Raw genomic sequence first — 144179 nt, 5'->3', positions numbered from 1 at the left:
CTGGACTGCTGGTGAGAGGAAGGAGTGTACTTTATTTATTTTGAATCAATTTATTTAGGGATACTTTTTGAAAGATAGTATGTTTAACACAGTGATACAGAACACACACTCTGACATGCCACACAGCCTACAGACCTGGAAAACATACAGAAATAATGCAATACATTTAAGTTCAGAGAGCCAAACAACTCGCAAATTGTCAAAATAATAATTCATCTAAAAGACTCAGCAAACATGCTTGCTAATGGTTAACTATCAAAACCATGCACTAGTGTTTATGTAAACAATTTGAGGCATTACCACTGTAAGTAGGCTGTTTAGGTTTTTATATTGGTAACGCCACGTAGCGCTCTGTATGAAAAATCACTGGCTGTGCTGTGTGCAGTCTGTGGCTAGTTTGAATTGGTGTCTGCCGTTGTAGTGTTGGGGAGCTGGATGTGAACAGCGCGTAGCGTTGCGCAGTTGGAGGTGAGCCGCCAGCAGTGGTGGATGTGGGGAGAGAGATGGCGGAGTTTTGAAATTTGTAAGACTGGATGTCATGAACTGCTATATACATTATGACTTTTGAACACTATTGAGGTAAATACATTGTTTGTTCTGTATCAAAATCCTTCATTTGCTAACTATGCCTATCAGTAGTTAGTGCCTTCAGTAGTTTGAATCTTTTATTTAGCTGGCAGTAGTGGCGCACGCTGTATTGCAGTAGTTCGAGTAACGAAGATTTTTGTGAGGTAAGTGATTTGTGAAAGGTAAGTTGGATAATTTCACACTTGTGAAATTGTATGTTGTCTGTACTTTGTGAACTGTTCACATTTTTTCGGAACCATTGTGATACTATGAGAGCTTTGAATGATGTATTTGGTATGGGATCATGATTTTTAAGGTACGTTTGAGGTAGATGACACTTTTGACATTAGCAGAGAATTTTTTTTAGGTTTTGAAATTATTGCAGAAAGCTACGACGATTTTGAGATTTGACTGAGGTGTTATGATGTTATTATTACGATTACAATTTCTATTATGCTGCTGAGGTATGTTTATGATCAATAAGCTGGTGATATATGATGAATTTGAAAATGCTAAGTATGTATTAAGATGAAATATTGAAGTGTCGCCGCAAGATTGACGTGTCGATGAATATAAGGATGTTGGGAACCGAGAATCGTACTTTAAGAGTTATGAAAATTGTGTATATGCGTGAATGTATCACTATGCTGGCGAAAATTTTTTGGACGCTGTTATATTTACAGGATTTTGTTTCTACACATTTGTAACGCAAATTATCGACCTGTGAAATTTTTACATGAGACTGTCACTGTTGCGGAAACTATTGTCATAAATATTTCGGTAAGAAAGGTAAGTGACCGTGACGTAATGCGTTGTGAGCGGCCTGGTGTGCCAGCCGCCTTGAGAAAAAGTCATTAGTGTGTGCCTTTCAGAGGCACAGGAGGAGAAAAAAAAAGAGGCCATTATCCTCGCTATTGATATTCCTTTGTAGAAAGCATCGCAAATACGACACGCTCAAACTTGAAAACATATGATTACACTGTGGAGCTCTTAATTTATGATATTTACTGAAATGAAATGATGAGAAACATTTCGTGTCTATTGTCTTGCTAGTTGAAAGATTGTTTACTGCATTATGAAATGCCTTATGGCTAGCGAATGACGTTTCATGCTTTACTTTGCCTATTTTGTTTAATATCTAGTTACTAGTTGCACTGCAGTATTGGTTATAATAAAATTTAATCGATGTACTAATATCACTATTTTCTGTCTACAGACCCAGTAAAGAATAATTTTACGATGTGCTTTCGTAGAAAAGAGAGCACAAATAGACATTTCCCTTCACAGGAATTGCAAAAATATTTTTTTTCGATTTGGTAACTTATCTGCTAGCGTAAGTTCTCGTGATGCATCACCCTAGTGTTAAGATTTGACATAGGTATTAAACATGGCCATTTTTACTGTAATATTTTTTCTGCTTGAGCTACGTCATGTTTAGATATAAGATATTGTATTTGCTGCTGCTGTTTGCCAGGCATAGTGCTATTAAATTTCACTTTGTATTACTCTGTTAAGCTAGTTTTACTACTGATTTATTTTTCTTGTTGCTGCACATTGGCTCATATTAGTTGTAATGTTGCATTTGCTTGGTAATTTAGATTTACTGTAGCTTGCTTTGACAATTTCCATTTTTTTCATTTCTGTTTGTATTAATTGTTTTGTGCTGCTGCATTGCCTCATCCCTTAGTTTAGCATCTGAGCTCAGTAGATTTAAGTTAGCTTATGAGGGGTAGACTACATAAGAGAATGAGTTGCGATGAATTGGTAGGAATGCATTGAGAAGCTATAAGAAAATGGTTTGGCCAAAAAAGTATTTTGAAAGAGGATAGGAACAAAACAAGTAGGGTTTAGGGACAAAAGGTTTACGTAGGATTTTCTTGGAAATAAATGTTGAGGTAAGATGATGGAAAATAAATAATGAGGTAAAAAATATGTGAACATATAAATACAGAAAGCATGTTTGGATAGGATTTTTTGGCTGGAGCAAATGTTGAAATAAGAGGGACGATCTATGGAATGAAGTTTTGGGTTGGACTGCAGTACCAAATGTTACACTGAAAACAAACCCTGTCCTTTCCTTTTGTGTTATCCCACTATGTGTTTGTGTACCCTTGTGTATTTGTTTTCATCCTGTCTCTGTGTAATGTTTCATAGATTTTTTTCTCTTCTAATACTAAGCTACATTCACTATGATGAGGAATAATGTTATCCTCAAATATAATTTGCATTAATAATATGTTATTTACTTCGTAAAGATGTTTAGCCATTATTTGTTCTGTTTTGTTTTAATGCTCACGTGTGAAGTTGATGTGTCAAAAGTTATTCTGATCTTTTATGTATTTACTTATGTCATAATTCCTGTAACACTGATGTATCTGTTTATTTCTATTCTTTTGTAAAGCCTGTACTACTACAAATTTAGCTGTATTGTTATGTTCTTTAATAATGTATTTTGTACCCTTGTTATTGTATTCTCATGTTATAATATTGTAATTGACACCAGTTCATCAAATTAAGTAACTTGTAAGCATTCATTTCACCGCACACATTTCTGTTGGTCATAGTATATACACAATATGTGAAAAAAAAGAGAACTGTTAGTGTTTGGACATGTGTTGATAATTCAGCAAGGGACTGGATAACAGCATTGCTGGTTCTAAGGACAAGTGGTGGTTTATGGACTTGCTGTATTGTCCGTCAGACTCTTCGATGGTGATTGTGCACCTGCACAGTCACAACAGATGGTTGCTGGCCGTCTCTACAAGGACTACAGTGGGTCTGCATCTTTGATGATCCACCAATACCATTATTTCTACAAGGACTGCAGTGGGTCTGCAACTCTGGTAGTCCACCAATACCATAATCTCTACCAGGACTACAATGGGTCTGCTCTGTGATGACCTACGTACCAATATTCGTCAAAACTTCGACTGACTCTGCGGTGGGTTTGTTCTGTTGTCGCCCATTACCTGACTGTATGTCAAGAGTCAGCACTGTCTTTCCTTTGGATGGACAACACTAGAACTTCAAGACTGCATGGAAATCCACTATTTCCGTGTGCATTTTCTTTTACTGCTCAGACTTTGAGGGAAAAAAACACTGCAATTTTACTGTGATAGATGATCAGGACTGTCTTTATGGACTGTGAGAAAATTTTAGCTTTTGACCAACATTGCATCAATAAGTGTGTGCATTTGATTTCTTTGTTATTGTAATTGTGAAAATTTTTTTAACAAATATGTATTGGCCAGTGCCCAAAAAAATTTGTAAAATTTTTTGTGGGAAGCATGGGGGCTATGTAAGTAGGCTGTTTAGGTTTTTATATTGGTAACGCCACGTTGCGCTCTGTATGAAAAATCACTGGCTGTGCTGTGTGCAGTCTGTGGCTAGTTTGCATTGTTGTCTGCCATTATAGTGTTGGGCAGCTGGATGAGAACAGCGCATAGCGTTGTGCAGTTGGAGGTGAGCTGCCAGCAGTGGTAGATGTAGGGAGAGAGATGGCGGAGTTTTGAAATTTGTGAGACTGGATGTCATGAACTGCTATATACATTATGACTTTTGAACACTATTGAGGTAAATACATTGTTTGTTCTCTATCAAAATCTTTCATTTGCTAACTGTGCCTATCAGTAGTTAGTGCCTTCAGTAGTTTGAATCTTTTATTTAGCTGGCAGTAGTGGCGCACACTGTATTGCAGTAGTTCGAGTAACGAAGATTTTTGTGAGGTAAGTGATTTGTGAAAGGTATAGGTTAATGTGAGTCAGGGCCATTCTTTTGTAGGGATTATTGAAAGTCAGATTGTGTTGTGCTAAAAAATATTGTGTGTCAGTTTAAGCACAGTCATGTATAATTGTTCAAAGGGGACATTTCACCACCATCCAGTGTGTTCGCCATGAGGTCAAGAGTCCAACTGACCTAATACACAGTACCACCACCAGAGGGCACTTTCGTCTGTTCCATGACATAAACCAAGATGGGGGCTATGACGTCAGTTATCCAAGGTGGCGGGAAACAGTGTGTCCACCACGAGGTCTGGACCAAGTACACAGCACTGCCACCAGAGTGTGCTGTCGTCCATTCCATGATGTAACCCAAGATGGTGGGAAAGGGGCAGGAAACTGTGATCACCACACGGTCTGGATCTAGTACACAGTACTGTCACCAGAGGGCACTGTCGTCATTTCTGTGACATAACCCAAGCTGACTGTCTGGATGGGAAATGACTCAGCCTGTGATGGGCACTTGGAGATAGGAAGGAGTGTACTCTATTTATTTTGGAAGAATTTATTTAGGAATCGATTTGAGATAGTATTTTTACCACACTGATACAAAACACACTCTCTGATATGCTTGGGGTCATGCCACACAGCCCACAGACCTGTAAACTACATCTAAATAACGCTCAGCAAATACGCAAAAATCTCCCAAATTACTGAAATAATTTCAGTAGAGACATGCAAACACCTCCTAAATAATGCTGTACACCGATGTGCAGACACGAAATCAATTCTTAAACTCTCCAAATAACACATAACCCAGCCCAGAGACCTGCGCACAAAATAATGCAACAGACACGCAAACAATGTATGCTTCTCCCTGTGTACTGGACCGCACAGGCGGCTTTTGCACGTTTGGCTCCCTCAAGCATGAGGTGGTAGCATTCCCTTCATACTTGACACCTGAGAAATTCCTCTGGAAATACGTGATCACCTAGGCGCTATTGATGACGCGACCAGATGGGAGCGAAGATCTGTTTACAGAGGGCAGACGTTCCAAGGCAGGCCATGTGCACGTGTGTTCACCGCTGCTGGTATGAACCCTCCCTCTACATGTGGTCTGGTGAATAGCTAACTGCCAAGCCACACTGCAGAAATCTGTTCCGGAATAGCAAGAGCAGCTTTCTCTCTACTGATTCCAATAGACCATGCATGACATTGCTGCACGTAGCTACATACCATCGAAACTGCATCTAGCAACATTCTCAATGTTATACTGAAGCCACATGGCTATCTAAAATAATAACAAAGTCGAACTCTAGTAAATTACGTAGTGTCCCAGAAATACTTAACGTGCGCTGTTGTAGTAGTTTTCGCGATATCTCTGCTTGTATGCACGTAAATTCTTGCCCTAACAGATACTGTTTACGAAAATAGCGCAGAATAACATCGAATGCAGTGTTCCTAGCGGTGCTGACGTGATACCCCGTCCACCATGTGTGACACTTAACTGCTTTCAACACACACAAACGTTTACACCATTATGTACAGACTCCTATATCCCAGCACAAATGTTGTCTTCTGAATGAATCGAGCATTATGATTGGCTCTTATCGAAGTTACCCGCCGACTTACTGATGCCGCCCGGTATTGAAGCACCATACACCTTTTCTTTCTTTCTGCAGACGAGACTTCCAGAGGTAAAAACTATTTTACACAGGTTAACACCGACCTGCGATCCATCAATAAATCACCAAGTACCCTAAACATCGTCAAACATCCAGCAATAGATCACCGTCTACTGTTTCGTTGCAGTAAACATACATCGTATCCTGTTCCATACAAAATTAGCCCTTTTACATACCGCGAGGTCGGACAGCACTGTATACACCCCTCGCAGCAGTAGATATTTACCGTGAGGTCGGGTGGGCATCCACCTCCAACATGTGACCAGAACACCCTCAGCAGGTCGAAGTCACCCTCATAAATGTTCTAGAAATTCGCACTCGCTTCCCCTAGGCACATACGCATGACTGTTTTTGATCCGCACCTGATTGCTTGCTTGCTTTTCTACACACATCTACGGACAATGGGATTACCAGAATAGATATATTTTTGTATGGTTTGTGAAAATATTATAGGGTTTTCACGGTACTTCTCGACATTAAACATACGGCAGCATCCTACCGAATGCTCGCACAACATAATTCCCAAGATATGGACTGAAAATTATTTCTCTACAAACTTTAGTAGCGTTGAGCGTGTTCTCGACCATAGAGTAACTAGGAATATATCCCGTGTGTGAAGACCTTTACGTGAAAAAATCTCGACAAAAGGAAAATAGAGGAAACTGATATTTCCACTTGCTAATACCGATGTCGTTGTTGTAACAGATTCGCCGGCCACGGTGGTCTCGTGGTTCTAGGCGCTCAGTCCGGAGCCTCGCGACTCCTACGGTCGCAGGTTTGAATCCTGCCTCGGGCATGGATGTGTGTGATGTCCTTAGGTTAGTTAGGTTTAAGTAGTTCTAAATTCTATGGGACTGATGACCTCAGATGTCAAGTCCCATAGTGCTCAGAGCCATTTGTAACAGATTCCAAATCATCGCATAATTTACAAAGTCAAATAACGTGTTTCTCAGGTCTAGAGAACCAGCAAACGTGTCTTTCACCTGCTAGATGCACACACCACGATCCATGTTCCCTCAATTAAATAAAGGCGCGACATGTGTAGAAGCAATGAACTGAACAATTTACATAGGCAGGAATAATGGTCCAACGCAAACACACTCCCATTTTCAATCTTCTCAATTTTCCACGCGATCACGAAAGCTATCCAAGACATACTATTAGTTTGCTATTCGATCGTCTAGAGGATAACACAGTTAAGTCATCTACATTCGCATGGCTCCTACTGTTAATGGGTACTGTGAATCATTCATGCACAGGTCACCTACGCTGCACACATAGACAGAATCATCATCCTAAGAAACCACCCTCATGTATATTTTATGCCTGTACTTACAACTAAATGTTAGGATTGCAGTGTCAATTGAACTACATTCGACAATGAGCGAAGTATTAGAAATACACCGTGCTGATGGCAGTGGCTCTGGAAAGGGAAATATCTGTACCATTCTTATGACTTGACGTACTCTTCCCTCCGCTATCATAGTATTCCTGAGTCATCTCCTTTGCCCACGTCAGAACACAAACACATACTTTATAGGCCTGATGCTCAAGGTGAACCTATCACATATCCCCTACTGCTACTAAGTATAATACTTGGCTAATAAATGATTCCAAACAATGCAAAATAATACTGAGAGTAAATCAGCGATGGATGGACATGTCTCATAAGTTTTTACTGCGGGTGTTACCACAATGTCTTAGAAAGAGAAGTACACTGGACTAGAAGTTAAAAAACCCGATTGCCCCAACTATGGTATGTCACTGTCACAAACAGTCTTGGTTCTACAGGTGCACACAAGTATCCATTTAAAAAGCTATGGCATTACACCCGAATGAATTGATTTTTCCGGCCAAACACCCTGACGATCATCATAGGAGTGTATATTATCAGACCAGCAGTCCGCTTACATGTAACCCACGATGCAACCTCGTAGTAAAATCGCACAATTTTGAAAGTGTTTCGACTAAGGAAGGTGGTATGAAACTGCTATCTGCAACTCCCTCACACAGCTAGATATTTCTCCAGTATGTGTAACGTATTCTGTCTCGATACCAAGTCAGAGGTTCTGCGCCATATCCACTGAGTTATAGGCGATGACTGATTGAGAAGGATCACAAGCAGTAGTAGATGGTGTGCCAACTGAGGTCGTAACACATTTACACTAGCTTTTCAGAACGCTAGTGTTACGCTATCCGCTAGAAATGATGTCTATGATTTAAAATCAAGTCCTCCTATTCAACTAAATACATATGTAGGATCACGACCATAAGTGAATCATATTCCTGTCACTCTCATATCTCGAAACGAGTCACTTTCCTCGAACCTATCTGCTACAGAAAAATTCCAACGTGGTTTTAGTCAGTCCATAGGCATTCTGCAACTGCTCCCATTTCTGCACCTTCATGCATGTGATCGTTCCAGTTTAAGTCGGAACTGATCAGAAGTCGGAGAAAGCCACATTCAGCACCTTCTGCAACCCGCGTAGAAACAGAACGATTTGAGTTAGTGCAACAGGACAGTGTTTCGACCATTCGGTGGAGTTGTGCGCATTGTGGTACATCTCCATACTACATACAGATACTACAGTCCGAAGCAGATCCGCGTTCATTCACATCTATCAGCCCAACATGCTATCATCGTTATTCTGTACCATCCAACAGAGAAAAATTGCCAACTATAAAAGCTCCAGTAACCTCATCCGATACAGAACTCACCTAGGCGGCGTTTCAGGCGCGATGACGCATAGCTGCGATGTGGATCCGGCGCAGAAAGGGAGCTGTTGCGACACTTCCCAGAGTAGCATTCCTAATGGGACACCCCGTCCGTCATCGAATTTACCTGTCAAACTACTGTTGCTGATGTGGGACGATCCTATTTAATATACAGCTTGTGATTCATTGCAGAGGGCAGTTTAAGGTTTCATCACTCGTACTGTAGGAGGATGACCGTATCCCACAGACTATACTGTAAGTCGCAAGAGACGCTCCCTGTGACCCTGTGTAATTGTTTGAAACATTGTTTTATATCACACTTTGTACACTGCCATACATTTGGTTTTTCTGCCACGACTTCGAGGTCTGTGTCAGGTTCTAAACTGGCATGAAGACGTTCTGATCTGTGGCCTCTCGCAGAAAACTAGAAGCCGCACCATGCAAATCATGTTGTTAATGAGGCTGCCATAACACACTACACACAGACACACAAACACTGGATGATTTTAAATAAAAGAGATTTACAACATAAGCAAATTGGTGGAGTTTTTGCAGCGTTGTGGATGGTTTCCAAACTACAGTCCGAAAGTTATTCACTAGCTCTGCATTTAAACTCATCTGTCATAGTCACGGAATAGCTGATGACTCTACGTTCCATTTCGATTGATTCATCATATTGCAGTCATGTACGCGATCACTGTTTCGGTGGTATCCACCCCAAAAGGTGCTGTCCATCCACCAAAAGTCTTTCTCCAACTCAAACAAGTGTTATCAGTCAATCATTATGTGGTAACCATCAGCATGCCAGTGCACAGATGGGATGGAAAAAGACACCATCGATGTACTCTAATAATCAGTATCACAGTTGATAGTGTGAACTGTACAGTAATTTCAACACCGACTAATGATGTGACAGCATGTTTAATCAGTTTCAATATCTTAGCTAAGCCGCCACTTCTCCACTTTGCGAGTATCATTGCGAACAAGGATAGTAAACTGTGGGTCCATTCATTGTTAATTCTCGAACACATATAGCATCAAAGTATATCAGACAGTGAACTACATATTTCTAACACCTCGAGCATCGTGCTTGCTTTATGATCTTCCTGCGTATGGGAGTCACAGAGCATTCTCGCTTTCTTAGGGTAAAATTAGAGAGTATAGCAACAGATTTGAAAGTGTCGTGATGTAATAGCAGACGGTTAAGAAGAACAATAAACGTATAGTTTTTATGCGTGATGGAGCTCCAGACTGACAGAGTTCGAAGCATTTTTACGTAAATTAACCAAGCTATCAATTTTAAAGTATTATTCCAGAGTCTAGGTTCAGAACCTGGAAGGTATTAATATAAGAGAACATAAACACAAACACTCCTAAGGCTACAACTTCCTGCGCTTAAAATGGGCTATAAAGTTAGATCGCTTGCGTTTCTGACCTATCTGTCGTATGGAATGTAGCGCTATTAATATTCCAACGTAAGACATATACAGGGTGAGTCACCTAACGTTACCGCTGGATATATTTCGTAAACCACATCAAATACTAACGAACCGATTCCACAGACCGAACGTGAGGAGAGGGGCTAGTGTAATTGTTTAATAATAACCATACAAAAATTCACGGAAGTATGTTTTTTAACACAAACCTACGTTTTTTAAAATGAAGCCACGTTAGTTTTGTTAGCACATCTGAACATATAAACAAATACGTAATCAGTACCGTTTGTTGCATTGTAAAATGTTAATTACATCCGGAGATATTGTAACCTAAAGTTGACGCTTGAAACCTCCGACGTTCAGTTGCGTGTTGTAACAAACGCGGGCCACTGTCGGCGAGCAGCATCTGCAGGGACATGTTTACGACGACGACTGTGTTTACGAGTGTGGCTGTAGTGCACTGTTGTGGTTTGGTCTAGCTGTCGCAATGTCCGCATGTAGCGCTTGCTTCTATTGTTGTTCTGCATTCGTCTCCGCACGCAGACCAGCTGTAGTACACCGTGTTACCAGACGTCTGTGATAGTGTAGTGTTGTAGGAACTGTGCCCATGGTGTATTCGAACTCTGAAAAGGCGGAGATGATACTCATCTATGGCGAGTATCGACAAAATGCAGCTGAAGCGTGCAGGGTGTATGCAGAACGGTACCCGGACAGAGAGCATCCAACGTGCCGCACATTGCAAAACATCTACCGCCAACTGTATGCAACAGGTATGCTCGTAGCACGCAAACGGGTCCGTAACCGGCCCGTCACAGGAGAAGCGGGTGCATTTGGTGTGTTAGCTGCTGTTGCCATGAACCCACACATGAGTACACGGGACATTGCGAGAGCCGGTTGACTGAGTCAAAGTAGTGTCATGCCCATACTGCATCGTCACCGCTTTCACCCGTTTCATGTGTCGCTACATCAGCAATTACATGGTGATGACTTTAATCACCGAGTGCAATTCTGTCAATGGGCATTAACAGAGAATGCGTTGCAGTTCTACCTGTTTGCCGATGAAGCGGGTTTCACAAACCACGGGGCAGTGAATCTACGGAACATGCATTACTAGTCCGTGGACAATCCTCGCTAGCTCAGACAGGTAGAGCGACAGCGACCGTGGACTGTAAATGTATGGTGCGGAATCATTGGCCACCACCTCATTGGTCCTCACTTCATTGCAGGGGCCCAAACAACTGCAACACACATCGCATTTCTACAGAATGATCTGCCAACGTTGCTCGAAAATGTCCCACTGGAAACGCGTCGACGTATGCGGTATCAGCATGATGGTGCACCTGCACATTCCACAATTAACACTAGGCTGACTCTTGACAGGATGTTCGAAGGGCGTTTCATAGGACGTGGAGGACACATAAATTGGCCAGCCCGTTCTCCTGATCTTACCCCTCTGTATTTCTTTCTGTGGGGTACGTTAAAGGAGAATGTGTACCGTGATGTGCCTACAACTCCAGAGGATATGAAACAACGTTTTGTGGCAGCCTGCGGCGGCATTACACCAGATGTACTGCGGACTGCGGCGTGTACGATATTCATTACGCCAGAGACTGCAATTTTGTGCAGCAAATGATGGCCACCACATTGAACATATATTGGCGTGACATGTCGGGACACACTCTATTCCACTCCGTAATTGAAAACGGAAACCACGTGTGTACGTGTACCTCACCCCATATGTTAATGTACATGTGCGTCAGTGAAAAAGACCAATAAAAAGGTGTTAGCATTGGCGTGACATGTTGGGACACACTCTATTCCACTCCGTAATTGAAAACGGAAACCACGTGTGTACGTGTACCTTATCCCTCATGTTAATGTACATGTGCGTCAGTGAAAAGACCAATAAAAAGGTTTTAGCATGTGGAGTTAATGTGCTGTTCCAGTCTCTTCTGTACCTAAGGTCCATCACCGTTCCCTTTGGATCCCTACATAATTCGGTGCTCTCCGATACACACGATCGAACAGCGGAGGAGTGGTACTCAAGCGTCAACTTTAGGTTACAATATCTCCGGATGTAATTAACATTCTACAATGCAACAAACGGTACTGATTACGTATTTGTTTATATGTTCAGATGTGCTAACAAAACTAACGGGGTTCCATTTAAAAAAATGTAGGTTTGTGTTAAAAAACATACTTGCGTGCATTTTTTTATGGTCTGTATTAACCAATTACACTAGACCCTCTCCTCACGTTCAGTCTGTGGAATCAATTCGTCAGTATTTGATGTCGTTTACGAAATATATCCAGTGGTAATGTTAGGTGAATCATCCTGTATTTCAACCGCGTGACATGCATCCTTCTTCTCGGTTTCCCTACGATAAACTATGTTATCGAACAGTAAAACGAAAAAACTACTTCCGTAAAAGATTTGCTCTGCGTGATAGGAGCACAATATAGCTTTCCAGAGACATATAGCGTCCACTGTTCACATCCGATCACGGTTCAGAAATTATACGATGCCTGGATCAGCCCTATATAAAATGATCGTTAGCAACAGGGGATACCTCTTACAGAAAAACATATAAACGCAATGCAGCAGCGTCCGAAATGTGAAAATTACAAGTCATTCAGCCAATAACTCTGTAAACACTACATCTGTCAGGCAAATGTATACCCGGGGATTGCAGTATTTCACAAGCATCTGTCGCTAACTTAGTTATGAAGCTGAAGTCTCGATTTTACACCCAAGACGCGACAGGGGGATGGAGTATTTGTCCAGAAAACCAATTCACCGCGATTTATAAAGCCAGTATAGCTTCTTACATGGATACTTATGTGTACCTGTAGAGCCAAGACCACTTGTGACAGCGACATACAGTAGATGTGGCAATCGGGTTTTCTAACATCTGGCTGATTATACCTCCCTTTCTAAGACACTGTGGTAACAACTGCAGTAAACACTTAAGAGACATGTTCACCCATCGCTGAATTTTCTCTCAGTATTATATTGTATCGTGTGGAATAATGTATTAGCCAAGTATTATACTTAGTAGTAGAAGGGCATGAGTGACAGGTTCACCTTGAGCAGCAGGCTTATAAAGTATGTGCTTGTGTTCCGACGTGGGCAAAGGAGATGACTCAGGAATACTATGATAGCGGAGGGAAGAGTACGTCAAGTCATAAGAATGGTACAGATATTTCCCTTTCCAGAGCCACTGCCATCAGCACGGTGTATTTCTAATACTTCGCTCATTGTCGAATGTAGTTCAATTGACACTGCAATCCTAACATTTAGTTGTAAGTACGGGCATAAAATATATATGAGGGTGGTTTCTTAGGATGATTATTCTGTCTATGTGTGCAGCGTAGGTGACCTGTGCATGAATGATTCACAGTACCCATTAACAGTAGGAGCCATGCGAATGGGGCTTATTGGCGCTCAACATCGAGGTCATCAGCGCCTGTAGATGACTTAACTGTGTTATCCTCTAGACGATCGAACAGCGAACTAATAGTATGTGTTGGATAGCTTTCGTGATCGCATGGAAAATTGAGAAGATTGAAAATGGAGATGTGTTTGCGCTGGACCATTATTCCTGCCTATGTAAATTGTTCAGTTCATTGTTTCTGCACATGTCGCCCCTTGGCCAGTTGGTGTGGCCGTGCGGTTTTAGGGGCTTCAGTCTAGAAACACGTGACGGCTACAGTGCCAGGTTCGAATCCTGCCTCGGGAATGGATGTGTGTGATGTCCTTAGGTTAGTTAGGTTTAAGTAGTTCTAAGTTCTAGGGGACTGATGACCACAGATGTTAGGTCCCATAGTGCTCGGAGCCATTTGATGTCGCGCCTTTATTAAATTGAGGGAACATGGATCGTGGTGTGTGCATTTAGCAGGTGAAAGACATGTTTGCTGGTTCTCTAGACATGAGAAACACGTTATTTCACTTTGTAAATTATAGGGATGATTTGGGATCTGTTACAACTCTGACATCGGTATTAGAGAGTGGAAATATCAGTTTCCCCTATTTTCCTTTTGTCGAGTTTCTTTAACGTAAAGTTCTTTGCACATGGGATACGTTTCTAGTTAGTCAATGGTCTAGAGAATGCTCCACATCACTAAACTTTGAGGTTTGTAGAGAGTTTCTTTAACGTAAAGTTCTTTGCACATGGGATAAGTTTCTAGTCACTCAATGGTCTAGAGAATGCTCCACATCACTAAAGTTTGAGGTTTGTAGAGAAATAATTTCCAGTCTACATCTTGGGAATTATGTTGCATGAGTGATCGGTAGGATGCTGCCATGTGCTTGATATCGAGTACTGTCAAAGTGGTATAATATTGTCGCAAACCATGTGAAAATGCATCTGTTCTTGTAATCCCAGATTCGAGAGATGGGTGTTGATAAGCAAGCAAGCAATCAGGTCTGAACCACAAACAGAAATGCGTTTGTGCCGAGGGGAAGCGAGCCTGAATTTGTAGAACAGTTCTGAGAGTGTTTTGATCCACTGAGGTTGCTCTGGTGACACATTGGGGGTGGATGGCCGCCCAACCTCATGGTAAATATCTGCTGCTGCGACGGGTATATACGGTGCTGTCAGCCTTTACAGTATATGTACGAGTGATGTAAAAGGCCTGATTTTGTCTGGTGCAGGATACAAATTGTATGTTTACTACATCGAGACGGTAGGCGGTGATATATTGATGGGTTGTAGATCGGTTTCACACTCTAATATCCAAGCTAATGCCCTTAGTGGGAGAGCAGTGTAATTGAGTAAGAGTCTTTCCATATTTGATGATATGTAAGGGCACTTTATGGGCTTTAATTGTTTGTGCAATATGGCGATCTGTATAAAATAGTTTTTACTTCTGAATCTCTTGTCTGCAGTAAGAAAAGGTGGATAGTGCTTTGATACCGGTGGTATCAGAAATTCGGCGAGTAAATTCGATAAGGGCCAATCATAATGCTCGATTCACTCACAAGACAACCTTTGTGCTGGGACATAGGAGTCTGCACGTAGTGGTGTTAACGTTTATGTGTGTGTTGAAAGCAGGAAGTGAAACATATGATGAATGAGGTATCAACTGAGGACCGCTAGGAAGACTGCATTCGATGTTATTCTGTGCTATTTTCGTAAACAGGATCTGTTAGGGCAAGAATTTCCGTGCATATAAGCAGAGACATCACGAAAACTACTACAACAGCGCACGTTGAGTATTTCTGGGACACTACGCAGTTTACTAGAGCTCGACTTTGTTATTATTTTAGATATCCATGTGGCTTCAGTATAACATGGAGAATGTTGCTAGATGCAGTTGCGATGGTTTGTAGGTACATGCGGCAATGCGTCAACTACATGTCACGTATGGTCTATTAGAATCACTTGGGAGAAAGCAGCTCGTGCCATTTCGGAACAGAGTTCTGCAGTGTAGCTTGGCAGTTAGCTATTCACCAGACCACAAATAGAGGTAGGGTTCATTCCAGCAGCGGGGAACACACGTGCATGTGGCCTACCTTGGAATGTCTCCACTGGGTAAATAGGTATTCGCTCCCATCTGGCCGCATCATCAATAGCGCGTAGGTGATCATGTATTTCCCGAGGAATTTCTCAGGTGTCAAGTATGAAGGCAATGCCATCACCTCATGCTTGAGGGAGCCAAACGGGCAGCTGTGCATGGCTTGGCAGTTAATGGCCGCATCACTTCATTGGGGCTGCTACTAGCCTCCTGTGCAGTCCAGTGGACAGGGCGCAGCATACATTGTTTGTGTGTCAGTTGCATTATTCTGCACACAGGTCTGTAGGGTGTGCTATCCGTTATTTGGGGGGGGGGGTTTAAGAATTGATTTCGTGTCTGCACATCGGTGTACTGCAGTATTTAGGAGTTGTTTGCATGTCTGTACTGAAATTAGTTCAGTAATTTAGGAGATTTTCGCGTATCTGCAGAGCGTTATTTAGAAGTAGTTTACAGGTCTGTGGGCTGTGTGACGTGACCCCAAGCATGTCAGAGAGTGTGTTTTGTATCAGTATGACTAATATACTATCTCAAATCTGTTCCTAAATAAATTATTCCAAAATAAATAAAGTACACTCCTTCCTATCTCCAACGGCCCAGCACAGGCTGTGAAATTTTCCCTTCCAGACAGTCATCTTGGGTATGTCACGGAACTGACAACAGCGCTCTCTGATGACAGTACTGTGTACTAGGTTGAGAGCTCGTGGTGGACTCAATGTTTCCTTCCATCTTGGATAATGGTACTTGCATCATCAGCTGACGTCATAGCCGCCATCTAGGTTTACTTCATGAAACAGACTACAGTGCTTTCTGGTGGTGGTATTGTGTACTATGTTGAGACCTCGTGATGGACACACTGCTTCCCGCCATCTTGGATAACGGTACTTGCGTCATCAGCTGACGTCATAGCCGCCATCTTGGTTTATGTCACGGACCAGACGACAGTGCTCTCTGGTGGTGGTACTGTGTACTAGGTCAGTTGGACTTTGGACCTCGTGGCGAACACACTGGATGGTAGTAATGCCTCAAATTGTTTACTTAAAGACTAGTGCATGATTTTGACAGGTGACGATTAGCAAGCATGTTTGCCGTGTCTTGTAGGTGGATTATTATTTTGACGATTTGTGAGTTGTTTGGCTCCCAGGACATAAATGTATTGCATTTTTTACGTGTGGGTTGCAGGTCTGTAGCGTGTGTGGTATGTCAGAGCATGTGTTATGTATCACTGTGATAAATATACTATCTTTCAAAATGCATCCCTAAATACATTGATCCAAAATAAACAAAGTACGCTCCTTCCTTTCTCCAGCAGTCCAGCACAGGCTGGGGCATTTCCTGTCAATCCCTAGGAAAAGGTGGCGGTCTGGTGAGTTAGGTTAGTAGAGGTGACTTTTCTTTTCCGCTATTTTCTTAGGTTCGTAGAGACAGCCCAAGTGGCCTTTCTTTACTAACAGAACTCAAATTTTCTGTGGATACCTAGGACGCTGTGGTGGTCAGGCGACTTAGGTTAGTGGAGATAGTCCAAGTGACCTATCTTCCCGTGATTTTGTTAGGTTAGTAGAGAGAACTGTTGTATGATGCATTATCCATTTGAGATTTGAATTTCCCACCATTATTCTGGGGGAGGGGAGGGGAGGGATGTTAGGTTAGTGTAGATAGCCCAATTGATCTATCTTTCCTGCCAAAATCCGCCTTCTTGGATGAAGTCATGGCCTTCATCTTGGATGATGTCATAGACTGTATCAAAGTCTACACGCTACCATCTGGGATGACGTAATCGTCGCCATCTTGGACACATCTGGCAACAACGCACAGTAAGCCAGATACCCCTTGCTCGAATGCTCATCTACCTCAATGGCCTGAAGCAATTCTTTCAATTGGACGCGAATTTGGCGACTTGAATGTCCTTAATCAAACCCATTTATCCAACAGGGGAAAGGGAACTCAAACAGCTTTGTGAGGAAATGAAGCCACCTGATGTTCCTGGCGACGCCTCACATTGTTGCTAATTGAAGCAGACTGGAAATATCTTGGATCTGACCGGGATTGGGTCTAATTTCCTCTCGGTTTCCACGCAAGCACTTTACAGGTAGACCAACAGGCCCGACGTTGTCTGTCATGAAGGATGATGCCAATGCTCTGATGATGTGATGTATACAGTGAGTGAGGTAGTCAGTTTTATGATAAGTTTATGAGGCTGCAGCCTGACTTTACAAGCTGAGTCATGTAGTCAACTTGCTCCAGTGAAATGTCGTTGAACAAGCTGACAGAAATAGGAACTATGGCTTTACTATACGGACAAGCGAATCAAAACTGCAGAGAACTCGGTTGTATCGGACCAGGTACCCACATAAGGCCATCTGTGAGTACATCTATATCTACAAATAAATCTACAGGAATAACCTGAAGACCACTGTGAATGTGAAGTGCTTGACAGTGGGTACTTCACTTATACCACACTTTTAATTTTCGTCCCGTTCCATATGCATATGGAGCGCGTGAAGAATGATTGCTTAAATGCCTCTGTACATACTGTAATTTGATCAACCCTGTCTTCACAGACCATATGGGAGTGGAATGTAGGAGATTGTAGTACGCTTTTAGATACCTTAGTTATTACGGTTTCTTAAAAATTCGGAAGTAACCTTTCACAAAATAGTTGGTGTCTTTCTTCTAGCGTCTGTTAGTTCAGGTTTTTCAGCATCCCAGTGGCAATTTCCTATTGGTTAAACAAACCTGTGACCGTTTGTACTTCCATTCCTTGCAAACGTTTAATATACCGTGTTAGTCCTATTTGGTATGGAACCTGGACACTTTTTCTAGGATGAAAGCTAGGAAAGTGCATCGACTGTCGCATGGGTGAATATTTTTCGGTTGCTCCGCTGTGACCATGACTAATAATTCTGAATTCTTGTTTGCTAGTATTCATGGTCCGCCACGATCTTCCGTTACGGATACAGAGCAGGTTTCCTTTTCTCAGTACAGCCATTCCTGTTCTTGCTCACTAATTTTCTGCATGAACCATTGGTCTATGCTTGTATAATTGTGAAATGAAATGTGTGTCACTATCGGCACAGAAATGTTTACGAGCTTATCTGCATGTGTGATGACTGTTTAGAGATCAATTGCTGCTGTATCGATAGTGTTATAAGCATAATGACGTTAATCGAGAAATAACTGCATAAACTCATCAACAACAAAAAGATCAAGTGAACGTTTCACAACAGCAAAATTAAATACAGCAGCAATACTGCCAACAGCAGCAGCAGCAGCAGCCCATCACACATTAAAGGCAGCAAAGACAGCAACAACGAAAGCCACCCAACCACGCTTCACTATTGCCACAATATACTGGTTTCGAGGAAGCTAAACAAAACTGGGAAATAGTAAGTCATCGACTATGTCTTTATTACAAGTATAATTAAAACAGTGGTTCTGATTTAAAAAATACTTGTTCTCTACCAGACTTCTGATTTTTAACTAATGCCTAACCTTAGTTTTTACATATTTTGTTGTTTCTTTTAGACCTAGTTTCTCTATTTATTTAATAGGTCCTGTTATTAACATGTTTTGGAAATTTTACGTGTTTTGATTGATTGAAATGTCGTGTCTCAGTTTAGAAATAGTAATAATTCTGATGTCACGGTCTGGCGAGATTGGAAGCCACCGGAATGCATGGAACTCGATGAGCCGGCCTTGGTTGCCGAGCGGATCTAGGCGCTACAGTCTGGAACCGCGCGACCACTACAGTCGCAGGTTCGAATCCTGCCTCGGGCATGGACGTGTGTGATGCCCTTAGGTTAGTTAGGTTTAAGTAGTTCTAAGTTCTAGGGGACTGATGACCTTAGAAGTTTAGTCCCATAGTGCTCAGAGCCATTTAAACCATTATTTGAACTCGATTACGGCTGCTAGACGGCGCTGCTGTAGTCTGCGAGCGACGCTGTTCCCGCAGCAGCGCCGGCTGTGGAGACACGCCCATCCTGCCGGCGTATCACCGATCGCGGCTGCCTTTTAAAGCCATTAGCGCAGCCACTGAGTCCGACAGTTGTGATTTCGTCGCACTGTTGTGTTGATGTCGCTACGCATCACTGTTGTCGTTCTGGATTCTCTACGTCTTCAGCTTTCGATCCAGGTTTACTCACTGGACTTGTTATTCCGCCGTGCCGTTTCCGTTGTCTGTTTTCTTCTTGTTGTTATTCACCAGTCTGGCGGCTCGTTGTTCACGCCCTCGGCCAGTCGGCCAGTCTCCGCAGGTTCTCGTCTCATTACCGGCTTCGTTCAATCCTGGTCACTATAATAATAATAATAATAATAATAATGATTAAGTCATAGTATAAAAGGACTGTAAATACATATTTGAATGTATTATGTATCAGTACCAATATCAGTTGAGACTATAGGCATATGCATTTGCTAGAACTACAGACAGTAAAAGTTTAAAAAGGAGAATGAGTAGTAGACAGGCAATATATTGTGAGAACCATTTTGCACTGAGCTCTAAATAGGAGGCCTTAGGACAGATAGAAACACTTAGAGTGAATACTGTCACGTTATAAAAATATCAGTAAATGTATATGAATTTTTGTAATGACGTCAGACCACGTTACCGTTCCATCTCTGCCATAACTACCACTTCGTTTTTGCGTTTGTTATGTTTTTTGTGTTTGAAAATAATCTCGGAAAAGCATCGGGTTTGTTTTGATAGTTATTACAGTTGATTTACATCGCGCCCCGATGCGCATCTCCTCTTCACCATCGCCGAGGTGGAACCGGATGCTTTGCTGACGGGGGTCTGATGTCGTACTGCGAATTCTACCTCGTGTGGCGCTGTGATTTTGGTTGCATTCACACACTATGTAACTCAACACTCTTTCCTAGCACTAGATGCACTCGTTAGCTCAACGTTTTTCACACTCACGCTTCTATGGTACTGCCGTGCGGAATTGGAGGATTTTGTAATTGCCTTGCTCTGTCAGATCTGTCTTTTTCATGCCGAGATATGTTTGCAGTAACAGTGTCTGTTATTATTCATTGTTTGTACTTCGGTAACAGTTCGCCTTTATTGGTTCCCTAATTCAGTCATAGGCGCCAATTAATAATTATGTGGTCGAATGGTCCCGAATGACCATAGTAATAGATGTGATTGTCTTTGCTGTTGAAACTGCACATGTAAACTGGATATCCGTAATGTTACATTTTGTAACGTATGACTGCGGTTTACGTGGATAGCCTAGACGTTCTCGTTAGCACGGGAAAAGTTGCTGGACTCTTCAGTCCTTTTCATTGTTGTCTCAGTCGTTTTGCTATGTACCTACTGTCCATACTTGGGTTGGTTCTTACTTGCTATTCTTTGGTCTAGGATTTTTTGGAACTCTGTCAAACCCCTTGACGTAGCTAGTAGAAGGCTAGGCAGAATCTTATGAGGCACATTCCGAGGATCACCAGTTAGGCATCGGTTGGCGTCCTGTGGATGGCCCTGTGAGTCTGAGGAGCATACCCCGATGAGCACGTCACATAATTTACCCGTTCCGGGCGTACTGAAGTGCGTGTGACCAATCACTTGCTGTGAAGCTTAAGATGGACATGAAAAAGGCATCGTGATTGCTATTTCGTCCAACTCAGCTCTTGAGTTCTCCCACACCACAGCCAAGACAAGAGCAGCATACGCCACCACAACATCGACTTGGTCATCTTCTTTTAGTTGGCAACAAAATACCCGCCATCGATTCGACCTCTGTGGATGTCCTTTAGTAGCTTTTTCTAGTGCCTTTTCTGTTTCGGCTGACCGTTCCACAGCTGTACTTGGGTAATTGGTGAAGCTGAAGTATAGACTCCGCGGACCCTTAGTTCACCCACCTGGGCAAATAACGTGGGCCATCACAAATTAACAAATGCTCCAATTAATATTGAGAGTGAGTATTTTCTATTACATGTGTATATCGTCTCGGTCGCCTTCTTAAATGTGTCATTGCCAGCTGATGACAACTCTGTTTGACACGAATACACAGCATCTTCGTGTACTTCAAAGGGATAACTCAATATCTAACACTGTTCACATCCTTTATACACGGTTCAGGTAAAAACATGAAAAACAGTAGTGCTCTCTGGTGGCCGTTCTACCTGTCGCCGACAACTGCAACCCTAATCATTTACTTCCCAGTCGTGTGTAAGTATATGAAGTTACACTGGCGTGCGACCATGTCTTCTGGATGCTTAATTTTTTAAAATTTTTTTTGTCAGACAATATAGTTGCTACTGTTCTCAGTAAGAGTCACTTATTAGGATATGGTTGCCGACACCAAGATTAGTGCCCAGAAGTTCAAACAATATGATTCTGATGAAGTCCTTGCAATAACTCTAGTATAAGAAATCGCACAGCATCTTATCGCAGCAATTAATCGCTTACCTGTGTCTTCAGATATCAGGATCTGCGATTGTCCCAAGGAAAAATCAGGTAATATGGGAAGTTTTGTAATTTAACTAATTCTCTTACGGTCTGATGCTCAGCAACTGTACGTCATCATCCCGTTCACATGCTGACTCAATATTATGTCACGAACATTTCTTCCGCAGCCACGAAATGAACCAGCTGCCTTTGCATCGAAGTCCCTAGATACCTAGGCGACGGACGTTGAGTATATGGGGTTGCGGAATCAGTAGGTTAAGTAAATTAAGATGGATTTCGCTTAAGGTGAACGCATATTAGCAATATAACAGGATCTATTCTTACACGAAGACGGAGAAGAGAGGGAAAAAATAAGCACTGTGCTAGTCTGCTCTGTCCTTTAGATGTAGCTGCTGTCTTTGTGATATCATGTAAAGTGAATTTCTGGTCCTCAGGTACGCTCTCAAAGGTTGGAAGAGAAGGGGAGGGGGGGATGGCGATCAATACCCGAACGGTTCCCCTCATTCGTTACCTTGGGGGGAAGTGCGGCGATAAAGTTCCCGCTAATCAGCTTGTCGCTTAATTTAGCCCCTTGGGAGCGCGTTTCTGCCGGATACAGGGCTGTTTAACCAGAAAGTCGCTACGAAGCTACTTTCTGCTGCAAAACCCGATATTTATGTATGTTCATTTAATACAATACGTGCTTTCTGTAACAGACTCGAATATAGCAATTCTGCATTTGGAAGATTTGTAATTGCTCTAGGTATACCGATTAACGAAAACTTGAACTACACAGTCTTTAGTTACATCTACGCAGTTCGTAATATAAACTAAACGAACCACAACTAACTTACACATTATCGCAGTGATGGAATTAGAAAGGGTTTCGCCATCAAAAGCTTATTTTAGCTGGAAAAAAGTAATAAAGGCCATTAGTCTAGGTGAAGAATAGCGTGGGTATACAATGGCTATTCGGTGTGTGTGTAACGATACCGGAACTTTTACTTGTGAAAATGTTAGGCCGTAAACAGAAAGTAGATGTGTACCCCTTTATTGAGAATTTGGATTTGACGGATATAATGGTAGGGCTCATAAAGTTACACTACTTGAGGAACCTGAATGGGCAAAGTGGAGGTAATTTGGCTATATCTTGAAGCGAATTACAACCTGAGGACGTATACAAGCAGCTTATTGCCATGTTTCAGCCGCCGGTCAGTGTGGCCGAGCGGTTCTAGGCGCTACAGTATGGAACGGCGCGACCGCTACGGTCGCAGGTTCAAATCCTGCCTCGGGCATGAATGTGTGTAATGTTCTTAGGTTAGTTAGGTTTAAGTAGTTCTAAGTCTAAGGGACTGATAACCTCAGAAGTTAAGTCCCTTAGTACTCAGAGCCATTTGAACCATATGTTTCAGCCTCTGAGTAAGGAGGAACGAGGGACGTAGGAGCATCGTACCGACAGATCACACAGACAGTTGGCTGTAGTGCAACGAGTGAAGAACGAGTGATGACAAGATGGGCTGTGGCAACTATGTGACAAGAAGAGTAAGTACCGGATCTTATAGAATGATTACATCACAGAAGACGGTAGCACTGCTCGATTGACTCTCACGAGTAGACAGATGACAACACTTGAAATCCGTGTAGAGGTTAGAAACAAAATATTAGCTTGAACTGTCAGAAAAGATTACTGGCAACTGGGTTAACATCTAGAGATGCTACGCGACGTTTACCACAGAAACTATATCACGGACAATATACACGATCCAGTCACATTAATGTGACCACTGCCTATGTTCGTCGTCAACATGCAACAACCACTCACAGATGGCAGGTGGCAGCACTGGCAGTGGAGGGTATATAAAATGGGATGGGGGACGCGGAAAGCAGTGCAGTCATAGTTGTAATGCGGAAAATGAGCGATTCATCTGACGTCCAAAAGGCCGTGGTAGCTGGGTTCCGGCCCAAAGATGGAAGTATTTGCGAAACGACCGTGGTAGTAAACTGTTTGCGTACAGTCGTGGTTAAACAAAATGTTCAAATATGTGTGAATTCCTAAGGGACGAAACTTCTTAGGTCATCGGTCCCTAGAATTACGCCCCCTGCGGGTTCGGGGGGTTAGAATAGGCCCGCGGTATTCCTGCCTGTCGTAAGAGGCGACTAAAAGGAGTCTCAAACGTTTCGGCCTTATGTGATCGTCCCCTCTCGGGTTTGACCTCCATCTTTCTAAATTATTCCAAAGATCGAGCCAATTGGCGAAGGGCGCCTTACAAGGTGCACTGTATCCGTCGTGCATTGAGACCTTTAGCCGGCTTTCTCGTCGTTGCAATGATGCCCCGCCCGTTTTCCATCTCTTGGGCGAGGATACGTCCTTAGGTGCGATTACCACGCTGCACTGTGCTGCGTTGCTTTTAGCTGCGGCGACGACCTTGGACATTTTTGCACCTAAGGTCCAGCACGGTAGCCAGTCCGTTGTGGTGGGGCCGCCATGTACCCTGTTGGTTGTAGCCAGCCTGCGCCGTTTACTCCCCACGTATGCCAAGGAGTAGATGTCTATCCTCCTGGGGTATCGGGACTCCCAGCAACGGCCATCCTGCCAGGTGGCTCTTGCTGAGGCTGGGTGGCGCCCGTGGGGAGGGCCCTTGGTCGGAGTAGGTGGCATCAGGGCGGATGACCGGCAATGAAGCGTGGTACCTCGTCTCTCGCTGGTAGCTAGCCGCCAGCAGATTCTAAGCGTTCTCGGGCTCAATTTAATGCTCAGAAGTACGATCCGAAAACGTACCCCTCCCTGACCACACCGTGGGAGGAACGTAAGTCTCAGGATGGCAGTAGCAGTTATTCGCCTCGATTCTTAGTTTGTACGAGAGCTGATGGGGAGTCTTTTCTCTCCACAAAGCCTCAGTTCTCCGTCGAGCATTTAGAGGACAAGTTTGGGGAGGTGGAGGTCTTGTCCAAAATGCGCTCTGGATCAGTCCTGATACAAACGGCATCCTCTGCCCAGTCACGACGGTTACTTGCTTGTGACAAGTTGGGGGATGTTGCCGTTACGATCACTCCCCATAAGAGTTTAAATATGGTCCAGGGAGTTATTTACCATAAGGACCTTCTTTCGCAGTCTGATGACGAGCTGCGTGCCAACTTAGAGCGCCGAGGTGTACATTTCGTCCGGCGCGTTCATCGGGGTCCGAAGGAAAATCAGATTGCTACCAGTGCCTTCATCTTGGCCTTCGAGGGTGATACGTTACCGGAAAAGGTCAAGGTGATGCTCTACCGATGTGACGTCAAGCCCTATATCCCTCCCCCGATGCGGTGCTTTAAGTGCTGGAGGTTCGGCCATATGTCTTCCCGCTGCATTTCCAGCCTCACATGTCGAGATATCAGACGCCCATCACATCCCAATACTCCACGTGCCCCGCCTCCCATCTGTGTCAACTGCGGGGATCACCATTCACCTTGCTCGCCAGACTGCAGAAACTTCCAGAAAGAGCGCAAAATCATGGAATATAAGACCCTGGACCGACTAAACCTTTACTGAGGCCGAAAGGAAATACGACCGATTACGTCCTAAGCCGCTGCTACAACACCTGTGATAGCCCCATCAGTTTCGCGAATTCCGGCCGGATCGACGAGTAGTGGGGGGCTCTACCCACAAAGTTGCTCCTGCGCCACCTATCTCACGAGCAACACCATCCCAACCATCGGGGACGTCCGTCCCCGCTTCTAATTCGGAGAAGTGTCCAACTTCTTCGGCTTCTCACGCTCGCAAGGGGTCCCTTGGGTCCCTCCCTTCCCAGGTTTCCAGCAGCGGGAAGGCTGACGACCGACAGTGGCGTAAGTGCCCACAATCAGCTGGTCGTAGGGCTTTGCGATCCTCCTCAGTCCTGGAGATTGAATCGGTGAAGCCCTCCCAGCCAGTGAATCCCATGGAGCAGCGTGAGAAATCTAAGAAGAAGAGCACTAAGCCCAAGGAACTCGCCATGGCACCCATCCCACCGCAACCTTCCAGCTCTGCGTCTGGGGACGAGGTGGAGACTTTGGCGTCCGCTGAGGACCTCGATCTCACCAGTCACTCAGACACCATGGATAGCACTAGCACAAGTGCTCAATCGGAGGCAGCAGGTGTCCCAGCGGCGTAATGTGCCTTCCCAGTCCCGTCACGCCTTTCTCAGACATGAACGATACCATCCTCCAGTGGAACTGCAGCGGTTTCTTCCACCATCTAGCTGAGATCCGCCAACTTATCAACCTTCACCCCTTGTTCTGCATTCGTCTTCAGGAAACTTGGTTTCCAGCAATGTGAACCCATGGCCTCCGTGGCTATTGGGGTTATTATAAGAACCGGGCAGCTTATGAAAGGGTGTCTGGTGGCGTTTGCATCAATGCCCTTCACTCTCTTCACAGCGAGTCTGTCCCTCTACAAACACCTTTAGAGGCTGTCGCTGTTCGGGTGTGGACCCCACAGGCTGTTACCGTCTGCAGTCTTTATCTCCCACAGGATGGTGATGTCACGCAGCATGTCCTGGCTGCGCTGATAGCCCAATTGCTGCCACCTTTCTTGTTACTGGGCGACTTCAACGCCCATAACCCTCTGTGGGGTGCGTCAGTGGATACAGGTCGAGGCGCCACCGTTGAGCACTTACTGGCGCAGCTCAATCTTTCCATTTTAAATGATGGTGCCTTCACACACTTCAGTGTGGCGCATGACACATAAGCGCCATTGACCTTTCGATCTGCAGCCCTAGCCTCTTACTGTCTGTCCAATGGAGTGTGCATGACGACCTGTGTGGTAGTGGCCACTTTCCGATCTTTCTGTCACTGCCACAGCGTCACTCTTCTGGGCGCCCCAGCAGATGGGCTATGAATAAGGCTGACTGGGACTTGTTCTCTCCTCCATTGCCGCTGTTGAGCCTCTCTCTAATGACGACACTGATGCAGTGGTTCACTCCGTCACCACCAGCATCGTTACTGCCGCAAAATCTGCCAGTCACAGTTCTTCTGGGTCCCCTCGGTGGAAGACTGTGCCTTGGTGGTCGCCTCAGATCGCTGAAGCGTTTAAAGATCGCCGGAGGGCGCTCCAGCGTCACAAGCGACATCCCTCCGTAGAACACCTCATCGCCTTCAAACAGCTACGTGCACGGGGCCGCCGCTTTATCCGCCAACGCAAGCAGGAGTGCTGGGAGCGGTATGTTTCCACCATTGGCCTCCATGTCTCTCCAAGGCAGGCCTGGGCCAGGATTCGACGCCTCTATGGCTATCGAACCCCTGTCAGCTTCCCAGCGCTCTCACTGAACGGAGCAGTTTGTACTGACTCTGACGTCATTTCAAACTGCTTGGCAGAGCATTTAGCTCTGAGTTCCACTTCTGCGAATTACCCCCTGGCCTTCCGCTCCATTAAAGAGCGGATGGAACGTCAGAGCCTTTCGTTTCGCACCCACCATCCAGAATCGTACAATGTTCCATTCAGTGAGTGGGAATTTCGCAGTGCTCTAGCCACTTGCCCTGATACCGCTCCTGGGACAGATCGCATCCACTGTCAGATGCTGAAACGCTTTTCAATGGACTGCCAGCGACAGCTCCTCGACCTTTACAACCGTCTCTGGGTCGAGGGTGAGTTTCCGTCGCAATGGCGGGAAAGTATTGTTACCCCCATTCTGAAACCTGGCTAGAACCCTTTGGAGGTGGACAGCTACCATCCCATTTGCCTCACCAACGTTCTTTGCAAGTTGCTTGAACGGATGGTGAACCGGCGCTTGAATTGGGTACTGGAGTCTCGGGGCCTTCTGGCACAGTCTCAGGGTGGGTTCTGCAAAGGCCGCTCCGCCGCCGACAATCTGGTGAGCCTGGAGTCGGCCATCCATACTGCCTTTGCCCGCCGTCAGCAACTGGTCACTGTCTTTTCCGACATGCGGAAGGCGTACGATACGACATGGTGGCATCACATCCTTTCTACTCTTCATGGATGGGGTCTTCGGGGCCCTCTGTCGATCTTTATCCGAAATTTTCTGTCGTATCGTACCTTCCGCGTGCAAGTCGCGGCCTCCAATAGTTCCTCCCGAGTCTAGGAGAAGGGAGTACCACAGGGATCTGTCCTCAGTGTCTGCCTGTTTTTAATTGCTATAAACGGACTCTTTGCAGCGTTGGAAAATTCTGTCTCCGCTTCGCTGTATGCTGACGACTTCTGCCTTTACTATAGCTGTATGGGCATTGCAGCTGCTGAACGTCAGCTACAGGGCGCTATCCGTAAGGCGCAGTCTTGGGCTGTAGCTCATGGGTTCAAGTTTTCGGCAGCCAAGACCTGCTTATGCATTTCTGCCGGCGATGCACTGTTCACCCGGAGCTGCGGCTTTATCGAGATGGCGAACTTCTTGCCGTGGTGGAGTCACATAGGTTTTTGGGGGTGGTTTTTGATGCCCAGTTGACTTGGCTGCCTCATATTCGGCAGCTTAAACAGATGTGTTGGCGGCATCTAAATGCTCTGCGATGGTTGAGCCACACCAGCTGGGGCGCCGACCGATCTACCCTCTTACGGCTCTACCAGGCGTTAATCCATTCCCGTCTGGATTATGGGAGCCTTTCTTATGGCTCAGATCCCCATCTGCGTTGTGGGTGTTGGACCCAATCCTCCACAGCGGGACACGCCTTGCCACTGGTGCTTTCCGGACGAGCCCTGTGGACAGCATACTTGTGGAGGCAGGTGTCTCTCCACTGCGGTTACAACTCCAACAATTACTGGCTGCTTATGCTGCCCATGTTTTTAGCTTGCCTGGGCATCCAAATTATCGTCTCCTGTTCCCGCAGTCAGTCGTCCATCTCCCAGAACGTCGGCCCCAGTCGGTTTGTCCAATCGCCGTCCGCGTGAAAGAGCTTCTCTCTGGGCTAGGGGTTTTCCCTGCTCCACCTCCTTTCCGGGCCCCTCTGCATACACCCCCGTGGTGTGTGCCTCGCCCTTGCCTTCGGCTCGAATTGGCACACGGCCGCGGGCCGGAGTGGCAAAGCGGTTCTAGGCGCTACAGTCAGGAGCCGCGCGATGGATGTGTGTGATGTCCTTAGGTTAGTTAGGTTTAAGTAGTTCTAAGTTTTAGGGGACTGATGACCTTAGCAGTTAAGTCCCATAGTGCTCAGAGCCATTTGAACCACTTTTGGCACAGGGCCCGAAGAACTCAGTCCCTTCGGAGGCCTTCCGCAGCCGCTTTTATTCCATCCTGGCCACGTATCAGGGCTCTGGCGTTTTATACACTGACGGTTCGATGGTTGCTGGTCGGGTAGGTTATGCTCTAACTCTAGGGGACCATTACCAACAACGATCCTTGCCGGCTGGGTGCAGCGTTTTTACTGCTTAGCTGGTCGCCATCTTTCGTGCCCTACAGTATATCCGATCCTGCTCAGTTGAGTCCTTCGTTATCTGTAGCGACCCCTTAGCAGTTTACGAGCTATCGACCAGTTTCCCTGGCTGTCGTCTGGTGACGGCTGTCCAGGAGTCCCTGCATACTCTTGCCCGTTGCGGCCGATCTGTGGTCTTCGTGTGGAGCCCAGGCCATGTTGGGATAACCGGCAATGAAAATGTTGATCGACTGGTGAAGTAGGCTACCAGTAAGCCATCTCTGGACGTTGGGCTCCCGGAGACTGATTTGCGAGCAGTCTTACGCCGCAAAGTTTTCGCGCTATGGGACGATGAATGGCGCGGTCTGACCACCCCTAACAAACTCCGTGCCGTCAAGGAGACGACGAATGTGTGGCGCTCCTCCTTGCGAGTCTCTCGCAAGGAGTCTGTCGTCCTCTGCCGACTGCGCATTGGGCACACTCGGCTTACGCACGGCCACTTATTGCGCCGTAAGGACCCACCTCTATGTCGCTGCGGCTCGGCATTGACAGTGGTCCACATTTTGTTGGACTGTGCACTTTTAGCTGTGCTCAGGCAGACATTTGCGCTGCCTGACACGCTCTCTGCCCTTTTAATAGATGACTCTGCAATGGTGGACTTAGTTTTGCGTTTTATTCTAGCAAGGGTTTCTTATCATTTAATCTGAGTGTTAATATTTTTTAGTGTTGATTCTGGCTTTTGGCCTCCGATTTTAAACTGAGTTTTTAATGTGTTCTCAGTGGTTAGCTTTTCCTTTCTTTTTTCTCTCTGGTCGGCCAACCACCGTCACACTCTGTGTGTTTTTAATTTGTTTTGTCTGATCTCTGTCGGAGTATTTCTTGTCCTGTGTCGTCTGCCGTCTTTCCTGTTGTTCGTTTTTTATTTTCTTTGGGTCGTTTTAGTTTTTTGGAAAAAGGGACCGATGACCGTAGCAGTCTGGTCCCTTTAACCCGCACAAACCAACCAACCAACCCTAGACTTACATAGGACTTAAAGTAACTTAAACTATTTAATGCTAAGAACAACACACCCAACACCCACACCCACGCCCGAGGGAGGACTCGAACCTCTGGTAGGAGGGGCCGCGCGATCCGTGACATGGCGCCTCTAACCCCACGGCCACCCCACGCGGCTAGTGGTTTAAGTATATCGGGCATGGCAAAATGGCGCTATCCGAGGAAACTGTGGTGCAGCATGGGCCATAGATGACAGGGGTGAACGACAGTCCGGGAATGTGTTTGGGTACATACACGTGCAACTGTTGAGCAACTGATGGTCCAGATGAACCAAGAGGCTACCAAAAGTGTCATCTCAAAGACTTCAGCAAAACCATTGCTATGTATGGGCTGTCGTAGCGGGCGCCTGGTTCACGCACATATGCTGAGTGCTGTTCATTGACGACGAAGGCTGGAAGTTTCACGTCTGTACCACAACTGGACGTCTAATGAGTGGCGACAGGTGGCCTTTTCATGTTAATCACGTTTCGTGCTGCATCGATCAGACGGCCATTGGTGTGTACGACGTGAAACTTCTAAAAGCAAACACCCTGTAACAATCGTCGGAAGTATGCAGGTAGGAGGAGGAAGCGTTATGGTCTGCGGAATAGTTTCGTGGCATTCCCTGGGTGATATAGTCGTTTTGGAAGGCACAATGGATCAACACACATTATGTATCTATCCTTGAGGACCGTGTCCACGCCTAAATGTCGTTTTTCTTTCCTCAGCGTCATGGCATCTAGCAGTAGGATAATGCCCGCCGTGTTCGTGAGTTGTTCGAAGAGCACCAGTATTAGTTGTCCGAAATCTCCTGACACCTCGGCAACCAAACTACCCATATCAAAAACCCAATGGAAAATCTATGTGGACCACCCCGAATGGGCTGGAGGCACCATGGATCCTCATCTGAGAAGCCTACTACAGTTGGTCACGGCACATGAGTCGGCATGGCCACTTATCCGTGTCGGTACCTTCCAGAACCTTATTGACTATTTTCCCGCACGTCTTGCAGCGGTCCAAATGTGGTTATTCAGACTTTTGAAAGGTGGCCACATTAATGTGGTCTGAGAGTGTACACTTGCATGGTGTAGGGCTAGAGTCAACTGTGGTACTGTGTGGCATTCGGTAGCGTTTAGTGAAGAGTCTCGATTCTGTTCGCTGCTGCCTGAGAGATGCCATCGGGACCGTAGACGGCCGGGGAAAGGAAACGGGAAGCATTGACTATCGAATCCCATGCCAACCCAACAGCTGGAATCATGGTGCATAGAACTTTGGATATGACAACACGACTGATTTAGCAGTTTTTGAAGGGGTACTAAATGTTCGTCATTACGCGGCAAGACTGGAAAACCTCCATGTCTGGGGTAACAAATGGTGTTCCCAGCGTAATAATACAAGACATAATCCTGCAGTTTATACCACAAACATCTTAGGGAAAGTACAGTTCTTGATCCAGACATCTGATTTGACACTGATAGAATGCGTCTCGATGTGATGGAGAGACGTATATTTTTATACTAGCCAATGCTAGCAAACATCATGAACGTGAAAGAAATTCCCCAACGTGACATTCAGGAACTGCTTCCATGCCACAACGAATACAAGAGCGTTTTCGTTCCTGTGTATGTCACATCTCATAGCGATGTTGCAGATGGAATGAAAGTTTAATCGTTTAATATAATTTAAGTGAAGAATATCTCCAAAACGTTTCATAAATGTAGCACTGGTGTTTCGTAATGCATCATTTTTCGTTAACGTAATTGTAGTACGAATATGAAAGTAAGAATAAATCGCAGTTTCACTCCAACTTTCACAATCCGAACGGTTTATTACCGATTTCACCGTTTACTTTTAGCACTGTGTATCGCACAATAACTTAAAATACAGAGGAACTTCTGGGTCACAACGTACTTCTCTGAAGAAACATTGACAAAGTGATACAGACACTCATGATACGCATTAAAAATATTTGCGTTATCTAAAGGAAACAATTAAGTGGTCTTATCACATCTCACTGTGATCGGTCTGAAAATCACCATGTCCAGTCTTGTGTTTCTCTCTAGAAATCAGTAATGGATATATTAAGTCCCCAGTTTTACTGCGAATAACGTCGCCTTTCTTCTAGCGATTCCCATTACTATTCCGCGACCATTGCATTGTTGTTTAATTTATATCGACGATTTACAGTCTTAGCAACGAGTCTTAAATTCTTTCTATGTTGCTCATCGGGCTGACGATAAACGCGTAAAAAGTATTCTAAAATACATCGCATTAGTGTCTAGATTTTGATATTCTTAACAGTTATATTCAGCTTTATCATAATCCTGCCACTACACCCATAACTTCCATTTGTCTTCCGAACTACTGCGTTCACATTTACACGACACATCGTATCCTCGTTTACTGGAGAAGCTCTTTTCTTACAGCAGGGCTACGTGATAGTCTATTGACATTTTCCAGCAAAAGTGAAGAAGCATCCTTCCGATGGAGATATCGTTAGAGATGGAGCAATTCCTGAAAAATTCGACTTCTAACTTACTTTGGATGTGATGCAGTAATGAATGACCATCTAAATGTAATAGTACATCAGTGTATGACAGACTATAACGGACGCCATTCGCTTATGGCTGCAACCAATGAAAGACAATAGTACATATTTTAGTAAAAGAGTTAGTTACTTGCATTAATCATTTCTCACGAGTCAAACTGGCCATGTGGAATGAGTTTACAAGCTACCACCGCCATTCAGTTTTACATAGGTTACTAGGAGGCAATCCAGGGACGAGTGTAGACAATAGTGAAATAATTTATAAAGTAGGAAATAAGTATTTTATTCTTTTTAACTTCATATTTACTGTATATTTCTTAATTAACAATCAACGATGAAGTATCAGATTTTAAGAAGAAGCATTTCCAGTTTTAATTTGAGCACTTGTGAATCTCCAGTATTTTACGATGTAAATGTGCCCTAATACTGATTTAAATAATGAGTAATTTCTAATTACTAATATCAAAATTGTATTTAATACACATTTATTAAAGGGTTTTATTGAGTCACTATGCTTACACAGTGTAATTAAGTACTTTATTATCATTATAGACTTGAAATTCATATTTTGGTAATATATATTACTATACCCGTTTAGTTCATTTTTAGTAAAAAGTAACAAACACTCACTGTTAGAGAAAATTTCACAGTTCTTTCCAATTAGAGTCTCACTGTACCTTACATTACTTTTTCAGAATAACGTGCACGCGCCTAACGTTGTCTCAGTGCTCACCAGTACGTTTCAAAGCCGATCTGCTTATTTCGTGTCGAACTATCTCGTGCGTCAAAGTTTCGATAAGATAATCTCATTTCCTGCCGCACGCGAGCCGTTAAAAAAACGTCAATGGCGTAGCTCAGCACCTGTTGAACATCTGATTTTCCAATAATTCAGTGAATAAACACTCAAAAAGAAAATTTCACTTACTGCTCAGCTTTAATCAGTAATACGTATAGGGTATGGGCAGGCATGCTTCCAAGTCGATTTGAAATACAACTACAAATTGTATTCTCATCTGCGGGTTTATCGAAGCACGTTGTTGTCAGATTCAGTATTAAGCTAAGAAAATTCTTCCTGATATCCAATGCTGTTTCCGATCAAAGAGAAACACAATAAACTAAATTTCCGTCACGCATCAGTTTCCAGGGAAAGTGGAGCACTTAACGTACAGCTCTAGAGCCCATCATTTCGGTAAATCCACCTGTGTTTAGGACGATGTTACCTTCATTTTGTAGTTTCTCATTAATTCATCGCTGTTCTGAAAACTAAATGTAGGAGTGATGGAAAATTGATTTGGGATGAATGGAAACGCGGAACAATAATGCTGAAGAATGACAAAACTGTTTCATATGATACAGCGTCTTTATCCTGAGACTGAATATGGAATGCATTGACTCGAAACATATTACGACATTAAGTACCAAGCTGAACGTCCTGTCGATATTCGGTTCATTAAGGACACAGTACTAGCTCCGTTGGGCAAGAATATCGATGGAATTGAAGTGTGTTCTTGTGAAAAACACTAACGTCCAATATAACTTAAGTGATTTATCGAAACTTTGTAAAACCTAAGACTAGGTGGAAAGAAGGCAATTTGAAAGCTGCTTTTGTAAAGTGCCAGAATCTAGAGGTTAGGAACAAAAACTAAAACTGTATAACAGGGCTCCATTATGTACCCATTGCTGTTCTTGCTCTGTGTTCGTGGCCTTCCTTGTTAATTACTTTAGAATTAGTGCTTTTGGCAAAGAATGCCAGCATTGTTGTCAGGCTAAGCAAATAAGCGTCAATGGGGACAACAGTGAATTATTATTTGATAAGGGCAGGTAACTTATGAGAATTCAGCCAGGTGGCGTCTTCGGCAACCGCAGATCATTATAGGTTCCGAGGAACGTACCTTGTAGTCAGGAACATTGTAACGTACGTACCATTTTTAGATATGTAGACGATATTTTAGTTGTTTGATCTCATAAAGTATGTACATCAACAGCTTTTTAGAATGTTTCAGTTCAGTTCAAACAAATATTCGCTTCATGATGAAGGTGGAAAAGATGTCTTCCCTTCCTTGATGTTTTAGTGACGAGGAAGTTTGATGGTACCTTGGGAGATACCGATTATAGGAAGCCAACTCACACTGGTTTGTATCTTGAAGTTGACTGTTGTCACCGATCAGCTCAGCATGAAGGAGTACTTTGTACCTTGGTTCATAGGAGACCAGACAGCTTAGATACTGAAAGTGTGTCAGCTGAGTGAACCAATCTCGAAGTCAGCTTTCGCCAGAATGGTTATGGTGAAAAACATATTAGACACGAGTTACACTATCTGCTAACCATAAATCGGGAAGTGATGAAAACAGTGATGTGGTACCTCAGTCTACGGCCTTTCTGCCTTCCGCAGGTAGCGTTTCCAAAAGGATTGATCTTATCGTTTGAAAGCACCTGAGAAATGTGTTTTTTAAACAACTAAGGTTAGAGCCCTTTTACTGGTCTCCAGAAGATGATCTTGGTTTGCGTAAGGCGGGTGTCTACCGTATCACATGCAGTTACGGCGCATACATTCGTCAGACCATCAGGACCGTAGAAGACCCGTCTATTGAGAATAAGCGACACACGATTACAACAGCCAAGCAAACCTGCTAATGGAGAACGTTGCCTAAGTACCGGTCGTTAATGAGACGACCACCTATGTTACACGTCAAACGCCAGGTGAGAGGTATGTAAAGAATGTTAATGGACGCGGGAAACAGTACAGTCGTTGCTGTAATGCGGAAACGGAATAATTTATCTGAGATCCTGAAGTTCATGATCACTGGCTTACGGTCAAGGGTGGAAGAATTTCTGAAACGGCAGTGTTTTTAAACTGTTCTCATGCCTCTGTAGTTAATGTATACTCTGCATGGCAGAATTTCTGTATCCAAAATTGGTGCCAGGGAACTCTGATACACCATGAGCCATAGATGACTGGGATGAACATCAGCTGCGGAGAGGTGTGCGTGCGAAAAGACGCACAACTGTTGAGTAACTGATCGCCCAGATGAAGCAGCGGGGTACCAACAGTGTGCCCACAACGACCATTCAGCGAACGTTAATGCCTCCGCCCCAAGCGACTGGTTCATGCACCCATTCTGACTGCTGTTCATCAGCCGGCCGCTGTGGGCGAGTGGTTCTTGGAGCATGAGTCCAGAACCGTGCGGCTGCTACGGTCGCAGGTGCGTATCCTGCCTCGGGCATGGATGTGTGTGATGTCCTTAGGTTAGTTAGGTTTAAGTAGTTCTAAGTTCTAGGGGACTGTTGACCTCAGATGTTAAGTCCCATAGTGCTCAGAGCCATGGCGACGAAGGCTGGAATATGCACACCAGTACCGTAACTCAATGTCCCCTGAGTGGTGACAGGTGGGGTGGAAAGGAGAAACGTGTACAAGAGCGTGTCGGAATTCTACCGTGACAGCATCGTGGCTTATCGAAACTGTGGTTTATAGTTCCGCAGTACTTCTGCTCGTGTTGGTGGGCGTTTCACGACTGTCATGTTAAAATGGAATCGAAAAGGTGAATCACGTTTTATGCTCCATCGGACAGATGCTCTTTGGCGTGTAAGGCTTTAATGGTCTGAAAGCAAACACCCTGTAACAATCGTGGGAAGGGTCCAAGCTGCATGTCCATCACTTCATGCCTTTTGTCTTTCCTCGGCACGAAGGCATCTGCCAGCAAAACAGTGCAACGTGACACACAGCTCACACAGTACGTTCGTTATCCGAAGAGCGCCAGGATGAGTTTACCATACTCCCCTGGCAACCAAACTACCCGGATTTATACTCAAGAGAGAATTTATGGAACCGCCGTGATCGGATTGTTCGAGTCATGGATAGTGAAACGTAAAAACAGCGCAGCTGTCGCGGTAATGGATTGGGAATGGTGCCATATTCCTTTCGGTAGTTGCATGTCTCGTAGCGGCCCGAGCTGCAAAAGGTGGTTATTCAGGCGGCTCACAGGTGGTCACATTAATATGACTGGGCAGGGCGTAACAACACAGATATTCCGGCGTGCCCTTCTAGCTATGGTTCAGATGGCTCTGAGCACTATGGGACTTAACATCTATATTCATCAGTCCCCTAGAACTTAGAACTACTTAAACCTAACTAACCTAAGGACAGCTCACAACACCCACCCATCACGAGGCGGAGAAAATCCCTGACCCCACCGGGAATCGAACCCGGGAACCCGGGCGTGGGAAGCGATCTAGCTATGGGATAGTGTTGTTAAGGAAGTAGTCGCAGTTAAGTTAACATGTTACCTTTTAAATAGAACGGAGATTTTTGTTTGGAATCTCCGGGAAATTCTGCTAATTCCCTGACGGCAGAGGGAGAGAGTTAATGTTACTTGCTCACCTTCTGGTAATTAATATTCACTGTGGATAATGTCTGACGTTGGTCGTCTTTGTAGCGCTAGCACACGCTGTCTCCTTGCATCTGAGCCTTGAAAATGACGGGCTGTGCACCTGTCAAAATATCGGCGTCTGTCCAAGGCGAAACCCAGGCGTATTACCGTAAACTGCCTGAACATCTGATACGTTTGCAGAAGCTCAAGTTTCACAGATGTGGGTACGGCGATTCAGACTTCCTCAACTTCCCACCAGAGTTCATCATACGTAGTGTCTGGCGATTTTTATTGTCGGGTCTCTCGGCAACCCATGACCAGATGTTTTCAGCGGGTTTGAGATCTAAACAACATACTGGCAATGGCAACTGTCGAACACAGTTTGTATCGAGGTAGAACAGGACAGCAAGAGGAATATGATATTTTGTGTTATCTTGTTGAAAGAAAACGTCACAGAGACCTCGAAAGTAGGGATAAACCAACAGCCTAAACAAAATGCGCTCATATCATCTCTCCAGTTGATGGACCAGTATGACGATTACAAGTGAAACATGGCTACGTTCGTTCTCCTTGGAGCCTCCACACACTGATATGTTCATCGTAATTTGTGGCCTGCTGTGACCTTCCAAAGCGTTGACTATGCCTCCCCCCCCCCCCCCCCCCCCACTGAATGCATCGATTCCATTTTCGCATGACAGATGTGAAACCCCGACCGACACGAGCAGAAGTAATGTGGAACTATAAACCATAGTCTCGATAAGCTACGATGCTCTCACGGTAGAATTCGGACACTCGCTTCTACACGTTTCTCCTTTTCACCCGAGGCATAACATAATACTCTTCCAAACAGCCGGCCGCTGTGGCCGAGCGGTTCTAGGCGCTTCAGCTCGGAATCGCGCTGCTGCTACGGTCGCAGGTTCAAATCCTGCCTCGGGCATGGATGTGTGATGTCATTAGGTTAGTTAGGTTTAAGTAGTTCTAAGTCTAGGGGACTGATGACCTCAGATATTTAGTCCCATAGTGCTTAGAGCCATTTGAACCATCTTCCAAACAACCAATAATGAAACACGTTTTCTGCATTTTTCCTTATATAGCATATATACTTAGATGGCGTTATTGATGCCCAATTTGTGCGATCGCGCTTAACCGATAATGATCTGAATACCTAAGCATGTTTGACAATTCATGCCAGTTTGACCTTTTTTGAATTTGCTTTCAAAGTGTTACAGTTTTAAGGCCCAGCAGGGAATGCACTGTGCCAAGTGACTTTCCCGGGTTCCAGCAATGTCTAAGGAGCTCCAATGTCTAAGGAGGTCAGCTAGAGACTTCAGGTAATCACTACTGCTTTATGTGTTTCCCAGTCCTCCTGAAATCGTCTGATGGTCTCCCATAACTAGTTGATTTCTAAATTAAATCTTTCACTTTAGATTAGAATGATAACTGTAGTAAAACTTAGTATGGATACATTAACACTCTGTGCAGCATAAAATCGTAAGTATGTCATTTGTCATATGCGGTAATACCTTTACAATCTTAGATATGTAGCAAAACCTTTTGGTTCATCTCGAAGCTAAAGTGACCGATCACCACTCTCTTAAATTTCTTACAACTAATTTCTAGTATCCAGTTTCATTTACTCACAAAATTCCATTATTAAGCGCTGTTCAAGTCATGGTGATAGACAAATTCAGTAAATAGCCCTTAGGCTAAGGTTAAGTCATCCTCCTCCGTTTTATGGTCTTTTCTAGAGATGCAGTTGTAACACTGTATTGAAGACAGCCTCTGTGGAGTATGAAAACTAGCTGGGAGGCACTGAGAGATTTAGTCATTGAGTGTGCCATGAAGAGCTCCTGGATAACTCATAAACTATGAGCACTGCCCGCAATTGGTGAGTATACAGGTCTGAATAAAATATGTAATTGAACACATTACTGAATTTAGTAATCACTGTCCTCACCACCTAATGATATATAGTATAACCTTACGCCACTCCCTTCCTGCTCCATTACCATGAAACCTATGAAATTCTGAAAGGTGATTTGCTCTAAACCTCTGGTCCCCATCCTGTGGGTAATTACCTACTGAGGCGTAAAAATTAATTATCTGATGTGTGAAAACGAAATACTTCAATAATTGTGGTTGGGTTAAGAAACTAAGTTAATTTTGAAAGTTCACAACTATTATCACTATTTTGTATGACTATAATGCTGTTTACATAAGTCACCAATAATTATCTTGTTTTCAATTACTAGTAGTAACACATGTCACCCTATGATGGATGCTACAGCATGTGAAACACATGTACATACAATATCTTTCTCAGATATTTTACCCACAACATACAGACTTTGTACCTTGTACCATGCATCTATGACAGTCAAACTGATGTTTGTGTCTCATATATACTTAAATATATCATGAAAATTCCTTGTCTGAGCTATAGGTTGTTTCCACAAAACACCAAATATTGTTTTGTTATTCATTTCACAAAAACAGTTGAACTAAATGGCAGTACAACACAATAGTAATTATCTAATGGCTTCTGCGGTGCTGTATATTCAGCACTGTATTATTATTATTGTTATTATTATCAGTGGCGAAGATAAATCACTAGTTGTGTGTAGGTTACCTTATATCATTTACACAAGAGATACATTCCTCGGTTCTTCTTGGTAGAAAAGTTATCAATCACGTGATCTTTATATTTCTGATCACCTGTACTTTGTTGAACCAAGTTTTTTTCAATGGCAATTGTGCAGAAAGAACTTAAGCAATCATTTGTCATTCAACTGCAAAGAAAATTTCTAACTCCTTTATGGGAGCTCTTACTTCTTTCAGAAGAAGCTGCAGTGACAGAGAATATAAAAGCTTCGTTATACATATTTTGAAGATCAGTGACCATTACGAATTGAAGAAGGTCTGCAAGAGGTAAATATTTATGAAGTCAATGTAAATGATTCCTAACTCTTTTTCCAGTAGTTCTTTCTTGAAGATTGCGGTAAGTTTAGAGACGGCCATTCAGTTTCACTGTTGGGAACTTTGATTTATAATTTCGAGACAGATTCTTATCAAACAACTCTATAAACTGAATAGTCTAAAGATCTGCAAAACGCATTTGCATTTACACTATCATGTCAGCCAATATCTCATAAGATAACGCCTTAAGGGACTGGAAATCAAGCTCACTAATACTTACTGCACTCTGAAATTTCTAGTTACAGCTTTCAATACATGAGACTCCGGTTTTTTGTGGATCCATATCCTTTAAGAAAGTGATGGTCTTTTTGATTTCAGCATTGCACATACTAATATCACTTGCAATTTTGTGTTGAAGAAATGCATATAGATGGCCAACACATACAAATCTTAACTTGTAAATGCAAAGCAGGAAAAGGAATTGAGTGTTGTTAAGAACTGCAACCAAGTCTGAAGCACTAGTGAACGATTCTTCATCCCAATCTTCATCATCTGTGGTGTTATTTTCGAAAGCGTCGTTCAACTCACGATATTTAAGATATATTGTCTGAACAGCTCCTGAATTGAAATTCCTGTGTGTAGTACATGTTTGAGGCAATCTGAATCCTTTATTTTGTAAGAGTTGTGTTCTCTTTGAGGTCTTGCTAAAGGAATGAACGGAATGTTACAAGACTTTAAATGAAAAGCCCAATTGTTTTGATATTTTTAGAACATTGCAACAGCACCACATTAAGGTTATAAGCATACAGTCCAAAAATATAACTCATTTGTGACTTACGAGAAACATCCAGAGTTTCATCTCCTTGCATTCCAACAAACTCACATGGCTGAAACTCTTTTTTTAGTGCAGTAATTAATGACATCAGTAACCAATTCATTTAATTCGTTTTTAATTATGCTTCATGCTACGTTTTCAACACACTGTTGTATTATAATTGTGTTTTTATTTTTTCTTCAAAATTTTGTGTGATCTAAGCCTCAGAAGCCTCCGAAGAGTTTCGTAACTGATTATTACTATTATTATTATTAGAGGCAGTGGTCAGACACAAAACACCGACAGCCTGAAACCTTCCAATTTCTGCCCGCTTAGAAGTAAGGAGAGCGGAAGTCAAGTGATTTACAAACATTAGGCCTAAGTATAGTGCACACATTTTAGCTTGGTTGATTTAAGTGGGGATTTAGGATGTAGGTTACCCAAGTGCCACTAGGGTGAAGTGTGGTGCAGAAGAACCATATTTTGTAATGAGTGTCTACCCCGTGGTTAATTAACTTTCTTTCTTGAAGAGCTGTAGGTAGTACTGGTGAAGATCTGGCAATTACGTCATCAATTTTCAAAAAAGGTTGTTAGAAATAATCGGTACCAATTGTGTAATTTCTCAGTTAGTGTTTGGTTTAATAAAACATTTATAGAAACTGGATATCATCTACCTTTTGCAATTTTAAAAACTGAAGTTTTCAAAAAAAAGTACTTTTCATTGTAAAGGTTTATGTCTGTAAAGGTTTATGGTTCTGTCATGGAGTAACTCAAAACTTTCTCCCCTAGAGATAACACTTGAAGTAGATGATACCATAGATAAGACTCAACATTTATATTTCTGTCATGGAGTAAGTGTTTTCCCCTGACTTCATCTGTCTCGATGAACAGGTGCATGGTTGGACACATCGCATGAAAGAATTAACTACTTGTTGAAAGTAGGACACACAAAACTGGACTTTCAAATGATAATCACTTTTGAAGTCCATTGTCGAAAATTATTTGCACTGGCCCAGATAGTCTATAGTTACCGCAATATTTGGCAAAGGGTAAGGACTTGTCAGTCTTGGCTTTCAGATGTTGATAATCGCCAGAAAACCTTTATTTTCGATATGCATCTGCTGCTTTTCTTAGGTAGAATTAAAATTCCGTACTCCATGGACATTTCGAACTTTTCTTCACTAATTGCATTAATGGTCTAGCAATATCCATAAATCCTTTCACATACATCCTATACTAATTCGTGACTTCAAGAAACGATTGCAGCTACCTCACAGATCCATGTACAGAAAATTCATACACAGTCTTCTTTATCTTCGGGTCAATCTTAATCCCATCTTAGCTAATTATGTGGCCAATATAGGCCACGTCTTCTAACAAAAAATCTCATTTCTCCATACCTAGTGTGAAATTTGCGGCCCTTAACCTACAGAATACCTTCCATAAGCACTCTTTGTGCTGCTCAGTTTCACTTGCAAACACGACTATATCGTCCATATATAGTACACACTGATGTTGTGCTGAACCTCTTAGAGCCGTATTCATTGTTATAGTCATGACTTTCAGATGGAGATAACAGCGACAAAACCTGTATTTCCGTGATTCATCTCGTAATTGTTTAGGTACGACGACAGCTCTTGCACTCCATGGCCTATTACTTTACTCACTAATCGCTCCTCCTGAGTACCTTGGTACTCTATATGATTTGTGGTACACCGGTGTTTCACACCCTGTTGGTGTGTAGTATGCGCCACTGGCAACGGCCCCCTAGTAAAAAACAAATCTTTAAACTCCAACAGTAGCTCCTCCATCTGCTTCTTCTTCACTTTCAGATGCTTCACTTTCCCTCGTAATGCAGTTTCTATGGCGTCTGGTGATTCCCCATGGCCGAATACAACCCTAGTGTCCCAGTCTTCCTCATCTAGGATTCCGCACGCTATTATTCTCAAATAGTCGGTGCTAAACTTATCTACGATTACAAGTACCAATTTTTCTCCATTCACCTCTTCCACAAAACAGCGTGCCGGATCCAAAACTTCATTTTATAAGAGGGTTGTTTGTGTTGTTGCCCCAGATAATAATTAGACGAAATGTTTGTCAGGGTATGTAAGCAGTGGGTCCTTGAGGTACAGCAATACACGAACACGAGGAGTAAGTTCTATTAACAAAGGCTGATTATAAAACACGCGCTCTACGCGCACACATCATCACTGTGTCTGACATCCCAACAGCGGCTAATTACGGCCGTATTGAAAGGCTCCATGGTGAGCTAAGAAAAGAGACATATTCGCACCTGAGGCCACGCTAGTTAATATGGCGCGCTGCGGACGGCGGCCAGTGGCTTACTGCCTGCGTTGCACTGCGGCCGGACGCACATGTACTGACCAGGCAAATTGTCGGCATTCCAGATAGGTCCGCTAGTGAGCGCGTGTTATGTACCGGACAACTGTTTCTAATCCGTAGACCCTTACATCACTCTCCCCAGAGACGAAGAGGAACCATACGTGGCTCAAAACGATCTCCTAGGCGTTATGGATCTATTTCGTCATTTGTGGCCTCAGAAGGCATTGAAACATGTATTTCATTTGCAGACAAAGTAATGTTCGGAACAGAGAAGCCTGCCTTCAGGATGACAATTTCATACATGACAAATGCTGTTGACAAAAGACATATTAATAAAAGCAATCAAAACACAATACTGACAATCAAGTATGCATTAACATTACCGGATGAATCGAAGGACTTAATTCTATTTGCTGCTTCAGTGAAGTTTACCTCATTATTTGAAGAAATCAAATTTTCATGTATCTCCTTATTTAAATTATTGTCTTCAGAAAAACTTGATAAGGAGTGCTTTCCATATGTTAATGTGTATGAATCATTGTAATAAACAGATAACATTCTCGTTAATGGCAAATCTTCAGTTGCATGAAATGTAGTTGGCAATACACCAGGCATATCAAATAGTTCACATGATATATCACAATGTGTGGCATTCAAGATTAATCCGCTATTATTCGATTTGAGTGTAAAGGGTAGGTCAGGTGTATCAAAATTTTGACATGTAAATGTGACATCAAGGGTGGAGTTAAATGAGAAAATTATGCCTTCAGAACATCATTTAAGAAATGGATGAAAAAGATGAATTAAAATTCCAGAGCAATCATCTCTTGTGGTATTATTCACGAACAATTCTTTCTCACAGTTGTACACTCTAGTATCTAAGAATACTGCCGATTCAGGACACATTCACTTATGACTATATTTACACATATGCAAATCATTTTCATTTAGGGACACAGAACATCTTCGATCCTTGCTGATCAGTATATAATCATTCAGTACGTACTTTACATGATAACCTGCCTGTCTCCATTTCATGGGGGTATAACTCTTATACATTTCAAAATTATGCTTTGATCTAGCAATGAATATAGAAACAATAACATTTAATTCATCTTCAATCATTAAAGAGTGTTTGGTGGTTAACTTGTAGTGAGCATATAAACTGTAAGAGTTAACTGAGTAAATCACAGTATATGTTGCATCTAGCTTTCGCTCCATTTACAGTAGGATCTGTAAAAATTGTTCTCGATGTAGTAGTACACTGCTCAAACAATCATTTGAACTAATTTCTAAAGCTGTTCTTAAGTTCATCAATTCTAGCATTTGATAAACTATCAGTAATCCTTAACAAAAGAGTGTTTAAATCTAAGTATGCACTCACAGCATTTAATCCTTGGAACAGTTGTTAGATATTTGCGTTCGTTACATTACGAATTACGTGGAAATTTGAGATAGATTGCTTTACAATCTGTTCAATGACAACTGTGTGGTTAGTAATGGTTCTTTGCATATTCTTTATTACGATAATTTCATTAGAGAGATTCGTTGAATCTGTACTGGACTGTTGTTCAAGAGCTAATATTTTGCCTTTAACTTCCAGTAGATCTCGACTAGTTAAAATACCAAATGCAGTACGAAAGATACCCCTCGAAAATCAAACCAAGCACGTTTACGCCTAATTAAAGTTTCGTGTAGCAAAAGTTAAAAAAACAGTAAATCTCTTGTTCATAATTAGCAAATTAGACTCTAACTGCATTTTGGCTGTTATCCAGTTATTATACCAAGATGTACCCATTTCCTAAATTGCACCATTACCCTTAACATAACGAATTAGATCAATTTGCTTCTTTACAGAACTGAATTGCTGCTGGATCTCACTCAGATTGTACTTGAGGACAAGTTTTACATACCTGTTGAAACTACCATGTCTGATCGTGGTTCAAACAAAACACCTGTACTCTGTGGTACTATTACTACAGCATTAGTACAATACGCTATCATAGCTAACATTAGAATAAAAATGGACATGGTTAATTAGTTCTAAATACTAGAGTTAACAATGAACATAAAATAAATGAATTTCTTGTGGTAACCTGTGGAATAAAAGGTTTAGTTTCACTTGTGCACTCGTGTAGTAGCTTCAATACTAAATTTTCACAACACATTCACATAAACACATGGCTCAAATAAACACACTCATTGCACTCTCACACACTACACACGATTACGCAGATTGTAGGGGTCCCTGGAACAGGATCGCTAGGAACGAGGCAATGCCTCGGCCTCGAAGTCTGGACTGCGACCTCGCGATTCTCGCTTCCCGGGTTTGAAAACGGCAGGTCTGCCTCTCGGTCGGTCCTCATCGTCTTGCGATACTACAGGAAATCTACCCAGAAATGGCTTTACACGATTGACATGAATGCCAATCGAACGAAAGGGCAGTTGAACCTTAAGAGTGACTGCTGACAACACCTCCAAGATTGGATATGGTCCTTTCCAAAACTTTGTAAACTTTTCACTTTACTCCTCCATAAACACCACATTAGTTAGATACATAAGATCTCCAGCTCGATACTCTGGCGCCGGCCGTTGTGGCCAAGCGGTTCTAGGCGCTTCAGTCTGGAACCGCGCGACCGCTACGATCGCAGGTTCGAATCATGCCTTGGGCATGGCTATGTGATGTCCTTAGGCTAGTTAGGTTTAAGTAGTTCTAGGTCTAGGGGACTGATGACCTTAGATATTAAGTCCTATAGTGCTTAGAGCCAATTGAGCCATTTCGATACTGTGGCACTGAAGCTTGGCGGTCGTGTTGTCTTGCACGCTGAAGAAACGATTGATGATTTCGCCGTTCCGCTTCTCTCCATGCTTCCTTTAGCTTGCATGCTAGATCCCTTACGTGCTCATTGCTGATTCCGGCAGTCGATCGTGCAAGGTCTAAGGGTGAATGAATTCTACTTCTGTAGACGATCTCATGTGGACTTAGGCCTGTTGAGCTGTGCATTTTGCCATTGTAACAACTTACCAAGTACGGTAAAAAGACATTCCAACTGTCGTGTTGGCTGCTCACATAATAGCTAACCATTTTAATGAATGTTCTGTGGACTCGTTCGACTCTTCCATTTCCTTCAGGGTGTGCTGGTGTAGTCCTTAACTGAGTTATTTGCATGAGATTACAAGTCTGGTTAAGTAATTCACTCATAGAATTCGATCTTTGATCACTAATTATACTTAATGGTGGTCCAAACTTAAGAATCCATTCTTTTACAAAAACTTTAGCTATAGTCTCAGCGCTCTGATCAGGTATTGGTACCATTAGAAGGTATCTAGAGAAATGATCTAAATTGTTAATACGTATTTGTTTTCATCTTTAGTCTTAGGTAATGGTCCTACTACATCTAATTCTACTCGTTCAAATGGTTCACTTGTCTCTGGCAGTTCTTGCAATGGTGCTCCACTTTCCCTACATTATTCAGTCTGTTACAGGAATCACATTGTGAAAAAAACTCGAAAACGTCAACTTTGCGGCTCGGCCACCAAAACATTTAAGCTATTTTAATGTTTGTTGCTATTTTACCACAGTGACCTGTTCTCTGATGATTTGATCTTTCATGGTTTCTGGAATTACTAGGTGGTTTCCTCTGCTAGTGATTTTGTACAACACTCCATCTGTTTCGACAAATCGTTGATCACTTTTCCATAATGTTCATTGTGGTTCTTCTTCTTGAGCTGCCTTTAACTCTTCTTCTCGACTTACTGTAACATTGACTTTTCGACTCATTGCATCAGCATTCACATTTTGTTTACCAGGTCGGTGAATAACCTTAAATTGGTATTCACTCAGTCTTAATGTCCATCTTGTTAATCTGGAACTTGGATCCTTTAAGCTCAATAACGATTTAAGTGCTGCATGATCTGTAATAACTTTAAATTATCTTCCCGTTAAGAAACATCTGTTATGTGTTATGCCAAAAACCAAAGCACAAAGTTCCTTCTCAGTAGTAGTATAATTCTGCTTTGTTTAATTGTCTGAAAGCAAATGGGATTGGATGTTCATGACCATCAACTTCTTGAGACGAGATTGCACCTATGACAAAATTTCTTGATGCAATAATTTACCAACAGCTGTATATATTGTAGAAATTTATTTTATTTTATGAACTTCTATGTGCTACCAGTTTCGACATTACATTGATGCCATCTTCAGGTCCCACTCGTCATAGTCGTAAAATCGCTATACATGGAAGGAGCCATGTAACTGGATCCATGGATGAAATCGCTCTGCAACAGCTGTAGGTGGCCAGGCGACACAGACTAAAGGAAGAAAGGAAGATTGGTCTTTAATGTCTAGCCAGAAACACGGTCGTTAGACATGGAGTACAAGCCAGAACTGTGTCAAGGACGGGTAAGAACATTTGCTATGCCTTTTCAAAGGAACGATCCCTGCATTTGCGTGGAGTGATTTCAGAAAATCGCGGCAAAGCAGTAGTGCATATCAATAGATAAGGAGAACTACACACACCAAAAGAAGTTTTGCATCACCCCAGTTCCCAGAAAACCTTAAGATAGACGTTGACTGTGGATATTGTATCACAGTCACAGTCCCTTTGACTGTTCAGAGATATCACAAAATCCGCCCAACCAACCATGAGAAGCGCCTGATAGACGGAGGGGGTTCGACAGCCGATCAGTTCCAGTCATTCCACCAGGAAGGAGATACACGGCTAGTGTTGTCTGTACTTCAACCATGCTTAGACGGTCAATACCGAGGTTCGATCCCGTTCGCATTGTTACTTTGTGCCAGGAAGGGCTCTCATAAGGGAAATAGCCAGGTGTCTCGGAGTGAACCAGAGCGATATTGTTCAGACATGGAGGAGATACAGAGAGACAGGAACTGTCGATGACATGCCGCGCTCAGTCCGTCCAAGTGCTACTACTGCAGTGGATGACCGCTGCCTACGGATGATGGCTCGGAGGAACCCTGACAGCAAGGCCACAGTGTTGAATAATGCTTTTCGTGCAGCAACAGGGCGCCGTGTTACGACTCAAACTGTGCACAACTTCACTCTCGACGTCAATGGCGAGGTCTTTCTTTGCAACCATGACGCCATGTAGCGCGGTACAGATGGGCCCATCAACATGCCGAAAGGACCGCTCAGGATTGGCATTACATTCTCTTCAGCGATAAGTATTGCACATGTGTTCAACCAGATAATCGCCGGAGACATGTTTGGAGGTAACCCAGTCAGGCTGAACTCCTTAGACACATTGTCCAGTGAATGCAGCAAAGAAGAAGTTCCCTGCTGTTTTGGGGTGGCAATATGTGGGCCGTCGTACGCCGCTGGTGGTCATGGAAGGCACCGTAACGGCTGTACGATACGTGAATCCCATTCTCCGACCGATAGTGCAACCATATCGGCAGCATATTGGCAAGGCATTCGCCTTCATGGACGACAGTTTGCGCCCCAATCGTGCACATCTTGTGAATGATTTCCATCAGGATAACGACATCGCTCGACTAGAGTGGCCAGAATGTTCTTCAGACATGAACCCTACCGAACATGTCTGGGATGGATTGAAAAGGGCTATTTATGGATGACGTGACCCACCAACCACTCTGAGGGATCTACGCCGAATCACTGTTGTGGAGTGGGACAATCTGGACCAACAGTGTCTTTATGAACTTGTGGATAGTGTGCCACGACGAATACAGGCATGCATCAATGCAAGGGGAAGTGCTACTGGCTATTGGAGGTACTGGTGTGTACAGAAATCTGGACCACCACCTCTGAAGGTCTTGCTGTATGGTGGTACAACATGCAGGTGTGGTTTTCCAGAGCAATAAAAAGGGCGGAAATGATGTTTATGTTGATCTCTGTTCCAATTTTCTGTACAAGTTCCGGGACTCTCGGAACCCAGGTGAGGCCAAACGTTTTTGATGTGTATATTATGGGCACCTGCTAAGTAGCGTGAACAGAGCAGTCTGTATTATTGTCGGTTATGTCAGTAAATTTCGCCATTTGTCGCCGGTATCGTAGTTAGAAAGATTCACAGCTCGTCTCTGTTCCGCTTCCATACTTTTTTTCCACGATACGTACCTCCAGGCAATACCCAGTCTGGTGGTAGACGGTAGTCACAATGTTTTAGCTCACCAGTGGAAATGAGAAGCGTATGCCAGGAATGTCGTCCCCGGAATCTGAGGAGGCTATTTTTCTATACAATGGTTCAGAAGCTTCGAGCATATTTGTGTAGAGAGTCAAAAGACGAAAGTGATTAAGTTGGCTAAAGGTAGAAGTTTTGCAGTAATAAAATTAGTTAATATGTGAAGGAATAATGGGAGCCAGAAGACGTATGTTTGTTACATTCGGTTGTTCAGTTCAGTGCTACGATACTGTGACGTAATTGGGTCGGCGAAGCGCCGAATACAACAGCACGTAGGAGAACGTTGTTGCTTCTCTGAGGGGCTGCGCGGTTCGAGGCGCTATGTCACGAATTGCCCGGCCCATCCCTCCGGAGGTTCGCGTCATCCCTCGAGCATGGGTGTGTGTGTTGTCCTTAGCGTAAGTTAGTTTAAGTAGTGTGTAAGTGCAGGTACCGATGACATCAGCAGTTTGGTCCTTTAGGAATTCACACACACACACACACACACACACACACACACACACACACACACACACACACACACGCGCGCGCGCGCGCGCGCGCGCTCACACACAATTTGAACATTAGAGAACGGTGTTGTTAACGGCCAACTCGCCACGCGCCTGGGTGTCAACATTGTGGGTAGTAATCGGTTCAGTTACGCCAGCTGAGCAACACCAGAATATTCCAGCGAGCTACTGGGGAAGAAGAATAGAGAGACATCAGTGGCTCAAAGAAGTATTTAAGGACCGGCTACCAGCTAGTCAACATCGTCCATCGTGAGGCGCTGGAGTGACACAAAGCCTGTGTTACTTAACGCCGCCACCGATTCGGAGTCGTCACTGCCATCGCAGTCATTGTCGTAATGCAGGTCGTCGCCTAGGAGGCGCCAGAGTGGCTCCGTCACTGTATCGTCGGACGCCGCAACAGGCAGCCGCGTATAATGGAAGTCATCGCTGCGGGTGATCTGTGGTATCCATTATTATGGAATGCTGCTGCCACTAAGGCCGTGACTGGGGCAGGAGCTGGGGACACGGTCCCTCCCACGCCAGACAGCCGCCGCCGGGGATGCCGTCTGAGACAAGGCCTCACCTGTCCCGCCGCCATCACAACTGAGGTCCGTGACGTGTGGTTCCAGGCGCCGCAATACATCCCTGAAAGGCTGCAGTGCCGCTGTCGAGGCAGCAGAATTGTTACGCCAGCGCAGCTTCAGACGCAGCAGCGGGCGTGCGTGTGAGTGTCCGCCGGTCACCTCTGCCCTCGCCACGGATATTACGAATGGAAGCAAACCTTGTCCAGAGGGCTCAAAACAAATTCATTTCAATTGATCATTAAATGTTGTTATTCTGTCATCAGGAGCAATCCATAGACATACCCTCACCCTCCTCTTCCTCACGCTCAACAGAGAACGCGTGTTCGAATCTGACGACGGACAGTAGAGTCCAGCGCCTGTTAAATTGCCCCATCTACATCTGTTTTATAGTTTCTTGAGTGGATTTGCTAAATTTTGTGTTGATATTTTCACCTCACCAGATTTATCGAGTGGATGGCAACAATCTTATATGACATTTAAATTACAGTCCTGACATTTCAGCACGAGAAATGCCAAGATACTTATTCACAAACTGAGATGTTACATCCCGAAAATGCCTCTGAAAAAAGTTAACAACAGACGCGGCCGTGCGCGCGTGTCCTGTTGTAACGCTAGCAGCTGAATGTTCGAATGTTATGGCTGCCAAGAGAGCGGCGTTTGACGGGTTCAAAATGGTTCAAATGGCTCTGAGCACTATGGGACTTAACATCTGAGGTCATCAGTCCCCCAGAACTTACAACTACTTAAACCCAACTAACCTGAGAACATCACACACATCCATGCCTGAGGCAGGATTTGAACCTCCGACCGTAGCGGTCGCTCGGTTCCAGACTGAAGCGCCTAGAACCGATCGGCCACAGCAGTCGGCGTGTGACAGATGAGAGCACGATGACAAGACGAACGAGCTTTGCGGCTCTGTCAGTAGGTGACGTGGGATGATTGGCAGAGTTCTACGTATGAGAAATCTTGACTAGACGTCCATAGCCGGAGACACAGGCCACGTGGTCGGCAAAACCCGATGAACTACGAAGGGCAACCGTCATGGACGAACTACCTGAATAAAGAAAATACGAAATAAGGGAAACACTGATACGTAAATCATTCAACAGAGAAACTACGGAACTAGTGAAGAATTACGGCCTATCAGATGATGTTACGAAAAATCTCGGAGTCCGAGTTCATAGACCTCCCAGGTTGTACGGACTATCGATGATCCACAACGATAATGTTCCTTTGAGACATATTGTCTCAGTGCAATTGGTTCTCCTACGCCAAGTTGACCAAATACCTAACAAAGTTGACGACTCTGGCAGTCGGCCGTCGTGAACATCACATCAAAAACTCTCATACTTTCATTGAGAAAATCGTACCGATTAGAGTTGGTCCAAATGACATTTACGTCAGCCTGGATGTCGTATCGCTCTTCGCAATCGTTCCTGTGGAGAACGCTTTGAAAATGCTCACGGATCATTTTCCTCCTGAAACTGTAAGGTTATTCCGGCGTGTGATGGCAACCACCTACTTCCTGTATAGTAGTAAATTTTATGAAATTACGGACTGTACTGCGATGGGATCTCCGTTGTCTCCATCACTGGCAAACTTTACTTGTGGAGAATTTTGAGGAACGTACATTAAATTCGGTTCCGTTCCATCCATCCTTATTTTATCGTTATATTGACGATACATTCATGGACTGGCCACAATGCACAGAAGCTCTCGAACAATTTAAGGAACATATGAACAGCATAATACAAACATCCGTTTCACTGTCGAGATGTAGAAGGAAGGAAAGTTGCCATTTTTAGACGTTTTAGTGCAACGACAGAGGAGGGGCTTCTTGGCCATTCCGTGTGGCGTGAGCCGACGCATACCGATTTATATCTTAATGTACAGAGTTTCCAACATTTTGTTTAGAAGGACGAGGACCACTTGAAGTCAAATACTAACCATCTGAAGTACGTGTTCCGAAAAAATGGCTATGGTGCATGCGACATAAAGGCAGCGTTCTCCAAGAAAAGGAAACGTTCAAATGCTGCACACTTACAGGAGGAATCATCGATAGCGATTCTTCCTTTTAGAGGCGCTATGTGCAGTAAAATAGGAAGAGTAGTGGGTAGACGACTTATAAGACCCATTTTTCGTCATCCTAAGAAAATTAAGGAGATGATACGCCCTCTTAAGGACAGCCTCGGCCTCAGGGTCTCTAAAATTTATATCTCCTGTGGGTATGGAAGCCATTACATAAGTCAGACCATTTGGTACCGTTTCCGACCGCTGTACATAAGACCAACGGTATTTTATAAACAGAGAACTAGAGAAATCGGCACTTGCGAAGCACAGACACACTAACAAACGTAAAATACTGTTTGATAAAAAAATCTTTTCTCATGCATCCACATACTAGGATTTTGTTATTAAGGAGGTTGTTGAAATAAGAATGAGCGACAAGAGCTTTACCGTGATAACGGATATCAACTGCGTGGGGCATAGAAATGAGCGCTCGATGTAGTGAAGCAGCAGAGAGATTCATCTACATCTACATTTATACTCCGCAACCCATCCAATGGTGTGTGGCGGAGGGCACTTTATGTGCCACTGTCATTACCTACCTTTCCTGTATGGTTCGCGGGAAGAACGACTGTCGGAAAGCCTCTGTGCGCTCTCGAGTCTCTCTAATTTTACATTCTGGATCTCCTCGGGAGGTATAAGTAGGGGGAAGCAATACATTCGATACCCATCCAGAAACGCACCCTTTCGAAACCTGGACAGGAAGCTACACCGCGATGCAGAGTGCCTCTCTTGCAGAGTCTGCCACTTGAGTTTGCTAAACATCTCCGTAACGCTATCGCGCTTACCAAATAACCCTGTGACGAAACGCTCCGCTCTTCTTTGGATCTTCTCCATCTCCTCTGTCAACCCGACGTGGTACGGATCCCACACTGATGAGCATTGCTCAAGTATATGTCGAACGAGTGTTTTGTAAGCCATCTTCTTTGTTGATGGACTATACACTTTCTAAGGACTCTCCCAATGAATCTCAAACCGGCACCCGCCTTACCAACAATTAATTTTATATGATCATTCCACTTCAAATCGTTCCTACGCATACTCCCAGATATTTTATAGAAGTAGCTGCTACCAGTGTTTATTCCGCTATCTTATAATCATACAATAAAGGATTCTTCTTTCTATGTATTCGCAATACATTACATTTGTCTATGTTAAGGGTCAGTTGCCACTCCCGGCACCAAGTGCCTATCCGCTGCAGATCTTCCTGCATGTCGCTGAAATTTTCTAATGCTGCAACTTCTCTGTATACTACAGCATCATACGCGAAAAGCCGCATGGCTTATTTCCAATTACTTTCCTACGGAAGCGGTGGCGCCACCAACGCAGACACTGACACCATCTGCGACAGCAGTAAGTACTCGTCTATCAGTCAGAAACCGACCACTGGCGCAGTTGTTAGATCGGTTACTGCTGCTACAATGGCAAGTTGTCAAGAAAAGTTAGCTTCAACATGCTGTATAGTCGGCGCACGGGCGATGGGACACAGCATCTCCAAGGTAGCGATGAAGTGGGGATTTTCTGGTAGGACCATTTCATGAGTGTACCCTGAATATCAGGAATCCGGTAAAACATCAGATCACCGTAATCAAACGTCCATATGTGTGTGAACTCCAAAGGGACCAACTGCTGAGGTCATCAGTCCCTAGATTTGCACACTACTTACACTAACTTATGCTAGGAACAACACATACACCCATTCCAGAGGGAGGGCTCGAACCTCCTGCGGGAGGGGCCATACTATCCGTAACATGGCGCCTCTAACCTCGCGGTCACTCCGCGCGGCTCTCTGACATCGCTGCGGCGGGAAAAAATGTCCTGCAAGAACGGGACCAACGACGGTTGAAGAGGATCGTTGACTGTAACAGAAGGGCAATTCTGGGCCATCAACAAGTGTTAGCGTGCGAACCATTTAACGAAACATAATCGATTTGTGTTTTCGGAACCGAAGGAACGCTCGTGTACCGTTGATGACTGCACGGCACAAGACTTAACGACTCCCCTGGGCCCATCAACACCGATATTTGACTGTCGATAAATGAAAACATGTTGCCTGTTCGGACGAGTCTCGTATCACGTTGTATCGAGTGGATGGACGTGCAGAGGTATGGAGACAACCTAATGAATCCATGGACCCTGCATGTCAGCAGGGGACTGTTCAAGCTGGTGGAGGCTCTGTAATGGTGTGGGGCGTGTGCAGTTGGAGTGATATGGGACCCCTGATATGTCTAGATACGTATGTGGCGGGTGATACGTAGCATACTGTCTGACCACCTGCATCCATTCTTGTTCATCGTACATTTCGATCGTCTTCAGCAATTCCAGCAGCACAACGCGACACACCACCCGCCCAGGTTCGCTACAGAGTGGCTCCAGGAACACTCTTCTGAGTTTAAATACTTCCGATGGCCACAAAACTCCCGAGACATGAACATTACTCAGCATATCCTTGATGGCTTGTAACGTGTTGTTCAGAAGAGATCTCCAGTCCCTCGTACTCTCATGGATTTATGGACAGCCCTGCAGGATTCATGGCGTCAGTTCCCTCCAGCAATACTTCAAACATTATTCGAGTCCATGCCATGTCGTGTTGCGGCGCTTCTACGTGCTCGCGGGGGCCTTACACGATATTAGGCAGGAATATAAGTTTCTTTGGGTCTTTACTGTGAAATAATCTATAAACGTTAATGACTCACTAATGCCTTAAGCGTTTCAGCCAAACATAGTGAAGTGGTTATGGGTCAGTGAGAACTGTCGAAATGTTCTAATAGATGTTCTGTGAACGTTATGTATCTATAAGTACAAACCGGTTTAAGTAACATCGGCCATTTTAGCACGAGGGACTTGGATTTCGACAGACAGTCTGAGTAGAGTTCGCGTACAAATAGGACTTACGTGCGGCCTCGTGTGTGTAACAGAAATATTTTAATGTCTTCTAATGTCTTGTAAAAGTTTCGTTTGCGAAAATCACGAGGAACTCTGAAATATTCTTAGATTGTTTGGATTTAGAGAATTTACGCCGCGTGAGCTGGTTGGTTGGAGCTTATAAAATATTTCACGAGTATCGATCAAAAAGAGTTTGAAGCATTTTTCAACGTGAAGACCCTAAATAATTTCAGGTTACGAGACTTAGTCTAAACATCTATAAATTATTATGCAGTTAACTTTGATAGTGATTTGCTGTTAAAAATATTTCTAGTTCGTCATTACGGAACTTCAAACACAGAAGTGAAGTGAAGCTCTTGAAATATTTTCCTTGGATTTTCTAAAGGTTAAGAGAACACGTGATGCTGGCCGACTTACTTAGCCTCTCGCGCTGACCAACATTATTTTAATATTAAGTTGTTGTGAATATTGTGAGAGGACATTTCATTGAATTTTTGAACTATAAATGCACTCTGTTGAAGTGTGAAAAGTGAACATTATTTCACCGCAAATACCTATTTTCATACGTATTAAAGCTATGACAGATTTCGTTTAGGTTAATGCAACGGTTCAATTGGTTGGCCTCTGGATAGTGACGTGGCCAATAATTCAGAATACAACCACACATTGGAACATATATTTGACAGTTCGTTTTTTCAATTAGAAAACTTATGCAGTTCTTCGCAGTATCGGAATAAATATGATGATTCAGTTACCTGCCACCGAGCAAGGCCTCAGGCAAGCACAAGAAGGATGGGAGAGTTGTAATTTTGTGACGTGCTCACTCACTTATTTGTACTGGCGGTCAAAGTTATAATTGGGTTTCCGTTCTAGTTACCAGTCCTTCTAAGTCCACATCTCCTGCTACGCCTCAGATATCTTGTTGGTTGTTAGTGTAGCAGAGGAAATGCTTAACAGCAAAGACTTAAAGGCGTTCAGAAAGTATAGATTAAATTCAGCTTATGGTGTCGTGTTGTTGCTGTTAGAAGTAGTTTACTCTGTAGTGAAATTAAAGTAGGAACTTGCTACGAATTAGTAAGAATACAGATATAGTTGCTGAACGGTTCAAGAAAAATCTGATTCGAATATAGAATATGCACCTAAATCGCACAATTATAATTGGAGGCGACGTAAATCTACCCTTGACATGTTGGTGAAAATAAATTTTGAAAAACGAAATTGTTCTTAATGCTTTCTCTAAAAATTATTGTCAGCATTTAGTTTGACATCACACACGGCAATCAAATGATTACGAAAACATACTTGACCTCTCAGCAATAAGGAACCCTCAGAAGTAGCATCATGACGTATACAGAAATTTGTGACTAAAATGTCGTTTTAGCGAGTATGAATAGTGTAACATCCTAATCTACAAAAAATAAGCCCAAATTACATCTATTTAAAAAAGCAGACAAGAATTCGCTTAACGTTTTCATAAGAGATTGTTTTCTTTCCTTTCAAACCAACAGTTTATACTTGGACAAGATGCTGCTTGGGTTCAACGAAATAATGTTGACGATAGTTGAGAGTCTCATACCAAGTAGACTGAGGCGGAACAGGTTCGCCACAGTATACAAAACAGGTCAGAACATTGTAGCGGAAGCAACAAAATAGCATGCCAGTTCTAAAATATGCAAAACCTTCGACTGCCGATGTTTCAGAAAATCTCGAAGCTTAGCGTGCACTTCAATGAGAGACGCTTTTAATAGCTTTCAAAACGGAAGTCTGTCTGGAAACCAGGCAGAGAATACAAAGAGATTGTGGTATATAAAGTAAAGTATGAAAGTATACCAGTGGCAAGACACAATCAACGTCTCCACTGACCAATAGCAATGGTAATGTTACCAGTGGCAGCACCGCTAAAGAAGACTTACTGAATACGGTTTTCCGAAATTCATTCACCAAAAAAGATCCAATAAATATTCCGGACTCTGAATTCAGGAAAATCGTCAACATGATCAGTTTAGAAGTATCTAACTTTGGTATAGTGAAGCAAATTAGTCACTTAATAAAGATAAGTATTCCGGTCCCGCTGTTTACAGCTTACGTTCCTCTCGAAGTAACTTGATGAAATAGCTCCATATTGGCAGTCATTTACAACTTCTCGCTCAATGAAAGATCTGTATCTCATGAGTGCAATGTTACACAGGCCACAACAATACTCAAGAAAGGAATCAGAAGTAATCCGATGAATTAGAGACCCATATCAATGACATGAATTTGTAGTATGATTTTGAAACATGGGTCTATGAACCCTCTTCAAAGCACTTCATTGTGAATTGCTGGGTATCCATATGGATGTAAATGCCTGCCAGTATTACACATCTGTCCCCCTCTACAGAAATCAATGTGAGGTGCATATGAGAGGCATGATTGTTGGCTTTCGCCAGATTATCCTGTTCCTCAATAACATATTTTTGTAATGTTCGCCTCAAGATGCAGTCTAAGCTTTTCAACACCGTAGACGTGAAAATTAATGCAATTATGGGAGCTAAACGAAAGGGTGACGTTGTGATATCATTTACCAGTTTGACTTTAATTTATCACATGCACTTGGCCACGGTACAGAAATGTTTGGGGAAATATGTGAAATGTTAATGTAATTTTCTCACACTGAAGTTAACCAATGTTATTTCCACAAGAGTTCAAGTCTTGAGCCCCCACGCCCATCTACATAAACGAAAAATTTAATAACGCAAGAAAAACAACGTCCATAACAATTTACTATAGACGCAATATGGATGTCAAATCAAATTAGACGTTACTTGAGAATCTTTAGAAATCTGGAACAGCTGCCGTAGTAAAAAATATTAAACTTATTGCAGCTAATCTGGGCGTTTCTTTTAATTATTTTTCTGGTGTGTTCTATTTAACCGGAAAGATGAACGTGCCAGAGAGGAAGCGCCTCAAGTAATGCCCATTGTGCTCTCAGGATGACCTTTTTCTTTTAAACCCCTTTTACAGACACAGACTCACTACTTGAGAGATACAGCAATCGTACAACCTGTATTCGCCTGAACATTATACACGGTTCAGTCACATTAGTGTTGTCAGAAGCCTGAATAGTCACCTCTTGTAGCGTGGACATGCAGGTAGAGAGGTATTCTTTCCTCTGTGGTGGAAATTAACTGCTACTCTGGGAACGTGCCTGAAGCTTTCTATCCTGACCGTGACATAGACGTTAGCAGTCACTCCCATCTGGCAGGGGTGAATAACACGAGACTTTTGACTAAGCACAAATGACATGATTAAAACTACCATCAGAAGTAAAATACACCTGCTTACAACATTACTCTAGTAAGAATCATTTTCAAACTAAACTAACCAGTTATATTGAAATCTTCAGCTACACATACATAGAAGCACATTATTTGGCAACTGTAATAACACTGAAATAAGTATCTAAAGGTTCTTAAATTATTAGATACGAATAAATAATGACTCTGACTGTCAGTACTTGGGTAAATGGAGAATTCAGATCGCAAGAAATGATGAAAATCACTTGTTAATGGGGTGAGCGGGAGAGATATCTACAAATAATAATAGTACGGCGGTAGAAAATTTTGCCTTAGCTGAGTGGCAGGATAGATGACTCCGTGACAGACCTGGTGACGACTATACTTTCTTGTATTGTTATTTTAGCTAAACTAGTTACCGCAAGAAGCGAGCAGTGAGAAGATTAAAATGATTGCCCCTTCAATAAGGTTCTCAGATTTAGGTACTCACATTAGTTTCTAAAAACTACTGGTCCATTTGGCCAAGAGACTGAGTATAAAAATCGCACAAGTCGGTGTGTTCCTTTAGAGACCAGCTAGAAAGGGCCAGAAAGTGCTATTCTTGGATCGTATTTAAAACCTGAGGTCCCAAGAAAATGGTAGACTGACTAGAGTCATCACTCTTTATGACCAGCCTAACTGGGACTTTACAGAAAGTTCTGAAAGTGTTATTGCTCACGCCACAACCCTTGCTGTGTACTCCGCCCTCGTATTACGGCAAAAAGCGAGGGTTCGGGCTACATCTAGGCGAAGCCAGAGCAGTGAGTATGTCGGTGGTCTTCCATAGAGGCCGCTAGCAGTGGTCGCACTACTTTGCACGTCTCCGTAAAGGGCATCAGTCAGGCAGAGAGATGACATCCAATGAGCGGACCCATGATATCGCTGGATGGCTACAGCCAATTACGTGGATTCACACTATCAATCCGCAAAGCAAGTTTACTTGCGCGTCAGCGGATTTGCAGCACTCTTGTCTTGAATCCGGAGTCTGTAGTCTTTATCAGGTGTTTACAGCCTACGGGCATAGCAGCTGCTGCAGCAAAGCCCCTCAGCGCCGTCAGCAACGGACTTAGCTCTGGACAATGTTTACTTTGGGAGAGTGACCATATTGTGCACTGAACTTAGTCTCAGCCAGAGGACTGATTAAGACGATTGTTGTGCCTGAAATTGAGGTTATGGTTTTGTGTAGTTGCAATACCAGAGAGTTCATTAACATTGCACTATTTCCAGAATGAGATTTTCACTCTGCAGCGGAGTGTGCGCTGATATGAAACTTCCTGGCAGATTAAAACTGTGTGTCGGACCGAGACTCGAACTCGGGACCTTTGCCTTTCGCGAGCAAGTGCTCACAGGAGAGATTCTGTAAAGTTTGTAAGGTAGGAGCGATGCACTGGCAGAAGAAAAGCTGTGAGGACGGGGCGTGAGTCGTGCTTGGGTAGCTCAGTTGGTAGAACACCTGCCCGCGAAAGGCAAAGGTCCCGAGTTCGAGTCTCGGTCCGGCACACAGTTTTAACCTGCCAGGAAGTTTCATTGCAATATTTATTTGATAGCGGTGCTCCCGAAACCTCGGTATTGAACAGCAAGGATAAGGACCCCTCTGTAATGTTCGGTTGCCACTCTATGTCGACTTTTTACCGACAAATTCACCGTTGATATGTGTCTCCGCTCATGAAGGCAGGCTGTTACCACACAAAGATTTAGTATTAACGGAAACTTTGGTGACGCTTTATTACTAATTAATGCCATTATGTACCGACTCAGAAAAATCGGAGAAAATTACTCATATACCTGTATTAATATAGTATCATTTCTCTATCGCGAAAGCAATACACGGAATATTAGTATCTGTATTTCTGTACGCATTAATTAATAAAGTATTCTCGTTCATTCAACCACAATGACATTTCGTATTCAAATCTACGTAATTATGGACTATATAGTTGATATTACCACCTATTTAGGGTGTGGCATTACAACATGTAATACCGTGAAGACACCACGGTGTATGACGTATCACTAAGAATTTTTAGAGCTTTCGATATTATACCCCGGCTCTGAAATAAATAAGTTCTCGCACCGGATTTCCATCTCGACATTCGCCTTAAACGAGTCAGAGGAATCATGGAGAACCTAAATCACAATGGCCGGGATTTGCACCTCTGTCCCCCAGAATACGAACCCAGTGTCTTACAACTGCGCCACCTTCCTTGGTATATTACGGTAAAATCTACTATGTCGATGACGTTATGGTCACACGATTATTGGGGGAATGGTTAATTGCTTTTGAGGTAAGCAAACAGAAAGTTAAGTGGCTGTAGTCCCTATGTTCTTCCTTCAGTCATTTGATGTGAGTTAGGGATGGGCGACTGGGCAAGGGGAAAGGAAATGATGTGACGAAGGGGAAGAACTATAGTTGCGTTTGGCGAGTCTTACGACGTGCCTCGTAACTCTGATTATGTCGTCTCTAGGAATCTAGAGCAGGCTGATAAGATTGATGTAAGGAGAAATGACAGGTCTCCTTTCTGTAAGACATCCTTTAGTATTTCCTTTATTTTAGCTGGAAACTGCCTCGCGGCATCAATTACCTCACCACTAGAGAGACTTGGAAATCAGGAGAGGCTATTTGTTTCGCTGTCTGGGCACATGATGGTATCTCTCTTTCAGGGAAAGCACGTTTTTACTGAACAACTGGGTAAAGTGAAAATTCATGGATGCCACATTACTTTAAGCATGAGGATTTCTTAGTGTGGCACTTCTCTGACAATAGACAGCCTATCATACATATGTAAAATTAGCTAAATTTTCGTGTTGTTTTCATTTGAGTTTTCCTAACATTCCTCTATTACTAAGAAAATCGAGTTTAAGAAAAACGAATCCTTTTATTATAAAAATAAATTTCAATTACTTAAGATTTTCCTGATTTTTCCTTCTTTTGCAGACATTCTTAACATATACTACAATACCCGTCTTTCCAATACTTATCTGTATGAAATTCTTCAATACACTTTTTTTAAATCCATATACTGACTAAACTCCTTTAGCTGAAAGTTGTTGTTCATTTAAAGGATATAAATAACAATAGAAAAATAAAATTCTTAAACTAGAAATTTTAGATCATGAAAATCATTATTATTTTTAAGTTTCTTCTTTCCTTTGTATTTCAATTTAATCTGTTCTTCTTCACTCAATTGAAAATCCGTTTCAGTTAATGATTTAAGTATCTGTCTAGTACAACGACCTTAAATTTGCTATTAAGACTGATACAAATTTTCTGCCCAGATCTAGTATTCAAGTATTCACAGCAACTATGCTGCAGAGTAGTAATTTTTAAAGAATATCACTTCACTTCAATTTTAGCTATATTTTTTAAAAGTACGAGACAACACCCACATTGCCTCTAACACACATTGCGTGTTTTGGGCTCCTCTGCACCTGTGTATACAACGCTACATGGAGACTAACATCAGAACTAACCGATGTGCTCCTTCTTTTGGGTCATTATTAAGTACATAGGCGAGGAAGTTGCGGTTGTTTAGGCCAAACAACAGCATTCTCTACACATTATGTTGTAGTGTCCTACAGTAGCGCGCACTCCCTTCATTGTATGTAGTAGAGTTGGGCTGTAGTAAAAAGTCTCAAATATTGTATACATATTTCATTACGGCAGTTTGAACTAAATTCTAAAATGTGGTACTTTCAGCAATTTATTTTGGATGTAAATATATGAAACTTCTCACTTTATTGTATTTTATTTGAAGAGAAAAACTACAAACAACTTGTAATGTCAATTACAATACCCAAATCAACATCAAAAGAAGATTTTTTTAAAAACATAAAGAATGTTCCCATATAATTTAAATGGGGCTTTATCAGTGACAAGCGTTGACAGATTTTTCACACTTCAGCTCAGCGAAAGATTCCACATGAATGTTGGGTTGCCTAAATTTGTTTTCATTGTAACTGAATTCAGTCTACATTTCTGGACGGTGTCAATGCCCCTAAAACCACTACCTGAAATACATGGAAGTTAGTTAGGATGAATAACTCGCAAGGGCAAGGGGCAAAAACTTTTTTTTGTTAATTTCTTATCCAAATGTTAACCAGTTTTAAAAATTCCAAATGCTAATATACACTACATAAAGTAAACTATTCAGAAAACAATAATGAATAAAACTGGATATCATTTAATTTGTAAGATACCAAATTTCTCAGTTTAAAAATCCTCACTTTATGTCCAGTGTTGAGTATCAAAGGGTGATACATCTTGCCATACATAAATACATATACTAAAGTGTCTGCAGGAATTTTGTGATTGAAACTTGCAGCTAAGCAGCTAAGCAAGATCGTAAGAGTTGGAAAAGAGCCACCGTGGTACAACAATTGAGTTAGAAAACTGCTGCGGAGGCAAAGGGAACTTCACAGCAAACATAAACATAGCCAGTGGCTTGCAGACATACAAAAATTAAGCGAATGGAATATAGTGTGAGGAGGGCTATGCGAGAGGCGGTCAATGAATTCGAAAGTAAAGTTCTATCTACTGACTCGGCAGAAAATCGTAAGAAATTTTGATCTTATGTCAAAGCGGTAGGTGGATCAAAACAAAATGTCCAGACACTCTGTGACCAAGCTGGTACTGAAACAGAGGATGACAGACTAAAGGCCAAAATACCAAATGTCTTTTTCCAAAGCTGTTTCACAGAGGAAGACTGCACTGCAGGTCCTTCTCTAGATTGTCGCACAGATGGCAAAATGGTAGATATCGAAATAGACGACAGAGGGATAGAGAAACACTTAAAATCGCTCAAAAGAGGAAAGGCCGCTGGACCTGATGGGATACCATTTAGATCTTACACAGAGTATGCAAAGGAGCTTGCACCCCTTCTTGCAGCAGGGCTGTTGGTCCCTAGAAGAGCGTAGCGTTCCAAAGGATTGGAAAAGGGCACAGGTCATCCCCGTTTTCAAGAAGGGACGTCGAACAGATGTGCAGAACTATAGACCTGTATCTCTAACGTCGATCAGTTGTAGAATTTTGGAACACGTATTATGTTCGAGTATAATGACTTTTCTGGAGACTAGAAATCTACTCTGTAGGAATCAGCATGGGTTTCGAAAAAGACGGTCGTGTGAAACCCAGCTCGCGCTATTCGTCCACGAGACTCAGAGGGCTATAGACACGGGTTCACAGGTAGGTGCCGTGTTTCTTGACTTCCGCAAGGCGTTCGATGCAGTTCCCCACAGTCGTTTAATGAACAAAGTAAGAGCATATGGACTATCAGAGCAATTGTGTGATTGGATTGAGGAGTTCCTAGATAACAGAACGCAGCATGTCATTCTCAATGGAGAGAAGTCTTCCGAAGTAAGAGTGATTTCAGGTGTTCCGCAGGTGAGTGTCGTAGGACCGTTGCTATTCAGATTATACATAAATGACCTTGTGGATGACATCGGAAGTTCACTGAGGCTTTTTGCGGATGATGCTATGGTATATCGAGAGACAGTAACATTGGAAAATTGTACTTAAATGCAAGAGGATCTGCAACGAATTGACGCATGGTGCAGGGAATGTCAATTGTATCTCAATGTAGACAAGTGTAATGTGCTGCGAATACATAGAAAGATAGATCCCTTATCATTTAGCTACAATATAGCAGGTCAGCAACTGGAAGCAGTTAATTCCATAAATTATCTGGGAGTACCCATTAGGAGTGATTTAAAATGGAATGACGATACAAAGTTGATCGTTGGTAAAGCAGATGCCACAATGAGATTTATTGGAAGAATCCTAAGGAAATGCAATCCAAAAACAAAGGAAGGAGGTTACAGTACCCTTGTTCGTCAACTGCTTTAATACTGCTCAGCAGTGTGGGATCCGTACCAGATAGAGTTGATGGAGGACATAGAGAAGATCCAACGGAGTGCAGTGCGCTTCGTTTTAGGATCATTTAGTAATCGCGAAAGCGTTACGGAGATGATAGAAAAACTCCAGCGGAAGACTCTGCAGGAAAGACGCTCAGTAGCTCGGTACGGGCTTTTGTTGAAGTTTCGAAAACATACCTCCACCGAAGAGTCAAGCAGTATGTTGCTCCCTCCTACGTACATCTCGCGAAGAGACCATGAGGATAAAATCAGAGAGATTAGAACCCACACAGAAGCATACCGACAGTCCTTCTTTCCACGAACAATACGAGACTGGAATAGAGGGGAGAACGGATAGACGTACTCAATGGGCGCTGATGACCACGCTGTTTAGCGCCTGAAAACCGCAAACCACACACACACGTACTCAAGGTACCCTCCGCCACACACCGTCAGGTGGCCTGCGGAGTATGGATGTAGATGTAGATGTAGATGTAGATGTAATTTCGTGATTTGTTTTCTGTGAGGTCACAATATTCTTTGTGCAATTCATGTTAATCACATAGATAGGATAGATTTTTATAAAATTAAATAGCTTGATATCCACATCTCCTTTCAGTTCTGTTACTCGTTTAAAGTCCAGGAATGCATCATATGATTTAAAAAATTATTTGACAAATCTAAGGTCCACCTCTTCTGTGGGAAAACTTCATTCCTTTCATTTTTCAAGTGTAGCATGTGCAGCTAAACATGAACAAATAGTGATGAATCAGCCAACTGATTATTATTTCGATTTATTTGAAATGTAACAGATACAAAGTATGGCATATAAAATTCTAGTGAGTTATAGAAATGAGTGATATCTAACTCAAAATTCTTCTTTCCACTCGAGTCAGCAACTTCTACAGCTTGCATTTCATAAAATTAAACTGGAATTTTTGGATTATTCCATACATATTCTCATTGCTATAGCTCATAATTTGGTTCATATTTAACAATGGGTACATCAATTTCTACAACAATTTTATCTCCTTTTAGAAGAGTAACTTATGTTTCAATTCTAGGAGCGCTGTAATCAGGCCACCAAAGAAAAGTATCATCAGCACTGGAACTCCAAGCAAAAATTATTGAAAGATCACCTTCCGACATAATTTCTTTATAATCTTTAACATAATCCATCAAGCATATCTAGTGGGTAAAGCAGATCATTATTCCCACTCTTTACTTTTCCATTGTTAATGTATGTCCTTCCATACTTATTTTATTATCAAGTGATGAAGGCAAACACAACAGGACTGATGATGAAATCAACAGTCTTGTTTCTTTATGGTTATAAAATCATATAACTTTGCCACTTAACTATCAATTTATTATTATTAGATTTTCCATAAATGTTGGATAATATGACCCATCAGCTTTAACAAACCAAAAGCTCATGTACAAGTGAGCGTTATTAGGAAGAAGCCATCCATATTATGATAATTTAAGTATTTTCATTAGAGGAATTTAGGTTATATTTACTTTTCTCATTCATGGCGAATGAGTAAAACTGATAGCTCTCGATCTTGTTCATTATTTGATAAGGATAACATTTACTAAACCATTTCCAAAATAACTGTACAGTAGCATCACAGAAGTCATGTAATTATTATTTCATTTACTATAGTTATTTCTAAAACGTGTATAGCATCAAAAACTGGAATATATATTGGGTGAAGCAGCTCATGAGTTAGTGGTCCACAAAATTCAGCATTATGCTTGAAAGAAGCAATAATGTTAGTGTCTTGATGAAAATAATCAGTCCACTTCACAAACATGCCATTAGCCAAATGAAAATTTATATTCATTAACCTAAATGGAATAATTTTGGGAACATCGTCAGCAACAGTTTTTCATTTGCTTTAAAAATCTTGTTACTAATACATTTCCAATACTATCTTTTTTATCCATACATAATTTAATGTCAGTCTCAGTAATAATTAAATTTTAAATTTCATCAGCTTTAATGTGTATATTAGGCAGCCTGAATTAATAAAATTTTCCTAGCTTTTCAGATTATATTGACCAACAGGAATATCTATTCTTCTTGCATCACAGTACTGTTTATTATTTTTCAATGTAATATTTGGAGCTATAAATGTTGAATAAAAGGCAACTAATGCAACATTGCTGTAGTTTTCACACATCTGTACAGTCACTCTTTTTGAGAGGAGATGACCTATCATTCCATTGAAAAAGGCAACTCAATTCATACTAATAAAAGGTATATAATTAAATGACAGATTGGGAACAAAAAAAAGAGAATTCCAGGGAAGAAATCGAAAAAACAGTAACCTTTTACTGAATTGTATTTGATATGTAGTAATTTTATTTTAGCTCCAGGATGGTTGAAATGGAATACAATCAGTCATTTGCATGTTATCTCTAAAAGTTCAGATCTAGTAAAGCAACAAGAACCTACAAAAATGTGCAAAGAGAGTGGAAGATAAAAGGAATGAGAGGATTACTAGTTTTACTGAGAATAATGATGTAATTACACCATTGGATCAATGCCAAAACAATTCACTTGTAGTATCTCATGATTTCATTCTTGAAAATCAGGATGTGGTTGGAGAATATATTACTAGAGGTAGACATAAAGGAATAAGTTTTTTATTTAGCTCAGATATATTCTAAAATACGTAAATAATTAGTCAGAGATAATTTAAATTTTAAAAATACTTTTACACATGATAACTAAAATTTAAATCATATTTAACATGGATTTGTTGATGATGATTTAAGTTATCATAATTTTAAGGAATATTGTAGTAAATGTTGCAATGAAGATCACTTTGAATTTTTTAGAATAGACATCACTAGGGAACCTAATGTTGACAAGTACTGAAAAAAATCAAACATTTTTAACCTAATAAAAATATTAAACATTAAAAACATTTTATTAATATTTTATCTTTGTAAATGTTTGCACAATATTCTCCAGAAGTTATCAAAAAAGCTGAAAGAAACAGAAAAATTTTGGATAATTTAAAGAAAATATAAAAAAGAAGATCAACCTCTTATTGATGCTATTGAGGAGGTGAAACGAGGAATTCATCTACATCTAAATCTGCATGGATAATAAGTAAATCTATGTTCCTAGCAGAGGATTCATTAAACAACCTTCACAATAACTAACTGTTATTTCACTCTTGAAAAGCACACTGAGAACACGAACATCTTTATCTTTCCATGCAATTTCTAACTTACTTTATTTTATTATGACGATCATTTCTCACTATGTAGTTCTGCAACAACAAAATATTTACGATTTGGGAGCAGAAAGTCGGTCACTGAAATTTCGTGAGAACATCCTGCTGCAATGAGATACGTCGTTATTTTAATGACATCCACCCCAAATACTGAATCATGTCTCTAATACTCTCTTCCCTATTTCTCTGTAATACATAACGTGCTGCACTTCATGAACTTTCTCTGATAAGGATACCACAGTATCCCTGAAGAAGGATGGACAAGTGGAGTGTAGGCAATCTCTTTAGAACTTTTGTTATATCTTTATGTGTTACTACCAATTTAAGTTGTTTGTAATTGTAATTCCTAGGTATTTAGTTGAATTTACAGGCTTAAAATTGATTGATTTATCGTGTAATCAAAGTTTAATGGATCCCTTCAGCTCTCATGTGGATGACCCCACATTTTTCATTACTTAAGGTCAATTGCCAATTTCCACACCTTATATATGTCTTTTCTAAATCATTTTGCAATTTGTTTTGATCTTCTGAGGGCTTTACTAGCCGATAAACGACATCGTCTGCAAACAACCTAAGACAGCTGCTAAGATTGTCTACTAAAGCGCTTATATAGATAAGGAATAGGAAAGGGTCAGTAGCACTACCTTGGAGAACGTCAGAAGTCACTTCTGTTTTTCTCAGTGACTTGGCATCACTTACTACGAACTGTGACCTCTCTGACAGAAAATCACGAATCCAGTTGTATAAACGAGACGATAATCCATAAGCAAACAATCTGATTACAAGCCACTTATGAGGTCACTGTCAAAAGCCTTCTGGAAACCTATAAATACCGAATCAACCTGAAATCCCTTGCCAGTAACACTCAACAGTTCATGTGAGCGAAGAGCTAAGTGTGTTTCACAAGAACGATGTTTTCTAAATCCATGTTTCCTATGTGTCAATAGACCATTCCTTCAAGGCATTTCATAATGTTCAAACACATTATATATTCCAAAATCCCGCTGCGTATCGACGTTAATGATATGGACCTTTACTATAGCGGATAGCCGCTACTGCCTTTCTTCACCACTGGTGTGAGCTGTGCCACTTCCCAGTCTTTGTGTACGGATCTTTCATTGAGCGAGCAGTTGTAGTGATTGTTAAGTGTATGGAGCTATTGCATCAGTATACTCTGAACGGAACCTAATTGGTGTACAGTCTGGACTGGAACACATGATTTTATTATGTGAATTAAGTTGCTTCACTACTCTGAGGGTATCTACTTTTAAGTTATCTATGTTGGCAGCAGTTCTTGCTTAGAATTCTGGAATATTTACTTCATCTTCGTTTATGTAGTAATTCCGTAAGGCTGTGTTTAGTAACTTTGCTTTAGCAGCACTGAAGGATTAGGTGATGTTCTGAAAGCAGTTGAAGAAAACAGAGGAGTAGAAAGAGAAATGATTTCATATCGTCATAAACATTTAGAGGAATTTACAGGTGTACCATTATACGCAAATCCAAAGTATGAATGGACTGATTATCGTCTTTATAAGTATAACTATACATTAAGTGAATCAGAAATACAAGATGCACTGAAGAAGTCTGAAGAACGGGTTAGAGATAGAGAAAAGATAGCTCAAGCTCAGGGTGCTAATAAAAATAAAGGAGGGTGATGCTAGAAAAACAAATATAAAGGAAGGAACGTTTATGCAAATCAACCATAGTGAAGACATAGTTTTTCGATTGAGGCCTGTTGGCACATTTAAATTTGTTGTTAAATTACCAATAATATTTGATGGAGATAAGTTATTAACCGTTGGAAAGGAATATGAAGTTAGGTTAATATTTGGATATTTGGATGATAGAAATTTAAGAGTTCTGCATCATTGGGAATCTTTGTCATGGAACTGAGGTGTTTAAGTGTTTGGGAGGACTTCTTAATACATGCTGTTATCCATCTGTTTTTCTGGGATGTTGATATAGACGTGTGTACTTTTGGAAATGCCTTTCCAAAGTTCAATATAAACAATGTGAAGAATTTAGAGAATTTCATATTCATGTTGGTTTCCTTATACACTTCATCCCAGCTTTATTTTTCTAGCTCTTTTCAAAAAAAATTTATTTTTGTTTCTGATAGATATAGTTTGTAGGCTTGTAGTTTCGGGAATGATTCGATGCCTGATGTTACTGTTGTTATTTGACAGAGATGGTCGGATAGTCCGAAATCTTTTACAGCTACATCACATTTTTACCTGTCCATATTTGTGGCCACATGATCAATTACTGTTGCAGTCGTTGTAGTAACCCTTGTTGCACTATTGACCAGTAGGGATATGCCAAAACTTTGAAGGATGTTTATGAAGGTGTTGCTGGATTCATTTATGATATTAGTGTTGATGTTAATGTCCTCACACAGAATTATGTTGACCTTAGTACTTGAGACTTTATCTAGAACTTCTGTTAATTTGTTGAAAAAGGCGTCCACACTATCACTGGGAGATCTATACACACACAAAATAATTAATTTCTTGGTGATACAAGCCCTGTTAATTCAATAGCTGATATTTCAAAGTGTTTGTGTTCACTTACTGTACTGAGGTCATGTATTGATTTGAACTGTGCTCCTTTTCTGATATAAATGCGTGATCCTCCACCTGTTGAAGTAGTCCTGCAGTAAGATTTTGCCTTTTCATACAATGGTAATACTACATGTTGGATTTCTGTGTCTCTATACCAGTGCTCAGTAATACAGACTACCCTGCAGTTCAGAGATTGGAGCTCAACTTATAACAGTTGTATTTTATTTTTTATTGATTGCATGTTTTGATGGAGGATTGTTAAATCTGTGAAATGCCCCATGTCACTCTTTCCAATGGTTTGTTTTTCTTTGTGACATCTGGTACATGTGATATTTGAAGTGTTAAAATCTGTTTTGTGAGCGATTGTTTCAGTATTTTTTAAACTGCTGGGGATGCTCTTTTGGCAGGGGAACCTGTTGTCTGGATTTATCCCAAAAAAACCTACTTTTCCTACCTATGAGAATAGGTGTTTGACCATGGGTTGCCCGCGATCGTAGCGATGATTTTCTTTCAAGAACCAGTGTTGTAGTGTAATTATGTAATCACAGAAAAACCAGAGGACTGTCCTAGACGAAAAGGGTCGACGTGTGTCATTTTTCTATAAAAAAGAAAATTGTATGTGAAAAAAACAGAATACAATGATTTCGAAAACTTTCTTCTCATGTAGTATGTATTCAAGTATCGTATTCTGCTGCTGAGCAAAACGAACTGCTGGTTGGGCCTGTGTTGTGCGTGTGAACAGTGACCTGAAGTAAAACTTTAAACTACATGAAATGCAAAATTTTAGATAAAGAAAATGAATCCAATTAAATGCCATAAGAAACTAATTACATGCTGAATGAAAACTCTATAACTAAAACTCGGTACCAAAGTCAATTATGAATGTTGCGTGATATGAAATGCAGTGTTTGACTGGGAATATCAACAACAGTAAAATTAGTGAAACAGATCTCCACCTAGAGAAATTAATTATTTTCCTCATATATGTTGTAAAAGGACTTTATGATGACGCATGATCGTATAGTGTGGGATTACAGACTAGAATGGCCAGACTGTCTACAATATACCTACCAACCCTAATGGAGACGAAAAGAGGACAGCTTAATGCCATGGGAAGTGCCAGCGTATTACATGTCGGTAGGAAAGTGGCAGAAGAGTTGAATTGAGATGTATTGTGTCTTCCAGAACAGTATGCTAAGGCATGAAAGTTCACCGGTAACGTCCTTTAGCTGCCATAATAGGATTTAGCAAGGTAATTAGAATGAAAAAATATCACAGTGTTGTGATCTGTGTCGAAATGTTAACTGGAAAGGACCGTTGCGACCTCGTTTCCATGTATTTTCTATTTAGTGATGAGATCGACGAGTATCTGCTAAAGCTAAATGAAATCTGTCATCTAGGACTAATTAAGCCTTTCGTGTCGCCATAGGTGCAATTGCCAAGTCAGTATTGTGGCGTCGCTGCTTGGCTGATAACCGGGGCAGGCGACTAGATGAAGCCATTGTCGACCTTAACCTACAGGTTTTGAATACACCTCGAAATCCGCTAATCTACGGAGGAAGGGTCGAAGAAACGTCTAAAATATAGATGGCACTCTATCAGATACGGTAATGGTGCGCCGTGCGAAAGGCTGAGAGTGGAATGACATCGAGTCATCACATTATCATACACTGTACAGTCACTGAGGAAATCCAAGATATCACAGAAAACTGGAGCGTACTGCCCAAGTCCAACATCAAGGAAGCTAATTAGGAAGAGTTGGAAAGGTTGTTCGAGTGTCCTAGATGTCCATCGCTGGATGATGACGTACATGTTAAAGTACAAGTACTGAGAGTGGCTATACACAGGGTAATGTAGGTAACGATATCTATCAGGAGAAGTCCTTCTAGAGGCGTGAATTGCACTTGCACCGATGCGCTGCAGAAATTAAGGTATGAAACAAGAAGAACCAGAAAGCTATACCCGAACAGGATAACTTAAGAAGAAGAATCAGAAGGCTGCATAGGCACAGACACGTTAAGGAAGATAAATTCTTCTCGAGTTGACAGCCGAGTCAATGCGTTGTTCTCCAGCAACGTTTCAGCAAGTTTCTTACTTGCCATCTTCGCCTGAAGATGGCAAGTAAGAAACTTGCTGAAACGTTGCTGGAGAACAACGCATTGACTCGGCTGTCTACCCGAGAAGAATTTATCATCAAGATTCGCCGAGAAAGCCTGCATTCTCATATAACGTTAAGGAAGAGTTGTGGGAAAACAAAAATGGAACGATGGAAACAATTCGAGAAGACTAACTTAGGAAACGAATCCCTATGGAATACCGAACAAAATATTCTGAGAGAAAGTGCGATCACCAACAGTCTTGTACACGATCGAAAGAAATGATGAGACGGTAACAGAAAGTTGGGCACAACCATCTACCCTGCTAATGGAAACACTGCTTACCGATGACGAAGAAGAAGACGGGGGAGATCAGTGCATCTCAATGAAAATATTATGGGAAGGTTATAGAAACAACCTCGTGTAACCCTTCGCCCAAGAGGAAATGAGCAAATAATTTTAAGACTGAAAATGAAAAGATCTCCAGAACCAGGTGGCATCTCGTCCAAAGTATCGAAAGCCTTATGTGACCAATAATGAATTTACTTGCACGAACTGTACAATGTGTGTCTCTTTCAAGGAATGGCATCTGCACCGTGAAAAATGAAGAAGTGGTGACTGCTGCTAGAAGCCAAGACAAGGATCCAATGATACCCAGGTCATAGAGACCAGTTTGTCTTCTGAATTTCCTCAGCAAGATATTTGAAGTACTATTACGCAACATATTACAAGCTCATAAACTGCTACATGAGATGAGCCCTCTTCATGGCGACAGATACTCGTACACTCTAGTGATGATTCATATTGCTGGCGCCTTCGATAAACTTTGGCCACAGTAAGGAGTTACAGTGTCCAGATACGCTATAAAGCTGCCTGAGAGACTATTGGCGCTGGAGACATGCATCTTTAATATGGAAGAAAAATATAGATAGAGCGTCTGCCATGTAAGCACAAGATCCTGTGTTCGAGTTTCGGTCGCCGGAATTTTCATGATTAATTACAAATTTAAACAGGCATTTGAAAAAAAGGAAACAAAATTAGTATAGACGGGTCTTGCTCGCTTGCCACTTTTTTTTAAAATTGTGGAACAGGAAGGCAGGGTAAACAAACAATCTTTATTCTTACAATTGTGCTGTCCTAGGGATAAGAAAAGTATCGAGACACAAAAAAATTTGGAAACCATATCTGAGCCACCGAGGAAACAGAGGACAGTGCGACTGCAGGGATTTATCTCTGGCAAGTCCTCCCGCAAAACCCACATTCTCAATGTTGTATTGTCCAGCACTACAGTCGCAGTGCCCCCTCCCATTATACTCTTTACTCGCGGCGCGTTGCCGATTCCCGTAAGAGATTGCGCACTGTTTGTGCATCCGCACAGAAGAAGAAGATGGTCAAGTGGCCGGTGAGCCTTAGGGTGGTCCATTGATTGTGACCGGGCCAAATATCTCACGAAATAAGCATCAAACGAAAAAAACTACAAAGAACGAAATTCGTCTAGCTTGAAGTGGGAAACCAGGTGGCGCAATGGTTGGCCCGCTAGATGGCTGCCATAAGTGAAACGGATATCAACTGCGTTTTTTTTGTATAGGAACCCCCATTTTTATTACATGTTCGTGTAGTACGTAAAGAAATATGAATGTTTTAGTTGGACCACTTTTTTCGCTTTGTGATAGAAGGCGCTGTAATAGTCACAAACGTATATGTTCGTGGCAGCCGGCCGCGGTGGTCTCGCGGTTCTAGGCGCGTAGTCCGGAACCGTGCGACTGCTACGGTCGCAGGTTCGAATCCTGCCTCGGGCATGGATGTGTGTGATGTCCTTAGGTTAGTTAGATTTAAGTAGTTCAAAGTTCTAGGGGACTAATGACCACAGCGGTTGAGTCCCATAGTGCTCAGAGCCATTTTTTTTTTTCGTGGTATCACGTTACATTCCACCAGTGCGGACGGTATTTGCTTCGTGATACATTAACCGTGTTAGAATGGACCGTTTACCAAGTGCGAAAAAGGTCGATATCGTGTTGATGTATGGCTATTGCGATCAAAATGCCCAACGGGCGTGTGCTATGTATGCTGCTCGGTATCCTGGACGATATCATCGAAGTTTCCGGACTGTTAGCAGGATAATTACGTTATTTAACGAAACAGGAAGTGTCCAGCCACATGTGAAACGTCAACCACGACCTCCAGCAAATGATGATGCCCAAGTAGGTGTTTTAGCTGCTGCCGCGGCTAATCCGCACATCAGTAGCAGACAAACTGGGCGAGAATCGGGAATCTCAAAAACGTCGGTGTTGAGAATCCTACATCACCCGTACCATATTTCTGTGCACCAGGAATTGCATGGCGACGACTTCGAACGTCGTGTACAGTTCTGCTACTGGGCACAAGAGAAATTACGGGACGATGACAGATTTTTTGCACGCGTTCTATTTAGCGACGAAGCGTCATTCACCAACAGCGGTAACCTAAAGCGGCTTAATATGCGCCAGCCGAATTGCCCGAGCGGTTCTAGGCGCTACAGTCTGGAACCGCGTGACCGCTACGGTCGCAGGTTCGAATCGTGCCTCGTGCATGGATGTGTGTGATGACCTTAGCTTAGTTAGGTTTAAGTAGTTCTAAGTTCCAGGGGAGTGATCACATCAGAAGTTAAGTCCCATAGTACTCAGAGCCATCTGAACCATCTCAGCTTAATATGCATTATTGGGCAACGGAAAATCCACGATGGCTGCGACAAGTGGAACATCAGCGACCTTGGCGGGTTAATGTATGGTGCGGCATTATGGGAGAAAGGATTATTGGCCCCCATTTTATCGATGGCAATCTAAATGGTGCAATGTATGCTGATTTCCTACGTAATGTTCTACCGATGTTACTACAAGATGTTTCACTGCATGACAGAATGGTGATGTACTTCCAACATGATGGATGTCCGGCACATAGCTCGAGTGCGGTTGAAGCGGTATTGAATAGCACATTTCATGACAGGTGGATTGGTCGTTAAAGCACCATAACATGGCCCGCACGTTCACCGGCTCTGACGTCCCCGGTTTCTTTCTGTGGGGAAGGTTGAAGGATATTTGCTATCGTGTTCCACCGACAACGCCTGAGAACATGCGTCAGCGCATTGTCAATGCATGTGCAAACATTACGGAAGGGAAACTATTCGCTGTTGAGAGAAATGTGTTTACACGTATTGCCAAATGCATTTAGGTTGACGGACATCATATTGAGCATTTATTGCATTAAAGTGGTATTTACAGGTAATCACGCTGTAACAGCATGCGTTCTCAAAAAATCGTTCAGATGGCTCTGAGCACTATGGTACTTAATTTCTGAGGTCATCAGTCCCCTAGAGCTTAGAACTACTTAAGCCTAACTAACCTAAGGACATCACACACATCCATACTCGAGGCAGGATTCGAACCTGCGGTCGTAGCCGTCGCGCGGTTCTAGATTGTAGCACCTAGAAGCGCTCGTCCACCCCGGCCGGCATGTGTTCTCAGAAATGAGAAGTTCACAGAGGTACATGTATCACATTGGTTCAACCGAAATAAAATGTTCAAACGTACCTACGTTCTGTATTTTAATTTAAAAAATCTACCTGTTATCAACTGTTCGTCTAAAATTGTGAGCCATATGTTTCTGACTATTACAACGACATCTATCACAAAGCGAAAAAAGGGGTCCAACTAAAACATTCATATTTCTTTACGTACTACACGAATATGAAATTAAAAATGAGGGTTCCTATTTTTTAAAAAACGCCGTTGATATCCGTTTGAACTATGGTAGCGCCATCTGGTTTCCCCCTTAAAGCTAGACAAGTTTCGTTCTTCGTAGTTTTTTCGTTTGATGCTTATTTCGTGAGATATTTGGCCCGATCACGATTAATGGACCACCCTGTATACTAAGATGGTATCTGTACTTTCGAACATGTCCGGAAGAACAGATACCATAAGTGCCCATGTAGCTCGTTAGAATGAAATTACAATGAAATGAAAACACTTAGGTCCTTACAGGCGTTGACATACGTCAACGGCGACAAATGAAAATTTGTGCCCCGACCGGAACTCGAACCCGGGATCGCCTGCTTACACGGCAGACGCTCTATCCATTTTTTTGTCCCATTTTGTTCGTTTTCGTTCGTTTCATGTGTTCGGTGCGGACGTCGCAAGACACCCATTTCAGTTCGTTGTTGATACATTAACTCAGTTTTTTTTTTTATCACAGAGGGCAGCTAACCCTCTGATCGAACACGCTGAGTTACCGTGCCGGCGTCCATCTGAGCTACCGAGGACACAGAGGACAGCGCGACTGCAGGGATTTATCTCTGGCACGCCTCCCGCGAAACCCACATTCTCAACGTATTGTCCCGCACTACATTCGTAGTGCCCCGCCCATTATACTCATTACATGTCCGAATGAACAGATACCATATAAGGCTCACCGGCCACTTGACCATCTTCTTTCTTCTATGCGGATGCACAAACAGTGCCCGAACTCTACGGGAATCGGCAACGCGCCTCGAGTAATGAGTATAATGGACGGGGGCACTACGAATGTCGCTTTGCAACTGATACTGGTCTTCGGATGACCTTACTAGACGGTAAATTACAGCATCATCTGCGAACAATCTAAGAGAACTGCTCAGATTGTCACCCAGGTCATTTATATAGATCAGGAACAGCAGAGGTCCCAGGACGCTTCCCTGGGGAACACCTGATATCACTTTAAACAATGTTAGGAGGGCTGCATTGGACAGGGAAAATTGATGGGTAAGATCACCATCACTAAAGATCTTGCTCAAAGATCTTTGGTCAGTACAACAGAATTACCTGTCACTAGCACTTGACATATTATGTTGGAGTATTAATCAGTTACGCAAAGAGTTGATGGCACTGCATGAGTAACTTTACTAAAGAAATGTGCAGACAATGAACCACATGGGTAAGTTCACTCAGAAGCTAGAAAAAATTTAAAAGGTAAAGAGTGTCACAGTACTAAACAACGACGTGTTCCCATCAAATTGTTCATGAAATTTATGACATTCAGAGGAAATGTCAGTCCACAGCTCGTGGTCGTGCGGTAGCGTTCTCGCTTCCCGCGGCCGGGTTCCCGAGGTCAGGGATTTTCTCTGCCTCGTGATGACTGGGTGTTGTGTGATGTCCTTAGGTTAGTTAAGTTTAAGTATTTCTAAGTTCTAGGGGACTTATGACAGTAATGACAGTAGATGTTGAGTCCCATAGTGCTCAGAGCCACTTTTTTTTTTTTAAGAGGAAATGTCTGCACCCTCCGGAATCTCGTCTGAGGCTGCCCAAACAGAGCTTTCTTGTCGTAGTTTTGTTCTGATCGGAGACTGATGTCTGGGTGTACTCAAAAACTCTCCTACGTACTATCCGTAGTGAATAGTGAGGATACGCCGCTAAACTTTTCTTCAGCCAATCAAAACTGCTGACGCGCTGTTAAAAATTGACGATTACAGTTCGGGGCGTCAAAGCCCACTCCTAACTAAATTCTAAATTTTGAGGAATAAATGTCCCAGAGAGAGAGAGAGAGAGAGCGAGAGACAGAGAGAGAGAGAGAGAGAGAGAGAGAGAGAGAGAGAGAGAGAGAGATGACGTCAAATTGTCACCGTGTTCTGTTTGTTAAGAAAGCGTAAAAATCGCACTGTCCGTTTGTGTCGGCTCAAATGAAAAGGATCGCGTAATTGGCCACACGTGCCTCACCTCGCAACGTCACCAGAAAAAGCCTCTACTTCGACATGAAAGACGGTTTCCGGATCGGAAAGAGTTTCGTCTCACACACGGCTAATTCCCTTGCGCGTCTTTGTGATGATGAAGAAACCGAGCCACTAATGAGCACCGTGGCGTTTGTTCATCTGGACGTACCACGTTGTGAACAACTCCTATATTTGTCGGTAGCGAGCCCTTTCATACTCAGGAGAGGAGTGGGTGTTCCTCTGTGTGGCCCGCGACCAAGCCGGCACAAGGCGACAATCGCCCAGTGCCACCATAGTGTTCGTCTCCGGACCACCTCACTTCATCGCGTCCGAGAGCGAAGCAAAATGCCCATTGTGCATAAATCCCCCTTTGTAGTCCCGCTGCACAGGATATTCTTGATTCCCCGTTTTCACAGAGAACTTGCGGGGGTGGAATACTTTTCTGGTCTGCGGCCATGAGACGAGGAAACATTGCCCTCCGCACATCTTTACTAAAGGTCGCCCGCTGCCGGCAGCTGGCCGGGTCCAGTCGGTGACGAAAACGCCTATTTAGTTGCGAATTGGAAACTTATTCTCTTATTAACGATGAACAAAAGTTCCCCATGCGATACCTCTAAGATTCAACTAAGCCTCAATGCAAAGAAAGAGATGATAGGAGTATTCCTACTAGATTTGTGCAATTGACTTTGATACTTAATACGAATTATCTGCCTTCAGCAGAATTAATATCACTATAAACTGCCTTAAATAGATGAAGTATTTGTTAGTTTTCTGGACAGTTAACGGTGCAGTTAAGACAAGTCGCTAGCATGTATACGTTGTTCTTATATTTCAGTTCTGTTGCACTTGTTGTTAGGTGTTATGACATACAAAAGGCAATTCCATTTGTATTGCTAGTATCTCTTCCATAAAAAGGTCCGTATATGATGTGTTAAAGCGGTTGGAGATCTTGGTCGTAATTTTGTCTTACTTCAACACATGTTAAATGCCCTTTATACAGAATGTTTTCGCAACAGCATGCAAAAATGTAACAGCAAATGGGAGTAAGTACGGTACCTTAACTTGTGCGCTAGGCAGAAGACCAGTACGAGGCTTGTATTATTTTTTGTTCTGCCCAGACACAGGTATTTTTTCGTTTCTTGTAAGCATCTGAAGAAATTAACGTCCTTCTCTGGATAAGGTGCATTACGATACATAATGGATGCTTGTAATTAGTGAATTCTCTACAGAAAAATACGCTATTTCCGTAACGCATAGATACCTTTGCGTCCGTCGGCCACAGTTTTGAGGACAATTGAATCGAAGTCTCTGGTATTTAACACAAACTGAGAACATAGTTCGAGCGAAATAACTGCACCACTTCAAGAAGGATGAGTGAATGAGGGTTGTTGAGTTTTGAGGAATTTTCATGACTTTCAATGCTAATGGTGGCTGGTTGAGCCCATTGGTAGTAATTTTGTTTCTTGGAAAACAAAAAAAATTAAGCATTAAAAGTAATGCTTAAGCACTCTGACAGACATACGCATCTTCATGGGCGTTAAAATAAATATGTTGCTGGATTAGGCATAAATGTACGACTTAACGTAGTGAATAAATAGTGAGGCTGCCCAGATAAGAGGGTGTCTGCTTGTGGTGTGTCTCTCGGGAACGCCATGATCAGACACGCTCTTGTAATGTGCTCTTCCGACTCCTCCATCAGCGGTCGTTGCTTTGTGCTCTGAGAAGAAGATTAAACGCAGCTGAGGCATAATGCCCGCAGTGGAAATCCTCTGTGCCCCAGATACCCTGAGAAAACGAGGAGCAGCATCATAATGGACTGTGTCAGGACATAAACCAAGCCCGCGCTATTTTACTGAAGGTAGGTCACTGATCGACAGCATAGTAACAATGGTCGTTTCCTTATAATCACGAAAACGGTTCCAAATATTAAGTCTACTTCTTGTGAAACAATATTTCTGTACTCTAAATATTTGTATCTGTAGTTTGCAATTCTCGCGGAATTATATGTATATACGAAATATGTCTGAATCGTCAAATACCTTTACCTGACAAGTCATTATATGATATTTGATATCTGTTGCGGTTCATTATCAGACCACCCCGATCGCTACAGCGGAAAACTCAGGTCACAGATAACAGCCTCAGAGTATGTGGTATGTTATCATCATCGGTTTCACTAACCGAGTAAGAAAGTATGAGTGACGTAGCCGCAGCGTAATACATATCACTATTATATTTTATATTAAGAGATAATAGTGCTACAGCGAACATCAATAAACCCATTGAGGTGTATGAAAGGGCTGACGACGTGCTATACCACCACACCGCTATTCGTTTGAGCAATTCCTTCTATTACAATGCAGTCCATTACTTGTGATAGATATCAGAAAACAGTGAAAATAGAACTATAGAATAAAATTAATTTATTTTGTTACGGCGTAAAGTCGAGTGACGACACGCTTGTCGGAAACGATAGAGTGGAGAGGGCTGTGACAAGACGTCAGCCAATTGCACGCTGACCGACCCCACTCCAGGATGACAATGTCACAGTAGTGGCCTCTATGCGAAGAGAACATAAGCTCCGCATCCGACTGGTCGCGGGCAGAAGCTTCAAGAGTAGCGACCTGAATGGAAGCGTCAAAGCTCATTACTTTGCTCGCACATTCTATGTAGCTCAAACTTGGAATTGTTGTACTGAAGAAACTCGATTATTTTGTCTGTCGCCCTCTTCTTGCGACACATCTACGTAATTCTCAAAGTCAACTAATGTCATTTATTCAACGACTAGGCAGGATTTAACATATTTTCATTCAACTTTATTTCCATTGTCTAAAAGATGGATCTGGCAGAGTTTGTAAAGGCCCTTCTTTAGGAGATGATCAAATCATTAACGCCACATGCCTCAGAATGTTCGGTGCAATGTGTTGCAGGCAGCTGCGCACTACAATCTGATTGTGGAATCTATTTAAGTTCTAGTGAGATGCATTTGACAGTCACACACTTGATAATTTGTGGGTTGCTCCTCTGCGCTACAGTCTACAATCACCATGTTCAATCGTCCTCTGAACACAAATTTATTTGTGCTTACTATGACAGTAGCCACATGGTGCTTCTCTGTGTCTCTCTTCATGTATGCATTTTAACGCTTCTTGCCAATTGGATATTGGCCGATTACCTTGTATAATTAATGAAGATAAATATCCTACACTTTGATTCAAATGGCTCTGAGGTCATCAGTCCCCTAGAACTTAGAACTAATTAAACCTAACTAACCTAAGGACGTCACACACATCCATGCCCGAGGCAGGATTCGAACCTGCGACCGTAGCGGGCGTTCGGTTCCCGACTGAAGGGCCTAGAACCGCATGGCCACTGCAGCCGGCATCTTAAGCTTTCACAATGAGCGTCAGGAAATACTGACACTCTAATACTTCCTATGTTACCCAACGGTGTTCAAAAGCTTTAACGCTTAGATGTCGTCAGCTGAATCCTAATTACAAAAATAGCTCTGTGGAAGCTTATATGCGACATAATTCACATTTACTGCATGCAGGGCGAGACCGTTAAGAAAGGCCATCCAAAATATCTTCAGAACAAGTATATATATCTAGATGTGGTTTTCGCTAACTAACAGTAGAGAATGTGACAAATTTTCTAACATATTCAAATAATTTTTAATGTTTATAAGTGCCGAATGATGAAACCACTTTTTTAAATTTGAAATTGTATACTTTTTCTATGTGAATGACAGGAGCCTTCGAGGAAGACTTCAGCGGCATAACGCATGTTGAGCTTGATCACACTGAAACAGGGTAACAGCGCCCCAAACCATTGGCCCGCCGTCAGGAGAAGAGGTGCCATAAACATCTATGTTATTGTTCCAAATGTAAGTGAATACATAAATCATGTACGGATCTAGTCTTAAGGATTATGAGTGTCTTATAAAGTGCTCAAAACGTTAGTCTTGTTTATTGATACGTGCTATCAAGTTATTCGGGACAGACGAAGTTTCACGTTGAATTTCATTTGGATTTATGACAGCGCAAGCATTTCATGTCTTCGGGGATCGTCGATGTTTCCTTGTGAAACTTGTTCTATTTCCCACACATAGAAATCTTGAAATATTAAGTCTAGTCATTTTGTGTTTCCCGAAAGCCAAATTCAACTATCATCAGATGTTGTATAAACAAGGACTATAATTATCTGGGTGAAATGGATGGAAAAGAATTTATGTTGGTACCAACGGCATTTCTCCCAATAACCGAGAAAGCAGATCTTATAGGAATCTTGTGGCTATTTAAAATCCCATCCTGAAAACAGGGACAAACAATAAGATTATTAAAAAGTCTCCATCAAACAGTTGTAAGGTGTCAGGCAAATCCAACACCTTCCATGAAAACCCTGACATGATAAGAAAATCCAGTAGTATGTCACATAGCTCCGAATAAATCGTGACATTAAGTTAATCAAAGTAATACGAGTAACGAGTGAGCAAATGGAATACCACAGACTAACACAAGAATGCCTAAATGCATGCCATACCTTACCACCGTGAGACAGACGCAGTTCCGAGGGGAGAAAAGAGAACAGAAGCCGAGAGCAGAACCGTGTTAAGCTGGAAGGCCCTACCATAAGGGATGGACGGACACCCACGTCGCCATCTAACCGCTAGGACCATACCACCCGCAAGTTTTAGCGTGAGACATTTTCGCGTCTCTGTTACGTCAAGCACCAACCCCCAGGCCATGTTAGAAGCTACAGCCCTCCAGAAAAACAGTATAGATCTTACGACAACACAAAAAAGGGCCACACCACCCGCAAGTATTAGCGTGAGACTTTTTCGCGTCTCTGTTACGTTAGGACCGCCCCCAGCTCATGTTAAAAGATAGAGCACTCCATCAGAACAATATGGATTTTACGATAACGCTAAAAGGACCACACCAGCTGCAAGATTTAGCGTGAGACTTTTTCGCGTCTCTGTTATGTTGCAAACCTTAAAAACATTGCCCCACTACGAAAAGTATAACGTTTCTCATTGGATAGACAGAAATTTTTGTAGGCGGAGCTTAAGGTTTACATTGAGACCCTGATTGGTCAGATGAAAACACAGCCAGATAGTTTTTTTTTAACCAACTTCGGTAAATGGTACTAAGGATAAAGTTAGGAGAGGGTTAGTTCCGAGACGGCGTACTGGATGGCTGCTGCGCCAGCCGCGGCCCCCTGACGAACACCGACAAGGTAATGAATGCACGCGATGCCGCATAACAGCGCATAAAGCTTCACTCAGAACTCCAGAAGTCTTATCTGTTACACCTCCTTTTTGCGTAATACTAGTGTCGATCGTAAATTAAAGCTCATGGTGTTACCATTTGCCACTTGAAGTAAAAATCTGAAACGCGATGATTTCTGTGTTATATAATTATTGAGAAGCCACATCAGCCACTGCAATTTACGACAAGTTAGATAAGTAATTAAAGATAATTGAGGGTCACTGTAGACCATTTTGATAGTTTTATCTCTTGTGAAACTTAATTTAAACCTAGATTATAGATGTGATATGGTATAGGTCATTCTTCGATCCATTGTAGAACTTGGAAACCCATTCATGGAATATTCGTTCACATTTTTGTTGAACACAGTTGGTTTTTACCATCCTGTATTGAAACATTTCCTGTTATCAATAGTGCAATTTATAAACAATGTTTTGTGAGTAGAATAAAATTTCCAGTGGTAAACTTAACTGCTTTTTCGACTATATTTTACCAGCTAACTAAAAATAGGAAAGCCTTGAACCCCTTCCACTAAATTTAGTTAGTATTAAGATTCTTTTACAGGGAGTGCAGTGGAGGTGACGCTGAGATAATTAAGTATTTGGTTATATCATCGCTAGTCTCACTGAACTCTTCTGAATTCTACATGTCATGTGTGGTCTGGCGTCTCCTTACCAGCAACAGATCCCAGGTTCAAACTAGTCAAAAAACACGCTCAGAGCGTCGTTGCGCGAAAGTGGTAGGGAGACACAATATAGAACAAACAGACACCACCATGAACGTTAGAAAATGGCAACCCTGCCAGGATGGTAAAATACCATGATTGAAGGTCGACCACATGACTAACTAGGTCAGAAAAATATCCTGCTCAAAAATTTTCGTAATAATTTTTTTTTCTAAAGTAGCTGCAGCGATAGATAGTAATAAAGTATTCAATAGATAGACAGTCTAGCAGAAACAATAGCATAATTAAGTTATGAATTTTAATATTGTTAGAATTAATTTTTCTCTCCCATGCAAGCGCACAGGTGGCGGATACATCGTTGACAAGTTGGTTCTGACCCAACAAGTAAGTGAATTGGTTTGTCAAGTCGTGTGTGCAAAAAGTTTATGAAACACGTGAGATCGTATGAGCGCAAGTTGACGCCAAGTAGGGCGCGTGAATTACTTTTAAAACAGAAAGTAAGGGATTCGGAAAGATTAGCAATGGCAGATCGAGACCTTGACCGAATTGAGGTAGAGACCCAGCAGGAAGATGGACAGAGAATAGAGGACAGTACAACAGACGATGCAGTATCGCGAGAAATAGGACATATAACGCACCATAACGAGGATAATGTAGGCAAAGGCACAGAAAACCTAGGTCAGCATACGACAGAGGAGCAGGAAAGTAGAGAGACAGTCGATGAGGATTCTAACTTGCGTCTTGAATACGTAGAACCCATACGTAATCAGAGCTCCCTCACCACAGAGTACAAGGAATGCGAGCAGAAATGTGTCACAGCACAGTTCAATGCAATCGGTTGCGAACCAACACTTGGGCGAAAACACAGAGCGTAGGACGTCCGAACAATACGCAATAGGACCCACCAATCTGGCGGAATTATTACAACAAATTACGGACATAGCGAACCAAGTTCAAATTCAGAATGCAGAAACCACGACACAAATGCGTGAGATTAAAGAACAAAACAAAAAAATTCAGTTACACCTAAGTCATATTGAAGACGAGGCAAAAGAATCTCGAGGAGTAATAAGAAACTTAATAACAGGTCACAATCAATTGAGAACAGACTTTGACAAGGTACAAGCCGACGTACAAACATTGCGTAATGACATTCAGGATGAGATGAAAACATTACGTAACAACACCCAGGGAGAAGTCAAGAAACTAAAGAAACAGATAAACGTAATTACTAGACAAGCAGCAGGTAGTTGAAAACAGTGTGCTACACAAACGTATCACAAAAGCAGCGCTGAAAAGATATGATAACCGCATAGTCAAAATAAAAGCGCAAACGAAGCGACAATTTCAGAAATTGCGAACAGAGTTGTTGCAAACCATTGAAGAGCGTAGTGAACAGGATCGAACAAGCACAGAATCTGCAACCACATCCGTATCTGTAACAGCACCGGAAAAACAAGCAGTTAACGAAGATATTACGCATTTGCGATTCCAATCACAGGCGGAAAGTAACATACGTGAAATCAGACAGCCTGCACAGCAACAAACACGTTTAGAAATTCTTGATGAACAAACGTCATCACAAACACATGCGGAACCACAAATATATGCTTCAAGACAGTTTGGATCGTGCAATGAAGCGGCAAGGTTAGCCAGACAAGATACCCAACCAATGCCTGACAATGGAAAGCCAGGTCGCGAAGAGTACAGTGCAATGCATTCAGCTACACGTTCACAATGCACTCAGCTACACGTTCACAACCGATGGAAGAAAATTATTTCGTACCACTCCAACGATACTACGCAAGGGTACGCGAAAGTTACAGTGGACAATATCCAATGGATCTACCACAACCGGAAAGAACGACGGGAGAAATGATCAGAAACAAAAGTGGCGAAGAATCGCGAATTTCATATGGAACTATGGCGAAGTACGACAACGATCATTTCCTCACAGTCAGAAAATTTCAACACTTTCGAGAAGGAAACTCATTACATCCACGAACTTTTATTGATCAATTCCGAGTAGGATTACCAGAACACTGGACGCTAGCACACAAATTAGACTTTATATGTGCACATATGTCAGGAACAGTCGCAGAAACCATGCAGAATGTTGCAGCGACATGCCGATCGTACGAAGATTTCAGAGAGAAGTTTCTCTCACGATATTGGTCCAGCGAAGCATAGAACAGAGTGAAGTACGAATTATTACAGAACCCATATTTTGAAAATTCAGGAGAGAAGAGTCCCGTGAAGTTTTTCGAATTAATGGCAATGAAAAATCAATGCTTAGATGTACCATACAGTGACGGATAGTTGATTAAATTATGTGCGATGAAGCTACCATTGAAATACCAGCTATCATTAGTAGGTCGCGGAGGCAATGACGTCGAAGCATTTAAAGGTATTCTAAGGGAACTACAGTTCATATTTTCGGAAGATGACGCAAGAAAGAGACGAAGCGCAAGTGAAAACGAAAGCAAAAAGCAGTGGAATCCACAAGACACAGTACGAAGAAACAATAATTACGAACCACGTGATAACTTCGCACCAAGAAACGAAAATAGATTTCAAGAAAGAACCGGTTATAGATTTAGAAGAGAATATAGCAATAACTATAATTCACCCAGGAACGGCAACAACTATTACAGAGGGAATAACGACAACTGGAACGGGTACTGGACAACCAATAGACCGACAAATTATCAACAAAGAAACCACTATCAACAAGCTGAACAAGAAAAGCGAATACAAATAGAAGAGGTGGAGGTAAGACCACCAAACCTCGATAAACGTTCGAATTGACAGCTAAGCGCCCATGCCAAAGAGAATGACGCACCGACCCAGGACAATTGCAGCACCTTGAACAGAGAAGTAAAAATCTTATCACGAGAAGAGAAGAAGGAAGAAACAAGTCTGCAGGGACCAGACGAAAACGAAGACAAGAAAATAACAATATCGTGTTGGGACGAAATTAATTGGGAGGATATTGACAAGGAAGAAGAATTACCAGAGGCATGCACAACGAATGTAGGAGGAAAGGGCAAAGTAATGCGTATTGCAGAGCTATTTGAGATGTAAATCAAGGAAAGCGAATTCAATGAGGATAATGCGCAGTTGACAGAAGTTGAAAATAAGTTACAAGTGGGCACACAACCCAACGAATATAATGAAGGAAGTTATGAAGCGATAATTAGTGCATTTAGATGCGATTATGTGGAAGTAGCGACGAAGAAGGAGAAGATAGACAAGGATGAGGAAAAAGTAGAGGATGTAGAAGAAAGCGTAAATGAAGGAAGAAATAGAGAAGAGGAAATAAAAGAGAGAGAAGTAGGAGTCGAAGCTTATCCTACAGAAAGTTCGAATTCACAAGGGAAATTCCTAAAAAGACTCATGTATGATTCAGTGGAGGATTCGTTGATGCAAGAGGAAGAAGAACAGAACCAACCCTTTCAAATTCAACCAATTGTGAAGGCCATGGTAAAGCATATCCCAGTTAATATTGTAATTGATAGCAGAAGTGAACTGACTGCGATCTCAGAAAATTTATTCATGCAGTGTAATGCCAATGAGGAATTGCCAGTTCTGAAAACAAGTAAGATTAAAGTAAGAGGTCCTATTAGAACCAATGCTGCGGAAGTTACGAAACAAACAAGGTTAACTCTTTCGTGCCAAGGTGAAAAGATCGAAGCCAACTTCGTGATTATACCTAAACTAACTGTAGATTTGATTATAGGTGCAGATTTTTTAAATGAGAGATGAGCGGTAATAGATATGGGGAAAGGTAGCGTAACATTCGGGAATGTCACACTTCTCTTTGAGCAAAAGCTAAAATTAGAAGAAATACCAGTTATAAACAAACAATTAAGAATGACGCAAGATAAAGAGGATGAATAACTGGAATGGTATGCACAAAAGAAGGAATCGCCTCAACTCATGTTAGAAGTCCATAAATAAATCGACTAAAAATTGCAAGAAGTTCAAGGTATTTTGGAATACAGTAAAAGAGAATTGGAGGGTATTTTATGAAATAAAGCAGAGGTATTTTTACCTAAGGCTGGCAGTATTAAACACTTTCAGTACAAGTTTGAAGACTAATTTTATTACTCGTAAATAATCAGCACAATATTTCAAGATTATGTTGCAGATTAGATCGTCAGGAGAAAGAAGAATGAAGAGAGAGGACGGTGGGAAAAAGAAAGTAGTTTCAATAATAACACCAACAGTACCATAGATTAAGGAAAGGGATAAAGCGTAGATAGTCTAACAGCATGAAATACTAAAATGCTATACACCACGACACTACACAAAAATAAAAAACGAATTTGAGGATTATTGAGTAGATGTTAAGACTCCAAATATCTTAGAATTGTAAGATGGAAAGGGCGCCGAAATTTGTAAAGCTTTTTAAGAAGGCGCAAAACAGTGTAGTATTAGACATATGTTAGATGATTATAAATAAAACTTTTTGTAAGAACCATTGTAAAAACTCCAGCAAGGAAGAGATGCAACGACCCACAAGTTGCAATGCGAGAAGCATCAAGAAAGAAAAGGACGTAATTAGCAAGACACGATTCCTACAACGTAGAAGCGAGACCAACAGAAGGCCCTTGTATAGAAAGTGGGCAATAAATTTGCCCGCTAGGTGGAAACCTGCTGGGATGGAACACGGAGCCGCACAGTGACAGAGCCCTGCAGAGACATGACAGGACGTCGAACGTCAGAAGGTCAGAAGGGACCGGTGCAGGGACACCGGACTTTCACCGCTCGTAAACCCCCGAGTGCTCCGACTCAGTGGAGCGAGCAAAAACGGCTCGACGAGAAGAACGCTTGGGCAAGGCACCACTGGCAAAAAAATGCGTAAAAGTCACACTACTGCTATTAAAAAGCATGCTGATGCACGAGACTGAAGAAAACTTCCACAAAGTAAAAAATGATGCGCCCAAACAATTTATCAAACTGTTACTAGGAGGAGAACTTCAAAGCGACTAGTTATCAATAAATATTTCCATATCCTGCCCAGAGAAGGACCAAGAAGCAAGTAAGAAACAGAGAAAAAGCAGGAAGAACGGAAGTTGAAGATTCACAAGATTGAGACCAAGAAAGAAGATGGGTGAAGACTAGACGACATACCTTCCCAAATCCCTATCCTATTGTAAACTAGTCGTCTGCGAAGTATTACAACGAAAAACAACCGCTTTCAGCGACACATAACGATGACTTTCACACATACAAAGCCAGTAAACCACGAGAATCTGCAGTCACAGCTCCATTCCATTATGGGACCTTCACAACAGCAACACACACTGGCAAAGCCAACAAGGAAAGACGAACGAAGCTGTACATCAAATACGTGCCCACATCCATCTCGCTCAAGTCCATCACCTTCATGCAAAAGCATTCGCCAACCTCATGCGTGAACATTCATAGGATTGAGTGAACGTGTGAAAACAAATTATGTGATGTAGGAATTGTGCAAAAGAAATATGTGAAAAACTAAATATGTTAAGAGCACCAGATAGCTAATGAACTACAAAATAACAGTCATTGACTATGGGCTTAAGTAAAAAGTAGACTATCGATAAAAATAAGTCATTAGTTCTGAAATGGACAGTATATAAAGAACAAATGTAAGGCATAATAAAACACTAAAACAATATGCCACTTATTTTCTGCTCATAAAAATAAAAGAATAACTATATTTTACTTATTTTCTTCTTATAAAAACAAAGAATAAAAAATTATCTTGTTGGATGTTTTCCCTTTTTTTTTAACATTTGTACCATTTGTTAGGATAATATCTCAATACTTGTGTATGTATATTTCTTTGTCAAAACAATTCTTGGAAATAATTCTTATTTGTTAGTGTAACAATGTTGAAATGAGTGTCTAGAAACAAAAACACTTTTCTTGTACGTGATATTTAGAAAATGTGTTAGGAATAGATTTTACTTAATTACTACATTTATGAAAACAATATTTCTAAGAAAATCGATGTGAAAGACTCCTCACTTTCGATAACAAACTTCTTAAAAAACAAAATTCACACTTAAATAAAGAAAAAAAAATAATTAAAAATTAATAATAGAGTAAAAATTATCTTCTTTTGTCATTTTTAATTGTAATGTGGAAGAATATAAAAATATAAATTAATAATACAAACTAGCATACAACAGAATAACGTGGCTGAACAGTACGCAACAAAATTTAGATAAATTAGAAAAATTTTGACTGACTTAGACAACGATTCAATCATTGCCTAAATTCAGTGCAAAACTTAAGTTCGAAGGGTGGTGATATGTAAGGTGTCAGGCAAATCCAACACCTTCCATGAAAACCCTGACATGATAAGCAAATCCAGTAGTATGTCACATAGCTCCGAATAAATCGTGACATTAAATTAACCAAAGTAATACGAGTAACGAGTGAGCAAATGGAATACCACAGACTAACACAAGAATGCCTACATGCATGTCATACCATCCCACCGTGAGACAGACGCAGTTCCGAAGGGAGAAACGAGAATAGAAGCCGAGGGCAGAACCGTGTTAAGCTGGAAGGCCCTACGATAAGGGATGGACGGACACCCACGTCGCCAGCTAACCGCTAAGACCACACGACCCGCAAGTTTTAGTGTGAGACTTTTTCGCGTCTCTGTTACGTCAAGGACCACCCCCAAGCCCATGTTAAAAGCTACAGCCCTCCAGAAAAGTAGTATAGATCTTACGATAATGCTAAAAGGACCACACCACCCCCAAGTGTTAGCGTGAGACTTTTTCGCGTCTCTGTTACGTTGCAAACCTTAAAAACATTGCCCCACCACGAAAAGTATAACGTTTCTCATTGGTTAGACAGAATTTTTGTAGGCGGAGCTAAAGGTTATCATTGAGACCCTGATTGGTCAGATGAAAACACAGTCAGATAGTTTTTTTTAACCAATTTCGGTAAATGGTAGTAAGGAGAAGTTAGGAGAGGGTTAGTTCCGAGACGGCGAGCTGGATGGCTGCTGCGCCGGCCGCGGCCCCCTGACGAACACTGACAAGGTAATGAACGCACGCGATGCCGCATAACAGCGCATAAAGCATCACTCAGAATTGCAGAAGTCTCATCTGTTACACCTTCTTTTTGCGTAATACTAGTGTCGATCGTAAATTAAAGCTCATGGTGTTCACATTTGCCACTTGAAGTAAAAATCTGAAACGCGATGATTTCTGTGTTATATAATTATTGAGAAGCCACATCAGCCACTGCAATTTACGACAAGTTAGATAAGTAATTAAAGATAATTGAGGGTCGCTGTTGACCATTTTGATAGTTTTCTCTCTTGTGAAACTTAATTTAAACCTAGATTATAAATGTGATATGGTACAGGTCATCCTTCGATCCATTGTAGAACTTGGAAACCCATTCATGGAATATTCGTTCACATTTTTATTGAACGCAGTTGGTTTTTACCATCCTGTATTGAAACATTTCCTGTTATCAATAGTGCAATTTATAAACAATGTTTTGTGAGTAGAATAAAATTTCCAGTGGTAAACTTAACTACTTTTTCGACGATATTTTACCAGCTAACTAAAAATAGGAAAGCCTTGAACCCCTTCCACTAAATTTAGTTAGTATTAAGATTCTTTTACAGGGAGTGCAGTGGGGCTGACGCTGAGATCATTAAGTATTTGGTTATACCATCGCTAGTCTCACTGAACTCTTCTGAACTCTACATGTCATGTGTGGTCTGGCGTCTCCTTACCAGCAACAGGTCTCAGGTTCAAACTAAAAAACACGCTCAGAGCGTCGTTGCGCGAAAGTGGTAGGGAGACACGATATAGAACAAACAGACACCACCATGAATGTTAGACAGTGACAGAGCAAAGTAGTTCACTTCTCTGAATCAGAATCGGCTTTCAACTGACCAGTGATGGATCCTGCGAAGATTGATTTGCCCATGGTTCGTAAACGATGCTTCATCCATAAATGAGATCTTTCATACAAATGCCCCTTCACTCTGCAGTTTTAGTACACCCCGTTTTGAGATCTGCATCACATTTTAAAAGTCATTGCTATGGAGATGTAGATGGGGCAAAACTCGGAAAGGATGAAATGCTCTGGAATGTGTTATTAGTAGAACACCCCTTTGGCTGATGCCACTCGCACATTCAAGTAATATGTAGATTTTGTGTTACCGCTGCCAGAATATTTTTGCATTTCTCTCATAAGTTGTAGTTCATTTTCATTGTCGTATTTTATTTTTCTCACTTTCAGTTTCTTGAATTCGTGTTTATAATTGTTCTGAAGGTCTGGCGACATTCGCCATACAAGTAAATCATATTAACTTTTTGCGATTATCGTATAAGTTTTAATAATATTAAAAGCTTCACAAGCAGATCGCCTTATCGCTACAACAGCAGAGCATCTACTGAGGGAGTTGTACAGGCAGGTCAACACCTGTAGCGTACTCTATATGATCAAAGGTAGCGGGACACATTTGTGGACGTTAATATGGGCTTTGTCCACCGTTCGTCTTTATCACCGCTTGAACCCTGTTGGGGACAACTCCAATGGGCTGTCTGAATGTCTGTGGAGGAATGGCAGCAAATTATTCCCCAGTACCTGAAACCATAGAAAGTAGTGATGTTGCACGTTGCAGTCTGGAGCGAAGACGATGTTCTAACTCATCGCAAAAAGGTGCTCCGTTCGTGTCAGGTTGGAACTCTGGGCTGGCTGCTTTATGACAGAGTGCCTTGTCATGCTGAGACCAACAGTCATCGTCTCCAGACTGTTCCTTTACTGGATAAATCACACAATACTGCAATTTGGTTTCATATGCTTCCGAAATGAGCACTTTCTTAAGATTAGTGAGTGGACCACACTCGAAACACGAAAAGCACACCCAGCTCCATACCGTAACACCACCTTCTCCGTACTTCGCTGTTGTCGCTAAACATGATAGCAGGTAACGTTCTCCAGGAATTAACCAAACCCAAATCCTTCCATCGGACTGTCACAGGGTACAGCGTAATGCATCAGTCCAAATCACTCGCCTCCAGTCATTCACTGTCCAGTGGCCTCGCTCTTTACACCACCTCTAGCGTCGCTCAGCGCTGGTTAAGGAAATGTGTGGTTTATGAGGAGCTGTCCGACCATCTCAACCCATTCTTTTAACTCCCTACACAGTCACTGTGCTAGCTGGACTGCTGGTAGCACTTTTTAAGTCACGATCGATTCCTTCCGCTGATTTGATGCGATATTTTACAACTATCCTCCGCATTGCTCGATGGCTCCTGTCCCCAAGTTCATGAATTTTGCATGGTTTTGATTTAGCTGTGGTTGTTCGTTTTCATTTCCAGGTCACAATCGCATCATCAGCGGTCGAACTGGGCGGCTTTACAAGGGCTGAAATGTCCGTGATGGACTTCTCAATCAGGTGACATCGAGTGCCAATCCACGCTCGAAGTCACTTAGGTCTCCTCAACAGCCCATTCTGCTGTTACTAATTTTCTACTAAAAAAACACTTTTATAGTTGGCGTAAGGACTCTCGTGACACCTAGCGGTCAATTCCGCATTACATAGGGGCTTCGGGATACTTTTCATCTGATGGTATATGTGACCTCCGAGTGACATTACTGAATAAAATCTATTCGGTTTTGAAGTCGCGTTATTTCGAAGAAAATGTTTGAGCTTTGGACCGCTGTTTCCACCATCGTCTGCAGGAGTATTCATTATGACGATGATGGAGACGGCTGTCGAGAATTCCAATATTTTATTCGATATGACGCTGGTTAAAAACTAGGAAGACTTTATTCATTAGAACCGTTTCTGAGTTACGTGTTTGCTTATTTGGTACAGTGGGAAAACGTATGATAGACCTCTTCTCCTGATTGTTGGCCACTGGTTTGCAGCGTTAACATCTCGTTAATATTTGATAAAATTTCACAAACGTTACGTCGCTGACGTCTAATTCGAAGGATCTTTCTAACGCCACAGAAAAAGTACATAGTTCGTTAATAAACTAAGCCGGTGTCATAAAAAGCTGGTTATAAAGGTTAAATATATTTACGAAGATCATCAACTTTTCCACATTGATCACTATAACCTGGCGAAAACGTCATCTCCATATAATTACTCATTGTGGATATATTTTTGTATTAGCCCCTGTATATTCCTATAACACAAAGGCGCTGTCCATAGTTTAATAGAAAATTGTGTATGGAACCATGGATTAAAAAAAATGGTTCAAATGGCTCTGAGCACTATGGGACTTAACATCTGTGGTCATCAGTCCCCTAGAACTTAGAACTACTTAAACCTAACTAACCTAATTACATCACACACATCCATGCCCGAGGCAGGATTCGAACCTGCGACCGTAGCAGTCCCACGGTCCCGGACTGTGCGCCTAGAACCGCTAGACCACCGCGGCCGGCACCATGGATCCCTTTCCCTGCATTATCCTCTTACCGTCATGGTGCGACAGCTTCTTACTAACATATGATGTATACAGAATAATATCACGTAATAGTATCAAGTGCTTATGGTTTAAAGGAGGAATCGTTGACTACAGAGAAGAAGGTGAGGAAGATACTGGCGGTTTCGATAGTTTTTTACGGTTCGCGAAGAGCTCAGTACTTGGAATACGTCACAGGTTTAATCCTGAGGTAAAAAATTATCACTATAATTCGGGAACACAACATATATGCAGTGAACGAAGTAATATGTATTTGCTGATTTTGCCGGCCGCAGTGGTCTCGCGGTTCTAGGCGCTTAGTCCGGAACCGTGAGACTGCTGCGGTCGCAGTTTCGAATTCTGCCTCGGGCATGGATGTGTGTGATGTCCTTAGGTTAGTTAGGTTTAATTAGTTCTAAGTTCTAGGGGACTGCTGACCACAGCAGTTGAGTCCCGTAGTGCTCAGAGCCATTTGAACCATTTGCTGATTTTGTTTTTGAATTAATTGTATTTTTCTTTCATTCATGCTATACTATCCTTGAAAGTGTCCCTCGGTTGTAGAACTGTCGTGATTAGCTAGGAATCATAACTATATTTTCTGACTTTACCTCTTCCACTGCTTGCAAAGCTGTTAATTTCCGTTTGATTGGTGCATCCGTGACAACAACTAGAATATTTCAGGAGTATTTGCAGATATTGCATTTAGTGCAATGATGGAAAACAGAGTTCATTTGGCAAACATAAAAAAGGATAATGAGTAAACTTACTGGCACAGACCTTAGAACATTTAAGATGACTATTACTTTCATCAAGTGGTGTTAAGCCGACACACATGTAGAGAACAATGTGTCAGTGACAACAATGCGACGGGTGTTGCGTAAGTAAAACATGCGTACTAGAGCTGCTGTTACTGAACATCTAAAATAGATGGACCCAAGCAAAATCTTCAGTGGGGCAAGGAGAACTAAACCATGACTGCGGTCCGATAGAAATATGTAATGTAGACCGAGGAATTTACTTTGACTTTTTGCCTGTCACATGACCTGATTTTGTGGTTTACAGTGAATACTGTGGTCAAGTTGAAGGAACATTACAGGTCTCCATATTCACTGAACAATGCAGAAATTTTTTCTGGCAGGGAATTGCATCTTCTGAGATGATAATGTCCGCACGTCCAAATCTGGAAATTTTCGAGACTGGTTTGACGACCCTAAAGAGAAAACGACAGTCCTTCTCTGGCGTTTAAAGGGACTAACATTGCAGAGACATTATGGTCTGCAAGGAGAATGAAGGGCTCGATACCCACTTTACACATCACGCACGGAAATGAAGGTACCTTTGACGAATATGTTATAATACTTAACTGAGTACAGCATAGGGTTTATGTATATCACTCCCCTCGCACTTTTAGGCAGTTTTTAATGTCAGATGTGTATTGTATCATTTTAAGCATGTACAGTTAAGAAATTTTAATTTGTTACTACCATATTTACTCGCATTTGTTATACTTTATGCAGCAGAAATATCGTGCGCTATTTGTCATTCATGAAGGCTAGTTGCAATAAAAATTCCTTAGCACAGATTTCATGTTTGAAAAGTGACATTCAAGTGTTCGCTGTTGGCATACGAACTGTACCACCAAAATGTTCAAGTCTGTTTCAATGAGTGACTTGAATATTTAATGGTTTAATAATAGTGCTTATTGTTGATTAAGATTATGGCGCAAATCTACAAGATCTAAAAGACATTGCATGTCGCAGTAAAACAACATTACGCAGCCTTGAGGTACTGCAGCTAAAGGACACCTTAAATGAAACAAGTCATAAAAACCCCTGAAAGTGTTGTTAGCGTAGTTCATTTTAAATATACACTCTTAAAAAAATGAACGGCGCACCAGGAAGGAATTATTTAAATCGAACGGAAATTGGTACATGTGATGTACTCTGGCGTCCAAAAGTAAAGCAACAAACCAAGATTTTGCCAGGTTGCTTTTACTTTGCCAAAAAAAAGTATAAACAGGTGATAGTATAGTAGATACAACATAAAGAATACAGAACATTAACAGCTGCAACATGATTAACGGTAGACAAAAATGTTCTTCTTTTTTTCTATCTTAACTGATTTACACACACGTTCTGGCAACTGGTTAATGCGCTCAGTAAGGGGTGTAACCGCCTCTGGCAGCAAAATAGACCTGACAAACGACGGTGCATGCCGTGAATGTTGTCATCAACCTCAAGTTGAGGCACTAACGCCCATTCTTCCTGCAGCGCTGCTCACGGATCTTAGGGAGTGGTTGGTGGATGCTGATGTGATGCAAGCCGCATCCCAGACGAGCTCTATGGGATTCAAATCGGGAGAGCGAACAGGCCACGCCATACGTGCAATATCTTCAGTTCCCAAGAAAACATCAACTACGCGTGCGCTGTGAGGTCGAGCATTACCGTCCACAAATACGGAGTCTGGGCCCATAGCACCTCGTGACCACCGCAATTGAGATCCCAAGATCTCGTCACGATACCTAACAGCAGTTAAACCTTGTCATGTTAACAGTACAATTTCAGTAAGAGGTTTTCAAGTAGTCAACATAATTCCTACCCACACCATTGGCATTCTCCTCGATATAGGTCTCTTTCCACAACGTTTCGGTCCCGAAATCGTGTTTCACGTTCCCTCCATACACGAATCTGTCGAGTGTCACTGTCCAGACCAAATCGGTACTCAGCTGTAAAATAAGAGGGGCCGTCTGGTCGACCGGCCAGGTGGCATGTTAACGCCTCCACTCTAGACGTTCCCTTCCGTTAAGAAGCGTCAGAGGTACAGACACAGCAGGTCTCCAACAATAACGGCTACTCTGGCGAAGCGTTCTGTATACCGTTTGTCTCGCAACAACACGTCCAGTGGATAGTACGAGGTCAGAAGCCAGTTGCAGTGCAGTACAAAGGCGGTACCGTCGTGCTCTTACAGCCAAATAACGGTCCTCTTTTAACCTTCCCCTTCCTAATCGGACTACATCTACATCTACATTTATACTCCGCAAGCTACCCAATGGTGTGTGGCGGAGGGCACTTTACGTGCCATTGTCATTACCTCCCTTTTCTGTTCCAGTCGCGTATGGTTCGCGGGAAGAACGACTGTCTGAAAGTTTCCATGCGCGCTCGAATCTCTCTAATTTTACATTCGTGATCTCCTCGGGTGGTATAAGTAGGGGCAAGCAATATATTTGATACCTCATCCAGAAACGCACCCTCTCGAAACCTGGCGAGCAAGCTACACCGCGATGCAGAGTGCCTCTCTTGCAGAGTCTGCCACTTGACTTTGCTAAACATCTCCGTAACGCTATCACGGTTACCAAATAACCCTGTGACGAAACGCGCCGCTCTTCTTTGCATCTTCTCTATCTCCTCCGTCAACCGGATCTGGTACGGATCCCACACTGATGAGCAATAGTCGAGTATAGGTCGAACGAGTGTTTTGTAAGCCACCTCCTTTGTTGATGGACTACATTTTCTAAGGACTCTCCCAATGAATCTCAACCTGGTACCCGCCTTACCAACAATTAATTTTATGTGATCATTCCACTTCAAATCGTTCCGCACGCATACTCCCAGATATTTTACAGAAGTAACTGCTATCAGTGTTTGTTCCGCTATCATATAAACATACAATAAAGGATCGTTGTCTCTATGTATTCGCAATACATTACACTTATCTATGTTAAGGGTCAGTTGCCACTCCCTGCACCAAGTGCCTATCCACTGCAGATCTTCCTGCATTTCGCTACAATTTTCTAATGCTGCATCTTCTGTGTATACTACAGCATCATCCGCGAAAAGCCGCATGTAACTTCCGACACTATCTACTAGGTCATTTATATATATTGTGAAAAGCAATGGTCCCATAACACTCCCCTGTGGCACGCCAGAGGTTACCTTAACGTCTGTAGACGTCTCTCCATTGAGAACAACATGCTGTGTTCTGTTTGCTAAAAACTCTTCTGTCCAGCCATACAGCTCGTCTGATATTCCGTAGGCTCTTACTTTGTTTATCAGGCGACAGTGCGGCTATTGGGTTGCGATATGACTGACCGTGGTCGCATGTGCCTAACGAAGTCTTACAACCAGTAAGGCTATCGTTACCTAAGGAAAATAAAGCCAGTAAGTTGTAGGAAAGTGTTTAACAGACTCTTCTGAAAGTAGAAACTACTGTAAACTTGAGATAAATACTGATGATAATTTTGAAATAGGTGGAATATAGTGCAGCTCACGAACCGCACCGCTGGGAAAAAGGGTACCGCGTAATATTTACTACATAAATCACTGATAGCACAAATAAAACACTAATTAGCTAAAAAAGTATAATTAAACGGTCGCTAGCCCACTAGAGCAATTAATCTCCAGAATCTTGAGAAAGATAATGCAAAGAAATTCAAGCAAATGATGCTTTTCCACAGCACAGCAGTCCGCGAGAAAATAAATGATTCAGAAAGCACTGAGTTTGCAGTTATTTATTCTGACTTACTAAGTTTTGAAAGTAACGTTAAATGAAATTACTGGTTAATTAAATGACTGGCTTGACTTGGACTTTGTTACGTAAAAAATAACTTTGAGTATCCTCAGTGTAACGTAATGCAAAATTCAGAAAAACGCAAACTTTACTTTTTATTATTGAAAGATTGAACTGAATTTACTTTAAGCAAATGAGCAGTTGGTTTAACTTTTAAAATAACAACAATAAAATGTGTACCAAGCCACCAGAAGTCACTCGCTAAGCTAAATACAGAATAAATGAAATTGCTCACTCTGAATTTGTGCTTTATCTTTAGTAATTAGTTTTGCTGCTGAAGTTTTATTTTACTTTAAGTAGTCTCTGTCATGCAATACAAAAATGAACAGTTACTGAGGCAGAAAATTTAGACTGAAACTGACCGTAAATAGTCAATCAATTTTCATATTCTTACTACAGTCGGTGATTACATGGAAAGAAAAAGAGACCCTGCTTCGTAATAATTTTAAAGGACAATGACAACACAGGTGCCCAATAAGTTTTAACTATTGCAAATTATTATTCAAGTTATTCAAACTTTGTGAAACAAATCAACTGATTAAAGCCTCTACATTATTATATCTATCACTTGACAGTCTTACGATGTTGTAGCTGTGCGGTCGACGAAGAATGTAGCCGACGACAAAGCTGAGCTGCCGTTGTTGCTGCTGTTGCTGTGCGATGAGAACCCCGAGTCATTTCCAGCGCTACGGATAGTTAGGGGACAGGCAACAGTTGGAGTTGCAGCTTCCTCCGCCTATCCACTCCTACTGTGCTCTCAAAACTCGTGGGTTAACAAATCAGGCACCTCTACATTGCCGCGAGCATAGCAGCAGATCGCGGCGGCAGGAGCGCCCAACAAACACTTCCGCACTTTTTCATGACTGAAACTGCGCTGGCGCTTCTCTGCTCGCAACGCGACGGACTCTCTCCACACGCAAAGATAAACAACGGCACAGCTACTACAATTTCGTCGTTCCTATCGATATATTTTAATAAAGATCCCTTGCCTATTACCCAGCAATTTACAATATTTTCATTATAATAACAATCAGTTATATATAGTGAAAAATAAATACACTAGTACCTCGATTACACATTAAATACACAGTTTCTGCAGTACAGCTTACGGATTCAGAATCAAAGGTACAGTGCAAGTTATCAGTGGTTACTAAACGGTGAAAATTTTGGATGGTGCAGAAGGTATTTTATCTGCATTTTAAGTGTTACACTCTCTTTCTGATTTTACACGTGTTTGGTCCCGCCCTGGTCTTCGGGATACACTTTCGATCTCTATAAACTGTCGCCACATTCGGAAAACAACAGAACGGTTCACATTAAGCCATCGGGCCACATCAGTTTGCCACTGTCCTGCTTCCATTCTTCCCATGGCCCTCCACAGCAGAAAGTCTGGTAGGCTTCTTCTCTGCACCGTCTGTGACTGTGTACACAGCGACTGTGAATGTGGAACTCCCCGTACTCTGACGTCATGGTTGCGTGATTGTCCGTTGACCAGAATGCCATCTTCCGTGCATGACACGATCGTACGGGCATCCGTTGGCAGTCTCTATGGTTATATAGTGAATTAGACATAGGACGGTGAAATAGTGGCTATCTGCTTTAATTTTGGACATCAGTGTACTTGTACGGACAAACAATTTACTACAATTTCAGAAAAAAATTATGCTTGTTTGTACGTAGATGTACAGCAAGACTATCAATTTCTGTCTCATTCGGATAATTACTCAATGGTGCGTCCTTTTCTTTTGCTTTAGAGTGTACATTCCCCGTCGGTTTGCGAAAATTTCACAGCAGAGCTTATCAAGCTTCGTATAACTTTAATTCTGTAACGTTACCATAGATGTTTCAGTACCCCAGCAGACATGAAAATTAAGTGCGTTAATAAATAGGGAAAGCATAGTTCCTTTGCTGTTCCTTATCTATATAATGGTGTGGGGAGTGTGCAGTTTGAGTGATATATGAATTTAACAATTTCCGCTGGCCACCAGACATGAACATTATTGAACATATCTGGGATGCCTTATAACGTGCTGTTCAAAAGAGATCTCCATCCCTTCTGACTCTTATGGATTTATGGACAGCCCTGCAGGTTTCATAGTGTCAGTTCCCTGCAGCACTTCTTCAGACACTATTCGAGTCCATGCCACGTTGCACTGTGGCAATTCTATGTCCTCGAGGGGACCCTACACGATATTATGCAGTTGTACCAGTTTCTTTGGCTCTTCAGAGAATGAACGCCTAAGGAGTTCACAGACGCACTGACGTCTACATTTGTATCTAGTGCACACCCTGCAAATCCACTGTGAAGTGCAGGGCAGAGGGTGCTGTCCATTGGACCAGTTATTAAGGCTTATTCTTGTCAGACCGACCGAGGTAGCGCAGTGGTTAGCACACAGGGCTCTCATCAGGGAGGACGACGGTTCAAATCCACCTCCGTCCATCCAGGTTGAGGTTTTTCTTGATTCCCTAAGTCGCTCCAGGCAAATTCCGGGATGACTCCTTTGAAACCGCACGCCTGATTTCCTTTCCAAACTGAATACATTGCCAGCTTGTGCTCCTTGTCTAATGACCTTGATGCCGACGAGATGTTAAACGATAATCTTCCTTTCTTTCTTCTTTCTTCCCATTCCATTATGGGGAGCAGGAAGAATTATTGCTGAAACACTTCTGCCTGCGCTGTGATTTGTGTAATCTTGTCTTTGTGATATCTGTGGGATATATATATATATATATATATATATATATATATATATATATATATATATATATATATATATATATATATAGGGGTTTACGATACTCGTATATTCTTATCTAACTCACTCAAAGGTGGCTTTGGAAAGTTCGTAAGTAGGTTTTCACGGAATAGTTTGTGACTATCTTCCAGCATCTGCCAGTTAAATATTTCCAGCATTTTGTAGGGATTATTGAAAGTCAGATTGCATTGCGTTAAAAATATTGTGTGTCAGTTTAGTGTTGATCAGAATGGGCAAGGAGAAAACTGTCTGAGTAAGTTCAGTTTTGCTCAGATATTTGAAAATCAAATGACATAAGAGATTTTTGAGCACGTTTGCAGTACTTTAATTTCTTAACAGAAAAATCAATATCCGATAAGCGGAAGTTTCAATACAAGTATTCGTTTACAGGATATTGATTTTTCTGTTAAGAAATTAAAGTACTGTAAAACGTCCGGTGAGGTTAGTGGGCACCCACGTCTGGTTTTTCGACCAGTTGCATGGTAGCACTACAACACGGAAGCACCGATGACACACTCGTAGATCGAATTTCCGCGAAAGAGAACTCGCAGCGGGCATCGACTGCAGCAACACGTCATCACTCACCTGTAATCTCTGAAAACACTCTCTGTCCAGAAAACGAAGTTATCATCGGTAATCTAAAAAGAAAAAAAAATGGCTCTGAGCACTATGGGACATAACATCTGAGGTCATCAGTCACCTAGAACTTAGAACTACTTAAACCTAACTAACCTAAGAACATCACACACATCCATGCCTGAGGCAGGATTCGAACCTGCGACCGTAGCGGTCGCGCGGTTCCAGACTGAAGCGCCTAGAACCGCTCGGCCACTCCGGCCGGATATCGCTAATGTACCTGACGCCGTCATCGATAATTACTTACGACCTGTGACTGATACAACATCCAGTAAAAACCTTACTCACTGTTCTCGTATTGTGCTTGGAAACATTTGTTTCTTCCATTCACATGTTGAACATGTCAATCGTTAACTGCAAGAATGTGCCATAAGAACTAAGAGGAAATTTTCACCAGTGATACGTCTCAAGAACTCGTAAATATGAGTTGTTTCTCGAGTGTGTTTCCTTTTACACCTCATAGCTCAATTATTATCCAGGTGTCTAAATACGGCCGAGACCATGGACATACGTGAAAAATACTGTCAAAATCTAAGATGCAGCGCTGTACTCACACCAAGTCTTTTCGACGTACTGCACGATTTATCAGTGAAGACCTTTATGAAGTGCTGGATGAATTGCAGATTCAATCAGAAGATTATCTTTTTTATATATCTATGGGTGAAATAATTTGTTACAAATGTAAAACTGATACAGGATAGCACTGCCTACTAATAATTTCTGTGGTACTGTTTGTCTGGGAGTTAATTAGGGCTGAGCACTGACAGAAAAGGTAAAGTAGACCACACGTCTTCAGCTATCGAATAAAGAGGAGCTTTTCGTGTTCTGCACTTGTGTCTGCAGGCGCAAATATATATTGCCCTGAAAGAGAACACAGCGTGGCGGCGACAATTTACAGTACTGGAGGCTGCAGAAACATTGTAACTTGGACAGTGCAGGCGAGAGCTGGGTCTCTGGTGGGACGGGCAAAATAGATGAAAGGATAATGTGTTTGTGCAACAGCGTCACAAGTCACGAGCTGATCTTCAAGGAATCTTCTCGCGGGAAGTACTGGGGCATACTTCCTGCCGAAACGCGGAGACGCGTTTTTGATTGGCGGAGTGTTAAGGATGTAGAGAGGCAAAATGAACCCTCCAGAAAATATTCTGAGAGGAGTATGAGCTTCAGGTGACAGGCTATCAGATTCGTGAGCGATGTAGTGAGATGTAATATTTTTCTAATAGCCACTGGGAGTCGTCACCTGAGTACAAACGTATACGCCCCGTGTCCAGGTGAGAGAGAAATATGACGTCAAAAAGAGCTTTTTTCTGCGGATTGCTCGAGAGCACTTCCCTGCCAGGAGCGATCGAGGACAGTTCACTGCGGGGATCGAGCTAGAGACTTTGCTGGTAGAAGTCACAGTGGAGAATCTGGCGGTTAGATTTGAGAAGTATTGCTTTTCACACAGGTAGTGTGTGAAGTCTTTTTTCCATGACAGAGTTGTTATTTCATTTACTCGAGTGACTATTCTTTAGCTCTCTGTGGTGTCTTACACACAATGCAGTGCTGTTTTATGGAGACAACTTGGGTCGAACTTCAGTTCCTGGCTAGTGAGCAAACATAAATCTTGACTCTTATTTTGTTTTTTACACAGGTAATTTCAGCCCTGGGAGTTCTCAGAAGGCATATTGCGTCCACTGAGTAGACAGAGAATTGCTAGTGCGCCATATATGTCATCTTCACGGCTGTCAACACCCCAGCGAGCAGATCACTGGCGCCGTAAAACTCCTGTCCGTACTTAAATGTGCCGAGTTGAATTTGCTTGACAAGTGAGCGTTTTCTCAACGTGCCAGTCAGGGTGAATGTCTTCTGTTTCTCAACGCTATGCTGTATCAGCCAACTTTGTGTCTGTCTAATAATGAGGGCACAGTCTGAAGAAAGTCAAACATATGTACTGCCAATCTCGAAATTACAAGCAGGTTAGAATCCAATATTGCGTACTTCATATTTATACAGTTTTTTACACTCTACATGGTTTTTTAGAATAAATAGTATACAGAATCCACGTTGTGATTCATGCTAGTAGTATTGTGATAGTTACCATAGGATTGACGTGCCAAACTGAAGCCACAACACGACACTTTGCAAATCAATGGCAAGATCTATTAATCATTTGTATGTGTGAGAAGTCCGTTGCAGAGACAACATTAGGCAACCACGCATACTCTTTCCACATATTACCAACACCACGGGGGTTCGCAGTATAATGGCGAAAATTGGAGAACTCTCAAAAGCACCCAGTCATCAATTGGCGATCGGGAAGTTCTACATATACATCTACATACATACTCCGCAGTCCACCATACGGTGAGTGGCGGAGGGTATCACATACCACAACTAGCATCTTCTCTTCCTGTTCCACTCCCAAACAGGACGAGGAAAAAATGACTGCCGATATGCCTCTGTACGAGCTCTAATCTCTCTTATCTTATCTTTGTGCTCTTTCCGAGATATATAAATTGGCGGCAGTAAAACTGTACTGCAGTCAGCCTCAAATGCTGGTTCTCTAAATTTCCTCAGTAGCGATTCACGAAAAGAACGTCTCCTTTCCTCCACCGACTCCCACCCGAGTTCCTGAAGCATTTCCGTACCACTGGCGTGATGATCATACCTACCAGTAACAAATCTGGCAGCCGGCCTCTGAACTGCTTCTATGTCCTCCCTCAATACGACCTGATAGAGATCTCAAACGCTCAGGCAGTACTCAAGAATAGGTCGTATTAGTGTTTCATAAGCGGTCTGCTTTACAGATGAACCACATCTTCCCAAAATTCTACCAATGAACCGAAGACGACTATCCGCCTTCCCCACAACTGCCATTACATGCATGTCCCACTTCATATCGCTCTGCAATGTTACGCCCAAATATTTAATCGACGTATATGTGTCAAGCGCTACACTACTAATGGTGTATTCAAACATTACGGGATTCTGTTTCGTATTCTTCAGCATTTATTTACATTTATATATATTTAGAGTTAGCTGCCATTCTTTACACCAATCTCAAATCCTGTCCAAGTCATCTTGTATTCTCCTACAGTTACTCAACGACGACACCTTTCCGTACACCGCAGCATCATCAGCAAACAGCCGCACATTGCTAGCCACCCTATCCAAAAGATCATTTACGTAGATAGAAAACAACAACGGACCTACCACACTTCCCTGGGGCACACCAGATGATACCCTCACCTCCGATGAACACTCACCATAGAGGACAACGTACTAGGTTCTATTACTTAAGAAGTTTAGCCAAAGTTCCAACATTACAGAGGACAAAATAACGGTTAGTATGATAACATAATCTGATATAAGCAGTGCAAAAGATCATTATTTGCCGGGATTTATATTATACATAGTGAGATCACTAAAAGGCACAGACACGATCATGACTTAAATAAACATGTACGTTCAAATGGCTCTGAGCACTATGGGACTTAACATCTGAGGTCATAAGTCCCCTAGAGCTTAGGACTACTTAAACCTAACTAACCTAAGGACATCACACACATCCATGCCCGAGGCAGGATACGAACCTGCCACCGCAGCAGTCGCTCTGATCCAGACTAGAACCACTCGGCCACAGTGGCCGGCTGCCCAGCTTCAGCTATGGCTTCTTCTGACACAGTGGCTCTTGACGTCATTGTTACAGCTTCATGAGACTTATACGTTGTGTAACTACAGGTTTCTTCATTCGGTTTGTATTTTACGTTTTTAAGCTGAAACCATATATTCCGCATAACAGAGAGCAACTTCCGTATGCACACACGTCACTTTCATGATTTGTTGACAGAATCGTAATGGCTAGAGGATAAAAGTGCTACACAGTAAAAAATAAAATTAACGAAAAACTGCCCAAATAAAAACTGACTGTAATGTTACTGTCATGTACAGTGTGATTCTGTGATGATGGTGTAAGCTTTCGTGGATGATGGAGAAGGGTAATTCGAGGAAGGAACCCAAGTCCTGAAACGACGAATCGAAAGGAATAAGCGAGAAGTCTACTCAGCTTCCGCCTGAGCCTCGCCCAACGATCTAAGGACCCAAATTTCCGAACTCTTACTATAGCATACAGAAATTTCGCTGAATACTTGTCAATGCTCTGAGATAATTTGCCCTGTTGACGGACGAGTAACGACGCACGTAACTTGATGTCAGAGAGACTGAAAATCCTAAGTGTTATTTTATTTATTCCTTCGGTATTTGCAAGGCGAATATTAAACAAACAGAGATTACACAATAAAATGAGAGACATCCTAAGTATGTGGTGCAGCAATAATGTTGCTACATTATTAATAGTTGTTCAAAACGCCACTCTCGGCGTTAGTGGAGGCTAGGCATCGTTGCACAATGTATTGTCGTACCCGTTCTCATACGCCCGGTGTCATATGAACAGTGTCGCAGCCAGTGAGAATACTTGCCCGGAGATCATTCTTAGTCTCGTCAGGATTCTAGTACACACGATATTTCACATGCCCCACAAGAAGAAATCAAGAGGGGGCAGATACGGTTAACTTGCTGGCCAGGAAACTGGACATTCTCTGTCTGTCCACTTTTTAGGGAATGTCTGGTCCAGTTGTTTACGAACCCTCAGTCCAAAGTGACGCCTGCCTCCATCATGTTGGAACCACATCAACTGACGAATATTAAGATAGACGTATAGTACGAAATTGCGCAGTACGCCTCTGACAGACAAAGTGCACAATGGTCCATGTAAGTGTGGAGGAAAAAGAAACTGGCTTAGTACGTGATCATTAACTATGCCTGCCCACACTTTGACTAATAAGCTGCGCTGATGGCTCTTCAAAATTACAATGTGGAGATTGTTATTAGCCCAAACATGACAACTGCGACTACACTACTGGCCATCAAAATTGCTGCACCAAGAAGAAACGCAGATGATAAACGGGTATTAATTGGAAAAATATATTGTAGTAGAACTGAGATGTGATTACATTTTCACGCAATTTGGGGGCATAGATCCTGAGAAACCAGTACCCAGAACAGCCACCTCTGGCCGTAATAACGGTCTTGATACGCCTGGGCATTGAGTTAAGCAGAGCTTGGAAGGCGTGTACAGGCACAGCTGCCCATGCAGCTTCAACAAGATACCACAGTTCTTTAAGAGTAGTGACTGGCGTTTTGTGACGACCCAGTTGCTCGGCCACCATTGACCAGACGTTTTCAATTGGTGAGAAATCTGGGGAATGGGCTGTCCAGGGCATCAGTCGAACATTTTCTGTATCCAGAAAGGCCCGTACAGGAACTTCAACTTGCGGTCGTGCATTATCCTTCTGTAGGGATTCGCAGGTATCGAATGAAGGGTAGAGCCAGGGATCGTAACACATCTGAAAAGTAACGTCCGCTGTTCAAAGTGCTGTCAATGCGAACAAGAGGTGACTGAGACGTGCAAATGGCACCCCATACCATCACGCCGGGAGATACGCCAGTATGGCGATGACGAATACACGCTTCCAATGTGCGTTCACCGCGATGTCGCCAAACACGGATGCGACCATCATGATGCTGTAAACAGAACCTGGATTCATCCGAAAAATGGGGTTTTTGCACCCAGGTTAGTCGTTGAGTACACCATCGCAGGCGCTCCTATCTGTGATGCAGCGTCAAGAGTAACTGCAGCCATGGTCTCCGAGCTAGTAGTCCATGTTGTTGCAAATGTCGTTGAAATGTTCGTGCAGATGGTTGTTGTCTTGCAAACGTCCCCATCTGTTGACTCAGGGATCGAGACGCGGCTGCACGATCCGTTACAGCCATGAGGATAAGATGCCTGTCATCTCGGCTGCTAGTGATACGAGGCCATTGGGATCCATCACTGCGTTCCGCATTACCCTCCTGAACCCACCGATTTCATATTCTGCTAACAGTCATTGGACCTCGACCAACGCGAGCAGCAATGTCACGATACGATAAACCGCAATCGCGATAGGCTACAATACGACCTTTATCAAAGTCAGAAACGTGATGGTACGCATTCCTCCTCCTTACACGAGGCATCACAACAACGTTTCACCAGGAAACGCCGGTCAACTGCTGTTTGTGTATGAGAAATCGGTTGGAAACCTTCCTCATGTCAGCACGTTGTAGGTGTCGCCACCGGCACCAACCTTGTCTGAATGCTGTGAAAAGCTAATCATTGGCATATCACAGCATCTTCTCCCTGTCGGTCAAATTTCGCGTCTGTAGCACGTCATCTTCGTGGTGTAGCAATTTTAATGGCCAGTAGTGTATTCAGCGGAGTCTCTGGTCAAACAATGTTCTTCCTTGAGACGTACACACGGAGGAAAGAGATGACGACTGTAAGGTGCTGCAATAATCATTGGCTGAACACAACATGCGGATTACGAAATCACTAGAAGTCAAAGAATGCACTTTCTTCCGATGTTAGGGATGTAGCTACATTTTCCATAATACTCGCCAAACAGTACTCACCGAAACATTCATTTCACGTGCAGCTGATCGAGTGCTGATTGCAGGTGTCTCATACACTCGAGCAAGCGCTGCAACCTCTAAGTCGGGAGTCTGTGTAGATCGCCGTCCTACTTGGTCGTTGTACAGTGTCACAAATTACCCTGTATCACTTAATCGCTGGATCAGTCTTGGAAACATGGTATGAGCCGCATGCCTTCTACACGGATTTTTGGCCCTGTACAACCTTTCCGCTTCCCTGCTGCTTCCATTTACATGCGCATACACGAACATCAGATATGCAAGTTACAGCACCGGCTACAACTCCACATGGTTAAGGTTGATCGACGTAAGTAGGGCAAATGCCACTAGTAAACACAGACTCCAGTCCGCTACGGTCCATGATTTCGTAAGTCAGTACACAGTGCGCTATCTGCACTGAATTGACTGAGTTATTATCCTCCCTCTATACCTAAGTGCTTGACATGATTGCCTAACTTATAATCTTAGGTACAATAGTCAGCCCCTGTCAGACGGATGGGGTCCGACAGTCAATCATTTCCAGTCATTCCACTAGGAAGAAGGTACGGCTCGTGTTGTTTGTAGTTCAACCATGCCTAGACGGTCAATACCGCGTTTCGATTGCATCCGCATTGTTACTTTGTGCCAGGAAGGGGTCTCAACAAGGGAAGTATCCAGGCGTCTCGGAGTGAACCAAAGCGATGTTGTTCGGACATGGAGGAGATACAGAGGGACAGAAACTGTCAATGACATGCCTCGCTCAGGCCACCCAAGGGCTAATACTGCAGCGGATGACCGCTACCCACCCATTATGGCTCGGAGGAACCCTGACAGCAACACCGCCATGTTGAATAATGGTTTTAAAGCATACACAGAACGTCGTGTTACGACTCAAACTGTGCTCAATAGGCTGCATGAAACCCAACTTCACTCCCGACGTCCATGGCGAGGTCTATCTTTGCAACCATGACACCACGCAGCGCGGTACAGATGGGCCCAACAACATGCCGCATGGGCCATTCAGGATTGGCATCACGTTCTCTTCACCGATGAGTGTTTTGAGGTGATATTATGTGGGGCCGACGTACACCGCTAGCGGTCATGGAAGGCGCCGTAACGGCTGTACGATACGTTAATGCCATCCTCGGACTGATAGTGCAACCATATCGGCAGCATATTGGTGAGGCATTCGTCTTCATGGACGACAATTCGCGCTCCCACTGTGCACATCTTGTGAATGACTTCCTTCAGGATAACGACATCGCTCGACGAGAGTGGCCAGCATGTTCTCCAGACATGAACCCTATCGAACATGTCTGGGAGAGATTGAAAAGGGCTGTTTATGGGCGACGTGACCCACCAACCACTTTGAGGGATCTACGCCGAATGACCGTTGAGGAGTGGGAAAATGTGGACCAACAGTGCCTTGATGATCTTGCTGATAGTATGCCACGACGAATACAGTCATGCATCAATGCAAGAGGACCTGCTACTGGGTATTAGAGGTACCGGTGTGTACACCAATCTGGACTACCACCTCTGAAGATCTCGCTGTATGGTGGCACGACATACAATGTGTGATTTTGATGAACAATAAAAAGGGCGAAAATGATGATTATGTTGATCTCTAAAACAATTTTCTGTACAGTTTCCGGAACTCTCGGAACCGAGGTGATGCAAAAACTTTTTTGATGTGTGTAATTTTTGTCTAGTTCGTTCCCGGAGCGTGGTCCCTTATCTCAGACTGATACATTTTCCTTCTCCATCAGCTCTGAAAGTTTGTAACATCATAATGGAATGATCCTATATATCACAAAATAGCTCTTGATTTGAGGATTACGAATCTGAATCCAGATTCTGTTACGGCAATGCATTCGGGTAGTAATCGATGCACTCTTCTGACATTTTAATTTATTAATATTAGTTCTAATATTGTATTTTTTGAGAGTCTAGCTTCCTGAATCGAGGTATTGTAAGGGCCGGGGTTGAGACTTCTACTGTTGTTGGGATAACCGAGAGTGGAGTATAGTGGATCAGGACAGTCGGCACGGTGGACATTAATGACAACACGGTGAGCACTGATGATACACCTTTAAGAAGAAGAATTTATTCATTAAAGTTTACAAACGTGTATTTCCTTTGTGTTGGCGCCCAGGCCGACGGTGGTGCAGTGCGTGGCACCGGAGCTGATTCTCTATCAGCAAACTGCGGCGGACGTCGCCCTCTGCATCCTGCTCACATAATCACGACGTCGGGTGAAAAATAGGCATCGTAGGTCAAAGGCGTAGCACGTACATTAGGCGTGACTTCCTAACACCGAGACTAAGTCAACATTGCTCCAATTACCGTCAGTTCGGCTCAGCAAGCCCTCTCATCAGTGGTTGTGAAGTCGGCGGCTCATAGCGGCTGAGTATGTTAGACAATACAGGTAGAAATCTAGGAGGTGGAAGACGTCGTTGTGTTTCTGTCTGTTTGTCGTTTCGTTTGGGAAATGGGTGTTGGCCTGGCTTGCCCTGGCTTGACGGTGGCTGAAGAGGACTTCGAGAAATTTACATCTGTCCATAATAGATCTCTGCTGAGTAACAGTATTCTGACATCCTGTTTAGACTGAGAGAGATAAATTGTTTCAAACATCGTTTTCAAAATGTAATCAGGGAACCACTGGCCCCACAAAATTACTATTTTCCTGTGAATAAAGGGTAGTTCTATCTCTCTTAAATGTTGGCAATAGCATGGATAATTTCTAAAAAGAAAATCTGAGGCAAAGATGAGAATCACAGAATGGCAACATAGAGAAAATAAAAGAATGTTTCCCTTCCTGTATAGCGTTAAATGTTTTACGTGTCTAAAATTCTTCTCACTAATCACACGTCTGTAATGAAACTTCGCATACTCGTGCCTTGGTTATCAGACAACAATGAGACGCAGGAGAAATTCTGTCAAGTATGTAAAAGAAGGAGAGAGGTACTAGCTGAAGTAAAGCTGTGAGGGTACACTGACAAGCCAAAACATTATGACCAATGCCCACGCCGAGGTTGAAATGGTTCAAATGGCTCCAAGCAGTATGGGACTGAACATCTGATGTCATCAGTCTCTTAGACTTAGAAACCTAACTAACCTAAGAACATCACACACATCCATCCCCGAGGCAGGATTCGAACCTGCAACCATAGCAGCAGCGCGGTTCCGGACTAAAGCGCCTAGAACCGCTCGGTCACAGCGGCGGCCCGCGTGGTTAAGTGCAGCTTTGTAATGTTGCGGACACTTGACGTGCTATGAAAAGTATGTAAGCGCAGCAAAGACGGATGGGGGATCATTCTAGCGAAGTTATTGGCTGCAAATGGGAAACTCCGCTGAGATAAGCGACTTTATCAAATGGTACATTATTATTACGCAAACCCTGTGAACGAATATATAGAAAACGGCGACGCTGATCGAGTGTTCACGTGCTACTGTCCTGAGCATCTACGCAAACAGGTAGAAGGACGGTGAAACTACAAGTGGGCGCTAAATGGTTGGACGTACACTACTGTTCACAGAATGTGTGGTTCGGATGCTTGTCTTCTGTGTGAAGTAGAACAGGTAGTGATCGGTGGCATCCCTGTCGAAAGACCACAATGCTGGTGCGCGCACAAGTGTTTCGGAGAACACCGTTCATCGTACATGGTTGAACATGGACATTCGCAGCAGGCCAACCGTAAATGTTCACGTGTTGACCCAACGACATCGTCCATTATGACTGCAGTGGACACGAAACCATTGGTATTCAACCGTCGATCAACGGAAACATGTTGCCTCTTAGGGTGAATCATATCGTATCCATAAACGCCGCCATCGAAGTAAACGGCGGCTCGAAATGTGCAAAGCGCCACGGATGCAGATTGATGGGAGGAGTACTATGCAATGGGAGAAATTCTCCTGCGCTAGCTTGCTTGATGTCTTCCCCGACGGCGATTTCATCTTTCAGCAGTATAATTGACCGTGTTTCGGTGCCATAACTGCGCTACAGTGGTTTGAAGAGGGTTATAGTGAACTCCCGTTGATGTATCGGCGATCAAATTTACCTGATTTAAGTCCTATGGAACACATATGGGTCCCTATCGGGTGCTATTACTGAGTACGCAAATCAGTGGTCTGTTATTTAGACGGATTACATGATCTCTGCGTAGACAAGTGATGCCAGATATCTCGACACACGTACCAATAAATTTTCGGATCCGTGACACGCAGAATCTGTAACGTACTTCGTTTCAAAGACTTACAAACAAGCTGGTAAGCAGGCGGTCATAATGTTTTGGCTCTTCAGAGTTTGTTAGTCCGTCTGCATCTTCTATTTACAAAGTACACTAAGGTGACTGCAGAGATGGGATACCCCCTAAACTCGTGTTGGACCTCCTTTTGCCCGGTGTAGTGCAGCAACTCGGCACGGCATTTACTCGACATTCGTTGGAAGTACCCTGCAATAATACTGAGCTGCCCTGCCTCTATAGCCGTCCATAATTGCGTAAGTGTTGTCGGTAGAGGATTTCGTGCACGAGCTGACCACTAGATCATGTCCCACAAGTGTTAGATGGGTTTCACGTCAGGCGATCTGGGTGGGCAGATAATTCCCTTGAACTGTCCACAATGTTCTATAAATCAAGGAGCATTGTAATCCACAAAAATTCGATTGTTGTTAGGGAACATGAACTCTATGAATGGCGGCAAATGTTTTAAAACTGCCGAACGTACCCATAGATCTCAGTCCATTTCATGTAAACACAGCTTACACCTTTATGGAGCAACCACCAGCTCGCACATTACGTTGGTGGCAACTTGGATCCATGGCTTCAGCTGGGCGCTGTGGCCTAGCCGTTCTAGGTCCGGAACCGCGCTGCTGCTACGGTCGCAGACTCGAATAATGCCTCGGCCATGGATGTGTGTGATGTCTTTAGGTTAGTTAGGTTTAAGTAGTTCTAAGTCTAGGGGACTGATGACCTCAGATGTCAAGTCCCATAGTGCTTAGAGCCATTTGAACCATAAATGGCTTCGTTGGGTCTACGCCACATTAGAACCCTACCATCAGCTCTTACCAACTGAAATCGAGACACATCTGACCACGCCACGCTTTTCCAGTAGCCGACCGAAGTGACCGAGCGCTTCTAGGCGCTACAGTCTGGAGCTGCGCGGCCGCTAAGGTCACAGGTTTGAATCCTACCCCGGGCATGGCTGTGCGTGATGCCATTAGGTTAGTTAGGTTTAAATACTTCTAGGTCCTAGGCGGCTTATGACCTCAGAAGTTACGTCCCATAGTGCTCAGAGCCATTTGAACCATTTTCCAGCAGTCGAGGGTATAACCGGTATAACCGCGAGCCCAGGTTAGGCACTGCACGCGATGTCGTCCTGTTAGTAAAGGCAGTCGTATCGATAGTCTCCTGCCATAGCCCATTAACACCAGATTTCGCGAGCATTTTCCGAATGGATAAGTTCGTCGTTCCTCCCACATTGATTTCGGCGGTTATTTGAGGCAGTGTTGCTTGTCTGCCAGCACTGACAACTCTATGCAAACGTCGCTGCTGTCTGTTGTTAAGTGAGGGCCATCGGTCATTGCATTGTCCGAGGTGAGAGGTAATGCCTGAAATGTGAAATTCTCGGTACATTCTCAACATTGTTAATGTCGGAATACTGAATTCCCTAACGATTTTCGAAATGGAATGTTCGATGAGCCTAGTTCCAACTACCATCCCGCGTTCAAAGTCTGTTAATTCCCATCGTGCGGCAATAATCACTTTGGAAACCTTTTCGTGTGAATCATCTCAGTAAAAATGACAGCTCCTCAGACGCACTGCACTTTTGTACCTCGTGTACGCAGAACTACCCCCATCTGTGTATGTGCGTGATGTAATTCCACAAACTGTGTCGCCTCAATGTAGAGCTGATGGCAAAAGCGAGCTGCTAATGTATCCATATAATGATGTCGCAGTTGCTGACTTCAGATACCACGGTGACGTACTTGCTTGTTTGTTGATCTGTGGCGCGATTTATGTAGCTGTAGAAGTGACACGAGTTCAGTGAAAGACTGAAAGAAATTTAGTATTATCAGTGTTTTAGGTTTACATATGGAGCAGAAAGGCGCTTTAAGAAGTCTGTTTCTGTAGTGAGGGTCCGTGATCGCCTGTATATCTCGGAACTTCTGCCAGTCCTTCGTCATATTTTTAAGCACTGGTCTGCTTTATGTCCGACGGATGTCGAGAGAAGCTTGATATTTTGAGCAAAAATGGTTACGTCTGTATCATGGTGTTGGCCGTAGTGCTTGTTAAGTCACAGCTGCTTTTCCGTAGGGGCTTATAGATATTTCCTGTTCCAGCCTTTGTGTTATGAATGACCTACAATTATCTGTAATATGAAGCTAAAATTAATCCTTTTGCTGATGTTGCAAGCATTGTAATGAACTCTATCTACAAAGAAGCATCTGATTTTTCACAAACGAACTAGCTTTAAACACTGAAAAAAATTCAGTTCAAGTATTATTATGAATGTCAGCCACCTGCACTCCTCTTCAAATGGTTTTTATTTTATAAATCACTCAAGATGAGTTCATTTCGGTATATATTGCTATCATCAGGTGGTCTGTAAGTAACAGTCTGTAAGTATTATCAGAACAGTTATAATACGGTCGTTTGGTGTTTTTATTTTTGATATAGTCATGTCGAGTCTTTTTTAGAATTAATACTTTCTCCTTAGATGTACCATGGAGACGTATATCCGACATCAGTCGGTATTTATGTACGCTATTTTTCTCTTGACGACTTGGATAACAGTGAATGAGCGATGTTACACGTTTACGTAGTTACCATTATAAGTAAGTGATCTGTGGAAATTCGGTTGTTTTCTATTGTTTTTATAGTTTTGGTCCTAATTATGTTTTTTGCCTGGAAATTGTTTTAGTCTTAGTTGAGATTGTTATGTTCAATTTTTAATTTTACGTCATAATTTGTTATAGCCTATGATTTGCGATGTTTTCTTGGTGTTTTGTCTTTGTTGCACACTCTTCATGTTGTTATCGCTGGTAACATGGGTATGTGTTACTTAGAGTTTCGGATGTACACTCCTGGAAATTGAAATAAGAACACCGTGAATTCATTGTCCCAGGAAGGGGAAACTTTATTGACACATTCCTGGGGGCAGATACATCACATGATCACACTGACAGAACCACAGGCACATAGACACAGGCAACAGAGCATGCACAATGTCGGCACTAGTACAGTGTATATCCACCTTTCGCAGCAATGCAGGCTGCTATTCTCCCATGGAGACGATCGTAGAGATGCTGGATGTAGTCCTGTGGAACGGCTTGCCATGCCATTTACACCTGGCGCCTCAGTTGGACCAGCGTTCGTGCTGGACGTGCAGACCGCGTGAGACGACGCTTCATCCAGTCCCAAACATGCTCAATGGGGGACAGATCCGAGGATCTTGCTGGCCAGGGTAGTTGACTTACACCTTCTAGAGCACGTTGGGTGGCATGGGGTACATGCGGACGTGCATTGTCCTGTTGGAACAGCAAGTTCCCTTGCCGGTCTAGGAATGGTAGAACGATGGGTTCGATGACGGTTTGGATGTACCGTGCACTATTCTGTGTCCCCTCGACGATCACCAGAGGTGTACGGCCAGTGTAGGAGATCGCTCCCCACACCATGATGCCGGGTGTTGGCCCTGTGTGCCTCGGTCGTATGCAGTCCTGATTGTGGCGCTCACCTGCACGGCGCCAAACACGCATACCACCATCATTGGCACCAAGGCAGAAGCGACTCTCATCGCTGAAGACGACACGTCTCCATTCGTCCCTCCATTCACGCCTGTCGCGACACCACTGTAGGCGGGCTGCACGATGTTGGGGCGTGAGCGGAAGACGGCCTAACGGTGTGCGGGACCGTAAGCCAGCTTCATGGAGACGGTTGCGAATGGTCCTCGCCGATACCCCAGGAGCAACAGTGTCCCTAATTTGCTGGGAAGTGGCGGTGCGGTCCCCTACGGCACGGCGTAGGATCCTACGGTCTTGGCGTGCATCCGTGCGTCACTGCGGTCCGGTCCCAGGTCGACGGGCACGTGCACCTTCAGCCGACCACTGGCGACAACATCGATGTACTGTGAAGACCCCACGCCCCACGTGTTGAGCAATTCGGCGGTACGTCCACCCGGCCTCCCGCATGCCCACTATACGCCCTCGCTCAAAGTCCGTCAACTGCACATACGGTTCACGTCCACGCTGTCGCGGCATGCTACCAGTGTTAAAGACTGCGATGGAGCTCCGTATGCCACGGCAAACTGGCTGACACTGACGGCGGTGGTGCACAAATGCTGCGCAGCTAGCGCCATTCGACGGCCAACACCGCGGTTCCTGGTGTGTCCGCTGTGCCGTGCGTGTGATCATTGCTTGTACAGCCCTCTCGCAGTGTCCGGAGCAAGTATGGTGGGTCTGACACACCGGTGTCAATGTGTTCTTTTTTCCATTTCCAGGAGTGTATTACTTTACAGGTTTTGCACTATAATGTGAATAAAGTTTTCCATAAACCTTTTGTTGTTTTGGGTGCTTTCTTCATTCAGTGCATTTCTGGGGTTGCTGTATACATGTGAATATATCTCTTTTTCCTCAAGCATGTTCATGATTGCTCTCTTTTGCTTATTGTGGAGGATTTCTAGTGCGTCGGTTATGGGTTTTGCGTCATGTTTTTCATTTGTAGATGTTAAAAATGTGGATGAATTGTTTTTACTGTCTCCGGTGTGATCTTTATATCTAATGTTCAAGTTAATACCGGGTTGACCTATGTAGAATTTGTGGCATGTTTTACGTGAAATTTTGTAAACGGTGGATTTGTAATGTATGGGAAATTTCGAACTGTCTTCGTAAATTTTGTGTTTGAGGCTCTGTGTGTTCACATGCAAACGCGATGTCTGTTTATCTGAATAATTTGTTAATTTTTGTCAAAAATCTTTCCCAGATAAGTTGCGGTTCCGTATGTTTTTCTCATCCTTTCACCGTGTGTGTGTTTAACGTTATTTCTTCATGCATTTTTTTCGTTGTGTTTTACTGTAGTATAATAGTGTTACAATTTTGGAGTCATAATCGTTTGGGTCGACTATGTATTCTAAGATTTTTGTTTCCTTCTGAATTGCTTCGTCTTTTAGTGGCAAATTTATTAATCTGTGTAAGATTGAGAGTTTGTGGGTTTTGGGATGATATGAGAGTGCACTGACAATACAGGCTGTTGTAATAGGCTTCATGTAAATTTCCTGCCAATGTTTGTTGTTAGTTTTCTCAGTACCTAAGTTGAGAAAGTTATTTGATTTTTTAGTTTCGTATTACCTGATCAATTTCATTTTCTTGTTTAATTCCTCCAGTGTTTGCTCTGTGTCAGTAAGGTTACCTTCTGTAAGCAGTAAAGTGCTATCAGCGTATCTGTAGCAGTTTATGATTTTTTGAGTAGCTGCGTTTTCCCTTTCAAAGAAATTTTCTTCCAAGCTGTTAAGGAATATGTGTGCTATGGTTCCAGTAATGCTACATCCTATGGCGACTCCATTTATGTGTATATGTTTTATTATCCAACTCTAAGTAATTTTGGTATAAGAGAGGTTTTGTTAGTTGTAAAATTTTCGTTGGGCCTTGTATTAAAATTTTTTCTCTATTTAAGTAGGTTTTGTTCTATGACATCCATTGGTTCCCATATTAGAATGTCGTGTATTGGTTAGTAATGTAGATACTTACTAATTTTCCGTTCGGAGGTATTTTTATATCTTTGATGTCTTTAGATAATGTACTAGATTTCCTTAGCTTATATTTTTTGCTGGATGTGCCATATGTATTAAGGAGTTTCATTAATACAGGATGTAGAGTAAAAAATTATTTATGTATCTTAGGGTGACCACGGAGCTCTGGTGTTCTAGGGTTCATTGGTATATACGCCCTTTTTCATATTCTGTAAGCATTGTATTACACGGTTTTGTGTTTTTTTGTTTGGGTTACAAATGTGTAGATAATGTTAACAGGCCCACACATTACGCCGAAGTGCCAGAGAAACTAGTATAGGCATGCGTAATAAAATACAGAGATTTTTAAATAGGAAGAATACGGCGCAGCGGTAACGCCTGTATAAGGCAACAAGTGTCTGGCGCAGTTGTTAGATCAGTTACTGCTGTTACAATTGCTGGTTATCAAGATTTAAGTGAGTTTGATCATGGAGTTATAGTCAGCGCACGAGTGATGGGTCTCAGCATCTTCGACGTAGCGACGAAGTGGGGATTTTCCCCTGCAACCATATCGCGACTGTAACGTGAATATCAGGAATCCGGTAAAACATCATATCTCGACATCGCTGCGGCCGGAAAAAAATCCTGGATGAATGGGAGCAACGACGACTGAAAAGAAACGTTCATCGTGGCATAAGTGCAACCGTTCCTCAAATTTCTGCTGATTTCTTTAGCGGGCCATCAACAAGTCTCAGCCTACGAACCATTCAACGAAACATCTTCGATTTGCGCTTTCGGAGCCATAGGCCCACTCGTGTACCCTTGATGACTGCACGACACAAAGCTTTACTCTTCGCCTGGGCCCGTCAACACCGACCCTGGACTGTTGATGACCGGAAACACGTTGCCTGTTCGGACGAGTCTCCTTATAAATTGTATCGAGCGGACGACCGTGTACGAGTATGGAGACAACCTAATGAATCTATGGGCCCTGCATGTCAGCAGGAGACTGTTCAAGCTGGTGGGCGCTCTGTAATGGTGTGTGGCGTTGGCAGTTGGCGTGATATGGGACCCCTGATACATCTAGATACGACTGTGACAGGTGACATGCACGTAAGCATCCTGTCTGGCCACCTGCGTCCATTCATGTCCATTGCGCATTCCGACGGAATTGAGCAATTCCACTGGAAAATGGGCACCTCCCCCCCTCCCCCCAAATTCGTCAGGAATTGCTACAGAGTGGCTGCAAGAACACGTTTCTGAGTTTAAACACGTCCGCTGGCCACCACGTCCCCAGACGTGAACATTATTGAGCATATCTGGGATGCCTTGCAACGTTGCAACGGGCTATTCAGGTGAGATCCCAGCCCCCTCGTACTCTTACGGATTTATGGACAGCCCTGCAGGATTCAGGGTGTCAGTTCCCTCCAGCACTGCTTCTGACATAACTCGAGTCCATGTGCTGCCTCAATTCTGCGTCCTCGCCGGGGCCCTACGTGGTGTCAGGTAGATGTACCAATTTCTGTGGCTCTTAGCGTATATAAGCAAGAAATTAAACAACCTCTTTAACAAATATTACACGTACAATAAAAATTATACAAAAAGGAGTTATTGTCTTACACCGAAAATACATCGAGTTGATAATGAAACATACAAACAAAGAAATGAAGTCGGCATAGGATGTAACATAGTTGGAACCATAGCTGACATATTCCTTAACAGCTTGGAAGAAAATATCTTCGAAACAAAAAACGCAACTACGTAGATGACACAATAATCCTTACAGCAGGTTACCTTACTGACACAGACCAAACACGTAAGCACTGAAGCAGTTACACCCCAAAATGAAATTTACCAGAAGCATGAAACTAAAAAAACAAACAACTTTCTCAACTTAAATGTTAACAACACCAGCAACAACATTGCTTCGAAATTTACATGAAGCATATCACAACAGCCTGTATTGTCAGTGCACACTCCTATCATCCCAAAGCCCACACGCTCTCATTCTGCCACAGAGTGTTGAAAAGGTTAATAAATTTGCCACTTGAAGATGAAGCAATTCAGAAAGAAACAAAAAACTTAGAATGCACAGTACAGCCAAACGATTATGACTCCAAAATTCTAACACTATTATGCTACAGTAAAACACAACCAAAAAACGCAAAAAACATTACGTAACACACACACACACACAATGAAACAGATGAGAGAAACATACGAAACCGCAAATTATAGAGGAAACATCTTTGACAAAATTAACTAGTTATTCAGATAAACAGACATCGCGTTTGCATGTCAAATCACACACACCCTCAAAAACAAAATCCACAAAGACAGCTCGAAAATTCCCATAAATTACAAATCCATCGTTTACCAAATTTCACGTAACACATACCACAAGTTCCACATCGGTCTACCCCGTTTAAAGTTCAAAATTACATATAAAGATCACACCAGAGACAGTAGAAACAATTCATTCACATTATTTAAGATCTACAAATGCAAAAACACGACGTAAAACCCATAATCGACGCACTAGAAATCCTACATAATACCCAAAAGAGAGCAACCATGAACATCATTGAGGAAATAGAGATATACACTCCTGGAAATGGAAAAAAGAACACATTGACACCGGTGTGTCAGACCCACCATACTTGCTCCGGACACTGCGAGAGGGCTGTACAAGCAATGATCACACGGACGGCACAGCTGACACACCAGGAACCGCGGTGTTGGCCGTCGAATGGCGCTAGCTGCGCAGCATTTGTGCACCGCCGCCGTCAGTGTCAGCCAGTTTGCCGTGGCATACGGAGCTCCATCGCAGTCTTTAACACTGGTAGCATGCCACGACAGCGTGGACGTGAACCGTATGTGCAGTTGACGGACTTTGAGCGAGGGCGTATAGTGGGCATGCGGGAGGCCGGGTGGACGTACCGCCGAATTGCTCAACACGTGGGGCGTGAGGTCTCCACAGTACATCGATGTTGTCGCCAGTGGTCGGCGGAAGCTGCAAGTGCCTGTCGACATGGGACCGGACCGCAGCGACGCACGGATGCACGCCAAGACCATAGGATCCTACGCCGTGCCGTAGGGGACCGCACCGCCACTTCCCCAGCAAATTAGGGACACTTGCTCCTGGGGTATCGGCGAGGACCATTCGCAACCGTCGCCATGAAGCTGAGCTACGGTCCCGCACACCGTTAGGCCGTCTTCCGCTCACGCCCCAACATCATGCAGCCCGCCTCCAGTGGTGTCGCGACAGGCGTGAATGGAGGGACGAATGGAGACGTGTCGTCTTCAGCGATGAGAGTCGCTTCTGCCTTGGTGCCAATGATGGTTGTATGAGTGTTTGGCGCCGTGCAGGTGAGTGCCACAATCAGGACTGCATACGACCGAGGCACACAGGGCCAACACCCGGCATCTGGTGATCGTCGAGGGGACACTGAATAGTGCACGGTACATCCAAACCGTCATCGAACCCATCGTTCTACCATTCCTAGACCGGCAAGGGAATTTTCTGTTCTAACAGGACAATGCACGTCCGCATGTATCCCGTGCCACCCAACGTGCTCTAGAAGGTGTAAGTCAACTACCCTGGCCAGCAAGATCTCCGGATCTGTCCCCCATTGAGCATGTTTGGGACTGGATGAAGCGTCGTCTCACGCGGTCTGCACTTCCAGCACGAACGCTGGTCCAACTGAGGCGCCAGGTGTAAATGGCATGGCAAGCCGTTCCACAGGACTACATCCAGCATCTCTACGAACGTCTCCATGGGAGAATAGCAGCCTGCATTGCTGCGAAAGGTGGATATACACTGTACTAGTGCCGACATTGTGCATGCTCTGTTGCGTGTGTCTATGTGCTTGTGGTTCTGTCAGTGTGATCATGTGATGTATCTGACCCTAGGAATGTGTCATTAAAGTTTCCCCTTCCTGGGGCAATGAATTCACGGTGTTCTAATTTCAATTTCCAGGAGTGTATTTACATGCTTTCAGCAACTGCACAAAATAACTGAATGAACAAAGCAACCTAAACAACAAAAAGTTATAGAAAACTTTATTCACATTGTGATGCAAAAAGCTGTGAAGTAATACATCAGAAACTCTAAATATCACATATCCATAATAACAGCGATAACAACATGAAGACAGTGCAACAAAGACAAAAGACCAAGAAAATGTCGCAAATCATAGGCCTTAACAGATTATGACGTAAAATTAAGGATGTAACAAAACAATCTCAACTAAGGCTAAAACAAATACCAGGCAAAAACATAATTAGGTCCAAAACTATAAATATAATAAAAAACAGTCGAATTTCCACACATCACTTCCTTACAATGGTAACTACGTAAATATGTAATTTCGCTCATTCACTGTTATCCAACCCGTCAATAGAAAAATAGCGTGCATAAATACCGACTGAAGTCGGATATACGTCTCCAACATACATCTAAGGAGAAACTAATAACTCTATAAAAAGGATAGACATGACAGAAACGATACTACATGTAAGGTGCCGCGCGGGATTAGCCAAGCGGTCTGGGGCAGTTCAAAATAGTTCAAATGGCTCTGAGCATTATGGGACTTAACATCTATGGTCATCAGTCCCCTAGAACTTAGAACTACTTGAATCTAACTAACCTAAGGACATCACACAACACCCAGCCATCACGAGGCAGAGAAAATCCCTGACCCCGATGGCATTCGAACCCGGGAACCCGGACGTGGGAAGCGAGAACGCTACCGCACGACCACGAGATCGGGGTAGGGCGGTGCAGTCATGGACTGTGCGGCTGGTCCCGGCGAAGGGTCGAGTCCTCCCTCGGGCATGGCTGTGTGTGTTTCAGGTTAAGCAGTGTGTAAGCTTAGGGACTGATGACTTTGGCAGTTAAGTCCCATAAGATTTCACACTCATTTGAACATTTTGAACATCTAAGGTAAAAACATCAAACGAATGTATTACAACTTTTCTGATCGTGGTTAGAGAACATAATATTAAGGCCATCAGTTACTTACGTATTTACAGAGCGCCTGATGATCCCATTATGCTGAAGTAGACTCACCGTAGGTGATTTATAAAATAAAAACCATTTAAAGAGGAGTGTATCTGGCCGATATTCTTAACAGTCATGTCATTAGAGCACAGATTTGCGCTGTAGGCCCCAAAGAGCAAAAGGACTTCAGGTAGCTTTGAACTATTGAACTGTCAAACATTCATTGCTTTCGGTTTATGCAGTGTATCAACAAAACATGAAGTTCAAGCAAAAATGTTACATTTAGTTAATTACGTATTTAATCTGTGATTATTAGATTCAGCCACATTTGTGATACGAGTAGCTGGCAACTCCAGATACACAGAAATCATAAATTAAACGTATTATGTATATTTCTATCCATTGGTGTTCAATGTTATAATACTCTGGATAACTTCTAACTTAAGCAAATAATTTTTTTATTGAGAAAGAGGAAGTAAGTGAAATTAAGAAGGGGATTTCTACATGTAATTTTCTGCTTAGGTGATTGGGAATATTAACAGTTACCTCACAGAACATTTGTTTCATTGACAAAGTTTTTGTCACTCACTTTGACCTAGAGTGTGGTGTACGTTTTAATAAATACCGAAGTAAAAATAAGAATGATCTGTACCATAATGTTTTTATGTGGATATAGTGTATGATGGAATAGAATTTACAACTGTAAAACAATTCGTGAATCTAATCACAGAAATTAATTGCCTGTCAAGGTGGCACCTTTTTTTTCGTATTCGACATTACTAATCTGCTCCTCTTGCACTTTTTTCATATGCAGATTAAAATTGTATCTCCTTGACTATTCTTTCCGTAGCGAAGAGGAATTTTGACTCCAAATACGTAATGAATTACAAACCTGTAACTAGTCAGCCTGTAGCGGTGTACATATCCATATTTTACTAAGTGAGTGCAACGTTAGTGCAACTATCAAATTCCCGAACCTAACACGTATCGCGAATACGATATCTGAACAACGTAACTAATTAACCGTAGACGAACTTTAACATCCTCCCATAACCAGGCCGTTCTACTACTCGCCTTGAACTTTATCGGGAGTATGGAGTTACACCTAGAGTAGACAAGTCGGTGCATATATCTTACCCCTTCAACACTGGCGGAACAGAGTGCCCCCAAGAATTCTTCCAGAAACAATTACCGATTTGCATCCAACTGTACAAAGCCGGATGACAGATGCTGAATGTCATCCGCAGAGGCATTAATCTTGTTCATTTTGAAGTTTCTTTTATTTTAATGTTCATACAAACGTGCCTCTAATGAACCGTGTTTGGGGTCCTGAGGTAGGCTACTAATATACATCGAAGCATGGTTAACTTCATAGATGTGTTATCAATTGTATTGACGTATATCCTTCATCTGTCACTCAAACATTTTTTTTTTGCGCTCATTGTAAAAACTATAAATACATTAATCATCTATTCTTACTGAACCACACCGCTCATTATATTGTTTAGCTCGTTGTTAAAAGTCACTTAATTTATATGGAACTCACCAATTCAACGGAAAAGGTTTCGTGTCAGGGCAAGTGCGGTAAAATGAACAAAGGGGCGGGCACATCTCAAAGAATGACAGTAGCGCGGAGTCGTGCCGAAGAATGGCAGGAGGTCTTTATCTGGGCTCACTGGGGTGTGCAGACCTCTCTTTGTGTTACTTCGTGAATGGTAACTGCATTGTCAAAGGCCGCTCTGTGGTACGGGAAGCGTCTGTATGCCTCAGTTGTCTCTTTGCTCTTTTGAAATCACACCTTCACGTTTAATGATATAGTTACAAAAAATTGTTGAAGAAGAGCGTGACCGAGACTAGATACCAGTTCTGAACTTTCATCCATGTTTGTTAGATCAGAGTACATGATTAGATGAGCTCTTCATTCTATCGATACGTACTAAGGACATCCTAGTGGATGTGCAACATGTCAGAATCATTATACATTACACGATGTTAATTAAAATACAATAATAATAATAATGATAATAATAATAGTAGTAATAATACAGATAGTACATCAATCGGTTCTGTTAAATAATTCGTCAGTGGAATAGAAGGAGTTGGTCACAAGGAAGCCATTCAGGATCCTCTTAAACTGAACTTTATTTGTAGCTAAATTTTCTAAGGTTGCTGGCAAATTACTGGAAGCTCCTGTAGAATGGATACCTTTTTGGGCTAAAGAAAGTGCCTTTAAATCTTTTAGTAAATTGTTCTTTTTCCTAGTATTGATAGCGTTATCTAAAACGTTTGTTGTAAAAAAATGATGTATTATTTATAACAAATTTCATTGAGGAATAAACATACTGGGAAGCAGTAGTTATTATGCCCGGTTCCTCGAACAAGCTTTCACAGGATGTTCGTGAATTCACAAATAATGTTTATTACACTATTCTGGACAGTAAAACTTCTTTTTGGCTTGAAGAGGTATCCCAAAATATGATACTATATGACATTATGGAATGAGAGCAAGTACAATAAGCCACCTTTTATATTTTTGTATCACCTATATCTGATAACATTCAAAGGGAGGATGATTAGAGTTTAACGTCCCGCTGACAATGAGGTTATTAAATACGCTGCACGAGCTCGGATTACGGGAGGACGGGGAAGTAATCGGTCATGCCCTTTTCCAAAGCAATCAACCTGGACATAGTCTTAAACGATTTAGGGGAAACACGGAAAACCTAAACCAGGAGGGCCGGACGGGGATTTGAGCCGTCGACCTCTCGGATGAGAGTCTAATGGGTTAACCACTGCGATATCATTCACATCGCAAAAAAGGATTTGTTTAGGCGTGTTAGCAGTTCTGTGCTAAGCATGTCTCAACATAATTTGTTATCAAGTTGTAATCACAAAAATGTAACACTGAGAACTTTGTCTATATGAACTTCTTCATATTTTATGCATAAGCTGAATAGAAACCTCTTACACGTTCTCAGCTGCATGTGATGAGTCTTTTAAAAGTTTAACGACAGTGAGTTGGCAATAAACCCTTCAATAATATTCGTGAAAAGTCAGTGACAGCCTTTTATGAACTTTTGGTCGATTTGCTATTTGTTGCAATACTTGTATCGTCTGCAAATAAAACAAAATCGGCGTCTGCCAGTGTAATTGGTGAGACGTCATTAATGTTCACAAGAAAATTCAATGGCTCTAAGATAGAATCTTGTGGGACACCACACATAATTAATTCCCAGTTTCAAGTTGAGAGATAGCTTAGTTTGTTGGCCTCTCGTACTGACGTCATTTGTTATCTGTTTGTGAGACGTGACTTGAAGCATTTTGCGGTATAGACAGGAACATCAGGGTATTCTAATTTACTGTAATGGATGCTGTGGTTCACACTGTTAAATGATGTTCAGAGAGGTAGATTATATCAAATGGACTAGCTAAATCGAATTTATGAACACAGATAAATAGTTCATCAGTTTTACTTTTGATCCACAGGTGTTTTCGTGTAATAGGGATAACGGATACTGCACGTTCTCTGTGTGATAGCTGATACGACAAAAATGTTCTGACAATTTCTGAATATGTACTGTCAAAAGCTATACACTCCAAGTCATGTCATGACTTTTACAGACGTAAAGAGCATTACAAAAACGTTATAAATGGGTGCTGGAGACTTATGTGACTTTCAACTATGTTGGAAGTGCTTCTGAAAACAATTCCACATGCTTACCAAAAATCTCACTGCTACATTGATAATAACCCCTCCCCCCCATAATTACTTGTCATATTCTGTTACTTAATTTGTGTAGGTTTTTGTGTTCTTATATTTGGAGCGAATAGATATTGCATCGTACTTAATCGTTGTGAACGTTTTAAAACTTGTAATACTTGTTTTGTGACATCTCTGGAATTATTGTTTCTTCACGTTAGCATTTGCATTGTGACTCCAGCCTGCTACAGGACTTCATATGTGTCACGCCTAAAGCTTGTTATGCAACTTAGTTACCAGTTCAATTTATCCCATTGCCATGTACATAATGGATCCAACCCACTGTTGTACTGGTTATTATGCATTTGACATTAGATACGAAAATTTGCACCAATATTTCCTTATTTTAACTTCGCATTCTTCAAATATATTTTTAAACAGGTATATTTGCTCCTCCTTACATGTCAGAAGTCTCCTGGATAAAATAAATCATTTTTTCATTCACATTGATTGTAGTTTTTCAACAACTCATCCAAAAGCTGTTACCATTTATTCAAATGTCAATGTGATTAGTCGCCACCAGATGTTTGTATAGTCTGTATACGTAACAATACTGTTGCACCATGACTTCGCCCAGTGTAACGAACATATCCTGCTTTGTTTCAGCAAAATAACGTCATGCAAATGGAAGCACACGTGAGCTCGATAACGAGGTGCCATGGCACAAGAGTGCATATTCAGTACACAAGAAATTGTATTCAGTATATATTTCCCATCCAATACATTTGGCTTACCCCACCTGTTGTGACTTAGGGGGCAGGAGTGCTGCAGTTCGAGAAGTTACGACCAGTTTGTGTACGGCCAAGCATATGGAAACGGTCGAGAGGCAGAACCTTGTCCGCCGCTTCCCTGCATGTTCATCTGCCTCAAAGAACCCATGATAACATAAAAACCCAAAAAGGGCTTCAAATGTTGTATGATGTGGTTTGTGTCTGTGAGGGTACTTGTTTTGGTGTACCCGTGCTGCCTCTCGTTCGTTTCCGTTTGCTTGGCCGTACACAAACACCATCCTGCCTTGTTCCTGACATGTGGACCTGACCATTCTGCTGCTCACAGTACTCTGCGTCAATCTCACAGCCTGCAACGCACAAGGAACACATGGCATGTGGTGAGACGACCGTTCATTCGTCAGCGCCATCTATCGAGGAAACGATGCACTTCCAGACACACGTACATAGGGTATTTTTTCCTCCATTTCCAGTCAGGAATCCGTCCCTGCAGTTTGTCGGTTGTTATTAATGTTCACCCTGTATTCTCACAAGGGTTCATCAGAGCTTGCCATGCGGGATTAGCCGAGCGGTCTATGAGGCTGCAGTCATGGACTGTGCGGCTGGTCCCGGTGGAGGTTCGAGTCCTCCCTCGGGCATGGGTGTGTGTGTTTGTGCTTAGGATAATTTAGGTTAAATAGTGTGTAAGCTTAGGGATTGATGACCTTAGCAGTTACGTCCCATAGGATTTCACACACATTTGAACATTTGAACATCAGTACTTAATGGATCCTTTGTACGTATTGCTATGTTTTGTAAAAGTGCTAATAGTATTCGTGAGTAATCACAGTTAGCGGTCTTTCGATGAAAATGGTGCTAACAAAAATTATCTGCCTAACAGTAATTTCACAAGCCTAATGAAGTTTCTTTAGTTGTGGTAAGTACCTCAATTGCTTTTAAAGGGCAGCTCGCAAAGCGAACTGTATATAGCAGACTAGTACAGAACAAAGCAGAACAGAATTCCGTCCGAACAGGCCTAGAAAGGTTCAACAGCACCGACCGACCGCCGAGTCATCCTTAGCCGTTAGGTGTTACTGGACGCGGATGCTGTCGTGCATGTGATTAGCACACCGCACACTCGGCCGTTGGCATGTTTCGTAACCGGAGCCTCTATTTTTCAATCAAGTAGCTGCTCAATTGGCTTTGGAAGGGCTGACTCCACCCCACCTGCCAACAGCGCTCGCCAGATCCGGACTGTCGCCCATACAAGAGCTAGACATTCCCGATAGCGCTTTACTTTGGTGATGTGAAGGGACCAGTGTTACCACTGTGGCCAGGCCGTTAGCCATAGCAGAAGCTATGCAGACTAAGCTCAGTCAAAATTACGATGATAATGGATATTAAATTGAACAACATTCAGTCATCGATATCAAGTCAATACTAGTAGCAAACACTAGCCGTCCAGCGAAAATTTGTTCTGTAAAATCTGTCACAGCCTCATAGAAATTAGGAAACAAGCCAAGTCAACGATATATTCGCTATCTATATTGGCTTTCTTTTCTTTTTCTTTTATTAAAATAAATCTGCTTTCCTTTGTTTTTTTGCCAAATGCAGTTGGTTTTGTAATATTTAGAATCCAATCAGCACATATGTATCTTTGATTCTCAAGTAATTCTCTTTAAAAAATTAAATCTATTTTTCTTTGTAAAATACGTAGTCATACTGTAACTAAAACCCTTTCCTTTAAATTTTTCGCAATTACGACTACCTAGGGCAGATTGTACATCATTGCTTTCATTTTGAAGACCTTTCGAACTATTATTGCTGTATTAACTTCAATCTTGGTTTAATAGAACGTCGGTGAAGGACATTTATTTCAATTATAAGTCGTAACCCAATTTTATTTTTAATATATTGAATTTATTTCATTTCTTTCAATCCAATACAGCCAAATCATGGTAAATGTACAAGTGGCAGCAAAATTCTAAGTCCCCACTGACAGACAGTAATCATCAACGAAAATTACGAACAAGAAAACATGGGAACCACTACCACTTTGCTCCACATAATTAAACAGTTCAAACATTAAAATCTCTTCAGGTGTTCGACACAGTACAGATCCCTAGTTGAAACTATCACTCGACAATGGTAAACCAGAATTAGTAGCTTTTCTGTACCAATGTCTTTAGTAATCTTCCCTTAAAAACGCGGTCTCTCTTTAACGGCATCAGGGGATATCTTAAAAAACCGAAGGACTGTTTTTCACTGTAGAAGCAAGCAAACATTCCACTATCAAATACTAGGATCCGTCACCTTAAATCCTATGCACTTGAGTTATCAATCTACTCAAGCCCTCGACGCCAAAAAAACGACCTATACACAACCGCAAAACAGCAACAACTCAGTCTTTAGAGCGTGTCACAAAATAATAAAAATACCTCGGTGTGGTTTACGACACAGAAGAATACGGATACAGTCCGCTATCATCGAGCAACAACTCACAATCACTGTCACAACTCTTGTTCGGTACAGCTGAGGAACATATTTCTATATCAATAAATAATTAGCAAGTTCGTCAAACATTAACTCACTACTACAGTTCTCCCTGCATCATACGGACTATTGGGTGAATCTTAAGTTTGTCAACCACGAAACTAGAACTCAGATCCTCCAAAATTTATTATGGAAGAATGTGCGAAGTAATATATATCATCGGTGGTCTCTTCCCATCACGACTTACCGCATGCTAGAATTCGTTCTCGACAACTATCTTACTCAAGGCTATCCCTCACAACTTGAATCGACGTCTCGTGCGAATAGAAAAGTGCTGCCTATCTAGACAACGTTAGAAGAGATAGTAACCATTAATTCTGACAATTGCACTGTGCCACAGTTCCTTTTAACAATTTAAATGTCCGACGGTAGGCTGTAATCTCTGTGGACTGTGGAGTGATGGGTTGTGTAGCGCACCGCAGCGACTGTCGCACATGCACGGACTTCCTCTTGTCTTTATGAAATCCACAAAACAGAGTACACAAATTATAAAACTTTTACAAACATTTTTTTTACATTTCCTTGTAGATTAAACCTTTTTCCGGAAGCTGATTCAATAAGTAAAGACGACATAAGAAATTGTGTGTTTTCAATTTGACACAGCACAACCACCAACACTGCAGACACTTCTTAGCAGGGAAACTGCACTACATGACATATAAGCAGGTCAGTTGATCTACCACCATAACTGCCATGCTCCCAATATCTACAATACGAGTACAGTTGTGATATCATAACATAGTAATACACACGTTCCATATTTTTATTAAATGAAATTTTATGCTAATTTATAACAATAAACTTTTTACATTTTTCCATATTGGTTCTAAGATGTTACCACATTTTTCTTTATTCATTGTAGCCTTTTACAATTGACTGACACTTGTATGAAATATGTTTATCCTATATCTTCGCCTGGAGTCGATTTTTTGTGTCACTTTTAGAACACTTCAAATCTTATTGCATTGAGCAACATTAGTTATATGGTTGCTATGGTTCATCTTTCGTAACACACATCTATAGTCTATAGTAGATTGAGTTAGATGATTATAATGTGCAACGTGAGACACACTACCTCTTGAGTACACATACCTGTTTGTTCATTTGGTGTGTAGTTTTGTATTGTGGGCCACTGCAGCTCAAGTAATCCATATTTGACAAATAAATTTCTTCCAGCTGTATACGAATCGTTATTTATGGGAATGTGACCAGTTTCATGATACGAAATGACAACGTCAGGTATACATCTGAACCAGACACAAAATACACAGTCGACATTATGATCGAGAAACGAACACCTATTCTCATAATCCGAATGATAGAAGAGCCAATACGAAGTATTACACGCCAGCAAAACATTAAGCCCATCATTTGGGGAGAAGTGGTCTCACCCTTCCCAAAATAAAATGCTGTTACCCGCAACAAGCTCAGCGTCATGTATCAAATTCATCCGTTATAAAAGCTGGCATGTTAACACGACGTTAAGTTGCAATGAAAAGAATAAAATAACAAAAATTTCTACCTAGTAACATTGAAAGCTGGTTTGTTAAGGTAACACACATCACAAAATGAAGAGGCGGGCCGCATCCATCCTACTACCACGCCGTACAGGGCCACATCGCCATAGTATCGGTCAGAAAAATAGGCACATCAAGGTCATCTCACGGCCTTACAGCATTGCTAGTTAGTGGTAATTTTAGATAATAGTAAAAATTCCGAGAAATATTACGCATCTCCGTTTTTAATATAGAATATGGTGAAGTACTTTAAAAAAGGGAATTCTTCCCCGCTGTCACAAAAAAATAACATAAAACAAAAGCTAAGAATATAGAAATTTGGAAGAAAAATAATCTTTTACTTCAGCCTGTTGATAAATAAGAACTACTGACATATTTGGACGGAAAATTACATATGAACATTCTGAAAGTTTATGGATGTGTGGAATACATATTTTAGTGAAAACATAGAAGTATTCTGAGTTCAAAAATAAAATACCGTAAGAGGTGTGAAACTGTTCCGCCTGTGTAACCAAAAAGTTCTCGTTGATGGATTTACATTCTGTTGGATCTTTCAGAAACGTCCGTCGAAAAACGTGTTTAGAAAACTATAACATTAATTTTGGTAACATCTGAGATATCATTACTGTATTGTGTCAACTATGAACACATTTCATTTCCGAGAAACTCCGTGCACGACAGCGCTCGATCACTTGTGTCGCCTTAAAACGTTACCTCTCCAAAAATCGTTATTTACATCTCTTACTGACTCTTGGTCACTCTATCCATCACTCAGATCGACGAGGTACACTACATAAAAGTAACTGTGAGTTTTCACGTCACTAACTCCGTTGAAACTGAGCAAAAAATATTTGTGTATGTGGTTTTGTGAAATTTAAGTTTTATTGAAGTGTACTGTAGTACAAGACTATTGCCCTCACCACGCAGTAAATTCATTGTATACAAAATTACTTTCTTCCTGTTGCAATGTCTCTGGATTTCATTAAAAGTTTTAGCCTATTATTACACCTTCTGAATCAAAAGCCAGGTGAGCCGAGATCACAAAGAACAGAGGTCTCTGATCCATAAAAATCAATTTTTTCATCGACATCACACTGTATCTTTCTAGACGTTGGATACTCTCATGTGTTGTAACATCGAAGACCAGTTCTACACACTTTTTTTTTTGTAGATCTTCAGATTCCGTAGATTTTCGTTTTCAGTTATATCCCTTCCTTGGAAAATCAAAACAAATGCTCATATCTAGAGATTCTGCCGATGTTACTGCACTGCTAATATTAAATACAGTCAATTCCAAAATACAAGGCTTTGTTGTCATGTTATGAAGTTGCGCAAAATTTGTATTATTCCTGTTTTTTTTTTTTACTATTAGCCAGATCACTAAAAAATTTCAGTACAATCGATATGTCAATTTATATTATTTTCGAATATATTTTTGCCCTTCGCATACACCAGTTGGAGTAACACTACAAGTAGGCTCTTTCTTCTGCGTTTCGCCACTACCAAACACACATAAATACACAAGTCCACGGAAGACTGAAACTACACGTGAACACTCGATACGCACGGTTGCGCTGAACATTCAGCTTGCGCTAATCTACTGCCCTGTTAACAGTGTGGCAACAGAGCTTTGAGGAGGGGTTAATCACAGCGCTTAATGCCTGTGGACTACCGACAGCGGACATGACCTTGACGTGTCTAATTTCGTGAGGACCACTCCAGTCAACGCATTCATATGTATCACGGAGGAGGGCGCTAGCGCCACCACACACACAAAAGCGGATAAAGTTACAAACATTTCGGCACATATCCAAATACTATGGGAATGGCTGAGGCCCCTGTTACGCAACGCTGCAGCAAAAACTATTTCAGCGAAGAAAATAAACAAAACAAAGTAGACCAGAGGGAAGAGCATATAACAAGTCCGGGGACAACAACCAAACAGCAAAAAACTATGACATTAACTGGTTGAAAGGTAATCAAAGTTATTTATTAATCTTAATGTCTTAAGTTCACCTGATTGTTAAGGGTTTGTTGGGCTATAGTTTTAGACTATGCATAGCTTCAATCTCTTCAAGAATATTTAAGGTCTGTCCGTTGTCTTCTCTGTGTAATACTTTTAAATTATTAGCAACACCTGTCACAGTGTGGCCAGAATCACTTAAGTAGTTACTTAAAGCAGACATCGACTTATTCAGATTTTTGTTTTTCTCAGAATCTCTTGCCAAACCATCTGCTAGTCTTTCCCACATACTCTTCCCGAGAACAGTCGCAAACGATGCAATGCACACCAGTAGCGTCTTACTTTTCCCAAGCGAGCGTTTCTCTATGTACAGGTCTTCAGCCAGGATCCCGTGGAATAAAGAACACGTGCTTCATCTTTTTTGCCTTAAGCTTTTTGCCTCCTTTTTGTAAAATCGAGGGAAAGTATATTATCCTATGGTAACCAATGAACTCGTCTTTCCCTTCGTCCAACCTCCGAAAAGTGATTTCACCACAATTTCACATCTACCTAGCCCCAGCGAGTTCGTTTTTATACAGTATGCCCTTATTAATATTCATTACGTAACTTGAGTCGTATCAGTTGACATACGAAATGTGCAGACTACGCTGAAATTCTTGATTGTGCCCATACTTAGACAAGGGTGCACTGTGAAGGCGATCTAACTGCTATAGTCCTGCACGCAAGGGAATGATTAGAGCTGCAGTGTACAAAAGTATTCGTGAATGCAGCGTTTTTAAAATATCATACTCAGTCCTTGTACCTCGTAAGGAAATTTTTAAATATAAATAAGGTAGCCCTCCTACCTTTCCGTGTTCTGTAGTAAACTGTACGTTTTCATCTATAGCGTTCGTTTTATCAACAACTCACAGGATTCCTCCTTCGAACCGGTGTACAGTAAAAATCCTCAACTTATCTGCGCCATAGAACAGTATTATTTTTTTCATAGTAGGTTAACATGGTTTTACAAGTGGTGAATTCGACCTGTGACGTCCTGCTTTTTCCTGGTAACATCATTTTATTTTAAGAAGGATGGATCTCCCTCTTTCCCATATGACGGTCTTAATGTTTTGCTGATGTGTGAGTATTTCATGTTGGTTGTTATATGGCTTAGATTATTAGGACAGTTGTCCGTCTGGGATCATAAAGTCGACTGCATGTTTTGTACCTTGTTCAGATGTTTAACTCTTGATGTGATTCGATAACACAAAACCGGTCTTGTTCCTGTAAGTAAAGGTTCATATATACACTCCTGGAAATGGAAAAAAGAACACATTGACACCGGTGTGTCAGACCCACCATACTTGCTCCGGACACTGCGAGAGGGCTGTACAAGCAATGATCATACGGACGGCACAGCGGACACACCAGGAACCGCGGTGTTGGCCGTCGAATGGCGCTAGCTGCGCAGCATTTGTGCACCGCCGCCGTCAGTGTCAGCCAGTTTGCCGTGGCATACGGAGCCCCATCGCAGTCTTTAACACTGGTAGCATGCCGCGACAGCGTGGACGTGAACCGTATCTGCAGTTGACGGACTTTGAGCGAGGGCGTATAGTGGGCATGCGGGAGGCCGGGTGGACGTACAGCCGAATTGCTCAACACGTGGGGCGTGAGGTCTCCACAGTACATCGATGTTGTCGCCAGTGGTCGGCGGAAGGTGCACGTGCCCGTCGACCTGGGACCGGACCGCAGTGACGCACGGATGCACGCCAAGACCGTAGGATCCTACGCAGTGCCGTAGGGGACCGCACCGCCACTTCCCAGCAAATTAGGGACACTGTTGCTCCTGGGGTATCGGCGAGGACCATTCGCAACCGTCGCCCTGAAGCTGGGCTACGGTCCCGCACACCGTTAGGCCGTCTTCCGCTCACGCCCCAACATCGTGCAGCCCGCCTGCAGTGGTGTCGCGACAGGCGTGAATGGAGGGACGAATGGAGACGTGTCGTCTTCAGCGATGAGAGTCGCTTCTGCCTTGGTGCCAATGATGGTCGTATGCGTGTTTGGCGCCGTGCAGGTGAGAGCCAAAATCAGGACTGCATACGACCGAGGCACACAGGGCCAACACCCGGCATAATGGTGTGGGGAGCGATCTCCTACACTGGCCGTACACCTCTGGTGATCGTCGAGGGGACACTGAATAGTGCACGGTACATCCAAACCGTCATCGAACCCATCGTTCTACCATTCCTAGACCGGCAAGGGAACTTGCTGTTCCAACAGGACAATGCACGTCCGCATGTATCCCGTGCCACCCAACGTGCTCTAGAAGGTGTAAGTCAACTACCCTGGCCAGCAAGATCTCCGGATCTGTCCCCCATTGAGCATGTTTGGGACTGGATGAAGCGTCGTCTCACGCGGTCTGCACGTCCAGCACGAACGCTGGTCCAACTGAGGCGCCAGGTGGAAATGGCATGGCAAGCCGTTCCACAGGACTACATCCAGCATCTCTACGATCGTCTCCATGGGAGAATAGCAGCCTGCATTGCTGCGAAAGGTGGATATACACTGTACTAGTGCCGACATTGTGCATGCTCTGTTGCGTGTGTCTATGTGCCTGTGGTTCTGTCAGTGTGATCATGTGATGTATCTGCCCCCAGGAATGTGTCAATAAAGTTTCCCCTTCCTGGGACAATGAATTCACGGTGTTCTTATTTCAATTTCCAGGAGTGTAGCGGGGAGCAGTTTATTTCTCATTTGTCAAATTTGGATTACTTCAGCTGCGGTTGCCCCCAAAAAAAAAAAAAAAATGTTTGTAAAGGACTGCTTCGCGAGGCAAACACGGCCTATTTTCCACTTAAAAATTTTGTTAATAGGGAGAAGTAATTAACACATTTAGAACTTACGAAGATGATAAACAGTTGAAGTGGGCTAGTGACCATATCGAGTATGTTGGCAATAGTCTTAAGAAGGGAAAAACTTACACTCATATCAAAACGATGAGTAGACTGGGTATACAAGATAAAAAGGATGAGGAGTATTCACTTAGAAGATGTGATTTTAATTCTATTTTCGGATATGTAAGTATACAAACATTGTGTTTAATGAGGAGGAAAATAATTTACTGAGAGAGAGACTGGCGCATAACGTACGCAGAACTAGCATGCAACAGCACATAACAACGTTGATCGCACACATGGTCGCGGCATTGGTTGGTATTAAATTCACCACTGTGGAACGCAAGGTAGTCACTGTCAGAGCTGATGGTATTGTCAAGGAGGCAAGCAGGAGTGATCAGGGGTTGAAGAGGGTAACATATTGTGACCAAGATTAGGAGGTAACTCTCATGAATATTAACAAGAAGATAGTGGAAAAGTGATCACTAATTGTTGCAGTTGATAAGGGTGAAGCTACGGTTATTTTGGAGGAGTGGTAGTACGTGGAGAAAGTCCATCTTTTCTTCACAAACAGTCAATTGAGGAGTGTGTTAGGGATTTTACTTCTAAGTATGTTGTTGTATTAAAAAAGACTTTAATGGATAACAATGTTTTCCCTGGAAAGTTTGAAATTAAGAATTTAGTTTCATGAATGACCCATAGGCTGAGGGCCACCATTAAGGTACATAAGGATGAGACCTACTGTTAATGCAGTGGGTAGGCACGTTGGATACCAGGCTTAGCAAGCACTAGCAAAATATTTAAATTGTCATTATTCACACCCAAGTAACTTCAGTATTTGAAACAGAGGACAGTTTATTAGAAGACTGTCAGGTTTGAAAATTCCACAGGGCAGTCATATGGCTTCATTATATACAAAAATGTGTATACCAACATTCCTGTCGGCACCTCTACAACACATGACTGGTCATACATTGAGACATTATTGTGGACGGTGAAATGTGTCTGCTGTTACAGGACATTACTCAAAGGAGAAATCCTCCAGCTAAGTGAAATTGAAGGATGTGAATAATTTAAAACATTCGCATATGTATTTAGTCACCTTAAGACAGCACATTCCAACAACGATGGGATTGTTTCTCGTTCTTACAGTTTTCTAAGTGGATTCTACAATAAAAATTTAAATAAACGAATATCGTGTAAATTACCAGCATATTCCCATCGCCCTTTATCTATAATTCATCGATGTACAGGCCAATGTATTGTGGAGAGCTCTTGTCATTCTTCAGTGGCTTTTCACCGCTAAATTTTTATGAAACTCTTAGTCCGTAAAAAATGTAAGATTATTCTATTCGGACATTGGTTCTGACGAAGATAGGGCCTTTCTTTAATGCGCGGATTCACGACAGAGCGGACGTAAAACTCAAATCGTTTGTACACTGAACAATGCAGTTGCAATCTTACTGAAGACGGCCTCACATGAAATATCAGTATACATTTCGATTAATTAATGAGATGAAACAATGTAGTTAAAATATTCTTACTAAATAGAACATCTGTATTTAAATTACTTTCCTTCAATGATCAATAGACAGGGGACGTAAGACAACTTACATTCAGGTGACAAAAGTCAGCCGCGCGGGATTAGCCGAGCGGTATAGGTGCTGCAGTCATGTACTGTGCGGCTGGTCCCGGCGGAGGTTCGAGTCCTCCCTCGGGCTTGGGTGGGTGTGTTTGTCCTTAGGATAATTTAGGTTAAGTAGTGTGTAAGCTTAGGGACTGATGACCTTAGCAGTTAAGTCCCATAAGATTTCACATTGAATATTTGAACAAAAGTCATTGGATAACGATGCTGGCATATACAGATGGCGGTAGTATCGCATACATGTGTTGTAAAATGGGAAGTGCATTGACGGAGCAGTCATATGTACTCGGTGACTAATGTAGAAAGGTTTTCCACGTGATCGTGGCCGCACCACAGGAATGTACAGACTTCGAACGCGGAATGATAGTTGGAGCTAGACGCATGGGATATTCCATTTCGGAAATGGTTAGGGAATTCAATATTCCGCGATCTAAGGTGTAAAGATTGTACCGAGGACACCACATTCCAGGCAATACCTCTCACCACGGACAACACAGTGGCCGACGATCTTCACGTAACGACCGAGAGCAGCGGCTTTTGCGTAGTCCTGTCAGTGCTAACAGACAAGCAACAGTGTGTGAAATAATCGCAGAAATCAATATCGGACGTGTGAAGAACGTATCCATTAGGACGGTGCAGTGAAATTTTCTCCTTAATAGGCTGTGACAGCAGACAGCCGATCCTAGTGCCTTTGTTAACAGCACAACATCGCCTGCAGCGCCTTTCATGAGCTCGTGACAACATCGGTAGCTCCCTATAAGACTGAAAAACCGTGTCCTGGTCAGATAAGTCCTGATTTCAGTTGGTAAGAGATGATGGTAGGTTTCGAGTGTGGCGCAGACCCCACGAACCCATGGATCCAAGTTCTCAACAAGACTCTGTGCAAGGTAGTAGTGGCTCCATAAAGGTGGGGGCTGTGTTTACATGGAATGGACTTGGTCCTCTTGTCCAACTGGACCTATCATAGACTGTAAATGGTTATGTTCAGCCTCTTGGAGACCTCATGTGTTATCTCTAATGCGACGGTCTCTATGAACCGTCTGAGTGATGTTAAGGTAGTTCCGTAGCCAGTAATATCCCCAGATCCTTTCTCAATATAGCATGTGTGGGAGCAGCTCTGACATCAACTCCATCCCAGTGCCAGAATCCAGTAGACCTAGAACCACTTTCAACAGTTGCGGGCCAACTTATCTCAGGAGATGATAAAGGACTTTATGACATCCTTTCCAACCGAATCAGTGGATGCATCCAGGTCCGAGAGGGTCCAACGTGGTACTGATAAGTGAGCTCCTCCTTCCGAACTCTTTGCATATTTTACTCGAGATTGTAATCACTGAAATAATTTAACAACGTCACCGCCCATAAAGTTTTACTTCGTTTCCTTCCCCTCCTTCTGCGCACTTCACTTTCTTTTGTCAGGCACTGTCCGTTATACAGTGTCATATGTAACTGACTGTACTCTGCGAATTTCTGGTTGTTTCATGCTTTTCGCTGTATGCAGATAGATACTCTTGTGACGGTTATTAATCAAAATCCGTAGTGACAGTAAATGACAAAATGGCTCAAATGGCTCTGAGCACAATGGGACTCAACATCTGAGGTGATCAGTCCCCTAGAAGTTAGAGCTACTCAAACCTAACTAACCTAAGGACATCACACACATCCATGCAGGATTCGAACCTGCGACCGTAGCGGTCACGCGGTTACAAACTGAAGCGCCTAGAACCGCACGGCCACACCGGCCGGCTAGTAAATGACATATTAACAGCCAAGTATCACCCCTTTCACAAAATTCTCTTCACCTGAAAGCCACTTTCTCCTTCCCTTAGGGTACCAAGACCTGCTTTTCTACGCGTTTCTTTTTCGCCCACACGGTTCGAAACAGTGAGATCCACTTAAGTCATACCTCCACTAATTTACTCCGGCACTAAGCCATCTTCATGTAGAAAGACGTCGAAAGTGTCGTCTCTTCCGAACCAGAATCCAAGAATGCCCTGTTATTGATTCCATGCACAGTTATCTTGGTGAGGGGTCACCTGTTATCTGCCTTCCCAGGTTTTTGTGGGTCTCCACAGTACCGGTCTTTGTCATCATGTGCTTACGATCACCAGTGCAGCACACTGTGAATGCGATGTGCCTCTTCTAATGAGGCGTCCCAGGGAAACATTTTGTCTTTGGTTGTGCACTTCCTCGATCTCGTGCAACCCTGCCTTGGGTAACGACAGTAGTGGCAGACTCAAATCTCCTTCGCATCGCCCCTAATTACGCGGCGCTTGGACGCAGGTGACATGACTTCCGTGGTTCAGTGCTTCGTTCCGGAGTTCCTCACTCTGGCGTTGGTCACGCTGGCGGCACAAGTCTCACCCATCCGTTTCATCCTCTATGCCTCTGACATTGTGCTAATTTACCCTGGGGTTGCAGAGTATGGCGGCTTGCGGCTCTATATTTTGTATTCTTTCTGTGGTAATTAGCGTCGTCTCTGTCCGACCAGTCTCTCGATATCGTCAAACGACCTTAAAATGTCAAAGAACTGCTCTCACGACAGTGTCCCAAAGAACACACGCTGTACGTGAGCAGGGAAGTGGGTGCGCTGCACACTACACCAGTCCCCCTCTGTTATTTTATCGTCCAAATATCGCGCCAAAATTACAAAGTGTGGAGCATGTGTTGCTACTTCATTACCAAGTGTGGTGCATACTGTCTCCGATATACAGGGTGGTAGGGGTATTAGGGCAGATATTGTGGTAGTTGGTTTCTTAATATATACTCACTTGAGTGTGATAGTTGTATTTTGTCTGCGTTTAACAGTATTCCAACAGACACGTAACATAATTCTCTATCTGATGTTTTGTGGACAGTCATAACTGCACCACTAAGTAGAGTACACCTCTCAGTATAGACGAACAGTTTTGCGTTTACGCATCTACACTTCAATACCTGACCTGCTGCCCAGGGTAGAATGAGCATTAATGACTTCCCCTTGCAACATGTACTTGAAGATACTAACCAACATAAAAACATACCACTCCTAAAAGCTATAATTATTAGTCTGCAAATAAGTTAAATGCTAATGCAATATTGCTCAGTACATTGTACTCACTGACCAATTGAAATATCTACTCATATATCCCTAATGCCCAGTGTATCCATTTCGACATTTGGCTCGTGGGCATGTTCCAATATGTCGCCAGGAAATGTATGCAGAAATATGTGTATGCACTGCTCTCGCATGTCGTCACGCCTGACAAGACAGCTTTTGTCGGTATAGAGTCTGGTGTGCATTAAGCAATAGACTGCACTCGACCACATTTTTCGGGAGCAGATATGTGACTAAATTATTTAAATATGCTTGCAGGTATATGCTACGATCTCTCCCGAAGCTACGCAGCGGTTTGTCCAATCCCTTCATCGTTAATACTGTATGTGAATCCTTTCGCGTTTTCTGCGTCGAGGGATACTTGCATGTAACCCTGAAGACATCTCCTGCTCAATAGCAGACCCCCTTGTCTGTATGTTATCTAGTAGCCGCCTAGTTTCCTGCTGGGCCTTCAAGGACGGCTATTTCTCATTGTCTATGCGTATGGCGGTCTTCGCAATTTTTACATTAATTAAGTGCCCACGATTCCCACTATCTCGTAAGACACGTCTTTCCCTCACAGAGATTGTCGGGTACATCTGCCCATACCTTTGCTACATCTGCCACCAGATCATGCCTAGCTTCGACGATCTGACTATAAGTCATCTGACTGCAGAGACTTGCTCAGCTTCTAGTCTTGAAAATTGCCCCTGGTTCTTCTGCTTCATCTGAGCAACTTGTTCCGTGGTTCTTGCAGTAAGACACTGCTTTGCTTAACTGAACTCTGGTGGTACCATTCCATTGTTTGAAACCAGGTAACTGAGCTGTGGTGGTAGCATTCCCTTGCTTTAACTCGGCAACTGCTCCATGCCGTTCGCTAACTCTGCAAGTATGGGGTCCCGCAGTCTTGGATTTTGCACATCCTATACAGAAATGCCCTGTTGTTCGCCGTTCACTTTAGTACTTCCCTCCATATTTACTGACTTTTGTGATCTCAGGTGCATAAAAAATTAAAACAGAAAAAGTGCTCCCAGAAAACCAAACAACAAAATAAAAACAGAGGCAATATCATTGCTGGATGCAAGAGATAGAACAATGGAGACCTAAATAAAACCATAAGACAACAACGAACAAAACATTCTAGTCCAGGTGCTACATCAACAGATACAGTGCATGATGTGCCAATGGGCACTACATACACTAACTACATAAACATCTACTGCATACAGTTCCCCCATGACATAATCCCAAGTAGAAAATGGTTAGTATTTCCTATGAAGTTATGTGAAGTTATTTTTGCGCACGTTATATTCTTACACTAGAAATGAAGTGAGGATGCAAAAAAATGGAAACCATATTCTTGGGCACCAGACTGTAGTAATGTATTTAAATGAAACGGCCACACACTGAGCCCTAGAATGCAGAAATCGAGTATGCGAATATAACTCTACAAAAACCGTATAGAGAGTAAAACAATTTTGTTTTATTATTTGCATAGTGACGTATAAATTAGGAATACAGCCGCGCGGGATTAGCCGAGCGGTCTAGGGCGCTGCAGTCATGGACTGTGCGGCTGATCCCGGTGGTGGTTCGAGTCCTCCCTCGGGCATGGGTGTGTTTGTTTGTCCTTAGGATAATTTAGGTTAGGTGGTGTGTAAGCCTAGCGACTTATGACCTTTGCAGTTAAGTCCCATAAGATTTCACACACATTTGAACATTAGGAATACACAGTTCTCAGGGCCTTTTTACTACGCACAGTTTGAACTTTGCCCAGATAGTCAGTCAGCTGCCCTGTGTTGACAGCCAGCGCTGCTCTAATATCTGGGCCAATGTGACTGATCGATCTTCCGATGCGACGTCCTCATCTGTCACTCAGCCTTGAAACTGGACTTTCCATAGAGGAGTACAAAACTTGAACACCGCAGCTGTTTGTCGTCTGTGACCTGGTGGAAGTTTTATAATAAAGTGGGGCAGTTTAATGTGGAACTATTTGTCCAGAGTGGCTGACCGCAAAGTATTATAGTTCTTTTTGCTATTTGTGACACATCATTGTCCTTAAAATATGGAGTAGAATTAAAAATAATTCGGGAATCTTTCAATCAATCGGAGGAAGATCACCAGAAAAAAATATTAAATGGTGTTAAACGGTTTTGTACAATTGGATTTGGTTC

The sequence above is a fragment of the Schistocerca gregaria genome, chromosome X (assembly GCF_023897955.1).
Source record: "Schistocerca gregaria isolate iqSchGreg1 chromosome X, iqSchGreg1.2, whole genome shotgun sequence".
Lineage (NCBI taxonomy): Eukaryota > Metazoa > Arthropoda > Insecta > Orthoptera > Acrididae > Schistocerca > Schistocerca gregaria.
The sequence above is the reverse complement of the archived record's forward strand: the minus strand, read 5'-3'. Positions refer to the sequence as shown.